Genomic DNA, 144179 nt, shown 5'->3' on the forward strand with positions numbered 1-144179 from the left:
ATTTTTCCAGTAGTTAATCATCATCTTCATTAAAAATCACTTCAAGAATCAAGCTATATTCATCATAGGAAGAACACTTCAAGAACACTTCAAAAATCCCTTCAAGTTTACTAATTTACTTCCAAGCTTTCTAATCCATTCCAAGTAATCATCTAAGATCAAGAAACCTTTGTTATATACAGTAGGTTATCTTTCTTATTCAAGGTAATATTCATATTCAAACTTTGATTCAATTTCTGTAACTATAAACTATCTTAATTCGAGTAAAAATCTTACTTGAACTTGTTTTTGTGTCATGATCCTACTTCAAGAACTTTCAAGCCATCCAAGATCCTTTGAAGCTAGATCATTTCTTGTCACTTCCAGTAGGTTTACCTACTAAACTTGAGGTAGTAATGATGTTCATAACATCATTCGATTCATATATATAAAACTATCTTATTCGAAGGTTTAAACTCGTAATCACTAGAACATAGTTTAGTTAATTCTAAACTTGTTCGCAAACAAAAGTTAATCCTTCTAACTTGACTTTTAAAATTAACTACACACATGTTCTATATCTATATGATATGCTAACTTAATGATTTAAAACCTGGAAATAGGAAAAACACCGTAAAACCGGATTTACGCCGTCGTAGTAACACCGCGGGCTGTTTTGGGTTAGTTAATTAAAAACTATGATAAACTTTGATTTAAAAGTTGTTATTCTGAGAAAATGATTTTATTATGAACATGAAACTATATCCTAAAATTATGGTTAAACTCAAAGTGGAAGTATGTTTTCTAAAATGGTCATCTAGACGTCGTTCTTTCGACTGAAATGACTACCTTTACAAAAACAACTTGTAACTTATTTTTCCGAATATAAACATATACTTTTCTGTTTAGATTCATAAAATAGAGTTCAATATGAAACCATACCAATTTGATTCACTCAAAACGGATTTAAAATGAAGAAGTTATGGGTAAAACAAGATTGGATAATTTTTCTCATTTTAGCTATGTGAAAATTGGTAACAAATCTATTCCAACCATAACTTAATCAACTTGTATTGTATATTATGTAATCTTGAGATACCATAGACACGTATACAATGTTTCGACCTATCATGTCGATACATCTATATATATTTCGGAACAACCATAGACACTCTATATGTGAATGTTGGAGTTAGCTATACAGGGTTGAGGTTGATTCCAAAATATATATAGTTTGAGTTGTGATCAATACTGAGATACGTATACACTGGGTCGTGGATTGATTCAAGATAATATTTATCGATGTATTTCTGTACATCTAACTGTGGACAACTAGTTGTAGGTTAGTAACGAGGACAACTGACTTAATAAACTTAAAACATCAAAATATATTAAAAGTGTTGTAAATATATTTTAAACATACTTTGATATATATGTATATATTGTTATAGGTTCGTGAATCAACCAGTGGCCAAGTCTTACTTCCCGACGAAGTAAAAATCTATGAAAATGAGTTATAGTCCCACTTTTAAAATCTAATATTTTTGGGATGAGAATACATGCAGGTTTTATAAATGATTTACAAAATAGACACAAGTACGTGAAACTACATTCTATGGTTGAATTATCGAAATCGAATATGCCCCTTTTTATTAAGTCTGGTAATCTAAGAATTAGGGAACAGACACCCTAATTGACGCGAATCCTAAAGATAGATCTATTGGGCCTAACAAACCCCATCCAAAGTACCGGATGCTTTAGTACTTCGAAATTTATATCATATCCGAAGGGTGTCCCGGAATGATGGGGATATTCTTATATATATGCATCTTGTTAATGTCGGTTACCAGGTGTTCACCATATGAATGATTTTTATCTTTATGTATGGGATGTGTATTGAAATTTGAAATCTTGTGGTCTATTGTTACGATTTGATATATATAGGTTAAACCTATAACTCACCAACATTTTTGTTGACGTTTAAAGCATGTTTATTCTCAGGTGAATACTAAGAGCTTTCGCTGTTGCATACTAAAATAAGGACAAGATTTGGAGTCCATATTTGTATGATATTGTGTAAAAACTGCATTCAAGAAACTGATTTTGATGTAACATATTTGTATTGTAAACCATTATGTAATGGTCGTGTGTAAACAGGATATTTTAGATTATCATTATTTGATAATCTACATAAAGCTTTTTAAACCTTTATTTATGAAATAAAGGTTATGGTTTGTTTTAAAATGAATGCAGTCTTTGAAAAACGTCTCATATAGAGGTCAAAACCTCGCAACGAAATCAATTAATATGGAACGTTTTTAATCAATAAGAACGGGACATTTCAGTTGGTATCCGAGCGTTGGTCTTAGAGAACCAGAAAATTTGCATTAGTGTGTCTTATCGAGTTTGTTAGGATGCATTAGTGAGTCTGGACTTCGACCGTGTTTTCTTTAAAAATGATTGCTTAACATTTTTGTTGGAAACTATATATTTTTAACATATGAATATTATGTGATATATTAATCTCTTAACGTGTTTGATATTATGTGATAGATGTCTACCTCTAGAACAAGTCCCATTGACTCACCTAATAATAATGAAGAATCAAATGTAAATTGGAATGATTCGTGGACTGATTCACAAGTTCCCGAAGAGGAACCGGAAGAAGAGTCGGAACCGGAAGAAGAATCGGAACCGGAAGAAGAATCGGAACCGGAAGAAGAAATAGAACCGGTGGGGGAAATAATAAAATGGTTAAGTAAAAGAGAATCCTCAACCAACCGACCAAGGTTAATTATGGTCAATGGTGTTTCCGCCAAGGAAGCAAAATATTGGGAGGATTACCAATTCTCCGATGAATCGGATTCCGACGAGAATTCCGATGATGTTATAGAAATTACCCCAACTGAATTTAAAAAGGCAAAAGAAAATAATAAGGGAAAGGGCATAAAAATAGAAAAATCTAATTCCAACCCCGATGAACTTTATATGTATCGTCAACCCCCAAAGTCCTTAAGTTGTAACAATGACTCGGGAACCTCTAAACCACCAGGTTTTTCTAAACCAATGTGGACAATGACGGCTCGTATTAGGGGAACATCATATATCCCTAGAAACTTGGCAAAATGAACCAAAACCGAACAAGAAGAAACGAGCGAGTCGGAATAAGATAGTTGTATTCGTGTGGTGTAATATATGTAATATAGTGTGCATATGCTTTATGATATATGTAAAAATTGCTTGTATTAATAAGCATTTTTTTTATGAATCTAACTCTTGTCTATTTTACAGTATAAAAACACAAAATGGATAGACAACCCAATATTTTAAGAGACCTATCCGGAGACATGATTGATGAAATCTTGTCTAGAGTCGGTCAGAATTCCTTGGTACAACTATTTAAGGCGAGATCAGTTTGTAAGACATTCGAAGAACGTTCCAAGAATGCATTGGTTTATAAAAGGCTTTCGTTCGAAAGATGGGGGATATCACATTGGGAAATCCATAAGTTACGATGTGTTTACTTTGACGCATATATTGCGGGGAACCCAAATGCTATTTTACGCAACGGGTTAAGAAATTATTTTGACTCAGTATATCCGAATATAGGACTTCGTGATTTAGCAAAAGCGGCTAACATGCAACATAAAGAAGCATGTTATGCTTACGGGTTAGTAATGTTCGCTTCTCACCAAAGTGAGAACAAGAACATCGGGCTACAACTATTAAACAAAACATTCCCACAAGTGACGGAGTCGGTAATTGGGGTAAGAAATGAGGTTTTTAGGTTATTATGAGACTGTTGGTCATTACGTAACCCTCGTCCCTTTGACGACGTTACAACACGCTGTCTTATCAACGGCCATAACGGTTATGTTCCACAAGACCAAGGATGGGAAGTAGTCCTAGTAAAACCAGAATGCATGACTTGTTTCTGGACGTATGAATTACGTGTCTTTATTGCCTTTGCTGAACGACTTGTGTACTAGCTAGAATTATCTTCACAACTATCTTGTATCAAAGTTATTGTGTGCTATATTTCATGCTTTATGTAAAATAAGCGGTATTATAAGTTTGTAAAATATTGTATAAAAGTTTGAACGCGAAATATTATTACAATCAGTTTTTCATATAGAATTGTAGTAGTTGAATTGTATATTAGCTACTAAGTATGAATTTAACGGGTAGGTACTACCCGAATTTAAACTTATAAAACGCTAATATGAAGAAAAAGCTTTTATAAATGAGTTCATATTATGCTACGAAATACTATTAACTACTTTTAATATTATGTATGATTAACTTGTTCCATTTGACTATTTTGAACGAAATGACACCGACTACTTGACACACCGTGAATATGAATGAAGAGGAATTCCGTACTTTTCTAGCTTCAAACATAGCCGCAGTACAGGCTGCGCTACATACCAACAATAACCTTGGATCTGGCAGTACAGGAAATCGTGTAGGATGCACCTACAAAGAATTCACTGCCTGCAAACCTTTGGAATTTGATGGAACTGAAGGACCGATCGGATTGAAACGGTGGACCGAGAAGGTCGAATTGGTGTTTGCCATAAGTAAGTGTACTGAAGAGGACAAAGTGAAGTACGCTACGCATACCTTCACAGGTTCCGCGTTAACATGGTGGAATACCTATCTAGAGTAAGTGGGACAAGATGATGCGTACGCACTACCGTGGTCAGCATTCAAGCACTTGATGAACGAGAAGTACCGTCCCAGAACCGAGGTCAATAAGCTCAAGACAGAACTTAGAGGGTTACGAACCCAAGGATTTGATATTACCACGTACGAAAGACGATTCACAGAATTGTGCCTATTGTGTCCGGGAGCATTCGAAGATGAGGAAGAGAAGATCGACGCGTTTGTGAAAGGATTACCGGAAAGAATCCAAGAAGATATAAGTTCACACGAGCCCGCCTCCATACAACAGGCATGTAGAATGGCTCACAAACTAGTGAACCAGATTGAAGAAAGAATTAAAGAACAGACTACTGAAGAGGCCAATGTGAAGCAAGTCAAAAGAAAGTGGGAGGAAAACGGTGATAAGAATCACCAATACAACAACAACAGCAATTACAACAATAATCGCAACAATTATCCCAACAATCGCAACATCAATCGCAACTACAACAAACGGCCTAACAACAACAACAACAACAATAACAACATCAACTACAACAATCATCCCAACAACAATAATAACCGCAACAACAACAACAATCAGAAGCAGCTATGCCAAAGGTGTGAAAAGTATCACTCGGGGTTCTGCACCAAATTTTGCAACAAGTGTAAAAGAAATGGTCATAGCGCGGTGAAGTGTGAGGTCTACGGACCAGGGGTTAATAGAACGAAAGGAACAAATGGTGTCGGAACGAGTAATGGCGGAGCAAGTAGTGTCGGAGCAAGTTATGCCAATGTAGTTTGTTATAAATGTGGAAAACCGGGCCACATTATTAGAAATTGCCCGAACCAGGAGAACACGAATGGACAAGGCCACGGAAGAGTTTTCAATATTAATGCGGCAGAGGTACAGGAAGACCCGGAGCTTGTTACGGGTACGTTTCTTATTGATAATAAATCTGCTTACGTTTTATTTGATTCGGGTGCGGATAGAAGATATATGAGTAGAGATTTTTGTGCTAAATTAAGTTGTCCATTGACGCCTTTGGATAGTAAATTTTTACTCGAATTAGCAAATGGTAAATTAATTTCAGCAGATAATATATGTCGGAATCGAGAAATTAAACTGGTTAGCGAAACATTTAAGATTGATTTGATACCAGTAGAGTTAGGGAGTTTTGATGTGATAATCGGTATGGACTGGTTGAAAGAAGTGAAAGCAGAGATCGTTTGTTACAAAAATGCAATTCGTATTATACGAGAAAAAGGAAAACCCTTAATGGTGTACGGAGAAAAGGGCAACACGAAGCTACATATTATTAGTAATTTGAAGGCACAAAAACTAATAAGAAAAGGTTGCTATGCTGTTCTAGCACACGTCGAGAAAGTACAAACTGAAGAAAAGAGCATCAATGATGTTCCCATTGCAAAAGAATTTCCCGATGTATTTCCGAAAGAATTACCGGGATTACCCCCACAGCGATCCGTTGAATTTCAAATAGATCTTGTACCAGGAGCTGCACCAATAGCTCGTGCTCCTTACAGACTCGCACCTAGCGAGATGAAAGAACTGCAAAGCCAATTACAAGAACTTTTAGAGCGTGGTTTCATTCGACCAAGAACATCACCGTGGGGAGCTCCTGTTTTGTTTGTCAAGAAGAAAGATGGTACATTCAGGTTGTGTATCGACTACCGAGAGTTGACCAAACTTACCATCAAGAACCGCTACCCACTACCGAGAATTGACGACTTATTTGATCAACTACAAGGCTCGTCTGTTTATTCAAAGATTGACTTACGTTCCGGGTATCATCAAATGCGGGTGAAAGAAGATGATATTCCAAAGACTGCTTTCAGAACACGTTACGGTCATTACGAGTTTATGGTCATGCCGTTTGGTTTAACTAATGCACCAGCTGTGTTCATGGACCTTATGAACCGAATGTGTGGACCATACCTTGACAAGTTTGTCATTGTTTTCATTGATGACATACTTATTTACTCAAAGAATGACCAAGAACACGGTGAACATTTGAGAAAGGTGTTAGAAGTATTGAGGAAGGAAGAATTGTACGCTAAGTTTTCAAAGTGTGCATTTTGGTTGGAAGAAGTTCAATTCCTCGGTCACATAGTGAACAAAGAAGGTATTAAGGTGGATCCGGAAAAGATAGAAACTGTTGAAAAGTGAGAAACCCCGAAAACTCCGAAACACATACGCCAGTTTTTAGGACTAGCTGGTTACTACAGAAGGTTCATCCAAGACTTTTCCAGAATAGCAAAACCCTTGACTGCATTAACGCATAAAGGGAAGAAATTTGAATGGAATGATGAACAAGAGAAAGCGTTTCAGTTATTGAAGAAAAAGCTAACTACGGCACCTATATTGTCATTGTCTGAAGGGAATGATGATTTTGTGATTTATTGTGACGCATCAAAGCAAGGTCTCGGTTGTGTATTAATGCAACGAATGAAGGTGATTGCTTATGCGTCTAGACAATTGAAGATTCACGAACAAAATTATACGACGCATGATTTGGAATTAGGCGCGGTTGTTTTTGCATTAAAGACTTGGAGGCACTACTTATATGGGGTTAAAAGTATTATATATACCGACCACAAAAGTCTTCAACACATATTTAATCAGAAACAACTGAATATGAGGCAGCGTAGGTGGATTGAATTATTGAATGATTACGACTTTGAGATTCGTTACCACCCGGGGAAGGCAAATGTGGTAGCCGATGCCTTGAGCAGGAAGGACATAGAACCCATTCGAGTAAAATCTATGAATATAATGATTCACAATAACCTTACTACTCAAATAAAGGAGGCGCAACAAGGAGTTTTAAAAGAGGGAAATTTAAAGGATGAAATACCCAAAGGATCGGAGAAGCATCTTAATATTCGGGAAGACGAAACCCGGTATAGGGCTGAAAGGATTTGGGTACCAAAATTTGGAGATATGAGAAAAATGGTACTTAGAGAAGCTCATAAAACCAGATACTCAATACATCCTGGAACGGGGAAGATGTACAAGGATCTCAGGAAATATTTTTGGTGGGCGGGTATGAAAGCCGATGTTGCTAAATACGTAGGAGAATGTTTGACGTGTTCTAAAGTCAAAGCTGAGCATCAGAAACCATCAGGTCTACTTCAACAACCCGAAATCCCGGAATGGAAATGGGAAAACATTACCATGGATTTCATCACTAAATTGCCAAGGACTGCAAGTGGTTTTGATACTATTTGGGTAATAGTTGATCGTCTCACCAAATCAGCACATTTCCTGCCAATAAGAGAAGATGACAAGATAGAGAAGTTAGCACGATTGTATTTGAAGGAAGTCGTCTCCAGACATGGAATACCAATCTCTATTATCTCTGATAGGGATGGCAGATTTATTTCAAGATTCTGGCAGACATTACAGCAAGCATTAGGAACTCGTCTAGACATGAGTACTGCCTATCATCCACAAACTGATGGGCAGAGCGAAAGGACGATACAAACGCTTGAAGACATGCTACGAGCATGTGTTATTGATTTCGGAAACAGTTGGGATCGACATCTACCGTTAGCAGAATTTTCCTACAACAACAGCTACCATTCAAGCATTGAGATGGCGCCGTTTGAAGCACTTTATGGTAAAAAGTGCAGGTCTCCGATTTGTTGGAGTGAAGTGGGGGATAGACAGATTACGGGTCCGGAAATTATACAAGAAACTACCGAGAAGATCATCCAAATTCAACAACGGTTGAAAACCGCCCAAAGTCGACAAAAGAGCTACGCTGACATTAAAAGAAAAGATATAGAATTTGAAATTGGAGAGATGTTCATGCTTAAAGTTGCACCTTGGAAAGGCGTTTTTCGATTTGGTAAACGAGGGAAATTAAATCCAAGGTATATTGGACCATTCAAGATTATTGATCGTGTCGGACCAGTAGCTTACCGACTTGAGTTACCTCAACAACTCGTGGCTGTACATAACACTTTCCACGTCTCGAATTTGAAGAAATGTTTTGCTAAAGAAGATCTCACTATTCCGTTAGATGAAATCCAAATCAACGAAAAACTCCAATTCATCGAAGAACCCGTCGAAATAATGGATCGTGAGGTTAAAAGACTTAAGCAAAACAAGATACCAATTGTTAAGGTTCGATGGAATGCTCGTAGAGGACCCGAGTTCACCTGGGAGCGTGAAGATCAGATGAAGAAGAAATACCCGCATCTATTTCCAGAAGATTCGTCAACACCTTCAACAGCTTAAAATTTCGGGACGAAATTTATTTAACGGGTAGGTACTGTAGTGACCCGAACTTTTCCATGTTTATATATATTAATTGAGATTTATATTTACATGATTAAATGTTTCCAACATGTTAAGCAATCAAACTTGTTAAGACTTGATTAATTGAAATATGTTTCATATAGACAATTGACCACCCAAGTTGACCGGCGATTCACGAACGTTAAAACTTGTAAAAACGACATGACGATATATATATGGATATACATATGGTTAACATGAGATTATGATAAGTAAGTATCTCCATAAGTATATTAACAATGAGTTATATACATATAAACAAGACTACTAACTTAAGGATTTCGAAACGAGACATATATGTAACGATTATCATTGTAACGACATTTAAATGTATATATATCATATTAAGATATATTAATATATCATAATATCATGATAATATAATAATTTAAAATCTCATTAGATATAATAAACAATGGGTTAACAACATTAATTGAGATCGTTAACTTAAAGGTTTCAAAACAACACTTACATGTAACGACTAACGATGACTTAACGACTCAGTTAAAATGTATATACATGTAGTGTATTTAGATGTATTAAAATACTTTTGGAAGACTTCTAGACATATATCAAAACACTCATACTTAACGAAAATGGTTACAGTTACTTTTCCATTCTTTTCTTTCATCAAGAATTCTAGTCGTATTCTTACCCGTATTATACACAGCTTCAAAACGTACTTACTATGAGTATATACCAATAGGAACTAGCATGGGATTCCACTCTTGATTATGTCATGTATGACTAATAAATTTTAACTTCTACCATGAGCTAGTCAACTAACTAGAACTCCTTTTAACCCCACTCACCACTCACCAATTACCACTCATCATTCACTCCATTTCACTTCCAATTCTCTTTCTAATTCTCTCTCAACGCACACACACTATTATGAACGTATTTTTCCAGTAGTTAATCATCATCTTCATCAAAAATCACTTCAAGAATCAAGCTATAATCATCATAGGAAGAACACTTCAAGAACACTTCAAAAATCATTTCAAGTTTACTAATTTACTTCCAAGCTTTCTAATCCATTCCAAGTAATCATCTAAGATCAAGAAACCTTTGTTATATACAGTAGGTTATCTTTCTTATTCAAGGTAATATTCATATTCAAACTTTGATTCAATTTCTGTAACTATAAACTATCTTAATTCGAGTAAAAATCTTACTTGAACTTGTTTTTGTGTCATGATCCTACTTCAAGAACTTTCAAGCCATCCAAGATCCTTTGAAGCTAGATCATTTCTTGTCACTTCCAGTAGGTTTACCTACTAAACTTGAGGTAGTAATGATGTTCATAACATCATTCGATTCATATATATAAAACTATCTTATTCGAAGGTTTAAACTCGTAATCACTAGAACATAGTTTAGTTAATTCTAAACTTGTTCGCAAACAAAAGTTAATCCTTCTAACTTGACTTTTAAAATTAACTATACACATGTTCTATATCTATATGATATGCTAACTTAATGATTTAAAACCTGGAAATAGGAAAAACACCGTAAAACCGGATTTACGCCGTCGTAGTAACACCGCGGGCTGTTTTGGGTTAGTTAATTAAAAACTATGATAAACTTTGATTTAAAAGTTGTTATTCTGAGAAAATGATTTTTATTATGAACATGAAACTATATCCTAAAATTATGGTTAAACTCAAAGTGGAAGTATGTTTTCTAAAATGGTCATCTAGACGTCGTTCTTTCGACTGAAATGACTACCTTTACAAAAACAACTTGTAACTTATTTTTCCGACTATAAACCTATACTTTTCTGTTTAGATTCATAAAATAGAGTTCAATATGAAACCATACCAATTTGATTCACTCAAAACGGATTTAAAATGAAGAAGTTATGGGTAAAACAAGATTGGATAATTTTTCTCATTTTAGCTACGTGAAAATTGGTAACAAATCTATTCCAACCATAACTTAATCAACTTGTATTGTATATTATGTAATCTTGAGATACCATAGACACGTATACAATGTTTCGACCTATCATGTCGACACATCTATATATATTTCGGAACAACCATAGACACTCTATATGTGAATGTTGGAGTTAGCTATACAGGGTTGAGGTTGATTCCAAAATATATATAGTTTGAGTTGTGATCAATACTGAGATACGTATACACTGGGTCGTGGATTGATTCATGATAATATTTATCGATTTACTTCTGTACATCTAACTGTGGACAACTAGTTGTAGGTTAGTAACGAGGACAGCTGACTTAATAAACTTAAAACATCAAAATATATTAAAAGTGTTGTAAATATATTTTAAACATACTTTGATATATATGTATATATTTTTATAGGTTCGTGAATCAACTAGTGGCCAAGTCTTACTTCCCGACGAAGTAAAAATCTGTGAAAATGAGTTATAGTCCCACTTTTAAAATCTAATATTTTTGGGATGAGAATACATGCAGGTTTTATAAATGATTTACAAAATAGACACAAGTACGTGAAACTACATTCTATGGTTGAATTATCGAAATCGAATATGCTCCTTTTTATTAAGTCTGGTAATCTAAGAATTAGGGAACAGACACCCTAATTGACGCGAATCCTAAAGATAGATCTATTGGGCCTAACAAACCCCATCCAAAGTACCGGATGCTTTAGTACTTCGAAATTTATATCATATCCGAAGGGTGTCCCGGAATGATGGGGATATTCTTATATATATATGCATCTTGTTAATGTCGGTTACCAGGTGTTCACCATATGAATGATTTTTATCTCTATGTATGGGATGTGTATTGAAATATGAAATCTTGTGGTCTATTGTTACGATTTGATATATATAGGTTAAACCTATAACTCACCAACATTTTTGTTGACGTTTAAAGCATGTTTATTCTTAGGTGAATACTAAGAGCTTCCGCTGTTGCATACTAAAATAAGGACAAGATTTGGAGTCCATGTTTGTATGATATTGTGTAAAAACTGCATTCAAGAAACTGATTTTGATGTAACATATTTGTATTGTAAACCATTATGTAATGGTCGTGTGTAAACAGGATATTTTAGATTATCATTATTTGATAATCTACATAAAGCTTTTTAAACCTTTATTTATGAAATAAAGGTTATGGTTTGTTTTAAAATGAATGCAGTCTTTGAAAAACGTCTCATATAGAGGTCAAAACCTTGCAACGAAATCAATTAATATGGAACGTTTTTAATCAATAAGAACGGGACATTTCATATATATCTGCAAAGCCCTGGCCATGTCCAGCATGGACATCCTGTACATTCTACGGCCAAGTATAAATCTAAGAAAACTTCTATCATCTAATCTATCTATATCTGCATTTAACGCTATAGTACTCATAAGCTCAACACACCATTCCTTATATACAGGCCTACGAATGGTGAATAGACGTTCCTAATCGGAAAAAGAAGAACTGTCATACCTTTGGATCAGATGCTCCCTAACTGAGTTAACTAGTTGGACCCTTTCTAAAGGCTCCCAATCGATTACCCTCGGAACTTCTACATTTTTCGATATCAGTTTGAATTTGTTACTTTGATATGTCGGGTAATCTCTCCAGCTTCTATCGAATCTCAGATTAGGATGCAACGTGTGTTCAGGAATCGTTGGGTATTCTACTGGCGGATGCATCAAAAATACTATAAAGGCATCAACAAATTGTAGCGGATCATAATAAGGTACGTATTGATCAGGTTGATGTTGTTGTTCCTGTTGTGGTTCTTGTTCGGGTTCTGGCTCGTATTGCAATTCTGACTCAGGTTCCGGTTGTGGTTGTCTAGATGATGATGATGCACCTCCAGTTTCAGTATTAGTAAATCTCTGCAAAACACATTAAACACAAAATTTGTGCATCCAAATATGCATCAGTGTTAGCAAAATAACAACTTGAAACAATTACAATAACATGTTTAATCAAAATTAAACTTATACATATTTTCACAATTTTTACAATTCTACATTTTTTCAAATAAGCATATATGAAAATGTTTACAAAGTTCATAAGCATTCAACTCAAATAACATGTTAAAATAACCATTACTAGCAATTAAACAAGTTTCAAATGACATTTACATCAATTTAATCAAGTTCATGAATTTTATACCTAAAAAGTCCACTTTAATTCTCAAAAATCATGTTTAGGATCAAAGTTTAGATCATTTAGCTACCTAAACATGTTACACTACTTAATTTAGCAATAATTCATGACAAAAATCGGTCATAACCTGTTTATATCAATAAGCCCCAAATTGCTCAAGAACACAAACCTTAGATTCCTAAAATTTTTGAAGTTTTTGGCTTCAAATCATGTTAAATAGCATCAATCTAGGTTATACATGCATTAAATACTAACAATTTAACTCTAATTACACTAGAAATTAACAAAATCAAATTAGGTAAAATATAGCTCAAGAACACTAAAAATCAAATTTAAAGAGGTTTAGGGGTAAAATTGTTACCCTTCTTGATAAACTTCTTATCAAATTCATGTTTAGAGCAGATTGTAGCGAGAAATTTGGTGAAATTTGGTAAAAAAAATAATGAAATTTGAGAGGTTTTGGGGTGTATGTTCGTGTATTTGTGTGTGTGTTGTGTGGAGAGCAGAACTCGACTGACCTTTTGATCCTGGCCATTTTTCCAGCTCCATGCGATCGCATGGATTCTAAGGCCAAATCCTATGCGATCGCATGGGGTCCGGGTACAGTTGTTTGTTTTTTTTTTTTTATATATATATAAAAACATTATACTTTTGAAACATAAATTAATAAAATTTTATTTCTTTTTAGGAGTGAGGGCATTTCGGATCGTTGTCCTAGTCCGTCTCTCAACAAAGTTTTAAAATTTGTTACTTTTTAAGCGTCGTTTTAAAAGCAGAGATTTTTGGGTTTTTTTAAATGTTTTTGGCATACTTTAGTTCAATAAGATTAAAAATAATGATAATAAAAGTTCTCGTCCCTCCCTTGGGTAAAGCAATTTCGGTTCAACGACCTAGTTTTCAACTCACGACGAATTTTTAAAAATCATATTTTTAACTTAGTGAAATAAAGTAAATTTTTGTTTTAAAATTCACACCAAACTTAAATTTAAATTGCATAAAATTAAAAATTCATATAAATATCATTTTTATACATACAAACTTATATTAAAAATATTAATTTTTCAAATATTTACAAACTTAATTATATTGATTTTAAAAAGTTTACAATAATAATTTAATATTAATTTTAAAAACAAAGTAAAAATAAAATTAAAAATCTTTTTGGTCTTTTATCTCACTTTAATCAATCAAATATTGTCAAAAATATACGCCTCTCTTTTCGGTAAAGTAATTTCGGCTATATTACCTAGTTTTACTCCTGACGAATTTTTGAAATATTTTGGTTTGATTGATTAAAGATATTTATACCTTAAGAATAAACGGTAAATTTCGCAGTGATGTAATAAATTTTTGTATGATATCAATAATTTCGGTTACGCATACCTAATTTTATTGAATACCAATTTAATACTTTATAGCGAACGATTCAGCGTTTATTATCAAAAGGTTAAAAGCAATAAAAAAACTGTACATACTTACCTATGAGAAAGAATTCTCAGAGACCTGCTTTAGCCGACACATAGGAGAGTCGTGTGATTTGGTTCTCCATAGCTACGTACGCATAACCTCGAATCTTCAATATCTTTTCTTCTAAACATATGAATGGTCCTTCTCTGCATAGAGTAACAAATTCGGTGTTTGAATATGTTTGATTATTTGAACATTTACCTTCGTGTGACCATTTTCTGCATTTGTAACATCTTTCAAGGTGTCGTGCTCTTCTTTTTGTTGCGGATTTTGATTTTCCTTTACCAAAATGTATCTTATGATGATCTTTTCTGAGTTCTTTTCTTACTCCGTCCATTTTTTCTCTTATGAATGATACCAGTTCACTCGGAAGTGTGTCATTATTACGTTTAGTAATCATAGCATGTAGCATTAGACCATGATTCAGATCAAAGGAATTCTTCATCTCGTAAAACCTAAAAAAAAATAAAAATTCAGAATGGGGGGAGAAGAGTAGTTCTTTAGGGTCTGCTAGGGAAAGACCATTCGGATTCCATTCTCGAGAACTACATGAAAACAGAATATCTAACTCTAACAGAAATATATATTACCCTAAAAAGATTCGAACCTCCCCACACTTAGTTAGATGTGGTGTTGAAATTGTGATTAACGTTATTTTCAATTGGATCATCAACAACTTGTATATCTCTAAATTTTGCTTCAATCCATTTGTTGATTTTCTCCGTAACTTTCACAAATTCAACTAACATTGCCTTTTCTTTTGGTGATAAATTGGATAGTAATCGGTTACATAACTTAAAGTTTTCCTTAATCCTAGCATCGTGAATCCGTTTATAAAGTTTTTTCGTTGAACTGTTAAAAACGGGTTCATCTAATTTCGTATCATCAACGGGGTTCTTTGTGATCGGATCATCATTAAGTGTTTCTTCATCTTCCCCACACTTATGCATTTTTATTGGTTTAACAGTTTTGGTTGGTGGAGATTTAAACTTTCGGTTCACAAAGGTGATCGATTTATCACCATCCATAAGTGTCATTCTACCTTCTCTTACATCGATGAATGCCTCGGTGGTTGCTAAAAATGGGCGACCTAAAATTAGAAGAATATCAAGGTTTTCCTCCATATTAATAACTATGAAGTTTGCAACAAAGGTCAAACTTCCCACGTTAATAAGTAAATTATTTGCTATTCCAACCGGGTGTTTAATGGTTAGGTCAAATGATTGAACACCTATTTTGGTTGATTTTAATTTACCCATACCTAATCTTTTGTATAAGGAAAGAGGCATAATATTTGCACTTGCTCCTAAATCTGCGAGTCTATTATATATAGCACCATCATTAAGCAAGCAAGAAATGATAAATTCGCCCGGGTCTCCTGCTTTAGTAAGTCGAGTTGGTTTGTAAACCTTTTTTGGGTGTTCTTTTCTTGGTTCTTTCACTTCTATTTGAACTTCTTGTTCACATTTTTCTTCGTTTCTTGGAATGGGAGGTTTGTATAAGAATTCTTCTTCATCACTCTAATTTGAATCCTCCCTATTTTCCAATTTTGATTTTTCATATGTTGTTGATAACATATTTATGTTTTCATTTTGAAGGTTTTCTTGGGTGGTGAAATTATGATTGACTTCATTGTCAACTTCCATCGGACCATGTATGTAATGTTTAACTCTGTGACCATTAACTTTAAATTCAATCCCATTGGAATTTATTAATTCTACTGTTCCGTACGGGAAAACTCTTTTGACTATGAATGGTCCAGACCATCTTGATTTCAATTTTCCAGGAAATAGCTTGAATCGTGAATTGAAAAGAAGAACTCTGTCTCCTTCCTTAAATTCTTTTGAACTTCTGATTCTTTTATCATGCCATTTCTTCGTTCTTTCCTTATAGATTATGTAACACCCTAGGCAAATCCCACATCGCCAACGAACATGAGTGATCATGGGATTATAAGGTAATACTCACGCTTAAATGACACAACGCGTTTTGGGATCACAGGCTGAGTAGAAGTGCGAGTACATTGTGGTTAAGCGTGCTCGGGCGAGAGCACTACCAGGATGGGTGACCTCCTGGGAAAGTGCTTCTCGTGTGTGGTCTCCAAGAAAAAGCCGTGCGCCTGCGGGCAAAGCGGACAATATTGTGGTCATGTTAAGCTGGGGTGTTACAGAATGGTATCAGAGCGGTGGTCTTAGCGAACCAGGTCTTGCATTAGTGAGTCTAACTGATAGTCGTTAGAATGCATTAATGAGTCTGGACTTCGACCGTGTTTGCATGTCAAAAGTTTTGCTTATCATTTAGTGTCGAAAAATTATTTGCTTATCATCCTTAAAGTCTAAGACATGTCTTACTGCCTTTATTGCATAGACAGTGTATAGTTAAATTCATATCTTAGCGTATCTGTTATTGTTACCTTTGCCTGACAGCTTCCGTAGATTCCTCCGTAGCTTATGGGATTTTAGTATTATATATGCATATGTAAATTATGTATTGCAGGGTACTAATCTACATACTATAATCTATTTCTTATCGAAAATCCTTCATCTGATCGTATGAGACGAATCCCTCAACCAGTTCGAGTCCATCAGATTTCGATAGCTATTTCGATAGTTATTCCGACAGCTATTTCGATATGGATTTCCACTCGAGCTCCGAAAGCAGAGTAACCGGAATGAATCGATCAATTAGCCATCATCTATTCTGAATGAATTGGAGATGGGTTCGTAGTCGACTTAATCAATGGAAACGCGAAGAAGGCGATCATTTCCACTAACCAAATTCACCTCTTGACAATGAACCTAAAACGTTTACCGGCGAACCTGTTCGAGACACCATTTTCTCTCTCATTTCCAAAGTATCTCATCACGATCATATACTATCTCAGATTCTAAACCTCATTCATCCGCTCGTCCGAACCGACAATCATCCCGGTGTAATAGAAGAAGTTAACGAACTTCGCGCATAAGTTGTAGTCTTGGAAAATATGGTGCAAAACGTACCAGCTTCATCCAAATCACTGGCACCAACAGTACCACCAACAACCCAAATTTCAATATCACATGCCTCAACATCTCAATCTATACCTCGAGTATAATCATCATTCTACATGACATTCTACATCAGTTATCTTCGTTCGACATGGTGATTATGTAATCTCTAATGTTTTAGAGATTATTTATTCTAGTTCCAACTGAAAACTAAATGAGTTTAATATCATGTTAACTCATTAAATTCATGATTACATCTGAAGAAAATATATATGTATATATGTTTTCATAAAGATTGTAATTAAAAATTCTTTTGTACAAACTGTTAATAATAAAAATATTTTAACGGGTAGGTAATACCCGAGGAATATTTAAATTTCACATTAATAAGTTACACTGTATATTCTTCGAATCTGATTCAACAGTTATTCACTATCCTATTTACAACCACCGGGATACTTATCCGTTCACCAAAGAATAACTATTTTCATTCAAATTCAATTTCATATTTGAATTTTGACCTATCAGAATCCAACATAATGAAGAAATAATGGACACAATAAAAATTGATTAGAAACAGACTAATTAACAATATTAAATTTTATTAAGAAACCACGCTAACAAAATCCTAGCTAACTGTTCCTAGCTAACTGTTAATTCCGTATTACATTTTATTTATCGCAATTTATTTATCGCAATTTATTTTATCGCAATTTATATTCTCGCAATTTTATTTATTGTCATTTAATTTCTGTTATTTACTTTACGCACTTTATTTATCGTCATTTAATTTCTGTTATTTATTTTACGCACTTTAAATATCGGGACACGTATACAAGGTTTTGACATATCATATCGACACATCTATATATATTATTTGGAATCACCATAGACACTCTATATGCAGTAATGATCGAGTTCTCTATACAGGGTTGAGGTTGATTCTATAATAATATATATACTTTGAGTTGTGATCGAGTCTGAGACATGTACACGGGTCACGATACGTATTAATTAATTCAAATATTATATATTAAACTATATATGAATGATTGCACTGTCAACTGTGGACTATCGACTGTGGACTAATAACATTGGACAATTAAAATGAATTAAAATATTGAATATAACATATGAAACTAAACAATTCTTCAAGTTTGTCACTTGATTTCGTCTTAAACCTCATTTGTATCTTCACGATTACATTCTGCGTTCAAACCTTTCATGATTCTTGAAAACACCTCAATCGATAGGATGAATCAACCGCACTTCATCTACGGAAGGAAAGATTTATGCATATAGTTATGCACCTGAGAAACTCTCGGTAATTGAGTAAAAGTTCAACACGTAGCCGCGTCAGATCCTTTGGCATTTATTAACAAAAACAACTTTGCGATCCCTTTTCAAAATTAGCCAATTTTGTCACAGCTCCAACAAGTCAACTTCGACTTTTCGTACGAAACAACCTTATTATAACGTTTATATATACGCGTGCTCTTTTATTGTTACCAGGTAACCTTTTATATTCCATCATATTACCATCAGCGTTTAATCATCTAAAAACACAATTCTCCTGAAACCACCTCGGATTAATAACCGATGATTCAGATATCATAGCATTAAATGCAGAGGAAACAGAAAAATGGTAGATGGTCTAAATGGACAAAAGTTTGATGATAAAGAAAGGAGTGTTAGGAACGCTCGATAGAAAATTGGGTATTGAAAAACAGATTGAGTTACCCATGAAGGAGACCAAGGACAAATACAAGGACCAAATTCTATATTTAAAGGATTCAGGTAATTCTGGATCCGTTGAAATCTTTAGATAATATTTTGCTCCGAAGTCATGTTAAAATCTTGCAGAAAATCTTTCTCCATCAACCGTCGAACTTAGAAATTCCAAAATATCATCATCAATATCTTTGATATTTCTGAGGATATTTTCATAAATATTCTCGTCCGAAATTATATACCTCTTCGTGCTTCCTGTGTATCAATATATTGGAAACATTCAATAGAAAATATAGTGCCGAAAAGCAGATTATGCGAAACTATGAAGAAAGCCGTGGATAAATCACAAAGAATAAGTTTGACTTCAAAGAATCCAAATAATTCAATGTCTGCTAAAGTCTATAGTGAATAACTTGCTCCTTACTCTAAACCCTTGCAGACAATAGTTTCTATCATCCTCTGATCTTAGATATTCTGAGATATTATCGTACCTTTCATTATAAATATCCTCCATATTTCTGGAGATATTTTTATAACTATTCTTATCTGAAATCATTAATCTTTTCGTGCTATCAGTATTACATCATATAGAAACTGTTAGTTTCTATATTCTGTAAATTTTCAAGCTTAAAATATGAATGTTATTGTAGTAATGATGGGAACTGATGCATGAGTTAGTATAATATAATGACACTTGATCAACGTGATTATATTACAGTAAGTCATGCTGAGTTTCTAAATGAAACGTGATGATTCACAGATCATAACGTCATCATGTGCCATGTTACATAACTCTTTCATCCTACTTAACTCCGTAACAAATCAAGAAAATGTATTCTTGATGGTTCTATCTTCCGTGATGTTGATAAATTTGAAAATCAAATCGTGCTATCACGTTCCTTCATGCTTAGAACATTATAATCATTCGAAACTCTATATCTATAAATTCTGGACCATTATTCGCTTGACTTGAAGTCGGGAAGAGAAAACAAAAGCATAGAGCTTTGAAATATAAGGGAGAATATAAAGTCCGATAACAACACATAAATTACAAACCGTGTATATCAATGTTTGTCGCAACATAAAGACACGGGAGAATTAAAAACATTATAATCCCGAGGGCGAAGTAGAAGAAAGCAGATTCCTCTGGTGGAAGTTGGAAAAGGAGAATGATTGTTGCGATAGTAAGGATGAGGACAAGGATCAGAACTAGATTAATCATTTTCAGAATCTTTTGGATGTATGAACTAAGAAAGAAAGTATAAGAATGGTGAGAATAATGGAAAGGAAGAGCTTAATTTATACTGGAAATATCAGACGTAGTAATCGGGGCAGATCACCGTATTTAATTAAAGAGATCTTAATTTCCATAAATCCCGAAGAATCAGATTTTATAGATCTTCAAGATTTTCTTTAAATCCCTTAAATTCCGGAATTCAACCAAGGCAATGTCAAAAGTTAAGACGCGCCTTATTTTCTAAATTCAAACCTGACTACGTCAAAAGTTAAAAACAAATCTTTGTTTCTCATTTCATCCTTTTGTGAATAGCTTCATTCGCACTCTTCGAATAATCGAATTATTTTTATCCATATTACTCAATGATGATAAAACTCAAGTTATCAACTCATATTCGTCAGGAAAACATATTTATTGTTAGCTATGACGACCTCACTCAAATTTCGGGACGAAATTTCTTTAACGGGTAGGTACTGTGATGACCCGGGAATTTCCGACCAAATTTAAACATAATCTTATATGATTCGACTCAATAAGCAAAGTCTATTAAACCGAGTCTCATTATGTTTGAACTATTTCATGATAACATTTGACCTTTAACTATTTCCGACGATTCAAGAACCTTTAATTGTAACTAAGAATGTAAATATAAATAATTATATATAAAACTAATTATATTAGTATTAATGAACTATTAAGTAATTTTGTTATTATAAAAGATAACATTTAATAACTAAAGATTTTCATTTTGAATATATATAGTATATTGTATATAAATGATTCAAACATATTTTACCAACGTTATCAAAATATTAAATGTACAATGTTATACTTTGTAGTTAATTGTTTAATATACTTAATTAATCATCTACTCAACATTTAAAACATGATTTTATATATATGGTAGTATACATATATACATAAATATAACTATATATATATGATTTTATACATAATTATTATATTATGTATATGTAGAAATTTATAATATATCTATGATGAAATAATGTACTATTTTAATAAATATATATAATACTTACATATATAAAACATTTATATTTTTCATAATTACATACATAAGTATAATATAATTAGTATGTAAATAAATATTATAATATATTTATATTAAAATGCATAAATATATAATATTCAGTATATGTTACAATACATATTACATAATTATTAAATATTACATAATAATAGATGATATTAATAAATTAAATTTAAATACAAATATAGTTGTTGTAGTAATGTTATTTGTATCGTCAAATATCAATATTTGTATTCATAATATCACTTTATATCATATAAAGATGAAATTGGATGTATAAATTAGATTATTATTACTAATATTATTATTATCGATAAAATATTAATATTATCATAATTAGTATGGTATTATTATTATTATTATTATCATTTTTACAATTATTATTATCATTAATATTATATTTATCATTATTATTAATTTTATTAATATTATTAGATATTAATAGTATTGTTATTATATATTATTATTATTAATTAAAAAAAACAGTAGGGATCTATATTATACGCTTGACCTCTGCATCCTTTATCTCTATTATTTTTTTTTTGTTTCTTTCCTGCTCCCAACTCGTGAACCTGTGTTGACATTTTCTCCATTTTTTATCAACCGATCTCTATTATTACAACATGATTATGTATAATTGCAAATCAAATAAAAAGGAAATCCAATGGGATTAACGAGCACAGCGATATTATTTTTTTCTTCTTCTCTGCACGCTCCAATTTTTTTTCCTCTTAATTCAATTTCGAATAAAGTTTCAAAATCTAAAAATGCAGAAAGGTTAGAAATCTTTCTTTGAATCTATCTGCAAAATCTCAACTCTCAAATCTTTATATCGATCTTGAATTTTGAAGTCAAAGTTTAGTTTAAAAAAAGTCAACAATTGTTCTTGAGACAAATTCGCGTTCGTGTATATGTTTCTGATCAAATTGACGATTCCAGTAGTTTTTATACATGTTTAGAAAACTATTTCGTGTTATAAACATTATCTATAATGTTATCTATTACGAAATCAATTTTTTTTGTTTTGTTCCAAGAACCGACGCTGCAGTAGGCCTTTAGTATTTTTTTTTTTTTTATTTTAGAACCCAAATTATTATTTTTTCTGTAATGTTTTGAAGCTTTAAAGGGAACCCCGGTTTTTTTTTTTTTTTTTGGTTATTGATGTTTTGTTGAATCCATGAGACTTGTGGAGAAGAAAAGGAATAGAAGAAAAACAGTTTATATATAAAATTTAAATTCGATATTAGTACAGAGAATCAGAATTGGTGGGATGGTCGAGAGTGTTTGCGTGTGAGCATGTGGTCACGAGATCGAGTCCAGAGGACGGTAGTTTTTTTTTTTTTTTGAAACTCTTTTCATGTGAGGTAGTTTTCTTTTCTAATTTTATTATTGTTATTATATATTAATTATTATTAGTATTATTATTATTATTGTGATTGTTTTGATTGTTATTGTTATTGTTATTATTAGTATCATACTTGTTATCATATTTGAAAGTATTATAGACATTACTATTATTATTATGATAGGTATTAATAATATTATTATTAGTAATAAACTTATCATTTTAGTATTTTATCATCATTAGGATTATGATTATGATTATCATTATTATTATTATGAAGGAAATAAAAATATATTATTATCATCAATATTAGAATTTGTACCGGTTTATAAATAATAGTATCATCAGTACATTTACAATTAATAATATCATATTTATCAGTATCATCATTAATATTTACTAGTATTATTATGATTATCATTTATCATTTTATAAATATTAGAACCCTTATTATTAACATAAGTATGGTATTAGTATTAATATTATTTTAGAGTTATTATTATTAGTATCATTAACAGTTATCATTTTCATTTTTTTTGCTATTAGTATTATCATTATTAATAAAATTATTATTATTATTAGTAAATCATTATTATCTAAATTATTATTTTAACAAATAAATCTTTTGTACACTATATATATACTTATGGTATATACTAGGATTGTATTAATAATTCACATAACAAACTAATAAAATTTCATAAATACAATACTAACCACAAATATATGTATATAAATATATTAATGTCACTATTTATATAAACGTAAATCATTATAGATATATATACATAAAATCGATATATATATAAAATATAACTTAAAATATAATATAAGTATACGTTTTAAAATAAAGGTTAGAATAAATTCTACAAAACTATAATATATAAATAATACATATTAATAAATGAAATTTTGTAACTTACATTATACGTATTAATATATACACAATTGATATAGGTTCGTGAATCCGAGGCCAACCCTGCATTGTTCAATGACGTCATATGTATTTTTACTACAAAATACAGTATCGTGAGTTTCATTTGCCTTTTTACCCTTTATATTTTTGGGCTGAGAATACATGCGCAACTTTTATAACTGTTTTACGAAATTGACACAAGTACGTGAAACTACATTCTATGGTTGGATTATCGAAGTCGAATATGCCCCTTTTTATTAAGTCTGGTAATCTAAGAATTAGGGAACAGACACCCTAATTGACGCGAATCCTAAAGATAGATCTATCGGGCCCAACAAGCCCCATCCAAAGTACCGGATGTTTTAGTACTTCGAAATTTATATCATGTCCGAAGGAGGATCCCGGAATGATGGGGATATTCTTATATATGCATATTGTTAATGTCGGTTACCAGGTGTTCAATCCATATGAATGATATTTTTGTCTCTATGCATGGGACGTATGTTTATGAGAAATGGAAATCTGAAATCTTGTGGTCTATTAAAATGATGGAAACGATTGTTTAAGTTAAACTAATGAACTCACCAACCTTTTGGTTGACACTTTAAAGCATGTTTATTCTCAGGTACGAAAGAAATCTTCCGCTGTGTATTTGCTCATTTTATAGATATTACTTGGAGTCATTCATGGCATATTTCAAAAGACGTTGCATTCGAGTCGTCGAGTTCATCAAGATTATTATCAAGTCAATTATAGTTGGATATATTATGAAATGGTATGCATGCCTGTCAACTTTCGATGTAATGAAAGTTTATCTTTTCAAAAACGAATGCAATGTTTGTAAAATGTATCATATAGAGGTCAAGTACCTCGCGATGTAATCAACTGTTGTGAATCGTTTATAATCGATATGGACTTCGTCCGGATGGATTAGGACGGGTCTTCACAGTTGGTATCAGAGCCACTCATGTGCCGTTGGGGGTGGTGGGGCAAACCTCATCGAGGACGATGAGTCCCTAAGGGGGGGTGAATGTAACACCCTAGGAAAATCCCACATCGCTAACGAACACGAGTGATCATGGGATTATAAGGTAATACTCACGCTTAAATGACACAACGCGTTTTGGGATCACAGGCTGAGTAGAAGTGCGAGTACATTGTGGTTAAGCGTGCTCGGGCGAGAGCACTACCAGGATGGGTGACCTCCTGGGAAAGTGCTTCTCGTGTGTGGTCGCCAAGAAAAAGCCATGCGCCTGCGGGCAAAGCGGACAATATTGTGGTCATGTTAAGCTGGGGTGTTACAGATTAAGGAATTTTCATATGCCTCAAGTCTTAATTCTTCTAATTCGTTTATTTGACTTAATCGTAGACGTCCGGCTTCATGTAAATCAAGATTACATGTCTTCAAAGCCCAAAATACTTTGTGTTCAATTTCTACTGGAAGATGACATGCTTTTCCGTAAACGAGTTTGAAAGGTGTGGTTCCAATTGGAGTTTTGTAGGCTGTTCTAAAAGCCCAGAGTGCATCCTCCAATTTCATGGACCATTCCTTCGGATTTGATCCTACGGTTTTCTCTAGAATACGTTTTAAAGCTCGGTTGGTATTTTCAACTTGTCCACTTGTTTGTGGATGATAAGCGATTGAGATTTTATGAGTTACTCCATATCTTTTAAGAACTTTCTCAAGTTGATTATTACAAAAATGAGTACCCCGATCACTTATTAAAGCTTTCGGTGTTCCAAACCTAGCAAAAAGGCGTTTTACAAAGTTGATTACAACTCGTGCATCGTTAGTTGGGAGAGCTTGTGCTTCCGCCCATTTAGATACATAATCAATAGCAACGAGAATGTAGAGATTATTATGAGATTTTGGAAATGGACCCATAAAGTCAATACCCCAAACGTCAAATACTTCACATACTTGAATGACATTTTGTAGCATTTCATCACGTTGACTTATTTTTCCGGCCCTTTGACAAGCATCACAGGATTTGCAAAGAAGGTGTGCGTCTTTGAAAATTGTAGGCCAATAGAATCCAGCATCGTAAACTTTTCTTGCTGTGAGTTGAGGCCCATAATGCCCTCCTGTTGGTCCTGTGTGACAATGGTTTAAGATTTGACTGGCTTCATCTCCGAATACACATCGGCGTATTATTCCATCGGGACAACTTTTAAACAAATGTGGATCTTCCCAGAAATAGTGTTTTATATCACTAAAGAATTTCTTTCATTTTTGGTACGACAACCCTTTTTCAAGGAATCCACATACTAAGTAGTTTGCATAGTCTGCAAGCCATGGAATTTCATTATAATCTATCTTCAATAGATATTCATCAGGAAAGTTTTCTTGTATGGCCGATTCATTCAGAACTTCTAATTCAGGATTTTCAAGACGAGAAAGATGATCAGCGACGAGATTTTCTGCTCCCTTTTTATCTCGGATTTCAATATCAAACTCTTGTAAGAGTAAGATCCAATGGATTAATCTTGGTTTAGCATCTTGTTTCGAAAATAGGTATCTAAGAGCAGAATGGTCAGTATAGACCACCGTTTTTGCTAGAATGAGATATGAACGAAATTTGTCAAAAGCAAAGACAATAGCAAGGAGTTCTTTTTCAGTAGTTGTTTAATTCGTTTGTGCTCCTTGTAACGTATTACTAGCATAATATATAGGTTGAAATTATTTTTCAATCCTTTGTCCTAAAACGGCTCCCATTGCAAAATCACTTGCATCGCACATTAGTTCAAATGGTAGATTCCAATTTGGAGTTATCATGATCGGCGCATTAGTGAGTTTTTCTTTAAGAATATTAAAAGATTTGATGCATTCATCTGAAAAGATGAATGGAGCATCCTTTTCTAGGAGTTTATTCATAGGAGTGGCAATTTTAGAAAAATCTTTTATGAAACGTCGGTAAAAACCGGCATGCCCTAGAAAACTCCTAACTCCTCTAACATTGGTGGGATGTGGAAGTTTAGCAATTACATCTACTTTAGCTCTATCCACTTCAATTCCTTCCTTTGAAATTTTATTACCAAGAACGATGCCTTCTTTAACCATGAAATGACATTTCTCCCAATTAAGAACTAGATTTGATTGTTCGCATCTAATAAGCATTCGTTCAAGATTAACTAGACATGATTCAAATGTATCACCAAAGACTGAAAAGTCATCCATGAAAACTTCCATGCATTCTTCTATCATGTCGTGAAAAATCGCCATCATGCACCTTTGAAAGGTTGCAGGGGCGTTGCAAAGTCCAAGTGGCATGCGTTTGTAAACAAAAGTACCATAAGGGCACGTGAATGTGGTTTTCTCTTGATCTTCGGTTGCTATTGGAATTTGAAAATATCAAAACAATCAAGAAAACAATAATAACTATTTCCGGCTAATCTTTCTAACATTTGATCAATGAAAGGTAAGGGAAAGTGATATTTTCTGGTGGCGTCATTTAATTTTCTATAATCAATACAAACACGCCATCCTGTTACAGTCCTAGTAGGAATAAGCTCATTTTTCTCATTTGTGATGACAGTCATTCCACCCTTCTTAGGTACGCATTGAACTGGGCTTACCCATGGACTATCAGAGATTGGATAAATTAAACCTGCATCAAGCAGTTTAATAATTTCTTTCTTAACAACATCTTGCATATTAGGATTTAGTCTTCGTTGGCGTTGTACATACGTTTTATGACCTTCTTCCATAAGGATTTTATGTGTGCAATACGAAGGACTAATTCCTTTAATATCATGAATCTTCCATGCAATAGCTGGTTATGAGCTTTTAGCACAGTAATGAGTTGAGATTTTTCATTTTCAGTAAGAGAAGTCGATATTATTACAGGTAATTCGGATTCACCATGTAAATAAGTATATTCCAAATGGTTTGAAAGTGGCTTTAACTCTAATGTCGGTGCTTCTTCTATCGATGATTTATATCGATATCTGTCTTCTTCTTTTAGCATTTGAATTTCTTCTGTTGTTGGTTCATATCCATTAGCCATAAGTGTAGCTAACATTTCAGCTTCATCAATTGGTTCAGTTCCTTCTCCTAAAGAACATTCTCCTGTTCCTTGTAATTCTGGAAATTCTTCTAATAATTCTGCATGTGAATCTATAGTTTAAATATAATAACATGTATCATCTGCAGATTGCGGTTGTTGCATTGCTCTATCAACTGAAAAGGTAACACTCTCGTCCTCTATACTTAGGGTCAGCTTCTTACCAAACACGTCTATTATTGCTTTAGCCATGTTTAAGAATGGTCTTCCTAATATGAGAGGAACTCGAGAATCTTTTTCCATGTCCAGAATAACAAAATCGACTGGAAATACTAAAGTACCAACTTTAACTAGCATGTTTTCCATTATCCCTCTAGGATATTTTACTGATCGATTGGCTAGTTGTATGCTTATTCGTGTGGGTTTCAATTCTCCAAGGTCTAGTTTAGCGTATAGTGAATACGGCATTAGATTTATACTAGCACCTAAGTCTGCCAATGCTTCTATTGAACTAAGACTACCCAGAAAACATGGAATTGTGAAACTTCCAGGATCTGATAATTTTTCTGGTATCTTATTCAACAACACTGCAGAACAATTGGCATTCATAGTAACAGCAGAGAGTTCTTCCATTTTCTTTCTATTTGTGATTAGATCTTTCAGAAATTTAGCATATCTAGGCATTCCTGAAATTACATCAATGAAAGGAAGATTTACATTTATTTGTTTAAACATATCCAAGAATTTGGATTGCTCGGCTTCAAGTCTTTCTTTTCTCATTTTACTCGGGTAAGGAAGTGGTGATTGATATGGTTTAACATAAGGCTTAGCCTTAACTGTTATCTTCATTAACCTTTTCAACTATCGGTTCTTTTTTCTTATCTTGTTCAGGCTGTGGTTCTTGTGAAGTAGGAATAGAGTCATCAGAAATTACAGGTATTTCAGGTGGTTTAAGTGTAATACCACTTCTTGTGGTAATGGCTTTAGCTGTTTCATTCCGGGGGTTAGCATTTGTATCACTTGGTAGACTTCCCGGTTTTCTTTCACCTATCAACCTTGCTAGGTTGCTTACTTCTTGTTCCAAATTTTGAATAGAAGCTTGTTGATTTCTAAATGCTTGAGCATTTTGTTCATTGGTTTGTTTCTGAGATGTGAAAAACTGCGTTTGAGATGCAACTATCTTCGACATCATATCTTCTAAATTTGGCTTTTTATCATCGGTTTGTGGTGGTTTGTTTTGAAAAATAGGTCTTTGCTGATTGTAAGTATTGTTGGATACTTGTTGATTGCTAGGACCTTGTTGGTTATTGTATGGAACATTTCGGTTATAATTCTGATTTTGATTGTAGATTGGTCTTGGCGGTTGATAATTATTCTGATAATTATTTCCAGGCCTTTGGTTTAGATATGAAACATTCTCTCTTTGTTCCATTGTTAGTTCAATACTGAGACAATCTTTTGTTAAATGTGGTCCTCCACACTGCTCACAACTAACTCGTATTGAGTGAATATCTTTAGTCATCTTTTCCATTCGTCTCTCGACAGCATCTATCTTTGCGGAAATGGAATCTAAGTCATGGCTAGAATTGGCTCTAGCCGCTTTAGATGATCTAACGATATCTTTTTCTTGGTGCCACTCATGTGAGTGGGAAGCAGTGTTATCAATAATTTTGTAAGCGTCAGTTGCGGTTTTCTTCATAATGGAACCACCAGCTGCTATATCGATGTCTTTTCGTGTAGTGATGTCTCATCCTTGGTAGAATATTTGTACTATTTGACAAGTGTCTAAACCATGTTGCGGACATCCTCTTAACAACTTTCCAAATCTTGTCCACGCCTCATATAGAGTTTCATTCAGCTTTTGTGTGAACGTAACAATTTCTCCTTGAAGTCTCACGGCTTTAGATGCCGGAAAGAATTGTTTAAGAAATTTTTCAACTAAAACGTCCCATGTATCAATCGCCCCTTCAGGTAACGATTCCAACCAATATTTGGCTTCTCCCTTTAAAGTTCAGGGAAATAACATGAGATATATCTGTTCATCCTCCACTTCTCTTATTTTAAATAGAGTACAGATCCTATTAAAGGTACAAAGATGTTCATTTGGATCTTCCTTCGGTGCACCACTAAATTGGCATTGATTAGTTACCATGTGTAGAATTTGTCCTTTGATTTCATAATCTGGCGCATTAAAGTCAGGTTGAGTAATTGCGTGACCTTGGCCAGTGCGTTTAGCTCGCATTCGGTCTTCCATACTTATAGGTTCCAGATTTTCCATGATTGAATTTGTTGAATCTGAATCACTAGAGTATTCTGATTTAATGGGTTGTTCCTCGACAATCTCCGTTTGAATGATTGGTGGTTCCGGAGGAAAGATTAGTGGTTTAGGATCTCTGAATTGTCCCTGAATATCCTCCGGATTCTCAATTGTGAGATCGGGTTCAAAAAATGGATTATGGGAAATTTGAATTGGAGTACTTGGTCGACTAGATGACGATTCTAAAGAAAAATCAACGGCGACAATATTGGCTAGATGTCTTGATCGAGTTACAGGTGGTGAACGTATGAAAGGTGGTGAACGTTTTGCTCGGTGCATTCACTGAATATCCTATTTAGTTATAAAATATAAAAATTATATAAGTTATCAAATTAATAGACTTTTTCGCTTTTGCCCACGTTTCGAATAGCCAATAGATGTAGCAGGGAGCCAGAACCCTTTAAATCGGAAGCTCACAACTCAACCACTAACAAATCCAACTATTACTACGAACCAGAAAATTTAGATGTCCATCAATTTAACCACTCAAAATAATTTTTCGTTGAAATTTAAAGAAATTTTAGAGAAGAAATAGAAAATTCTATGTCCTAAAAAAAAAACTAGAGCGGCGAAAAATATGAAAGAAAAAGAGCGCGTCGAAAAACGTCGAAAAATAAAAGGTCGAAAAATAATAGGCGTCGAAAAATAAAAATAAGAAAGTAGCGCGTCGAAACTAAAAAGTCTAAAAACTAAAAATTAAAACTCACGTCTAAAGATATTAAAGCTTAAAATAAATTCTATATCCAAAACGGTAATTACTTAAAAAGGTACTAAAATATTAAAACGGCGTCGCAAAATTCTAAAGCACCTAAATCTTAGTCTAAAGAAAAAGCACTTAAGGGATTTTACGGCAAAGCCTAAAAATCAAGAAATAAAAATAACTATGGCAAAAACTATGACTTAAAACTAAATACGAACGAAAAATATAAATATTACGCTAAAACAAACAAAAAGATACTAAAATATAAAAATAAAACTTAAAGTTGTAAAAATACGATTTTTATAAAAATATTATTTTTAAATTATTTATTTTATAAAACTATTAATTTTATATATTAATTAAAACTAGATTAAAACTAAATAAAACAAACTAAATAATAAAACAAACTAAATAATTAAATAATTATAACCTAATTAGGGTTTTAATAATAATTATAATTAATTTAAACCCTAAACTGGTCGGACTAGGTTACCAGACCAGTCAAATCACCTCATGCGATCGCATGAGGTGTTAGTTGATTTTCCATGCGATCGCATGGCTTGCGAATTCGGGCCAGACTTTGGGCTGCAACAGTGATCGGGCCGAGTGATTTTTACTACTTTTTTTTAAAAAAAAATTCTGTTTTAATATTTATATAAAATATTTATATAAATTAAATAAAAACTTATATTTTTACAAACAAAAAATAGAAATAGAAATATTTATAATTTATATATTTTATCAAACTCTTAAAAATATAAATATATTGTTATTCTTTTTAAGGTTTTTGTATTTTTAATAATTAAAACGTATTTTTACAAAAGCGTATTTTTACAAAAGTAAATTAAAAAGAAGTAAAGTCTTTTTTCAAATTTTTTTATATATATAGCGTTTCGCTTTCGGCGTTTTAGTGTCCCCGGCAGCGGCGCCAAAAATACTTGATGTTATGCGAGGTGTATATAAAATAGTTTATATTTTTACAAGGAAAATACTATTAAATACGATACAATTTTAGACAAGTTATTTATTTATTTATAGAGTGGATATACCTAAACCTTGCTACAACACTTATAGGCAGTGTACCTAATCGTACAGTAGTGCAGTTTTTAGTAAGTCCGGTTCATTCCACATGGATCTAATAAACTAGTTCAACGCTATATTAGTTTTAACTTATAATTGTAAAAATACAATATATATATATATATATATATATATATATATATATATATATATATATATATATATATATATATATATATATATATATATATATATAAGTAATATTATTATTATAAAAGGGGTTTTTTACCGTTTAATGACCGGTTTATCGATTTTAAAACTTTAGTCCCAGTTAAAACCTAATGTAAAATATTAAAAATAAATATAACTTAATTTAAAGCGTAAAGTAAATGACAATAATGAAATTGCGATAAATAAAAGTGCGATAAAATAAAATTGCGATAATTAAAGAGTACGATAATTAAAAGTGCAATAAAATATGAAATAAAGGAAATTAAATATGAAATAAAGGAATTATGCTTATTTAAACTTCCGTAATCATGATGTTTGACGTGTTGATTTTAGTTTACTACCATGTGTTAATTGTTCTTTGTCCTGGATTATTCGATATGTCCATACGGATTTGTCCATAATAGTCCATCAGTCATAATCATAAAGTGCGGAAGTCTTCGTCAAATTATTCTTATTCCCGAAGTCAAATATTCCAACTAATTGGGGATTCGAATTGTAACAAGGTCTTAATACTTTTTTTAATGAATACACCAGGTTATCGACTGCGTGTAGTCTAAGGTTTTACTACTTTGTTAACAATTACACCAATTACCCTTGAATGTAATCCACCCCTGTTTCAACAAGTCTATTAACTATTAATCCAGTTCCGTGTCCGGTTAAATGAACAATTATTGGTATTTATAGATATCCCGCCCACCGTACCCAGTCAAGCGTATGTGGTTATATATAAATACTTCAAATTATAAGTCTATATATTAAATTAACGAGGTATCATTTAGTTAATATAAAGCCCATTAATAGCCCATAGTCTAATTTCCACAAGTGTCGTTCTTTTGTCTAAACCCCAATTATGGTACAAAGCCCAATTACCCCGTCTTAATATTTTAGCCCAACATCATGATTACTTCAGCTTAAATAAGCATAATAATAACTTAGCTACGAGACATTAATTTAAAAAGGTTGAACATAACTTACAATGATTAAAAATAGTGTAGCGTTACACGGACAGAATTTCGTCTTACACCCTTACAACATTCGCTAACATACCCTTATTATTAGAATTTAAAATTAAAATTAAAATTATAATATAAATATATATATATATCGTTGAGTGAATGAATGAAGAAGAAAAAGATATATTTAAGTTCGCTCAAAACTGCGAAATTTATAGGCATGTGGCCACAAAAAGTGGCCCATGCGATCGCATGGATATTAAGCCTACAGGCCATGCGATCGCATGGAGGTAGGTACCAGCTCACATTGCTTTGTTTTCTTTCTTGCCGACGGTTTTTATAAATAAATATAATATATAAATAATTTTAAGAATTATTTAAATATTATATTATATTTATGTGCATAGTTGACTTGTAATTTTTAGTCCGTTGCGTCGAGCGTTAAGAGTTAACTCTGGTCCCAGTTCCGGATTTTCGAACGTCCTTGCGTACAATTTAATATCTTGTATTTTGCATTTTGCGTCTTGTACTCTTGTAATTTTGAGACGTTTCTCATCAATAATTTGAACCTCTTTGATTGTACTTTGTACTTTTGAGCTTTTTGGTCGTTTGCGTCTTCAATTCGTCAAATCTGTCTTTTATCTTCACCTTTTATTATTTAAACGAATATCACTTGTAAATAGAACAATTGCAACTAAAAGCTTGTCTTTCTTGAGGGATAATGCTATGAAATATATGTTCGTTTTTAGCATTGTCAATGACGCCATTGAACTTTATAAGTTCTCACCTCTTTATTCCTCAACCTTTTCACCTTTTCATCGAGTTTAGCAATCGGCTCCTCAACATACTCTAAATTGTTGTTTAGCTCGATCTCGTCTAACGGCATCCATGAAGAATCATCCGCAAGACACTTACGGAGATGGGAAACATGAAATGTATTATGGATCCCCGCAAGTTCTTCGGGTAATTCCAAACGATACGCCACTTCACCAACACGAGCTAAAATCTTGAATGGCCCAATAAACCGAGAAGCTAACTTTCCTCGTTTTCGAAACTGAATAACACCTTTCTATGGAGAAACTTTAAGCATCACCATGTCACCTTCTTGGAACTCAATTTGTCGTCTACGCTTATTGGCGTAAGATTTTTGTCTATCTTGAGCCATTTTCAAATGAGTCCGAATCATATCAATCTTGCTATTCGTCTCTAAAACCAAATCGGTGCTCCCGATTTCTCTTTGTCCCACTTCACCCCAACAAATCGGAGTTCGACACCTACACCCATAAAGCATCTCGTAAGGTGGCATCCCGATACTAGTATGATAACTATTATTGTACGAGAATTCAACCAAAGGCAAGTGCTCATCCCAACTACCCCCGAAATCAATAATGAACGCCCGTAACACATCCTTCAATGTTTGATTCGTACGTTCAGTTTGACCGTCCGTTTGAGGTTGATACGCCGTGCTCAATTTCAATTGTGTACCCATATCTTCATGAACCTTTTCCCAAAACCGAGATGTGAAACGAGTATCTCGATCTGAAATAATAGATATAGGAACCCCGTGTCTTGATATCACCTCCTTGATAAACAACTTAGCCAAGGTCTCTGACGATATCGCTTCCCGAATGGGAAAAAACAAAGCACTTTTCGTCAATCGATCAACTATCACCCAAATCGTATCAAATTGGGTTCTCGCTGTCTTTGGTAGCTTTGTGATGAAATCCATGGTAATGTGCTCCCATTTCCATTTCGGAATTTCTAACGGTTGTAACTTACCATACGGCTTTTGGTGTTCGGCTTTAACTTGCAAACACGTGACGCATTGTTCAACATACTTAACAACATCACGTTTCATGCCCAGCCACCAATACTCCTTCCTTAAATCAAGATACATTTTCGTCGTGTCCGGATGAATGGAATACTTTGACTTATGTTCTTCATCAAGTATCACTCATCGAAAATCTCCCATTCTAGGCACCCACACTCATCCTTGAAAGGACAACAAACCATGCGGACCTAAGGTAATAAACTTCATTTGCCCCACGATTCGTTCCTCATGCTTATTGTTAACAAAAGCCTCAATTTGTATCTCACCGAGCTTTACAAGAAAATCGTTAGTAATAATCATGCGTAACGATCCTACTCGTATCGCTGGATGTTGACTCTTTCGACTTAACGCATCCGCGACCACATTCGCCTTACCCGGATGATAAAGTATTTCACAATCATAGTCTTTCACCACATCCATCCATCTACGTTGACGATAATTCAAATCTCATTGATCAAAAAGATGTTTTAAGCTCTTGTGATCCGAATAAATCGTACACTTGACACCATACAAGTAATGGCGCCAAATTTTCAACGTATGAACAACCGCTTCCAACTCAAGATCATGAGTCGGATATCTCGTTTCGTGTTCCTTTAATTGTCGAGAAGCATACGCGATGACTTTACCTCGTTGCATTAGAACACACCCGAGCCCATTTAGGGAAGCATCACAATAAACCGTCATGTCTTCCACCCCTTCTGATAATACTAACACCGGAGCTCGACACAACTTCTCTTTTAACAATTGAAAGGCAATTTCTTGCTCGTTTTCCCAATTAAATCTAGCGTTCTTCCTCGTTAATTTAGTTAATGGAGAAGCGATCTTGGAAAAGTCTTGGATAAACTGACGATAATAACAGGCCAATCCGAGAAAACTTCGGATATCCGTAGGCGTAGTCGGTCGTCCCCAACTCTTCACCGTCTCTATCTTCCCCGGATCTACTTGAATATCGTCTTTGTTCACAATATGGCTAAGGAATTGAACTTCCCTTAGCCAAAATTCACATTTAGAGAATTTAGCATACAATTTATCCTTCCGCAACATCTTCAACACACCCCGCAAATGATGTTCATGTTCCTTCATACTCTTCGAATAGACAAGTATGTCGTCATTGAACACATTTACCGACTTGTCTAACATAGGTTGGCACACTCGATTAATAAGATCCATGAATGCCGCCGGTGCATTCATAAGACCAAAAGGCATAACTACGAATTCAAAATGCCCATAACGCGTTCGAAAAGCTGTTTTCTCAATATCTTTCTCACGGACCCGCATTTGATGATAGCTGGACCGTAGGTCGATTTTAGAGAAATACGTCGCACCTTGAAGTTGGTCAAACAAATCGTCAATCCGAGGTAATGGATAACGATTCTTGATCGTCACTTTGTTCAACTCCCGATAATCGATGCACATCCGCATACTACCATCCTTCTTCTTCACAAATAAAATCGGAGTGCCCCATGGCGAAGCACTCGGTCGGATAAAATCCTTTTCAAGTAATTCTTGGGTTTGATTTAACAACTCTTGCATTTCCGTTAGTGCTAAACGATAAGGAGTTTTAGCAATGGGAGTAGCTCCCGGAACCAACTCAATGCGAAATTCAACTTGTCTTTCCGCCGGAACACCCGGTAATTCATCCGGAAAAACGTCTTCGAATTCACTAACCACCGGAATTTCACGAATGGATGGTGGTTCTTCACGAGTGTCAACTACATGAGCAAGAAAAGCCATGCCACCACTAACAAGGAAACGACGTGCTCGTGCATACATGCATAATGGCACAAGTCTTCTCCGTTTCTCGCCATGAATAATTAACTCTCCCCCACTTGGGGTCTTCACATGAATAGATTTTTCATGGCATGCAATATCGGCTCTATGACGATCGAGCCAATCCATACCAATGACAATATCGAATTCACCCAAGGTCATCGGGATACGATCAATTTTAAACGTTTAAGAACCAAATACAATATCACAATCATTACACACATCAACCCCTAGCACCGTCTTACCATCCACTATTTCAACTTCTACCGGATGACTTAACTTAGCTAGCGGCTTATTTAGTTTAGGCACAAATCTTGGAGAAACAAACGACAAATTAGCACCGCTATAAAATAGGATCCTTGCCGGATTAGAGTTAACCATGAAAGTACCTGAGACAACTTCGTTGGATTGCTTGGCCTCATCATTGGTCATCAAATAGTTTCGTCCCCTAGCCGTACCCGCCGCCTTCTCCAACTTCTTAACATGATCGGTGTTCAAATCGGGACACTCCGGCCTTCGGTGCCCTTCCTTACCACAATTATAACAAGTAAGCTTGTTCGACGCCTTGGTACAATCACGGGCCATGTGTCCCCTTTGATTACAATTAAAACACGTGGGTCCATAACTCAAAGAACCACCCTTCTTTACGCTATTAGCACTTTCGGAACCCTTCTTGCTCTTCTTGTTTGAAAAGTTTGAATGACTCGACCCTTCAAATTTTCTCTTAGAGAAAGATAAATCGCTTTGCTTTGGAACTTCTGGTTCGAAGCCCCGGGCTAACTCAAACAATTCCTCAAAAGACTTAGCCATTCCCCGACTAATCTTACGCTTTAACTCATCGCTTAGTGTACGATAAAAATCTAGCATCAACTTGTGATCATCGCCAACATACTCCGGGCAAAAATGAGTCTTTGCAAAAAAGGTCGACTTGAGGGTAACCAAGTCCATTGAACCTTGTCTCAAATTGTGCAACTCGTCCCGGATTTTATCAAGGTCGGAAGGAGTTCGGTATTCTTTGAAAAATTCCTTTTTAAAATCTTCCCACATCAAACTCATGTATTGCTCTTCACTATAAAACTTAATTTTATCGTCCCACCACAACTTGGCCTCTTCACGTAACATGCTAGAACCGTATCTCATCTTCTTCTCGGGAGGACACTCCGCAGTACGGAAAGCCCCCTCGATGTCGGAGATCCAACATGTGCTTTTCAATGGATCCCTCACTCCATTAAACATATAAGGTTGAGCATCCTTGAAATTTTTGTAATGGAAGTCTCGCCTTCCATATCCACCATTACCATCACCCCCTTCGCCCCGAGGATGAATGTTTCTAGCTTCTAATGCCTCTTCAATTGCGGCATTCATTCGCTCATTGATTAACTCGGTTACTTTCCCATCAACCGATTCTTGGAAAACCTTTCAGACATCCTCAAGAAATTCCGCTCTTTGCTTTTTAATGATGGCCTCAACTTTGGCCGTAAACTCGAGGTCCTCGCTCGTACCTCCTTCATGGTTCTCGGGTCCGTTTCTCGTCTTCATACTATAAAACGGAAATAGATTAAACAATGAAATGAGTGGACAAGACATAAATATATACATATACACCTCACCGCCCCATCTTGCTCAACAATCGTTGTACATCGCTCGTTTGACACGATTTGAACCCGTAACAATGGTAGCTAATCATTGTTACGCGAGCACGTCACATTAACTTGCTAGTACAATGTCTATCTCGCTTGATGATCGCAAAACACAACACAAAACAATTAGTGCAAGATTAGTTCACATAAACCTAAGCACTAACCCATCCCGGTCTGACCCGTCTCCTACAAGTCCCGCAATAAACGCATACACAATAAAGTCTAAGTCTAGGCACCTATCTCAAGTCGCCTAAATCCCTTAGACCATGCTCTGATACCACTTGTAACAACCCAATCTAATAACCAACAAAAACTGTAAACAATTTTTTTTATTCAGTTTAGGTGCGCGGCGCGCACAGGCTCATTCAACTTCTGTCCGAATCTGTCATTTTTCAAATAAAGATCACCCACTTCCCGACATATTTAGGCGAAACGCTTTTCACAACATGTTATAATATGAAAAACTCACACGATTCAATAATAAAATAAGTTTTACGAAACGGGGTCCACATCGACCCGAGTTACGAGTTTCATACAAAACATGAGTTTCGACCACATTAGTTTAAATTCCAAACGACAACATGAGCATGGTGTTTGGGGGTTAAACTACCCAAATCTCGGTCTAACTCCAAAAGCTATAGCATCCAAAAGCGTCCCCTAACAAACCAAGCGGGATCTCTAATCCAAATGAACACCCTTACCCTTGTCAACGCCGGAGGCTATAAAAAGGTAAACAACGAGAGGGTAAGCAAAGCTTAGTGAATGCAATAATTATACATACACATATATAACCCATCTATTTGCGTTCGCACCCACCAAATACCTCATACGGAAATACAACTCAAATAGCATGCCGTCATACTCATAATGCTAAAAACTCGTACACTATCACAACACCACATTAGCATATACTCAACACAATATATATATATATATATATATATATATATATATATATATATATATATATATATATATATATATATATATATATATATATATAACATGCTAAACAATATCCAACAACATAATATGGTTAACCATAACGCTATGGTGCTACCGGCTCGTGGTTCACACTATACGTATTTAAGTCTCACTCTTTTATAGTGCTATCGGCTCGTGGTTCACACTTTGGCGCTACCGGCTCGTGGTTCACGTCTCATTTTATAATGCTACTGGCTCGTGGTTCACACTTGATGCTACCGGCTCGTGGTTCACATCATGATTTTATAGTGCTACCGGCTCGTGGTTCACACTTGATGCTACCGGCTCGTGGTTCACATCATGACACTCGTCACATACATGCTATGATACTACCGACTCATGGTTCATACCATAATATTCACAAATAAATACGCCATATACATATACGCATAATTATTCCACTCACCTTAATGATTAGGTGACGATTTTATCCTTTCGAAAGCTTCAAAGCCAAGTACCTAATACAATAAGTACTCGATCAACACACCAACTAGTTGGGCTAAATACCAAGAACTTACTCATGTACATTTAATGACTCAATGCATTAAATACCCCATTCACACCAAAACCGTCCATTTAAGGTCTAGACCATCTTAAATCACTAAAAGCTAGTGATTAAGGTCTGACAACACTAACTAATACACAATTAGGGTATTTCATACCCATCCTTCCCAACTAGGTCAATTATTACCAAGTTAACCATTTTAAAGACACACACCCATTTCGGGTCATCCACTAACCCCATTAACCCCCATTTGCTTAATAACTAGGTGTGCTAGTAATTAACTAACCAATTATGACTTATAAGCACCAATTAACACTTTGAAACACTAGGTTAGTTGCTATTGAGTCTTAATGACTCAATCTTACCCAAGAACACCCAAAATCACCAAATATGGGTTTTATGTTCATCACTAACCCAAACCCTAACCCTTAAACAAATTAAAATAGGGAAATCAAAGTTAGGACATACCACCACAACCAAAACGTAGCTAAAGGCTAGATGAACAACTTTAATACTTGAGCTTTAACCCGGATCAAGCTTCTTCCTCCTTGATTCAAGATTTCTCTCACTTAAAGTGTTTTCTCACTCTAGAACTTGATTTGGGGTTGAAGATAAGGTTGGTGATAAAGTTAAGTGTGTTTCAACCACCACCCAACTGGCCATCTAATGCCCTAATTCGTTCTCATGTGAAAAGACCACAATGCCCTTCATTTAACCTTGAAATAAAAGCTGGAACAGTCAACGGTAATAGTGCGTTGAACGCACCCTTACCCTTGCGCGGCGCGCACAAGGGCCTGGGCAGCCTCTGACCTTAGTTTAATTATATACAGCTCCCCACACTCTATGCACCCTATTTACACTTCTGTACATTGATTGTTCTGGTCTTACAACTCTCCCCCCCTCGAGTCGGAGCGCGTCCTCGCGATCCAAGCCGCATGACAAGAGGGAAGATAAACTAACACAAACTCTTCGGGCTCCCAAGTAAACTCGGAACCTTTACTATGACGCCATAGAACTTTATAAGTTCTCACCTCTTTATTCCTCAACCTTTTCACCTTTTCATCGAGTATAGTAATCGGCTCCTCAACATACACTAACTTGTTATTTAGCTCGATCTCATCTAACGACATCCATGAAGAATCATCCGCAAGACACTTACGGAGATGGGAAACATGAAATGTATTATGGATCCCCGCAAGTTCTTTAGCTAATAACCTCCAATACCGCAACTAGCATAAACAATAGCATATACTCCAAAATATAATATGCTACACTACAATACATACACAAACTATATGGTTAACCATACGTACGTCATGGTGCTATCGGCTCCGTGGTTCACACCATACGTAATGCTATGACGCTACCGGCTCCGTGGTTCACGTCACTATGCATTCGAGTCATACTCTTTTATAGTGCTATTGGCTCCGTGGTTTACTCTTCGGTGCTACCGGCTCCGTGGTTCACACCTAATTTTATAGTACTACCGGCTCCGTGGTTCACACTTTGATGCTACTGACTCCGTGGTTCACATCACAACACGTGCACCATGATGCTACCGGCTCCATGGTTCACATCATAGCACACTCGCACACACTATGGCACTCCCGGCTCCGTGGGTCATACCATAACATACAAATAAATATACTATATACATACATGCATAAATATCTCACTCACCTTAACACCAAGGTGATGATTATAATCCGCACGCCTCAAGTGAAGTACCTAATACATTAAGTACCGAAATCAACATACAAACTTGTGGAGCTAACCACCAATACATAACTCTTGAGTATTTAATGACCAAAACGCATTAAATGGCTCACTTACACCAAAACCGCCCATCAATGGCCAAGACTCATTATAAATCACTAAGAGCTAGTGATTAAAGTCTACTAACACCAAATAATGCGAATCATGGATATTTCATACCCATCTTAGCCAACTAGGTCAACAATAGCCCATTTACCCCATTTTAACACTTAGACTTACAAATTTTGGTCAAACTTAACCCATTAACAAATCTTTCATCATTTTACAAGTGTATTAGTGACTAACAACACAATTAACACTTACAAACCTCAACTTACATGACCAAACCCTAGAGTAAAAGCCTTAGGGTTTCCATACACCAATTTAACCCAAGTTCACCCATTTAACCCCCAAATGGGTCTTTCAAGCTTTAGATGAACAAACCCTAGCTATAAATCAATTAAAACTCAAAACATGGAGTTAAGACTTACCAATACTATCACGACGTAGCTAGAGACGTAAGGAACAACTTTAAAACTTGGATTCGAGTGAGATTTGGTCTCCTTCTTCTCTAAGTGAGCTTTCTCTCACTAAAACCTTAACTCTCTCTCTAAAATTGAATGTGGTGTAGTTGGAGGTGTGATAAATGAGTTATAATAACTCATGTATCAGTTTTATAGATCTAAAACCGTCCATAAGTGAAAAGACCAATAAACCCCCAAAAGATGCCATTTAATTCGGGTCAAAATTGTCAAACAGCGACACCTGTCGCGTTTCGCGACAACTGGTAGCGTTTCGCGACACCAAAACGCGATAAACACATTTAAAATGCGATAAAGTGGACAGAAGTGGGTTTCAGAACCCATCGCGTTTCAGGCTCATCTGTCGCGATCCGCGAGGTTCCCAAAAGCGATACATCGGCTTAAAATGCGACATTCTATCAGTAGGCCACCTAAACTCAAATTTCTAACATTTAACTACATACGAAAGATCATGGTTGCAATATTAAACATACACGAGATTAAGTACGCACCTTGAATCACATAGGGGAAAACAGGATGTTACAACTCTCCCCCACTTGAATCGGAGCGCGTCCTCGTGATCCAAGCCGCATGACAAGCCGGAAGATAAACCAAAACAAACTCTTCGGATTCCCATGTAAACTCGGAACCCTTTCAATGTCGCCATTGGACCTTAAAAGTCCTCGCCTCTTTGTTACGCAACATTTTAACCTTCTCATCAAGAATGGCTATTGGTTCCTCGGCATACTCTTATTTGTTATTCAAAGCAATCTCAACTAACGGCACCCAAGTCGAGTCATTCGCAAGATACTTACGGAGATGGGAAACATGAAATGTGTTAAGGATTCCCGCAATCTCTTCGGGTAACTCTATTCTATAAGCAACCTCACCAACACGAGCCAAAACTTTGAAAGGACCAATAAACCGATGAGCTAACTTTCCTCGTTTTCGAAAACGAATAACACCCTTCCATGGCGAAACCTTAAGCATCACCATGTCACCTACTTGAAACTCAATCGGTGGCCTTCGTTTATCGGCATAAGATTTTTGTCTATCTTGCGCCGCCTTAAGTCGAGCCCGAATCATCTCAATCTTACTATTCATCTCTAAAACCAAATCGTTGCTCCCGATTTCTCTTTGTTCCACCTCACCCCAACATATAGGAGTTCAACACCGACGCCCATAAAGCATTTCACAGGGCGGCATTCCAATACTAGCATGGTAGCTATTGTTGTACGAGAATTCCACCAAAGGCAAGTGCTCATCCCAACTACCACCTAAATCAATAATACACGCCCGTAACATATCCTCTAATGTTTAATTCGTACGTTTGGTTTGACCGTCCGTTTAAGGATGGTACATCGTGCTCATTTTCAATTGTGTACCCATATCTTCATGAAACTTATTCCAGAACCGAGACGTGAAACGAGTGTCTCGATCCGAAATAATAGATATAGGAACCCCATGTCTCGATATCACCTCCTTGATAAACAATTTTGACAACGTCTTCGACGATATCGTTTCCTGAATGGGAAGAAACAAAGCACTCTTCGTCAACCGATCAACTATCACCCAAATCGTATCTAATTGGGTTCTCGCCGTCTTTGGTAACTTTGTAATGAAATCCATGGTAATGTGCTCCCATTTCCATTTTGAGACTTCCAACGGTTGTAGCTTACCATACGGCTTTTGGTGTTCGGCTTTAACTTGCAAACACGTGACGCATTGTTCAACATACTTAACAACATCACGTTTCATGCCCGGCCACCAATACTCTTTTCTTAAATCAAGGTACATCTTTGTTGCACCCGGATGAATGGAATACTTTGACTTATGTGCTTCATCAAGTAGCATTTGTCGGAAATCCCCGATTCTAGGCACCCACACTCGTCCTTGGAAGGAAAATAAACCATGCGAGCCTAAGGTAATAGACTCCGTTTTCCCCACGATTCGTTCGTCATGCTTGTTGTTAACAAAAGCTTCAATTTGATTCTTACCAAGCTTTACAAGAAAATCGTTAGTAATAATCATGCGTAACGATCCTACTTGTATTGCCGGATGTTGACTCTTTCGACTTAACGCATCCGCGACCACATTCGCCTTACCCGGATGATAAAGTATCTCACAGTCATAATCCTTTACCACATCCATCCATCTACGTTGACGATAATTCAATTCTCGTTGATCAAAAAGATGTTTTAAACTCTTATGATCCAAATAAATCGTACACTTGACACCATACAAGTAATGGCCCCAAATTTTCAACGCATGTACCACCGCCGTCAATTCAAGATCATGAGTCGGGTATCTCTTTTCGTGCTTCTTTAATTGTCGAGAGGCATAAGCGATGACTTTACCTCTTTGCATTAAAACACACCCGATTCCATTTAATGAGACATCACAATAAACCGTCATATCTTCTACACCTTCCGGTAATACTAACACTGGAGCTTGACACAATTTCTCCTTCAACAATTGGAAAGCGATCTCTTGCTCATTTTTCCAATTAAATCTCGCATTCTTTCTTGTCAACTTCGTTAATGGATAAGCAATCTTAGAGAAGTTTTGGATAAACCGATGATAATAACCGGCCAATCCGAGAAAACTTCGGATTTTCGTAGGCGAAGTCGGTTATTCCCAATTCTTCACCGTCTCTATCTTCCCCGGATCTACTTGAATGCCTTCTTTATTCACAATGTGGTCAAGGACTTGCACTTCCCTTAGCTAAAATTCGCACTTTGAGAATTTTGCATACAACTTCTCCTTTCACAAAGTTTTCAATACTTCACGCAAATGACGTTCATGTTCCTTCATACACTTAGAATAAACGAGGATGTCATCAATGAACAGAATTACCGACTTATCCAACATAGGTTGGCACACTCGGTTCATAAGATTCATGAATGGCGCCGGTGCATTCGTAAGACCAAAAGGCATAACTACAAATTCAAAATACCCATAACGCGTTCGAAAGGCCGTTTTCTCAATATCTTCCTCACGGACCCGCATTTAGTGACAGCCGGACCGTAAGTCAATTTTAGAAAAATACGTCGCACCTTGGAGTTGGTCAAACAAATCGTCAATCCGAGATAATGGATAACGATTCTTGATCGTCACTTTTTCAACTCCCGATAATCGATGCACATCCACATACCACTATCTTTCTTTTTCACAAATAAAACCGGAGCGCCCCATGGCGAAGCATTCAGTCGGATAAAACCCTTCTCAAGTAACTCTTGGGTTTGATTTAACAACTCTTGCATTTCCGTTGGTGCTAAACGATAAGGAGTCTTAGCAATGGGTGTAGCCCCCAGAACCAACTCAATGCAAAATTCAACTTGTCTTTCCGCCGAAACACCCGGTAATTCATCGTAAAAAACGTCTTCGAATTCATTAACCACCGGAATTTCACGAATGGATGGTGGCTCTTCACGAGTATCAACTACATGGGCAAGAAAAGCCATGCCACCACTAGTAAGAAAACGACGCACCCGTGCATAGGTGCATAACGGCACGAGTCTTCTTCGTCTATCACCATGAATAATTAACTCTCCCCCACTTGGGGTCTTCACACGGATAGACTTTTCATGGCATGCGATATCGGCTCTATATCGATCGAGCCAATCCATACCAATGACAATGTCAAACTCGCCCAAAGTCATAGGGATAATATCAATTTTAAACATTTCGGTATCAAACACAACATCACAATCATTACAAACATCAACTCCTAGCACCATCTTACCATCCGCTATTTCAACTTCTACCAGATGACTTAACTTAGCTAGTGGTTTATTAAGCTTAGACACAAATTGCGGTGACACAAACGACAAATTAGCACCGCTATCAAATAGTATCCTTGCCGGATTAGAGTTAACCATGAAAGTACCTGGGACGACTTCATTGGATTGCTTGGCCTCATTATTGGTCATCAAATAATTTTGCCCCCGGGCCGTACCCACCGCTTTCTTCAACTTCTTAACATGATCACCCCGCAACTCGGGGCATTCCGTCCTTCGGTGCCCTTCCTTTTGAGAATTGCAACAAGTGAGCTTTGGTGTTGAAGATGAGTTTGTACAATCACGAGCCATGTGTCCTTGTCGTCTACAATTATAACATTTGGGTCCAAAACCCCCAGACGTACCCTTCTTCACACTACCAACACTCTCACTCGCACCTTTACTTTTCTTGTTCGAATGACTAGTAGCTTCAAACTTCCTTTTTCTAAAAGTAAAGCCACTCTTCCTCAACACAAGCGCCTCAAAACCTTTGGCCATATTGAACAACTCGTCAAAACTTTTCATCACATTTACACTAATCTTCTCTTGATAGCTATCGTTCAAGGTTCAGTAAAAATCTTCTTTCAACATTTTATCATTCCCGACATACTCTGGGAAAAATTGGGTCTTTGACAAGAAAACGGATTTGAGAGTGTTCAAATCCATCGACCCTTGCCTCAAGGCACGCAACTCATCCTTAAGTCTAGTAAGATCGGCCGAAGTTCGGTACTTTTGGAAAAACTCCACCTTGAACTCGTCCCAAGTGAAATCCATACATTGTTCTTCACCATAAAGTTGGATTTTCGCGTCCCACCACAACTTGGCGTCACCCTTAACATGCTACAACCATACCTCGTTTTCTTTTCAAGAGGGCATTCACAATTACGAAAAGCCCCCTCCATATCGGAGATCCAACGGGCACTCTTAAGTGGGTCCCGTTCACCCTCAAAAGTGGAAGGTTGAGCATCCTTGAAATTTTTGTAGAAAAAGTCTCATCTTCCCACATTATCTTCGTGAAGAACAACTTTTACTTGCTCCTTGACTAGATTGACCACTTGCTCATCAATCGAATCTAAGAACATATTTCTAACATCCTCCAAAAAGGCCGCGTGACGCCTTTGCATAATGGCCTCAACTTTGGCCGTGAACTCGGCGTCCTCACTCGTACCTCTGTCATTAGTGTCGTGTCCGTTTCTCATCTTCATTCTATAAAACGGAATAGGTTAAATAACAAAACAAAAGACATGACACACACACACACACACACACACACTCACACACACACACACACACACATATATATATATATATATATATATATATATATATATATATATATATATATATATATATATATATATATATATATATATATATATATATATATATTCACATATACACCTCACCGCCCCATCTTGCTCAACAATCGCCGTACATCATTTGTTTGACACGATTTGCACTCGTAACAATGGTAGCTAGTCATTATTACGCGAGCACATCGCATTAACTTACTAGTACAACGTCTATCTCTCTTGATGATTGCAAATATAACACAAAACAAGTAGCGCAAGGTTAGTTCACATAAGCCTATGCACTAACCAAACCCGGTCCGACCCGTCTCCTACAAGTCCCGCATAAAACGCATACACAATAAAGTCTAAGTCTAGGCACCTATCTCAATTCACCTAAATCCCTTAGATCATGCTCTGATACCACTTGAAACAACCCAACCCGTAATCAACCTGAATTAATTTTTTTTTAAAATTAATAAACCATTAACGCCCAATTAAACGGTTACATAATGTAAACCGTTCCATACAATCCGTTCAAACCAATACAACAAGTTTAATGTTTACAAAGAAGGCACGAAGGCCCTTAATCAAATGTAATGTAAGTTGGGGCTAAACTACCTAAAATGCTAGGTTGACTTCCAAAAGCTTCAACAAGCATCCAACAAGGGGAAACTAGTGCCCGACAACCCCTTTCCCTTTCTCTGCACCTACACCTAAAAGTAAACAACGAGAGGGGTAAGCTAACGCTTAGTGAGTGCAATAAGTATACACATGCATATATAATATACCTACTTGCAATCACCTACTCACACACCACAAACATGCTAGTAATATAATATTAACATACAAACTCCAAGTATAAGGCTAATAACCTCCAATACCGCAACTAGCATAAACAATAGCATATACTCCAAAATATAATATGCTACACTACAATACATACACAAACTATATGGTTAACCATACACACGTCATGGTGCTACCAGCTCCGTCGTTCACACCATACGTAATGCTATTACGCTACCAGCTCCGTAGTTTACGTCACTATGCATTCGAGTCATACTATTTTATAGTGCTACCGGCTCCGTGGTTCACACTTCAGTGCTACCAGCTCCGTGGTTCACACCTAATTTTATAGTGCTACCGGCTCCGTGGTTTACACTTTGATGCTACCGGCTCCGTGGTTTACATCATAACACGTGCACCATGATGCTACCAGCTCCATGGTTCACATCATAGCACACTCGCACACACTATGGCACTCCCAGCTCCGTGGGTCATACCATAGCATACAAATAAATATACTATATACATACGTGCATAAATATCCCACTCACCTTAACACCAAGGTAATGATTATAATCCGCACTCCTCAAGCGAAGTACCTAATAGATTAAGTACCCAAATCAACATACAAACTTGTGGAGCTAACCACCAATACATAACTCTTGAGCATTTAATGACCCAAACGCATTAAATGGCTCACTTACACCAAAACCACCCCTCAATGGCCAAGACTCATTATAAATCACTAAAAGCTAGTGATTAAAGTCTACTAACACCAAATAACGCGAATTATGGGTATTTCATACCCATCTTACCCAACTAGGTCAACAATAGCCCATTTACCCCATTTTAACACTTAGACTTATAAATTTTGGTCAAACTTAACCCATTAACAAATCTTTCATCATTTTATAAGTGTATTAGTGACTAACAACACAATTAACACTTACAAACCTCAACTTACATGACCAAACCCTAGATTAAAAGCCTTAGGGTTTCCATACACCAATTTAACCCAAGTTCACTCATTTAACCCCCAAATGGGTCTTTCAAGCTTTAGATGAACAAACCCAAGCTATAAATCAATTAAAACTCAAAACACGGAGTTAAGACTTACCAATACTATCACGACATAGCTAGAGACGTAAGGAACAACTTTAAAACCTGGATTCGGGTGAGATTTGGTCTCCTTCTTCTCCAAGTGAGCTTTTTCTCACTAAAACCTTAACTCTCTCTCTAAAATTGAATGTTGTAGTTGGAGGTGTGATAAATGAGTTAGAATAACTCTTGTATCAGTTTTCTAGATCTAAAACCGTCCACAAGTGAAAATACCAATAAACACCCAAATGATGCCATTTAATTCGGGTCAAAAATGTCAAACCTCAACACCTGTCGCGTTTCGCGACAACTGGTTGCGTTCCGCGACACCAAAACGCGACAAACACATTTAAAACGCGATAAAGTGGACAGAAGTGGGTTTCAGAACCCATAGGCTCATCTGTCGCGATCCGCGAGGTTCCCAAACGCGATACATCGGCTCAAAACACGACATTCTATCAGTAGGCCACCTAAACTCAAATTTCTAACATTTAACTACATACGATCGATCATGGTTGCAATATTAAACATACACGAGATTTAGTACGCACCTTGAATCACACACGGGGAAAACAGGATGTTACAAATTTTAATTATCAAACTCTATTTTTTTACGAAAAGAAAGAAAAGTTATCTATTAGATAAAAGAATACAAGAAGAAGATACGGGAAGTCCTGAAGATTTGAAGAAAAACAACAAAACCAATAAAAAAAATCCATAAATAAAAATCCAAGCCTTCCTCACCTTTCTCGCCTAACGTTACAACCCAAATAAAGATGTTTTTCAGTAGTTAGTGCCGTTTCTATCTTTCAAATACTTAGGATGTGTTCAATTTGATAAAGCTTATGACGCGAGATACAGTATGACCGATTTCTGAGCGATATATAATAGAATAGGTGACCCAATACACTTGTGTGAATTGAGTGACCATGAAAGAGAGGAAGCTTAGTCGTGTATAGCCCACATTAGAGAATTGAGAGTAATATCTATATACTTATTCTCGTATTTCATATAAGTGATAAATAATTAAACAAAGTTTTGAATGATATTTTTTTAGGATAAAGTGATCATTCAGTAAATTCGTAAAAATTCGGATTTCTGTTTTAAAATATCTCTTGAAAGGATTTAAAGTTCTAACATTCGCTTGAGGACAAGCAAAATCCCAAGTGTGAGATACTTGATATCACTCAAAATGGTCCTGTTTTTACTAATGATATCACCCATAGTTTAACTTTAATATCAATTGAATGATCTATAAATATGCAAAATCATACAAATTGTAATATTGAGTATTCAAAAGGCAGAATTGCCAAAATAGAATTTTTAACAAGGTTTTATCACTTTTTCTATCCAAGAGGTATATACTACATACTTAGCCTTAAAATAGGTATTCTTAGACTCATAACAGCCATGAAGAACTCTTAGAGTCCGGAATTCACAAGCTTAAACTAAAGAACATGGCAAAATCAAATTAGGGTTTCTAAAAACCCTAATTTTAGAGATCACTCTAAAACACTACTCCGAAAGACTAAGAGGACTAGTAGACTTACCAACACTCAATTGAAGATCATTCATAAGGATCTAAGCATGACAAAGATCATGTCTTCATTTGGTTGAAGAAATCAAGAAGTTTCAAGACTTACACATGTGACGACCCGGAAATTTTCAACCAAATTTAAACTTTATCTTTAAATGATTTAATGTTTCCGACACGATAAGCAAAGTCTGTAATGTTGAAATTTCAAAAACTTTGAACTGTGTTCATGTATTCATTTACCCTTCGACTGTTCTCGACGATTCACGAACAAGTATGTGTAAATAGATATGTATGTATATATATGTGTGTATATTAAATTCATAAATATTAATAAAACATTAAACGGCTTGGTTGATATGAAAATAAGTTATGAAATCCAGTATATAATGTGTGAACGTTAACAAAGTATTAGATGTATAATACTTTACATAAATGTATTTGTTTCAATATATTTTTGATATATTTATCGACGGAATTAAAAGATAATATCAAATGATTGAATTATCAGATACATTTTGATATGATTACGGGTCTATGTTATGAGGTCCAATGTGATTTAAGAAATCTATTCTTTTTGACAACATTCGGAAAACGGTAAAGTGATTTATAAGTAAGAACAAATGTGTCAATGAACGGGAACTAGACAAGGGTTAGTGGAGATTCATGTTTAATTTCCAATTCATGTTTTATAATATTTTCCTCGTGACCTTGATAAGATAACTATGTTAACTTTCATTTTATATGAAAGTAAGAACGTGAAGTGTAAATAACTTAGATGTTGGATATCGACAAGTTAAGTAACTCGACATTTTTCATTAAGATGATTTCTGATAATGCTAAAAACGAACATATATTTCATAGCATTATTCCTCAAGAAAGACAAGCTTTTAGTTGCAATTGTTCTATTTACAAGTGATATTCGTTTAAATAATAAAAGGTGAAGACAAAAGACAGATTCGACGAATTGAAGACGCAAACGACCAAAAAGCTCAAAAGAACAAAAGACAATCAAAGAGGTTCCAATTATTGATAAGAAACGTCTCGAAATTACAAGAGTACAAGATTCAAAACGTAAAGTACAAGATATTAAATTGTACGCAAGGACGTTCGAAAATCCGGAACCGGGACCAGAGTCAACTCTCAACGCTCGACGCAACGGACTAAAAATTACAAGTTAACTAGGTATATAAATATAATATAATATATAATTAATTATATTAATTATATATATATTATATTTATAAATAAAAACCGTCGGCAGAGAAAGACTCCAAGGACTGAGCTGTAAATTCATTCTCCGCGACTCGCGGAGTTTGAAGAGGTTTTCACCGCGAGTCGCGGAGCCCCAAATTTCGACTTTTCCTATAAAAGCAACCGAATTCTGATCACAATTCATAATCTTTTTCTTCTCTTATCATACGTAAACGATATATATATATATATATATATATATATATATATATATATATATATATATATAATTTATATTTTAATTTTAATTCTAATAATAAGGGTATGTTAGCGAATGTTGTAAGGGTGTAAGTCGAAATTCTGTCCGTGTAACGCTACGCTATTTTTAATCATTGTAAGTTATGTTCAACCTTTTTATATTAATGTCTCGTAGCTAAGTTATTATTATGCTTATTTAAAACGAAGTAATCATGATGTTGGGCTAATTACTAAAATTGGGTAATTGGGCTTTGTACCATAATTGGGGTTTGGACAAAAGAACGACACTTGTGGAAATTAGACTATGGGCTATTAATGGGCTTTATATTTGTTTAACTAAATGATAGTTTGTTAATGTTAATATAAAGATTTACAATTAGGGCGTCCCTATAAATTACCATATACACTCAATCGGACACGATGGGCGGGGTATTTATATGTACGAATAATCGTTCATTTAACCGGACACGGGAATGGATTAATAGCCACTAGAATAATTAAAACAGGGGTGAAATTACATTCAAGGGTAATTGGTGTAATTGTTAACAAAGTAGTAAAACCTTGGTTTACACGCAGTCGATAACCTGGTGTATTCATTAAACAAAGTATTAAAACCTTGTTACAATTCGAATCCCCAATTAGTTGGAATATTTAACTTCGCGTATAATAATAATTTGACAAGGACACTCGCACTTTATATTTATGACTGATGGACTGTTATGGACAAAAACCAGACGGACATATTAAATAATCCAGGACAAAGGACAATTAACCCATGGGGCATAAAACTAAAATCAACACGTCAAACATCATGATTACGGAAGTTTAAATAAGCATAATTCTTTTATTTCATATTTAATTTCCTTTATTTTATATTTAATTGCACTTCTAATTATCGCACTTTTATTTATTGTTATTTAATCGCACTTTTAATTATCGTACTTTTTAATTATCGCAATTTTATTTTATCGCACTTTTATAATTCGCAATTTCATTATCGTTATTTACTTTACGCTTTAATTTAAGTCTTGTATTTATTTTATATTTTACAATAGGTTTTAACTGCGACTAAAGTCTTAAAATCGACAAACCGGTCATTAAACGGTAAAAACCCCCCTTTATAATAATAATATTACTTATATATATATTTGTATTTTTATAAAAGTAAACTAATATAGCGTTGAGCTTTGTTTAAAGATTTCCCTGTGGAACGAACCGGACTTACTAAAAACTACACTACTGTACGATTAGGTACACTGCCTATAAGTGTTGTAGCAAGGTTTAAGTATATCCATTCTATAAATAAATAAATATCTTGTGTAAAATTGTATCGTATTTAATAGTGTTTTCTGCTAAAATTAATAACTATTTTATATACACCTCGCATAACATCAAGTATTTTTGGCGCCGCTGCCGGGGACATTTCTAAACGCCGGAAGCGCAACGCTAATAATAAAAAAAAAAAAAAAAAAAGATTTTTAGCTTACTTCTATTAAAAATTCGTTTTTGTAAAAATACGTGTTAATTATTCAAAAATATAAAAAGAAAAACAAAAATATAAGTATTTTTTTTAAATATTTAAGTTTTATAAGTTTCTTTATTCTTATTTTAATTTATAAAAATATAAGTTTTATTAAATATCTTTTATATATAGAAAAAAACAGAAAACAGAAAATAAAAAAAAAATTAAATAAAGAAAAAAACGCGTCGATTCAAACTGTGCCAGAATTGAATTTCTGAACCCCGCGACTCGCGGGGTTTTCTTCATTAATTACCGCGACTCGCGGAGACTTTCTGACACGCCGACAGAAGCTCTAATTCAGCATTTATTACGGATTATTATTAATTATTATTAATATAAACCCTAATTATGTATTATTATTATAATTAAGTTTTATTTTAAAATTTCTTTTTATTTAATTTGTTTTATTTTGTTTAAATTAGTTTTATTAAATTGTAAAATTAGTAGTTTTATAAAAAAAAATAATATAAAAATAATATTTTTATAAAAATTGTAATTTTTACAACTTTTTGTATATTTTTATATTTTGTCCCTTTTTAATCGTTTTAGCGTAATATTTGTATTTTTAGCTCATATTTAATTTTAAACTTAGTTTTTGCTATAGTTATTTTTACTCCTAGATTTTTAGGCTTTGCCGTAGAATTCCTTAAGTGCTTTTTCTTTAGACTAAGATTTAGATACTTTAGAATTTTGCGACACCTTTTTAAGTTTTAGTTTCTTTTTAAGTTATTTCCATTTGGGATTTAGTTTTTCCTGTAAGCTTTAATATTTTTAGACACCTTTTACTATGTATCAATTATCATTCCAATTAGTAATTTCAATTTGCAATTATAATTTTAAGTTAGTTGTAGTAATAAGGTTAGGTTAGTCAAGTATTTTTAAGTTTTTATAAGTTTCTTTTATTTTTCCGTCACCTTTTATTTTTCAACCATTTTTTTCTTTTTCGACCTTTTTCGACGAACTTTTTTTCTTTCTCATTTCTCGCCATTCTAGTTTTTAGGACTTAGAATTTTTTCTACTTCTTATCTAAATTTCTTAAAATTACGAAAATTTATTTTAAGTGGTTAAATTAATAGACATCAAAATTTTCTGGTTCGTAGTAATAGTTGGATTTGTACGTGGACCGGGTTATTGGAGCCAAACAGTCCTCAATTATATTGAGACCAAACGAATCCTGCCCCTCTGCTGCATCTTTTGGCTATTCGAAACGTGGGCAAAATCAGAAAAGTCTATTAATTGGATAACTTATTATAATTTTTCTTTCCTTTTAAAAACTAATAGGATATTCAGTGAATGCACCGAGCAAGACGTTCATCACCTTTTGTACGTTCACCACCTGTAACTAGATCAAGACATTTAGCAAATATAACCGCCGTTGATTTTTCTTTAGAATCGTCATCCAGTCGACCAAGTACTTCAGTTCAAATTTCCGATAATCCATTTTTTGAACCCAACATCACAATTGAGAATCCGGAGAATATTCAGGAACGGTTCGTAGATCCTGAACCATTAAACTTTCCTCCGGAGCCACCAATCATTCAAACAGAGATTGTTGAGGAACGAACCATTAAATCAGAATCATCTAGTGATACCGATTCAACAAATTCAATTATGGAGAATCTGGAACCTTTAAGTATGGAAGACCGAATGAGAGCAAAACGCACTGGCCAAGGTCACGCAATTACTCATCCAGACATTAATGCGCCAGATTATGAAATCAAAGGACAAATTCTACACATGGTGACTAATCAATGCCAATTTAGTGGTGCGCCGAAGGAAGATCCAAATGAACATCTACGTACCTTTAATAGGATATGCACACTATTTAAAATCCGAGAAGTGGAGGATGAACAGATATATCTCATGTTATTTCCCTGGACTTTAAAGGGAGAAGCCAAAGATTGGTTGGAATCGTTACCTGAAGGGGCGATCGATACATGGGACGTTTTAGTTGACAAATTTCTTAAACAATTCTTTCCTGCATCTAAAGCCGTAAGACTTCAAGCAGAAATTGTTACGTTCACACAGAAACCAAATGAAACTCTATATGAGGCGTGGACAAGATATGGAAAGTTATTAAGAGGATGTCCGCAACATGGTTTAGACACCTGTCAAATAGTACAAATATTCTACCAAGGATGCGACATCACTACAAGGAAAGACATAGATATAGCAGCTGGTGGTTCTATTATGAAGAAAACCGAAACTGATGCTTACAAAATTATTGATAACACTGCTTCCCACTCACATGAGTGGCACCAAGAAAAAGATATCATTAGATCATCTAAAGCAGCTAGAGCCGATTCTAGTCATGACTTAGATTCCATTTCCGCAAAGATAGATGCTGTGGAGAGACGAATGGAAAAGATGACTAAGGATATTCACTCAATACGAATTAGTTGTGAGCAGTGTGGAGGACCACATTTGACAAAAGATTGTCTCAGTATTGAATTAACAATGGAACAAAGAGAGAATATTTCATACATAAACCAAAGGCCTGGAAATAATTATCAGAATAATTATCAACCGCCAAGACCGATTTACAGTCAAAACCAGAATTATAACCGAAATATTCCATACAACAACCAACAAGGTCCTAGCAATCAACAAGTATCCAATAATACTTACAATCAGCAAAGACCAAATTTTCAAAACAAACCACCACAACAAACCGATGATAAAAAGCCGAATTTAGAAGATATGATGACGAAGCTAGTTGAAACTCAAACGCAGTTTTTCACATCTCAGAAACAAACCAATGAACAAAATGCTCAAGCATTTAGAAATCAACAAGCTTCTATTCAAAATCTGGAACAAGAAGTAAGTAACCTAGCAAGGTTAATAGGTGAAAGAAAACCGGGAAGTCTACCTAGTGATACAAATGCTAACCCCAGGAATGAAACAGCTAAAGCTATTACCACAAGAAGTGGTACAACACTTAAACCACCTGAAATACCTGTAACTTCTGATGAAACTATTCCTACTCCACAAGAACCACAACCTGATCAAGATAAGGAAAAAGAACCGGTAGTTGAAAAGGTTAATGAAAATAACACAGTTAAGGATAAACCTTATGTTAAACCATACCAACCACCACTTCCTTACCCGAGTAAAATGAAGAAAGAGAAACTTGAAGCCGAGCAATCCAAATTCTTGGATATGTTTAAACAGATAAATGTAAATCTTCCTTTCATTGATGTGATTTCAGGAATGCCAAGATATGCTAAATTCTTGAAAGATCTAATCTCAAATAGAAAGAAAATGGAAGAACTCTCGGCTGTTACTATGAATGCTAATTGTTCAGCAGTGCTGTTGAATAAGATACCAGAAAAACTATCTGATCCAGGAAGTTTCACAATTCCATGTTTTCTGGGTAGTCTTAGTTCAATAGAAGCATTGGCAGACTTAGGTGCTAGTATAAATCTAATGCCGTATTCACTATACGCTAAACTAGACCTTGGAGAATTGAAACCAACCAGAATAAGCATACAACTAGCCGATAGATCAATAAAATATCCTAGAGGGATAATGGAGAACATGCTAGTTAAAGTTGGTACTTTAGTATTTCCAGTAGATTTTGTTGTTTTGGACATGGAAGAAGATTCTCAAGTTCCTCTCATATTAGGAAGACCATTCTTAAACACGGCTAAAGCAATGATAGACGTGTTCGGTAAGAAATTGACCCTAAGTATAGAGGATGAGAGTGTTACCTTTTCAGTTGATAGAGCAATGCAACAACCACAATCTGCAGATGATACATGTTATTATATTCAAACTATAGATGCACATGCAGAATTATTAGAAGAATTTCCAGAATTACAAGGAACAGGAGAATGTTCTTTAGGAGAAGGTAATGAACCAATTGATGAAGCTGAAATGTTAGCTACACTTATAGCTAATGGATATGAACCAACAACAGAAGAAATTCAAATGCTAAAAGAAGAAGACGGATATCGATATAAATCATCGATAGAAGAACCTCCGAAATTAGAGTTAAAGCCACTTCCAAACCATTTGGAATACGCTTATTTACATGGTGAATCTGAATTACCTGTAATAATATCGTCTTCTCTTACTGAAAATGAAAAATCACAACTCATTTCTGTGTTAAAAGCTCATAAACCAGCCATTGCATGGAAGATTCATGATATTAAAGGAATAAGTCCTTCGTATTGCACACATAAAATCCTTATGGAAGAAGGTCATAAAACGTATGTGCAACGCCAACGAAGACTAAATCCTAATATGCAAGATGTAGTTAAGAAAGAGATTATTAAACTGCTAGATGCAGGTTTAATTTATCCAATCTCTGATAGTCCATGGGTAAGCCCAGTTCAATGCGTACCTAAGAAGGGTGGCATGACTGTCATTACAAATGAGAAAAATGAGCTTATTCCTACTAGGACTGTAACAGGATGGCGTGTATGTATTGATTATAGAAAATTAAATGACGCCACCAGAAAAGATCACTTTCCCTTACCTTTCATAGATCAAATGTTGGAAAGATTAGCCGGAAATAGTTACTATTGTTTTCTAGATGGATTTTCCGGATATTTTCAAATTCCAATAGCACCCGAGGACCAAGAGAAAACCACATTCACGTGCCCTTATGGTACTTTTGCTTACAAACGCATGCCATTTGGACTTTGCAACGCCCCTGCAACCTTTCAAAGGTGTATGATGGCGATTTTTCACGACATGATAGAAGAATGCATGGAAGTATTCATGGATGACTTTTCAGTCTTCGGTGATACTTTTAAATCATGTCTAGTTAATCTGGAACGAATGCTAATTAGATGCGAAAAATCAAATCTAGTACTTAATTGGGAGAAATGTCATTTCATGGTTAAAGAAGGCATCGTTCTTGGACATAAAATTTCAAAAGAAGGAATTGAAGTGGATAGAGCTAAAGTAGATGTAATTGCTAAACTTCCACATCCCACCAATGTTAGAGGAGTTAGGAGTTTTCTAGGGCATGCCGGTTTTTACCGACGTTTCATAAAAGATTTTTCTAAAATTGCCACTCCTATGAATAAACTCCTAGAAAAGGATGCGCCATTCATCTTTTCAGATGAATGCATCAAATCTTTTAATATTCTTAAAGAAAAACTCACTAATGCACCGATCATGATAACACCAAATTGGAATCTACCATTTGAACTAATGTGCGATGCAAGTGATTTTGCAATGGGAGCCGTTTTAGGACAAAGGATTGAAAAACGATTTCAACCTATATATTATGCTAGTAAGACGTTACAAGAAGCACAAACGAACTATACAACTACTGAAAAAGAACTCCTTGCTATTGTCTTTGCTTTTGACAAATTTCGATCATATCTCGTTCTAGCAAAAACGGTGGTCTATACCGACCATTCTGCTCTTAGATACCTATTTTCAAAACAAGATGCTAAACCAAGATTAATCCGTTGGATCTTACTCTTACAAGAGTTTGATATTGAAATCCGAGATAAAAGAGGAGCAGAAAATCTCGCCGCTGATCATCTTTCTCGTCTTGAAAATCCTGAGTTAGAAGTTCTAAATGAATCGGCCATACAAGACAACTTTCCTGATGAATATCTATTGAAGATAGATTATAAAGAAATCCCATGGTTTGCAGACTATGCAAACTACTTAGTTTGTGGATTCCTTGAAAAAGGATTATCGTACCAAAGACGAAAGAAATTCTTCAGTGATATAAAACACTATTTCTGGGAAGATCCACATCTGTTTAAAAGTTGTCCCGATGGAATAATACGCCGATGTGTATTTGGAGATGAAGCTAGTAAAATTTTAAACCATTGTCACACAGGACCAACAGGAGGGCATTATGGGCCTCAACTAACAGCAAGAAAAGTTTATGAAGCGGGATTCTATTGGCCTACAATTTACAAAGACGCACACCTTCTTTGCAAATCCTGTGATACATGTCAAAGGGCCGGAAAAATAAGTCAACGTGATGAAATGCCACAAAATGTCATCCAAGTATGTGAAGTATTTGACATTTGGGGTATTGACTTTATGGGTCCATTTCCAAAATCTCATAATAATCTATATATACTTGTAGCCATTGATTATGTATCTAAATGGGCGGAAGCACAAGCTCTCCCAACTAACGATGCACGAGTTGTAGTCAACTTTTTAAAATGTCTTTTTGCAAGGTTTGGAACACCGAAAGCTTTAATAAGTGATCGGGGTACTCATTTCTGTAATAATCAACTTGAGAAAGTTCTTAAAAGATATGGAGTAACTCATAAAATCTCCACCGCATATCATCCACAAACAAGTGGACAAGTTGAAAATACCAACCGAGCTTTAAAACGTATTCTAGAGAAAACCGTAGGATCAAATCCGAAGGAATGGTCCATTAAATTGGAGAATGCACTCTGGGATTTTAGAACAGCCTACAAAACTCCAATTGGAACCACACCTTTTAGACTTGTTTATGGAAAAGCATGTCATCTTCCAGTAGAAATTGAACACAAAGCATTTTGGGCTTTGAAGACATGTAATCTTGATTTACATGAAGCCGGACGTCTACGATTAAGTCAACTAAACGAATTAGAAGAATTAAGACATGAAGCATACGAAAATTCGTTAATCTATAAAGAAAGAACGAAGAAATGGCATGATAAAAGAATCAGAAGTTCAAAAGAATTTAAAGAAGGAGACAGAGTTCTTCTTTTCAATTCACGATTCAAGCTATTTCCTGGAAAATTGAAATCAAGATGGTCTGGACCATTCATAGTCAAAAGAGTTTTCCCATACGGAACGATAGAATTGATAAATTCAAATGGGATTGAATTTAAAGTTAATGGTCACAGAGTTAAACATTACATACATGGTCCGATGGAAGTCGACAACGAAGTTAATCACAATTTCGACACCACAGCTAACTAAGTGTGGGGAGAATCAAGTCTTTAAAGGATAATATGTATTTCTGTTAGAGTTAGATTGTCTGTTTTCGTGTAGTTCTCGAAAATGGAACCCGAATGGTCTTTCCCTAGCAGACCCTAAAGAACTAGTCTTCTCCCCCCATTCTGAATTTTTATTTTTTTTAGGTTTTTACAAAATGAAGACTGCCTGTGAGCTAAACCATGGTCTAATGCTACACGCTTTGATCACTAAACGTAATAATGACATACTCCCGAGTGAAATAGTATCAGTAATCAGAGAAAGAATGGACGGAGTTAGAAAAGAATCCAGATGCGAAGATAATAAGTTACAATTTGGTAAAGGAAAATCAAAATCCGCAGCGAAAAGAAGAGCACGACACCTAGAAAGATGTCACAAATGCGGAAAATGGTCACATGGAGGTAAATGTTCAAATAATCAAACCTATTCAAATACCGAATTTGTTACTTTATGCAGAGACGGGCCGTTCATATGTTTAGAAGAAAAGACACTGAATGCTCGAGGTTACGCCTATGTAGCCATGGAAAACCAATTAAACCGACTATCTTATGAATGGGATAGATCATATAACTAAGAAATCTATTTCACAGGTATGTCTGTACAGTTTTTATTTTTATTTTTTTTTTATTTATTTTTTTTTTAACCTTTTGATAATAAACGCTAATTTGTTCGCTAAAAAGTATTAAATTGGTATTAAATAAAATTAGGTTTGGCGACCGAAATTATTGATATCATTCAAGAATTTATTACATCACTGCGAAATTTAACGTTTATTCTTAAGGTATAAATATCTTTAATCAATCAACCCAAAATATTTCAAAAATTCGTCATGAGTTAAATTAGGTCTTGGAACCGAAATTACTTTACCGAAAAGAGGGGCGCATATTTTTGATAATATTTGATTGATTAAAGTGGGATAAAAAGACAAAAAGATTTTTAATTTTATTTTTACCATATTTTTAAAATTAATATTTAAATCTTAAATTAATATTGTAAACTTTGTAAAAACAATATATTTAAAATTGTAAATATTTGAAAAATTAATATAAGTTTGATATGAATTTATAAATTTTTAAATTAAGTTTGGTGTGAATTTTTAATTTTTAAAATATAAATTTTTAATTTTATGCATTTCAAATTTTAAGTTTGGTGTGAATTTTTAATATTAATTTTGAAATTCATATTTAAGTTGTGTGAATTTAAAAACAAAAATTTACTTTATCTCATTAAGTTAAGAATATGATTTTTAAAATTCGTCGTAAGTTGAAGACTAGGTCTTTGAACCGAAATTGCTTTACCCAAGGGAGGGACGAGAACTTTTATTATCATTATTTTTAATCTTATTGATTTAAAGTATGCCAAAAACATTAAAAACCCCAAAAATCTTAGCTTTTAAAACAATCGCTACAAAAAGACAAATTTTAAAATTTTGTTGAGAGACGGACTAGGACATCGATCCGAAACGACCTCGTCCTAAATAATAAGGGAAACAAAATTTTAAAATTAATTTCTTAATTGTTTTCAAAAGTTAATGATTATAAAAAAAAAAAAAAAACAAACTCCGCGAGTCGCGGAGTTTGAAGTGTATTTCGCCGCGACTCGCGGAGGGGCCGGATTACAGAAAAAAATAAAAAGAGCTGAACGATCAGTTTCAGTCCCCAACCCAAAAACTCAAAAACAAACTGCGAAAACCCACGAAAAACCCCACAAAATACACCCCAAAATCACAATTTTTAACCGTTAATCACCAAATCTTTTGCTAAAATCATGTTGAGAAGGATGCTATCTAAGAATTACTCAAGAAAAACGGTAAATTTCTACACCTAAACACCATTTAATCCGAAATTTGGTGTTCTTGAGCTATTTTTTCCCCAAATTGATTTTGATACTTTTTAGTGTAATTAGACTTAAATTGTTTATGTATTATGCTTGTATAACCTAGATTGATGTTGTTTAACATGATTAGAAGCCTTAAACTTCAAATTTTGAATAATCTAGGGTTTGTGTTCTTGAGCAAATTTGGGGCTTTTTGATATAAACAGGTTATGGCCGATTTTTGTCATGAATTGTTGCTAAAATAAGTAGTGTAACATGTCTAGGTAGTTAAATGATCCAAACTTTGAGCCTAAACATGATTTTGAGAATTAAAGTGGACTTTTTCAAAGTCTAAAATTCATGAACTTGATTTTTGAAAGATAATGCCATTTGAGACTTGTTTGATTGCTAGTAATGATTATTTTGACATGTTATTTGAGTTGAATGCTTATGAACTTGGCGAACATTTTCGTATATGCTTATTTGAAAAAGTGTAGATTTGATAAAAATGTGAAAATGAGCTTAAGTTTGATATAAATTGATAATGTCATTGTAATTATTTTGATTGATGATTTTGCTGACACTAATGCATATTTGGATGCACAAAAATTGTGTTTGATGTGTTTTGCAGAATGAAAGGGGTGAATCTTCATCCCAAGCCCGCAATGCTCCTGCTGAGAATTTGGAACAACAGGAGGTGGATAACTACTACAAGCAGGATATACCTCATCCAGTCATGACCTTTTCTGATATGCACTTGGAAGAGTTGCACCCAAACCTGAGATTTGACAGACTTTGGATAGATTATCCAAAATATCAACGGGGTTTGCATACTCTTCATTCTAAGGTTGTTGAGGTACCGAGGGTCATAGAATGGGGACCCTTAGAAGCTGTAGAATTGGCCGGGCCAATTAGGGAATTACTTGTACAGAGGTATGGTAATTCTTCTTTTAATGACTGGGTATGTTTATTCACCATACGTAGACCTGTATATAAAGTATGGTGTGAAGAATTGTTATGTAGTATAGAGTTGAATGATCGGGTAGCTAGTTTAACCGGTCGTTCTTTTATTAGATTTTTGTTAGGCGGTTCGATGCGCCACATGTCTTTACTGGACATGGCTCAGGCTTTACGTATATATATGCCTGAGGAGTTAGCGTCTGCCGATTGTAGAGGATTGATACTAAACGGTAGAAAGATAGATGAGAATTTTGATACACACGGTGTGTGGAGTCAAATGACAAGCCATCACCGTTTCAAAGGGGGAAATTACTCTTATTTGGATATAGATAGAGCCGAATTAAGAGTGATACATAGGTTTTTAGCTAATTCGATTACACAAAGAGGTAAGAACAAAGAAAAAGTAAATGAACAGGATTTGTTTTACCATATGTGTATTCGAGACCCACAAAGCGCTGTAAGTATACCATATTGTGTGGGTTATTATTTGTCAGCTATGGTTCGGGGGATGCGACCACATAGCATAATAGGAGATGGTATTTTTATTACTTTGATTGGTGAATATCTCGGTGTGGATATAAGTCGGGGGGGATTATTAGTAGAAGAACCGGAACCCCGCGATACTATAGGTTTAAATGTATACCATGGTGCGAAAGTTTTGAAGAGGCGAAATAACGCCGCAGTACGATACCATGGTAGACATCCACAGGTGGAGAGAAACCAGCAGCAAGGTAATGTAGGAGGGGGGAATGAGATGCAAGAAATGCATAGGTTTATAGCTTCTCAGGAATACGAAAATGCTAGACAGAGAGCATTTGAAGATTGGCAAGTTCATCAGAACCAAATCATAGCTCATTGCCAACATATAGGTAGAAACTATATTCCTACACCGAAACCCATCTTCCCTCCTTGGTCTATAGAGATGCAGCCACCATATCCTACGTATGACCCTGCCGAAGCATTCTATAGCACTTATGGTTATGCCTGAAACCCCTATTGGTACCAATATCATCCTTAGTTTACTTATTATTTTTTTTATTTTGTAATTTGTAATTATTGATACGTTTAATACTTTTGTTAATATTGTAATCATTTTTATAATTATCTAACTTTTATTCTTAGATTTTAATAATTTTTGAATGTGGGGTAATATACCAAACTTCAAAAATATGTATATATGTTTGCAGTTTATCTTATGCACACAACAGGGTAAAACAACGCATTTTCAAAGACTGGCATTAAGTTCAGCAAAAGCAACTAATTTTGACGACAAGATGCAAAATATATGTGAAATAACAACAAGACGGAATGAACAAATGATGTGCACCATTTATCATTCAGCAAACAAACGCCAATATATTTGGAAACTTTGGTAAAAATTTAATCATTTTCACACAAATCACCCTCAATAATTTAAATTGTTACTAATTTTTTGCAAATGAGGGCATTGCAAGATCTTAAGTGTGGGAAGGGGTTAAATTCTTTCGGATTTTAAAAATTTTTATCTTAAACACTTGGTTACCATTAAAAATACTAGTAAAGCAGTAGTTGTATTAGAATCTAGTGCTCTCTGATAAAAAAGAACAGCCCTAGTCTTATATACTGACTACCCAATTCTAGTAAAATTTTTCAAAATTTTCAATTAAATGAATTCAAATTATGTTTATACATATTTATGAACGATAAAACTAGGTTTTAACACCGAAATTATTGTTACCTCGGAAAGGACATAAATTGAGAAACAAACTAAAATGTTAAAATTCATTTAAAATGGAATAGAGGACGATAAAAAGGAAAATAAAAGCCAAGTGTGGGAAAATTTACCAAGTTATTTTAAACATATGTCACATATATCTGTAACAAATAACTGAAAATACTTTTGCTTTGAACTAAACTAAACTGTTTTACCCAATGAAAGAAAAGAAGAGATGGATCTACACGATGAATCAATTCCAACATTAAAAGGAAGTAAAGTCTTCCGAAAAAGAAACGCGCTTCTTGATTTAGGTCATGAAGTTGTCGTCCAGACCAGCTGTAGGTTGACGAAAAATCTAGAAAAGTCATCACTAAAATCAGCAGGAAATCCACGGACCTCAGCATTAAACAGGGTCGCCAAGTGGTCAGATTTATCCTAACCATGAGAAGGATTTATCTCGTACAATGGGGGGGGGGGCACCATGCAAATTAGCTGGATAAGACTAATGAATCAGATCCCCAGAAAGGATAATCTCCTTAAAGATTAAAAATCAGCTTTTAAGACTGATATTACTCAATCCTAGAGATTGACCTTAAAGATTGAGAATTACAAACTCATGGAATTCGATGATATCTAAACTCGAGCTTAAACGAGAAAATATTTTGATCAAAATTACAAACCGATTTGTTTTCTGAAAACCCTATTTTCAATGCGTTCATTACCATTGAACGTAAAATCCTAGGAATTCACCTGGAATTCATTAGGTCACCTGAACTAAATCGGGTGTCAACCGTAAGAACGGTGGTTGCATAGTGGTCAAAGACAGGACCTTGTGCAAGACCGAAAAATTATAAGGGTGAGCTTTACTATTGCTCCTACCAAAGATAGTAATTGCGTCCGACACGTTATAGACCATAATCAAAAGCATGTCACGGGACATTGCCTTAACAGTTGCTTGTTCAACGCTTTCCTTTACAACCGAACGGTAGTTTACCGAAAGGTAATATACGGGACAAGTAAACTGGACGTGTTGCTTTCCAAATACAAGGTTAGCAAGTGGGTGACACAAAACCGCAAGTTTTGAGCTAAAATTTTCAAATCTGAAACCCACCAAACCCACAAAAATATTTTGCAAACACCGGTAAAGGGTTATTCCGGAAAACTTATCTAGGGTAAAAACTAGATTTAATTTTCAAAAGATCAAATGTTTTCATAAAGATCCAATTTCCTTAATGGATCTAAATTTTTATAGTCATGTGGGACTGTAAACCATATCGTTACTACCATTGTTTATACCGCCGTATAGAAATCACTGATATACAAAGTGTGAAGAATAAAGAAGTGATTCTAGTATTTCAAGACGATATTGCTTGAGGACAAGCAACGCTCAAGTGTGAGAATATTTGATAATGCTAAAAACGAACATATATTTCATAGCATTATTCCTCAAGAAAGACAAGCTTTTAGTTGCAATTGTTCTATTTACAAGTGATATTCGTTTAAATAATAAAAGGTGAAGACAAAAGACAGATTCGACGAATTGAAGACGCAAACGACCAAAAAGCTCAAAAGAACAAAAGACAATCAAAGAGGTTCCAATTATTGATAAGAAACGTCTCGAAATTACAAGAGTACAAGATTCAAAACGTAAAGTACAAGATATTAAATTGTACGCAAGGACGTTCGAAAATCCGGAACCGGGACCAGAGTCAACTCTCAACGCTCGACGCAACGGACTAAAAATTACAAGTTAACTAGGTATATAAATATAATATAATATATAATTAATTATATTAATTATATATATATTATATTTATAAATAAAAACCGTCGGCAGAGAAAGACTCCAAGGACTGAGCTGTAAATTCATTCTCCGCGACTCGCGGAGTTTGAAGAGGTTTTCACCGCGAGTCGCGGAGCCCCAAATTTCGACTTTTCCTATAAAAGCAACCGAATTCTGATCACAATTCATAATCTTTTTCTTCTCTTATCATACGTAAACGATATATATATATATATATAATTTATATTTTAATTTTAATTCTAATAATAAGGGTATGTTAGCGAATGTTGTAAGGGTGTAAGTCGAAATTCTGTCCGTGTAACGCTACGCTATTTTTAATCATTGTAAGTTATGTTCAACCTTTTTATATTAATGTCTCGTAGCTAAGTTATTATTATGCTTATTTAAAACGAAGTAATCATGATGTTGGGCTAATTACTAAAATTGGGTAATTGGGCTTTGTACCATAATTGGGGTTTGGACAAAAGAACGACACTTGTGAAAATTAGACTATGGGCTATTAATGGGCTTTATATTTGTTTAACTAAATGATAGTTTGTTAATGTTAATATAAAGATTTACAATTAGGGCGTCCCTATAAATTACCATATACACTCAATCGAACACGATGGGCGGGATATTTATATGTACGAATAATCGTTCATTTAACCGGACACGAGAATGGATTAATAGCCACTAGAATAATTAAAACAGGGGTGAAATTACATTCAAGGGTAATTGGTGTAATTGTTAACAAAGTAGTAAAACCTTGGTTTACACGCAGTCGATAACCTGGTGTATTCATTAAACAAAGTTTTAAAACCTTGTTACAATTCGAATCCCCAATTAGTTGGAATATTTAACTTCGGGTATAATAATAATTTGACAAGGACACTCGCACTTTATATTTATGACTGATGGACTGTTATGGACAAAAACCAGACGGACATATTAAATAATCCAGGACAAAGGACAATTAACCCATGGGGCATAAAACTAAAATCAACACGTCAAACATCATGATTACGGAAGTTTAAATAAGCATAATTCTTTTATTTCATATTTAATTTCCTTTATTTTATATTTAATTGCACTTCTAATTATCGCACTTTTATTTATTGTTATTTAATCGCACTTTTAATTATCGTACTTTTTAATTATCGCAATTTTATTTTATCGCACTTTTATAATTCGCAATTTCATTATCGTTATTTACTTTACGCTTTAATTTAAGTCTTGTATTTATTTTATATTTTACAATAGGTTTTAACTGCGACTAAAGACTTAAAATCGACAAACCGGTCATTAAACTGTAAAAACCCCCCTTTATAATAATAATATTACTTATATATATATTTGTATTTTTATAAAAGTAAACTAATATAGCATTGAGCTTTGTTTAAAGATTTCCCTGTGGAACGAACCGGACTTACTAAAAACTACACTACTGTACGATTAGGTACACTGCCTATAAGTGTTGTAGCAAGGTTTAAGTATATCCATTCTATAAATAAATAAATATCTTGTGTAAAATTGTATCGTATTTAATAGTGTTTTCTGCTAAAATTAATAACTATTTTATATACACCTCGCATACATTTATTTAACCTTTGGACCTTATCTCATGCTTCACCAACAGAATGTAATTTAAAAACTTGAAACCTATTATGAATATATATAATTCTACTTTTCTAAAACGTTTTATGATATAACGATTTCCATTATTTTAACCTTTTAACAAAATGATTCTTAAATATATTTAGTTTTGGAAAATAAAATTATCATATTTATTTGATTTAGTTTCAAACGTACAAAAACGTTTTCAGTTTAAAAAGAACTTTATTATTAAAACGTATATAACTTTAATAAATATCTAGAACCACTTTTGACAACTCATTACTTAACCAGCATGATAAAGATAACGATATTTATATTTTATTTTATTAGATATATATATAACGATTTAAATTAATATTATATATACACGTATAATACGTACATAATTTTATACTTTTACTATACTTTAACTTTACTTTTACTTTACTTTAACTTTAATAATTCACTTTAATAATTCATACTTTAATAATTCACTTTAATAATTCAAAAATCTATTATAAATAGAATTCAATAGGTTTCATTATATCATAGAAACTTGAAAATATATTTCTCTAAACTCTCTCAATCGATTTACATATATATATTTACTCAGTATTATTTCAAGATATTATTAGTATACATAAAATACTATGACAGAGTTATATTTAGGTGATTTCAAAATAAGTTTTGAAATGGGATAGAGCTAAGGAAATTATGGGTTATAGCTTTGGAGGTTATGGGTATTGTTCGAGGGTATTGCTCGTGAGGTCAACCTAGCATTTATCATTTTCGTTGCGTCTACGTACTTTCCTGCAATATTGAATCACAATATTGATACGTGAGCATTCATATCTTATCTTTTATATATTAATAGTGTATCCTTGACTAGTGCTCGAGTATATAGGATTATGCATGCTTGTATGCTTAGTTTCGTCGTTAAATAGTTTATGATAAATCACGAATTTAATACATATGCTACTAAGATAAGGTATATGATATGCATATCGTTAGAAAGCTAACAAAAAATTAATAACTTTTCATTTAGAAAGCTTATGGTTTCGATAAACGGATTAAAATATATGGTCAACTGAATTATTATTAGTTTTAGTATTATTATTATTATAATTAAAATGATTATTATTACTACTATCGTCGTTATTATCGTCGTTATTATTATTATTTAATAATAATAATAATAATAATAATAATAATTATTATTATTATTATTATTATTATTATTATTATTATTATTATTATTATTATTATTATTATAATACTTATTAGTATCATTATCATTAAAACTGATATTAGTATCATCTAATTATTATGATTAATATTATTATCATTATTATGAATACGATATAAAAGAGGACTAAAAGCTATTAAACAAGTCGATTAGGAAATAATGAGTATAAGTATCATGATTCAGTTAAAATATTGTTAAGATTATGATTTAGATAAAAATATCGTTTTCATTATTTTTTTTATCATTATTAGTAATATTATTATGACATTAGTATTACTACAAAAGATTATTACTTATTATCAAAATTATTATTATCATTAGTAAATATCAATACTGTTATTATTATTATTATTATTATTATTATTATTATTATTATTATTATTATTATTATTATTATTATTATTATTATTATTAAAATAATTAATACTATTATTATAAAATAATACAACTTTTGGTTCATTGTTATTATTATCAATATTATATTTAATCAAACAAGTACTTGATACAAATATATATTTATGATATATATCACTACATTTTTATCATTAAAAATATATTATGTGAACATTATATAAATTAAAATACTTATTATATAAAAATATATTTTTGCTATATATTAACATAGATTTTTATCATTAATACATTATAATAAATGATGAAATTAAAATATTGTAAGATACTGATTTAAATAAAAATATCGTTTTCATTATTTTTATCATTATTATTATTATTAAAAGTATCATTAATATTAAAACTATCATTCTATTAAAATTATCATTTTTAATAGAAATATCATTGTTATTATAAGATATCATTTTTAGTATCATTTTAGTATTATTATTATTAAAAATTATCATTTTGAATAAAATTATTATTTTTATATAAAATATTATTATTATTATAGTTAATATTAAAAAGTATCGTTATTATTAAAATTATCATGATTAGAATTATCAATTTATTATAATTAATATCATCATTAGTAAATAAATATTGTTATTATTATTATTATTACAAAATAATACAACTTTTACTCATTATTATTATCATCAATATTATTTTATCAAATAAATATGTGATACAACTACATTAATAATACATACCACTATATTTTTATGATATTGAGTGAACTGTATAAATTTTATTACTTGAGATATATAAAAATATATTTTTATCATATATAAATTTTATTAGTGTTCGGTCTTCATTCTTCTCGAGGCGTCTATTAAAGATATTGAGAAAATTATGCGAGGCTTTCTATGGTGTCAGGGTGAAATGAAAAGAGGAAAGGCTAAAGTCAAATGGGATGATCTTTGTAAACCCAAAGATGAAGGAGGGCTTGGTATTAAAAGGTTAAAATATTGGAATATGGCCCTTATGACGTCTCATATATGGCGTATTCTTACTCATAAGAAAACTCTTTGGGTCCAGTGGATTCATACTTATCGCCTACCTAATCATCATTTTTGGGAAGTTCCTATTACAGCTAACGCAAGTTGGAGTTGGAGGAAATTGTTACGTATTCGTCCGTTTGTCAAACTATTTTTTGTTCATCTGATTGGTAATGGTCAAATGACCTCCGCTTGGTTTGACTCTTGGAGTAACTTAGGTAGGCTTGAATACCTTATTTCTGCTACTGATATTCGTGATTTTGGGCGGAGCAAAAAGGTGAGTGACATTGTGAATGGTTCAAATTGGACATGGCCTATAGCATGGTATGTTTCATATCCTACTTTGCTGAATATTACTGTTCCATCCTTGTCCTTGCAAAAGGATGATATAGCTTGGCTTGGCTTAGATAATATTCCTCATAAGTTTTCGGTGTATCATGTTTGGGAATGTATCAGGCCTAGATCGAACCAAGTAAATTGGTTTCGTCTTGTTTGTTTTTCGCAATGTATTCCTCGACATGCTTTTCTTGTTTGGCTATTGATGGGAGAAAGGCTGAAAACGCAAGATAAACTCAAATTTTGGGAGATGCCTAAGGGTGCGCAATTATTATGTCCGCTTTATAAAGAATGTCTCGACTCTCATGAGCATCTATTTTTTAAGTGCAAATTTTCGAGTCAAGTGTGGTGCAAGATGTCAGCTCTTACATGCCTTCCTCATTGTTCCAAATGGAAGTCAGTTTGTTATTTGCTTTCGAATGCAGCGGCTAGAAATACGGTTAATATGGTGGTTGTTAAGCTTGTTTTTAGAGCTTCGGTTTATTATATTTGGCAGGAGAGGAACAATAGACTCTTCAAAAAGTCCCATCGTACGGAGGTGAAACTGTTTGATGACATTTTCAGTACTATTCGATTAAAATTGATGTCTCTCAGGTTTAAAGATTCAGCAAGAGTTGAGATGATGAAGACGACATGGCAGCTTCATTAATTGTTTTGTCGTATTTGTTATGCTACAAGTCTTTATTTTTATTTTATTTTTGCTTGTAGCTGGTTGTTGAGTTGCTTCAAGGCTTTCTTGTTGCTCCTGCTTTGTACCGTTTATTCTTTTATTCTTTAATAAAATTTACCGGGGTAACCCTTTACCAAAAAAAAAAAAAATTTAATATAAATTTTTATTTATTAATAAATGACTTGTATTATTTAATTTAATAAAATCTAATAAATATATTTAAATATATAAGACGACTATATTTAAGTTATATAATAAACATGTATAGATTTTGGAAGTCATTTTGGGTCAAGTTGACTTTTGTTGACTTTTGCATATCGGTCTCGAGCATTAGGATTGTGATACACTATGACCTGACCTAAATTGCTAGACAAAATATTGACCAACATAAAAATTTATATACTAATATAGGTTCGTGAATCCGATGCCAACCTTGCACTTGTTCAGTGCCGTCATATGCATAATTGCTACGAAATACAGTATTGTGAGTTTCATTACTCCCTTTTTAAATGCTTTTGCAATATATATTTTTGGAACTGAGAATACATGCACTGCTTTTATAAATGTTTTACGAAATAGACACAAATAATCGAAACTACATTATATGGTTGGATTATCGAAATCGAATATCGCCCTTCAAGTCTGGTAACCTAAGAATTAGGAAAATGGGCCCTAATTGACGCGAATCCTAAAGATATATCTATTGGGCCTAACAACCCCCATTCATGTCTATGGATGGCTTTAGTACTTCGAGATTATTATTATACAGACGTCGATGTCTGTTGAAATATTCTATGCATTATGGTTAATGTCGGTTACCAGGTGTTCAATCTATATGAATGGTTTTTATGCAGATGACTATATGCATGCATGATGTTTATGAAAAATGAAAATATGTGTAACAACCCAAACCAAACCACGACAATTCCCGTTAAATTTCACAACATAAAAAAAAAATTCTGGTGCAGTTCATTTGCGCGGCGCGCCAGGTGGGTGCGCGGCGCGCCAAACCACCTGGACAGCCCGCTGTCCCCGGAAGTCAATTTAACGAAAATGTTTGACTAGTTCCCGACATTTTTAGCCAAAACGCTTTTAACCATAAATTCATATATATAAAACTAGCACGTTTAATTAATAAAATTGAGTTTACGAAGCGGGTCCCACAACGACCCATTTTACCACCTTAAGTACCGAAATACAATATTTGACCAAAAGACTTTTAATACAACAAAGCCGAGCATGGCGATTGGGAATACGCTACCCAATCCTATATGATCCAAAAGTAAGTCACTAAAGCAACTATGCACGTCTTCTAGTCCTCGCGCTTACCCGAGCCACCAATCCGCATGCAATCTATAAAAAGAGTCAACAACGAGAGGGTAAGCTAACGCTTAGTGAATGATAATATACTACATACATATATATGCATAAAATGGACACGCCACATAAATAAACAAATACCGCATACCGGAGCGTCCAAGCCTAAAGGCAAGCTAATCTAAGTATACCATACGATCACTAAGCAACAAGCTAATAATACCATCAATAAGGTAAGTTCACCAACGTCAATGTGAACAACGCCAATAACTACACCCGGAGGGTTAACTACATCACGACAATACAACATTAATCACGAATTAGCAATTCGACAATCATGCAACATATCGTGCATATACCAATAACCGCAAATCCACATTAGCTAGCAATACCAATAGCATATAGTTCATAATTAAATATGCCAATACATAATTCATACAACCATGGTTAACCAATTCGAACAAGGGAAACGGTACATACAAGACCGTTGGAGTTCATAACATCCGTTAGTGCTACTTAATCAACGCGTAGTCACTAATCCCCCGGGTGATGTCTTAAACAACGCGACTCACTCACCCTTTCCAATGTGGCGTCTTAAACAACGCGACGATTCCACATGCCATTCGATACGATGGGTGGTGTCTTAAACAACGCGACATCCACTCCAATACATTGTGGTGTCTTAAACAACGCGACATCCACTTCTTTACCATGTGGTGTCTTAAACAACGCGACATCCACTTCTTTACAATGTGGTGTCTTAAGCAACGCGACAATGCCACATTCATACGACACAAATAAATACATTATATACACATACGCATAATTATTCCACTCACAACCACGTGTGATAACGTACACCCAAAATGTGTACTTTGCCAAAGGTAGTCAACCAAAACGCACAACCGTGCCAATTGGACCTATGCACAAGTCCATCAAATCCACCTATATGTGAAGTGAGCTCTATAGCCGAGAATAACTTCACCCGACCCGCACCCATCCTACACATACATATGCATATAGGATATTAACACTCACCTTGAAGTCTTGATGAAAGCTTCCAAATAATCTGCAACTCGCCAATGGAAAATACCTATTCCATTATCATAATTACAACAATACACTTAGAATGGATTCACAAATCAACCCAAATTGACACTTAGTGCAAATTTGACCCAAATGCACTTCCAAGTACAAAACGCGCCCAAAATTAACCAATAATCACTAACACAAGTGAGAATGGTCTTAATACGCCAATTAAACCCGATCATAGGTGTTAAACACCTATCTTGCCCAAAATGACACTTAAACCCTAGTTTGACCCAAAAGAAGTCAATATCACGCTATTAGCAAGTTTTGACACCAAAACATATTTAACTCGGTTTAACACTTCAACTTAATCCATTTTAAGTTTATAAACTTTGTTAAATCGCCAATTGGGTCATAATCACCACCAAACCCTAATTTGACCCAAAGTCAAAGTTAGTCAACCAAATAACCCTAAATAGGTTTCAATACTTCCACAATCACTAAACCTAGTGATTAAACCCAATTTCAAGTTCTAAACATAACCAATTTGTTCACCAAACCGAAATCCACCAACAATAACAATAAACCCGATTACTAGCATCACTAAAGTCACTTCATGAGTCTAAATGGGTTTATCAACAAATCAAGTTCAAACCCTAACTTTGAATAGCAAAATCAACAATGAAATTCGGAGTTAGAACTTACCAATACCGCCAAAACGATGCCGTTGACGAGTGGAACAACTTTAATACCCGAGGTTTGACCCGAAACACCCTTCTTCTTCTTCAATTGGAGCTCTCTCTCTCTAAAACTCTCCTCTCACTCTAGGGTTTGAAGATGAGAGTGTTTAATGAGTGAAATATGATCCAAACTGATCAAAGGATCAGTTTTGATGACCCTAAACCGACCCCAAGTGAAAAGACCAAAGTACCCTTCATCTAAAGCCGTTAAAAAGGCTGAAAATTGCTTCTGACCCATTCGGCGCGCCGCGCCACATTGTGGAGCGCCGCTCCACTCTGCAGGTCAGATTTCAGAAACTTGTTTTGGCCATAACTTTTTGACCGTAGCTCCGTTTTCGATGAATCAAATATCGTTGGAAACGTAATAAGATTTTCTTTCCAATGGTAAGGCTTTGAAACATCAACACAAACTTTATTTGGGGTTGAAAAGGTACGTACACACCTTGTACCTCAAACAACGTCCAGTTTTCCTTCGACGGACGAGCAAGCAACACCTACATGTTGTGCACACTCCATACACACATAGTACACCTTAAATACATTATGTACAATAAATATTTGGGTCTTACAACTCTCCCCCACTTAGAATCGATCACGTCCTCGTGATCCTCGTCACTTAACCAAACGGACCACACTCCACGGTCCTCAACATAAGTCCCAATCCGACTTTCATAAGCAATTCTTCCCGACGAATCGCCTTCCACAACTAAATCGTCATCCACGATTTTTTTCTCAAATCTACAATCCGAGCACTAAAACCATACTCATTCCCTCGCATCGGGAAACTCATCCCATCTCTAACCGAGATAACACTCCTCTAGCGTACCATTACCAAGTACCGTGCTAAAGCAACCAAGTCTCAACCTAAGGTCAACAACCCGAAACGATGAAGACCGAACCAAACGAATCCTTACGGATAACACCAATCACTAAACATCCCTTGTAGCGCATAATACAACCAATACGCAACTACCGTAACATCATAAGCGAACGACTAGAACCGCTAGCGTCCAATCGACTATAACAACTTAAAACCCTAGGCGTACAAAATCGACCACTGTCACGCCCGTAACGACATGTGAGCGAAATACGGCTATCGCATCAGTAATCACACAATACGGTCCTCACGATCCCACCATAGGAGTATAAAACAACTGATAGATCACTCAACACCGGATGAAGTCAGCGGACCCGAAAGTCATGCTTCACCGATATAACAATACCTCATGATGAAGTCAGCGGACCCCGAAAGTCATGCTTCACCACTATAACAATACCTCACACAACGAGTAGTGCAACATCGCGCTCCGCTACACTATAGTGAACCCTAACGGATACCGCTAACCGTCTACACTATCGAGCAAGAACCACCTATATCAAACATAGGAACCAAACAATAATTCTCTAAAAAGAGAATCCGACACACACACATCCCTTAACCGAGGGATTTCACCTTGCTCGTCAAACACATCCATTATCTCACAATGAGATTTACCACATTACCACCTCGGTGGTAATTTAAATCCAAACCAATAGTACAACTTGAACCAAAATTGTACTCCACCACAAATCGACCAAAAACTAGGTCCCAACACAAGTTTCGGATCTACCATAAGCACTATCCGAAATCTCACCCTAAAACTTCCTCGTGCGGGAGTGTAACTCCCCCACTTGGAACTACGTTCCATATCCATAACTCGTACTACCGTACAGTGCTACCAAATGTAGACTTTACCAACGATTGGGTACACACGACCCATCACCACATCTCGCTCTAACCTCGAGTTCACGAAGGATTTTAACCAATCCTTATACACTTTGAACGAAAGCGTACCGCAACACAATCGGAGTCGAACACCACGCTAGTAGGTATAAAAGAGGCACCTAATGTTGCATCATGTAGACTCCATTACCAACACACATCGAGATTAAAAACACTCGATCTCAAGGGTTCCAACCACCCGACGAACCTCATGGTTCATCACTTCAACATAAAAGCGAACACGCGCTTAACAATCGAACACCAAAACCATTTCCGTGGCTTGGTAGAAACATTTCTCAAATATCAAGGAATGCTTGGTTGCACCAAGTCTTACGCCCTTCGCCCGACAATCAAACGTCACCATAGGGTACTTCCATTAGGAACGTCACCCATAACAACAATATACACAACACAAGGCATTAACAACTCAAACTCAAAAGGCATCGAACATTCCCAAGACTTGTGACTCCTCATGCCACCATTGTAACATCTAGACGCGCTAGAATTCGATATACTCGTCCGTGTACCACCCGTGCTCACGCTCGGACCCTTAGTCCTCTTACTCGGAGCACCATAAGAAACAACCCTTATCTCCCTTGAAGGTTCACCCTTCTTCGATCGTGTATGCGACTCGAAACCCCTAGCCAAGTCGAATAATTCCGAAAACGATTTCGCTTGACCACGACTAATTTTTACTTTTCAAGTTGTCATTCAAAGTCCAATAGAAATCCCCCATTAACAGACGATCACTTCCCAAATACTCCGGACAAAAACGAGCCTTCGCCATAAAGGTCGTCTTGAGAGTACTCAAATTCATAGATCCTTGTCGCAAGTTTCGCAACTCATTACGCAATTCCCACAAATCGGCCGAAGTCCGGAACTCCTTAAACTCGTCCCACGATAAGACCATAAACGTTTCACCACCAACAAGATCAATCTTACCATCCAACCAATCCCTTGCCCTACCCCGCAACAAACTAGTTGCGAGCCTCGTCTTCTTCTCGGAAGGGCAATCAATCGTGCGAAAACGCCCTTCGACATCCGAAATCCAAGTTGTGCTTACCAATGGATCCGGTTTCCCGTCGTACATCGGTGGTTTAGTCCTCATGAAGCTCTTAAGATAACGCTTCATTTCGCCACTACTTTGAAGTTTGGAATACTTCCTATCCATTTCTTCTCGAAACGCTCTCATTTGCTCCGCAACGGCGGCCGCAACTCTAGCGTTAAACTCCACGTTATTCGCCTCGATCTCGTTTCGCGTCGTCAATCTCAAAATGCAAAACGATTAGATCACGAACGTATAAAATCGCACGCACAACACCGTCCCATCTTGCTAAACACTCGTCGTACATTACTCGTTAGACACGATTTGTACCCGTAATAAGGTTTGCAAGTTCTTATTACGCACACACGCCGCATCGACTCGTTAGTACAACGACCGCCTCGCTCGATGATAAGAACAAACACAACCAAAATTCTACGCGATACAAACACACGCGAGAATTATTACCACAACACAAAAGCATATTAATAATATCCGCATTACTAATATATACGTTAGTCGACCTATAAACAAGGCACTAACTAAACCCATTCCGACCCGAAATCCTACAAGTCCCGCAACAATTTAAGCACACACAAAAGTCTAAGTCTAGGCACCTATCTCAAGTCACCTAAATCCCTTAGACCATGCTCTGATACCACTTGTAACAACCCAAACCAAACCACGACAATTCCCGTTAAATTTCACAACATAAAAAAAAATTTTCTGGTGCAGTTCATTTGCGCGGCGCGCCAGGTGGGTGCGCGGCGCGCCAAACCACCTGGACAGCCCGCTGTCCCCGGAAGTCAATTTAACGAAAATGTTTGACTAGTTCCCGACATTTTTAGCCAAAACGCTTTTAACCATAAATTCATATATATAAAACTAGCACGTTTAATTAATAAAATTGAGTTTACGAAGCGGGTCCCACAACGACCCATTTTACCACCTTAAGTACCGAAATACAATATTTGACCAAAAGACTTTTAATACAACAAAGCCGAGCATGGCGATTGGGAATACGCTACCCAATCCTATATGATCCAAAAGTAAGTCACTAAAGCAACTATGCACGTCTTCTAGTCCTCGCGCTTACCCGAGCCACCAATCCGCATGCAATCTATAAAAAGAGTCAACAACGAGAGGGTAAGCTAACGCTTAGTGAATGATAATATACTACATACATATATATGCATAAAATGGACACGCCACATAAATAAACAAATACCGCATACCGGAGCGTCCAAGCCTAAAGGCAAGCTAATCTAAGTATACCATACGATCACTAAGCAACAAGCTAATAATACCATCAATAAGGTAAGTTCACCAACGTCAATGTGAACAACGCCAATAACTACACCCGGAGGGTTAACTACATCACGACAATACAACATTAATCACGAATTAGCAATTCGACAATCATGCAACATATCGTGCATATACCAATAACCGCAAATCCACATTAGCTAGCAATACCAATAGCATATAGTTCATAATTAAATATGCCAATACATAATTCATACAACCATGGTTAACCAATTCGAACAAGGGAAACGGTACATACAAGACCGTTGGAGTTCATAACATCCGTTAGTGCTACTTAATCAACGCGTAGTCACTAATCCCCCGGGTGATGTCTTAAACAACGCGACTCACTCACCCTTTCCAATGTGGCGTCTTAAACAACGCGACGATTCCACATGCCATTCGATACGATGGGTGGTGTCTTAAACAACGCGACATCCACTCCAATACATTGTGGTGTCTTAAACAACGCGACATCCACTTCTTTACCATGTGGTGTCTTAAACAACGCGACATCCACTTCTTTACAATGTGGTGTCTTAAGCAACGCGACAATGCCACATTCATACGACACAAATAAATACATTATATACACATACGCATAATTATTCCACTCACAACCACGTGTGATAACGTACACCCAAAATGTGTACTTTGCCAAAGGTAGTCAACCAAAACGCACAACCGTGCCAATTGGACCTATGCACAAGTCCATCAAATCCACCTATATGTGAAGTGAGCTCTATAGCCGAGAATAACTTCACCCGACCCGCACCCATCCTACACATACATATGCATATAGGATATTAACACTCACCTTGAAGTCTTGATGAAAGCTTCCAAATAATCTGCAACTCGCCAATGGAAAATACCTATTCCATTATCATAATTACAACAATACACTTAGAATGGATTCACAAATCAACCCAAATTGACACTTAGTGCAAATTTGACCCAAATGCACTTCCAAGTACAAAACGCGCCCAAAATTAACCAATAATCACTAACACAAGTGAGAATGGTCTTAATACGCCAATTAAACCCGATCATAGGTGTTAAACACCTATCTTGCCCAAAATGACACTTAAACCCTAGTTTGACCCAAAAGAAGTCAATATCACGCTATTAGCAAGTTTTGACACCAAAACATATTTAACTCGGTTTAACACTTCAACTTAATCCATTTTAAGTTTATAAACTTTGTTAAATCGCCAATTGGGTCATAATCACCACCAAACCCTAATTTGACCCAAAGTCAAAGTTAGTCAACCAAATAACCCTAAATAGGTTTCAATACTTCCACAATCACTAAACCTAGTGATTAAACCCAATTTCAAGTTCTAAACATAACCAATTTGTTCACCAAACCGAAATCCACCAACAATAACAATAAACCCGATTACTAGCATCACTAAAGTCACTTCATGAGTCTAAATGGGTTTATCAACAAATCAAGTTCAAACCCTAACTTTGAATAGCAAAATCAACAATGAAATTCGGAGTTAGAACTTACCAATACCGCCAAAACGATGCCGTTGACGAGTGGAACAACTTTAATACCCGAGGTTTGACCCGAAACACCCTTCTTCTTCTTCAATTGGAGCTCTCTCTCTCTAAAACTCTCCTCTCACTCTAGGGTTTGAAGATGAGAGTGTTTAATGAGTGAAATATGATCCAAACTGATCAAAGGATCAGTTTTGATGACCCTAAACCGACCCCAAGTGAAAAGACCAAAGTACCCTTCATCTAAAGCCTTTAAAAAGGCTGAAAATTGCTTCTGACCCATTCGGCGCGCCGCGCCACATTGTGGAGCGCCGCTCCACTCTGCAGGTCAGATTTCAGAAACTTGTTTTGGCCATAACTTTTTGACCGTAGCTCCGTTTTCGATGAATCAAATATTGTTGGAAACGTAATAAGATTTTCTTTCCAATGGTAAGGCTTTGAAACATCAACACAAACTTTATTTGGGGTTGAAAAGGTACGTACACACCTTGTACCTCAAACAACGTCCAGTTTTCCTTCGACGGACGAGCAAGCAACACCTACATGTTGTGCACACTCCATACACACATAGTACACCTTAAATACATTATGTACAATAAATATTTGGGTCTTACAATATGAAATCTTGTGGTCTATTAAAAATGATAGAAATGAATATTGATGATAAACTAATGAACTCACCAACCTTTTGGTTGACACTTTAAAGCATGTTTATTCTCAGGATTGAAAGAAATCTTCCGCTGTGCATTTGCTCATTTTAAAGATATTACTTGGAGTCATTCATGGCATATTTCAAAGACGTTGCATTCAAGTCGTTAAGTTAATTAAAGATTATGATTAAGCAAATGACAGATTAGGTCATTTATAGTTGGATATTATGAAATGGTATGCATGCCTATTAACTTTTGATGAAATGAAAGTTTGTCTTTTAAAATGAATGCAATGTTTGTAAAATGTATCATATAGAGGTCAAATACCTCGCAATGTAATCATATGTTATTGTATTCGTCCTTATGGATTAGGACGGGTCGTCTCAACACACACACTAGAAACACACACAAAACCCTAATCACTCTATATTTCAAGCCAAAACGTATACTGGTATTTAAACAACGTACTATCAGAAACTCGTATACGGCAAACACAGAAGGAAAGATCACAACTGACCAACCAATTACACCAACTCGCGACCCAATTACATCAACTAGTGACCCGGTTACATCAACTAGCGACTCGGAAAATGAAACTGGTGACCCGAATTAAACAATTGGCTACCCGGACTTTGAAACTGGCAACCCAGTTGAGCTAACTGGCCCAGTTAAGCTGACTGGAAACCCGGTTAGCATAAATTGGCGACCTAGTGAAGACAACTGGCGATCCGGATATTTTAACTGACTCGGATTCTTCAACTGGCGACCCAGACTTAGAAACTAACGACCCAGACTTCAAAACTGGCGACCCGGGCTTCAAAACTGGCGACTCAGCTTACTATAAAAGGAGGCTCTAATCGTTCATAAAAACACACACATTACACCTCTCAAAACACACACTCGGTAGCTAGAAGCTTTCGGGTCGAAGCACTAAAAGAAAAGGACCAGGAAAGGTGGCGGCATAGGAACCTCGGGAAACCTACTAGTAAAGGGAAAACAGAAGTGCGCTACTGCACACCAACATCTTTTCTGAGCGAGTGAGCGTTAAGGCATCAGAAGAGGAGCGTAGCAGCTCCCCGATAGGGAGAGGAGCAGGGGACATCTCTTACCTCTCTGCCATTTTCCTTTCTAGTTTCTACACACCCACTCTTCCAATAAATACCAAAAACAATATAGTCATACAGAAGCAACATTTGTAATAGCTAGGTGTTGACCGTGTTCTAAAAACGGTCGGTATGTATAAGTAAAGTTGTAATAATGGATGTTATAACGGTAGTGTTATTTTATATTCAAGAACATTGGTGTTGAATTCAAGAATATAGTCACGTTGCTTAATTTATTATCTTCAAGAACTCTGGTAATATCTAACTCCTTAACTTTCTTTAATCGCATACATATATATATATATATATATATATATATATATATATACCTATATATATATATATATATATATATAGGTATATATATATAGGTATATATATATAGGTATATATATATATAGGTATATATATATATATATAGGTATATATATATATATATATATATATAGGTATATATATATAGGTGTATATATATATATAGGTATATATATATAGGTATATATATATATATATATATATATATATATATATATATATATATATATATATATATATATATATATATATATATATTGTTATAAGTTGATATTATCGTCGAGATTTAAAATTAATGAAAATCATGTTATTAACATATAAATTGAACTAAGGATATTAATTGGTTATAAAAATGATAGAAATTAAATATATGTATATTTAAATTTGGTTTAACTAAAATAATAGTTCACCGCGAAAATAAGATCGTAATCGGAAGACGGAATTGACATCAACAAGCAAGAAGATTAAGTCTTATAGAACAAAAGATGAAGATCGTACTATATTCATAAGATGCATTCTGATGACTGGGAAAGTTTTGCCCTAATACTAGATAGGAACAATTAAAATTTTTTAGGCAGTGTTACACGTAAGCCCTTCAGCTTGGGCTATTTACACGTTATCCGATAGTCGATAATGTAAGCTCCAATATATCTATGCAGTGTTCACACGAGTGGAGCATACAGCCCATCTGTTTCAGAAAACAGCGTCTAAGGAAGGTACGTTAAGTTTTATGGGTCAATTGACCATATTCAAATGTCATTCATTTTTTTTTTGGACAGCGATTGGGATCACCCGAGAGGACTACAAATGTCATTCGTTGGACCGTTATATTGTGTATGCATCTTGATGTGGCTAGTGACCTTATTCATATACGACTCATTTTCCTTTTATTGAAACATATATATAGATATTTAAACATAGATAGATATATAGATGGTATACTCATTTTCCTTTTATTTAAACATAGATGGATGATATATTTTCTAGTAATAGATCCATCGATAAGTTTACCCTTAAAAATTTAGCCCAATTGTGTAATTTACACATCCTTCCTAATAAAAACCAAGTACACAAAAGTTCGATGTTTAAAATAGTAATACTAATTGTATCTCATTCAAATGTTAATTTCAAGTATTGTTTAATGGAGAAGTATCTTAATGTATTAAAAAGGAAAAGTATCTTAATAAATTAAAAAAATGAAGAATTATCTTTAATTGCAAATGCTTTTAACGAGTAAATAAACTGACCGAGCATTGATGCGGTAGATGATTTCGTCCGATAACCACAACATTGTCTCAATAGTAGAGATTATCCTCGTTGCAACGGGAAATCCTTGGTAGCAATACATAGTTCAACCACATACATTTTTTCCACGATGGTTTATAATTATAATACGCATTTCGAATATTGATAAAATACGCATATCGAATATTGGTATAATACGTAAAGATCGACATATTATGACACAACCGATTTAAAATATTGGCTTCGCCACTGTCGGAAAATTTGTTACACACATGAGTGGTATGTGTGGCAAGCCAGCCATACGACAGTCATGCTCATGTAGCAAACTTTTCCGCCTATAAATAAAACCTTTGGGTCATTCATTTCACCATCTCACACATAACTTTAACTTACTCTGCAGAATTCTACTCTCAGATTCAAGTTAACAAATTTTGATCAAATTGCTTATCAGAATTCGTCACTTAGATGTTATTACTCGATCCGTTGAGTAGACTAATCATTCGATTGTTTGACATCCTCGTGAATACAGATTTCGATTGAATTTGCACGATTGCTGGAGATTAAACAATTGGATCAGCCTTTCCCCCCCCCCCCCCTAATTTTGCACTCGAGCTTATTATCCGTGATATCTAGGTTCAATCATATATCTTCATAGGCTCTTTTTTTTTTTAATTTAGAAAGATTGGTTAATTTACAACACACGGATCCCATGTCTGAGGTCTCGGATCCAGAAAAATCGGAAATGGATTCTTGGTTATGGAAAGCTAAGTACCTTCTTGAATGATTTGTGGCTTGGAAACATTCCTTTACGTGTCAAGTTTCCTGTTCTTTTTCGCCTCTCACGTGCCCATAACTAATTCATTTCACACTTTTTCCAGTTGGACCCAAGACTGCAAGCATACTGGTTTTTGAACATCGAATACCCAATGCACATTTATGAGTCTATGAAAGCTGATGAACTTTTGGACTCGCCCAGTTCGGTCTCTTTGGACAATCGGGTGAAAATTATATCTCCACCACCTGCTTCGACCGCTAACCCGTTGAAGGCTACGTCTAATTTTGTATGACAGCCAGCTACTACTGCAGATATACACCAGGCTTTGTTGCTGGTGACGTCACTTATTCTTTCACAACTTTGTAAATTGCAAACCAGTTATTCCTTCAAAAAACGTCCGCTCCACTATTCACCCTATCCTCACAAATCAGGTGGCACAAGTGTGTATTAGCTTAATTTATTTGTTATAATTTCTTTTTTATGACTATTTATTTCATTGCTCTTGTCTTTGAATACTAATAATAAGGCAATTGAACGTGGATCGTTCATCGAGTTTAGTCCATGCTTACTACTTTTGATTTCAATTTTATTTTAATATCGTTTATTTATTATTTATTATTTATGTTTATTAATTCCATTTGTTTTGTTGATTGTAGGTTTTCTTTGTTCTGGTATCTAAATAGCTCAAAAGATGCATATAATTACTTTTATGGTGCTAGGGCTTTTATTGAATAACCTTTATTGCGTTAAAATCATATGGTGGAAATTTCGAATGTCTTCTCTATCTTTAACCTCAAATTTAGTAACTCTGATTAATCAGGTTTTATGCTGAATTTGATTCTGGTTGTTAATTAAATACTGGATAATTTCATGTTCAGGTCATTCTTTCATCTCACTGTATTCGATTTTGTATTATAGTTCATCGTTAATATTCGGTATTATTCTTAATTTGATTTCGGTTGTTGATTAAACACTTCTGCGTGTTAATTTGATTTTATTCTTAATTTAGCATCAATAAATAGTTTATTATGATATCAACTTCAAAACGACTTTCAGTCATTCTTAGTTCATATTAGATACCTTATCCAATGTCACTTGAATATGAGGTCGAAACACTATAACTGACGACTTGAATTATTTTTTCGTGATCGACATCGACGATGAAAGTAAGAAGTATTCAGGCGCTGCTATACTCACCTAACATCGAGCAGTTAATGCCATTAACCGCTGTCCATCTAAAAGAATCAGTGGAAATGGTGCGCTTACTAGAACTTATATCTGCTACTTTGGATGCTGGTTGTTCTACTATGGGTCATTTATTACTTCATAGTAGATTCGTGTTATGATGAGCTGTATCGTGAGCTGCTAAGGTGTCTTAACAGATTTATATCCATAACCGCTTATGGCTTTCTAGATTGGATCAAAGACCTATTTTTTGAGTAATATCAGATTATTTTTATCATAGCCTGCATGTTTACGGATTGTAATCATCTATGTTCATCACTGGTACAGGCGTAAAGCGTCTGAAATGTTTGAACTTCTATTTTGGGTTAAACTAAACGCTAGATGATGCTGATGTTGATGCCCTGCTCAACTTTTTTTTTTTTTTTTTTTTGGACAGCGATTGGGATCACCCGAGAGGACTACAAATGTCATTCGTTGGACCTTTATATTGTGTATGCATCTTGATGTGGCTAGTGACCTTATTCAAATACGACTCATTTTCCTTTTATTGAAACATATATATAGATATTTAAACATAGATAGATATATAGATGGTATACTCATTTTCCTTTTATTTAAACATAGATGGATGATATATTTTCTAGTAATATATCCATCGATAAGTTTACCCTTAAAAATTTAGCCCAATTGTGTAATTTACACATCCTTCCTAATAAAAACCAAGTACACAAAAGTTCGATGTTTTAAAATAGTAATACTAATTGTATCTCATTCAAATGTTAATTTCAAGTATTGTTTAATGGAGAAGTATCTTAATGTATTAAAAAGGAAAAGTATCTTAATAAATTAAAAAAATGAAGAATTATCTTTAATTGCAAATGCTTTTAACGAGTAAATAAACTGACCGAGCATTGCTGCGGTAGATGATTTCGTCCGATAACCACAACATTGTCTCAATAGTAGAGATTATCCTCGTTGCAACGGGAAATCCTTGGTAGCAATACATAGTTCAACCACATACATTTTTTCCACGATGGTTTATAATTATAATACGCATTTCGAATATTGATATAATACGCATATCGAATATTGGTATAATACGTAAAGCTCGACATATTATGACACAACCGATTTAAAATATTGGCTTCGCCACTGTCGGAAAATTTGTTACGCACATGAGTGGTATGTGTGGCAAGCCAGCCATACGACAGTCATGCTCATGTAGCAAACTTTTCCGCCTATAAATAAAACCTTTGGGTCATTCATTTCGCCATCTCACACATAACTTTAACTTACTCTGCAGAATTCTACTCTCAGATTCAAGTTAACAAATTCTGATCAAATTGCTTATCAGAATTCGTCACTTAGATGTTATTACTCGATCCGTTGAGTAGACTAATCATTCGATTGTTTGACATCCTCGTGAATACAGATTTCAATTGAATTTGCACGATTGCTGGAGATTAAACAATTGGATCAGCCTTTCCCCCCCTAATTTTGCACTCGAGCTTATTATCCGTGATATCTAGGTTCAATCATATATCTTCATTGGCTCTTTTTTTTTTTTAATTTAGAAAGATTGGTTAATTTACAACACACGGATCCCATGTCTGAGGTCTCGGATCCAGAAAAATCGGAAATGGATTCTTGGTTATGGAAAGCTAAGTACCTTCTTGAATGATTTGTGGCTTGGAAACATTCCTTTACGTGTCAAGTTTCCTGTTCTTTTTCGCCTCTCACGTGCCCATAACTAATTCATTTCACACTTTTTCCAGTTGGACCCAAGCCTGCAAGCATACTGGTTTTTGAACATCGAATACCCAATGCACATTTATGAGTCTATAAAAGCTGATGAACTTTTGGACTCGCCCAGTTCGGTCTCTTTGGACAATCGTGTGAAGACCGGATTGCCTGATATCCATCTCTTGAAGATTCTTACTTTGTAACCGATGGGGTGGTGAGACTTCTTTTGCATGTAAATATTGATCAACCTCCTTTCACCAACTTAATTTGGAACAATATCATTTCGTCCAAGATTGTGGTCTTCCACTCGTAAAGCTTCTTTCAAATCAACATCACATTATGCCTCAAGACCAATATTTTTGTGCATTTGGTGTCCCGAAGCCCAAATCTATCAAACCTTTGCTTCTTCAATGTTCGCGGTCCCACAACATTTGGGCTTTGTTGTTCGATTGGTGGAACATCTCGTGGACTATCCGTTATTTTTGGATCAATTCACTTTCGGTTGACATTAAGGAATGGTTAAGACTACAAGTTTTGGCGGCTCATTGTTTCTTGCACACACTGGTCAATATGGAACGCTAGCAACAATCCATGGTTCGTAATATCAAACTCAAAGTTTTGAGTTTCTTTGGGCTACAGTTTCTAAGTTGGGCTATAATCATCAGTTCCATATACGGGAGACACAACCATTCATCAGTTTCAGTTTCAGTTTCATGTATGGGACACACAACCATTCATCAGTTTCATGTGTGGTCACAAACTCATGGATCTTGATTGGGTATCCCTAATCTAGTTAGTCTTAGGACTAGTGAGCTTTTGTACTTGGTTAATTCAGTTTTGTTCTAGTCTTTATTGGTAGCAGCATGTTGGTTAGAACTTAAGTACAGTGGCCATGTGCACTTTGGTTGTAACTCTTGACAGTATGCAACAATTAACAATCATCAAATAACCAAACCATGATAAGACGGAGTAATATTCGTCAAAACATATGACACTAAAAAGTAACCATAATCTTCTTACATAAATGTTGAAGTCCAAATCACCAATTTCATTCTAATTACATATGATGAAATAAAACAAATATCACATTTATAAAACCCCCACGAAATTATTAAGACGATAGATCAGTCTTCATTTTATGAAGGGATGGTATTTACACTGATACAATGCATATGAATAAATCACATGCATCTCTCTACATATATATACTATACTATAATACTATATACCTAGACTTGGTCTAAAAATGATCAGTTCATCTACTAGTTGCATTTACTTGCAAGTTCTCTACTAGGCATAATCTTGGCCATCAATCAATGGTGCATATCAATATGGATGCAAACAACAAACATAACTTACTTATGAAGTTAGAATGCCAAGAAAAAGCATAGATACTTCATCATTTTCCGCTTCTTGGTTCTTCGACTAATACGATCTTTCTTTTCCTCTTTAGAGGAACCCTCAGAACTACTTGACGGTGATGATGATGAGTTGAACCCTTTGGAAGTGCCTTCATCCGGACGGTCTCCTGGCTCTTTTTGAGCAGTGGGGTCCGTTTTTGACGTTTGTCCACGAGAACGTTTGGATTCATCATATTTGTTCAGAGATCCTTTAAAGACAAAAATCACACAAGAATAAGATACCTGAAACAGAGATATCAAATTTTCATTGGAGTATTTATATATATAAAAAAAGTACTCCGTACCTAAAGAGGCTGGTTGAACCACCACTTCTTTTAACTTTGCAGGCACGGCGAGATTCAGCTTGATTCTGGGATCTTGGTTTCCCTGGTCAACAGGCTCATCCGCTAGATCACGCAACAGGGCATGTGCATCGAATAAATCATCTGATGTCATACTCGTCGTGATACAGCTTGAACTAGCAGAACTTGTAGTACGTGACAAGGGAATGTCAAGATCATCCAACTCCAGGTAATCACCAAAGTAATCGCCAATTGGCAGCTCAGGAGATCGATTAGCCATGTCTGATGGTGGCTCTGGAGACCGATTAGCCATAGTTGATGGCTGTTCTGGAGATTGATCAGATATGGCTAATAGCGGCTCTAGATCTGGAGACAGAGCAGCCATAGCTGATGGTCCTGCCACATCATCAATACTCTTTACCTACAAAGCATTATCAATTATATTTAAAACCAAGATGATAAAATTCAAAGACGTTAATAGAGAACTATCGACTCACCAGAAGTTCGCTTTTAGAAGGTTGTTCAATGCTACCATCGTCTACCAAAAATAACTTGTATAGTCCTCCATCATCCTGACCCTGCAAGTTTTTCATCCAAACCGTCAATTGACTGTAGATCGATTAAAGATACATATGATAATAAATATTTCATTGATCACACACTAAGGGGTTGTTTAGTTTTTTTCCATTAAGTTCTTTATCGATATAGATGACATTATGGATATGAAATGACTATATGCACACGTAATCAGTGAATGAATAATACAATATTGTTTATGTGTTGTGCTGAATAAATGGTCTTCCCAAGTCCTAAACTAAAACGAAATGACTATATGCAGTAATCAGCGTGTGACTAAAATCAAAACCTAATAATTTGGAGATGTATTTCCGGGACTTCTGATAATCCCAAATCCCAAACACCGCCATTTTCATTTTCCCTTATTTCTTTGTTTTTGTATCTCCATTATTTCTCTTCTTCTTCAGACCGACTTCAATTGTTTAATTAAGCATCCGACCAAATTTTTTTATTGTTCTAATTAGTGAGTTATTAAGATTCCTACAATCACTATTCTTTATTAAATTTCAAGTTGAGAGAACCCCAAGTCAAAAATTCCTGAAATATAATTTATAAAGATACCCACTCAGTCACTTCAGCGCTCGCTCTGCCACTCGTTCACATCATGTATGCTCAAATTACAGTAATAATGTCTCTTTTTCATGACTATCAGGTATAATTTTGTTAATCCGAGTTTAATTTTGAAAATGATTTCGTTATTGATAAATGGCTACTGATAAAGCAAAAACAATTTTATGATTTTGGAGAAAGGAAGATGAGCGTAATGTGGTGATAGGAATCAACTAAATGTGATCTAGTATGGTTTTGGAGTTGACTGAATAATCCATCTAATAAGACATCTCGTTAATTTAAGCTGCAAGTAAACACCTTTCCTTTCAGACTTAGTAAGCTTGTCAGTCAACGCAGACCATTAATACGCATGTAAACAGGCCCTAAGAGTTGGAAGGAAAGTGTGCATACCGGTTTACAGCTACACTTATCGGTTGTTGTGTACTCTTGCATGATCCACTTAGGCTTTTGTCCATCAGGGGCTCGGCCCTCATAAAATTGAAGCGTTTTTCTCCAGCCAATAATCATAGAGTTTGAGTATATCTCACAAGCAGCACCTGTTGACTTCCAAAACCCGTTTTCAGCATCCATTTTTGTCCCGGACCAGAAGTACCAGATGTTAGCTGCAAGTCATGTATCATTTCAATAATAAAACAACTTACATCTTTCATTATATCAATAATATATCTCTAACAAAAAATATAAGCAGGAGCATGGATACCAACCTGAATGATTCGAGGGTCTGAATTGGTAAGGATCCACACCAGAAACAACATTCTTAGGCAGAGAACATCCACTTTTTAGTTGCATTAATAACTCAAAGATGGCTTCATCTGTTGAGTATTCATCTAGTTCAGCTGCAAAGGGAATGAATACTGGAGGACACATTCTAGAGTGGATCTTGTGTTAACAAAAAGTCAAAGTTTGAGTTCACCAGATGATGATTCCTACAAACATAAGTATAACAAGGTGTTATGGCTTTAGGAATAATCACATGTTCATCAATACTTGCTTCGGAAAAAGGAGATAATTTTTCAAGAAACTGAAAAAATGAAGAAGAAATTAGAGGAGACCTCGTGACAGTAATGTTTAGCAGCTTCAATTAATGTGTTACAATTATAAGATAATCTAATGATAAAAGAATTTTATTGTTTCAACGCATTAAGTAGTGAACTTAGTAGAGTTATCTACCAAGTTATTAATATCTTTTTAAGATAATACTCTAATAAAGCTACAAGCTTTTAGTGGTCAAAGTGAGCAAATTTATGAAAGCTCATTTACAGAAAAGTGTCACTCCCATTATTAGACTAAACTCCAAACCAGAGATTATTAGATTAATCCAAGGAAGCCAAATGTAGACGATTCGGCATTCAATTTCGAGAACTCGCACATCAATGGTACATTAAAAATTCAAACTTGTCATTTTAAGCAGGTGAAGTTGAATTACTGAACTATAGTTTTGTTTATGAGTTGTAATCACTTGCATCCATACATTTGCTTGAAAACAAAGGGACCAATGAGAACGCGACATTTGGCGCGAAAATCACATGTGATTGAAAAAAAAAAAATTTCGAAAACTTTTTTTTTTGAAATTTTTTTTTTCTAAACTTTTTTTTTTAAAAAATCATATGTGATTATGCATGTCAATCACATGTGATTGTAAACCTAATCACATGTGATTATGCATGTCAAATCTGATTGTACAATTCAATCATATGTGATTGTGCACGTAAATTAAATGTGATTGGAAAAAAAAAAAAATTTAAAATTTCGAAAAAAAAAAATTTAAAATATCTTTGTTTCAAAAAAAAAAATTTTGAATTTTTTTTTCATTTACATGTGATTTTCGAGACATTGGTCCCTTCAATCTCAACTTAATTTATAGACTCAAATAAATATTCCTTTTATATATTCAATTGTTTAAGTGATATATAGTTATTATAAAGGTTTTATAATTTCAAAATTCATAATAGGTCTCTAAAATTATCACACATATCAACTTTAACTTATTCAAATTTGTATAAATCAACGGAATCATATATTATTATCAATCATTTGTCCAATTTTCCTTATAAAGATGTCAACAAATAAAACCCTTAAAATGGAAATTCAGTCATTTAAGTAACAAAAACATTTAATACACCAAGTTTAACATATTCTGAAATACCATAACTAGCAAAAACATCCTGTTTTATATTAAAAAAATAATAATAATAGCACAAACATTAGATAATACGGAGTATATATCTCTCAATACAGCATATAATACACTATCAGATACACGAAATATCGTATAAAACATCAATAATTCGAGATGATTAGGCGTGTAATTACACACAAACTCACAGAAAACGAACACATTAGGATTTGACCAAGTCAAACCTAGGGTTTCTAGTGAGTTTAGGTATAAATACACACGATCAGCTCGTATATATTACCTTCGGAGTAGACGATTCCGGCGTCTTTCTCCGTTAGAGTGACTCCGGCTTGGTCTCTCGTTTTCTTAATGAGGTGAAGAAGGAAGCGTGAGTTTGAGGGGGTATATATTGAGGGAGAATGAGGACTAAACCAGGGTTTAGACTTGGGTTAAGTTTTATATTACTAAGGCTAATAAGATAACCGCGGTTAGTCTTGCGGCACACCATACTTGTAAACCGGGTAATAAAGATGAACCGGAAGTGATATTTGTGTAGCGATTTTAGTTTAATCTTTTAAGTCTTTAATCTTTAATCTTTATTATTTATATTTATATTTATTCATTTATTTAGGAGCAAAAACATATATTACAACATTACTATTACTTTTACTATATTATCTAATACATAAAAATAAAAATAGTGAATAGTAATTAGGGGCATTTTCGTCTTTTTACCTTTTTTAATTCTAATTAAATTTCACTACACCAACAAAGAACCCCCACTTTTTTCAAATACTCAAATCGGCCCCCAAACAGGGAGTAAAGTGTCAAATAATCATTTTCATAAAAAATCTTAAATAAACTCCACCTAAATATTCAACGGGTCATATCTTCTCGCTCGCAACGAGTTAAATTTTTCCGACACCATCGTTAAACTCGAAATAATTTTAGGAACACAATGTCACTAACTATACGCAAAACGAACGCCTTTTAAAAAATGCTAAATATTTGGGGTACTTTTCATATACGTTGATTTTGCGTTAAATTTTTAAAAGTCGATAATTACATAGCTAAACGCGGAGATGGACATATATTGTTAATTTAAAATAACATTTAAATTTTTCACGGGTTATACCTTTTGTTCGACTCGAGTTGCGCTTCAACGACATCATTCTTTAGCAACGAAATAATTTTACAAACTAAACGCAATAAAATACATTGAAAACCGAACCCCCGGCGCGAAGCGAGGGTTCAACAACTAGTTTTATATCATGTATATTAATAAACTTAATTAAAAAAAATTAAAACTATAAATACGCTATATACCTATATACTTTCAATTTTGTTCCAATGTAGGCTACACAACCAATAAATTATCAGTGTAGGTCACATATTTTCAAAAAGTGTTCTAATGTAGGCTATTGGTGATTGGTTACCTACTCAACCGGTGAAATAAATTTAATAATTTTTATTAATTTTATATGGCTACAAATAGGTTATATGCTTTCATTTGTGTTCCAATGTAGGCTATATACAAAAATGATTTGTTCCGATGTAGGCTATATACTTTCATTTTTGTTCGCTCATTTTTGTTTTACCAGGTTAACAAGTTCAATGCGTTCATATTAACACACTTTTTTTGAAAGTATATAGCCTACACTGGTATTTTATTGTGCATATAGCCTACATTGGAACAAAAGTGAAAGTATATAGCGTATTTATAGCTTTAACCCTTAATAAAACATATTTCTTTTCTCGGTATATTTACTTCAGTCTATATGTGATGTATTCATCCTTCTTGCTTATGGGGTTCCTCTTGCAACTCGTTGATACACTACCCCGACAAGGATGAGTTGCTTTTTGATCTTGTTATATCATGTAGATTCAAACTTTGATTTGAATCCTTCAAGAACATGAAAGATTCAAGCTTTCTAGCTTTGAATCTTCATTACTTTGTTGGATCTAAGTTTTCTAGCTTATGATCTCTTTATTTTTGTTAAAAGATCAAAACTTGTGTTTATGATCTTCATGAAACTTGAAGATCTAACCTTTTGCTTTAAAGATCTTCAAGAACATAAAAGATTCAAGCTTTCTAGCTTTGGATCTTCATTACTTTGATGGATCTAAGCTTTATAGCTTAAGATCATCATATTTTATTAAAAGATCAAAACTTGTGTTTATGATCTTCATGAAACTTGAAAATATAGCCTTTTGCTTTAAAGATCTTCAAGGACATAAAAGATTCAAGCTTTATAGCTTTGAAATCTCATAATTATTTATTAAGGGATCCAAGCTTCCTAGCTTAGAGTTTCATTACTTTGTTTGATCTAAGTTATGTGACTTAAGGTCTTGCTTGATTTGAATCAAAGTTTGTAGCTTTAATCTTGAACATAACTTATATTTGTGTTAAGACTAAGAACATGATGTAACCTTGGTTCATCATTCTTCTAAAGCTCTTAAGTGAGTTGTATTTCTTCTTAGTCTTGACATTATGTGTTGATGGTTGAAACTTGGTCAAAGTGATGCTAATACATCAAGAGTTGTACACTTGAGGCTTATACGCATTAAGGATGAGAACCGCGATGAGCATCAAGCACCAAGAAATCCACCGGAGCACTTGCTTTCTATTTTTCTGGGTCTGATCAGACTCCTGGGGCTTCTGGAAAGTTGATTTTCAGATATTTCAGTTCGATTAGATGACTTTTCGTTTAAGACTCTCCTAAATCCGATATACGGTTTAGGATTTATAGCCTACTCGCCTTTGTAACGACGTGCTGAAATTTCTGACCTACTCGCGCTTAAACCGTCGCCACGGTCAAACGACATCGAGTTAGGATCTGAAAATTTGACAGATGTAAGAGGACTCACATACGGAACCTTGGCCACTAACCACGCATCTTTTAAGTTTGTATAGAGGTCGTAGCAGCTGTCCGAAGTCAGCCCTTTGTTTCGATCTCTATTCTTATTGAAAACTTATTTTATCTTTTACGAATGATGATGATGATGATGATACTTAAGACTTAACTTATTTACTTCTAAACCTTTGGGGACAATTTACTGACTTATTAACCTTTGACTTAGGTTGAGGACCTTTCGGACCGACTTACTACTTGCATACTTTTCATATCGACTTTTACCGCACATTCACTGTGAGTTATAGCTCCCTTTCTACTTTACTATTTTTAGGACTGAGAATACATTCGCTTTTTATGTTTTACATACTAGACACGAGTACTTAAACTTTATATATGTGTGGGTAACATAACGTCACAAAGATTCCCCTTAGCTCGGTAACGTTTAACTATTGGTTTATGAACCGGTAGACGCGAATCTTAGATATGGATCCATCAGGTTTGACATCCCCACTCGGGCTAGTCGCGCTAGCATTTAACGGGTGTTTAATACTTCGTAAACATACGCACTCGTCAAGTGTACTTTTAGGGGGTGATATATACCGGGTGCCCACGGATAAGCATATACTTTTCATACTGTTTTGAATACGAAATCTCGTGGTCTACATTACAAATATGTGATTAAATAGGTCAGATCAAATTTCTTTAACATATCATTAATATATTTATCTTGACTAAGAAAGTATTACAAATGTCTTTGTAAGCTCACTTCATATGTCTTTGACATAAGTTTTGAAAACTTTTGACAAATCTTCAATAATTGAAGAATTGATGAATTTGAACCGTCAAATATGTGATTAAACACCTCACGAACTAAACTGAATCCACAAACCTTCACCTAAACATAGAATCAAGCTTGAATTTATCAATACCGAGAGTTTTAGCCACGAACTTTAAAAATCAACTTGATTCTCCATAATTGTTGTTAAAAAGCTGTAATGATGATCAAAACTCTTTCTAATACACCTAATAAACCTTCGCTGAACTTATCACAAGAATCTGAACGTCAGATTATCACATTCGATGATACCGAATGTGATTCAATTTAACCGAGTGTGATCAGATTCTATAATCTTCAATCTCTGGATTGATATAGTGATGTAATATCACTCCCTGGACGTTCTGATACCAAATAATAGGTCAGATCATAGTGAGAATTGAAGATATGATAAGATTGAGTGAGATTCGGTAAGTAATGAACATACTCGGTATTAGAGAGAATCAGTAAATTTACATTCCACAACTTCTTAAACTAGTTTACAATGCAATGACTATCTAATTAGGACTACTAAGGTTCCTTATATAGCCATCTTCTAAGGAACTATCATTTAGGCTTGTTTCACATTAACACTATACACACTTCGGGGTCCTAACAATAAATTTAAAAGAGAGTAAGAAGCATGTTTATGAAACGAGCAATCACATATATATGAGTGTTCTCTTTCTGTTCTTTTTTGTTAATTATTGTTAATTTATGTTATTAAACATTAGTGTTCTATTATTTTTTATTTGTGTTTGTTTTAGTTTGTAGGAAGAAGAAACGACTTGAAGGTTGATAGCTTGATATGATTTGCAAAGGTCAAAAATAAGGAATCAAGGAAGATTGAACAAGAAAACTAGAAAAGATAAGGTGATATCTTTCCTTGATTTTTGCTTATCTACATTGTTTGTTAGTTTATAGAAATTTTGTTAGTATATAAAAATTATGCCTTGTATACAACCATTCGGTGCTCAAAATAGAAAAAGAAAAAAACAACAACAAGAATTTTTTCAATCTTTACAAGGATCTATGAATAAGTTTTTGGTTAAACCTCAAAGTAATGCTAATGGTAATGAAAATTTAGTTGAAGAAATTATAGTTGAAGAAAATGATGTTGAAGTTAATGATGGTTGTGAAAATTATGTTGAAAATAATAATGTAGTTGAAAATTAAACAGAAACAAAAATGAAAACGAAAACAATAGAACATTTGAAGATAACGCAAATCAAAGTCCTATTAAAGAAAATAATGATTGTCATGATACTTCTTGTGATAATAGATTAAGTTGCAATATTTTTGATGTGAGAGTTTGGGATGGTTTAAGTTCTAACATGAAAGATTTACTTGTAATTAAATGGCTGTTATAGAAACTAATTTAGATTATCCAGTTGATAAATCAAATAGACACTTTTCTAATATATATATTATACAAATAATGACTCAATTGATAGAAAATGGTTAGTTTGTGGAGTTTACAATGAAGATAGATATTTTTCCAAATGTTTTAATTGCATACAAGATTTTGATAACCGTACCAGTCACTGTAGCATCTGCAGAATAGAGTTTTCAAAACTGAAGTTATTGAAATCTTATTTACAATATACAATGAGTCAAGAACGGTTAACGGGTTGGCAATTTTAAGTATTAAAATAGGTTTCTATCAAATGTAGATTATGATAAAATGATTGAAGTTTTTACATCAAGAAATGCACGTAGACATCATTTTAGGTGATTTGTAGTTCCGAACATGTATATTTGAATTATACTTATTTAATATAAATCGGTGTGGGGTGAGCCGCTTGGTCATTTTATGCCTTTTAGAAGCATGAATGTTTTCAAGGTTGTCTACATCACAAATGTGCTATTCAACTGACATCGAAGACTAAGTTAAAGTGAGAATAACACAAGTCGACGGTTGACAAATGACTTTACAAGACAACATGGAATGCAGAGTTATAGCTCATGCGTAATTCATGGTTATACCTAATGTTAACGCCTTGGAAACTCAACATTGTATTTGTTTATTCCAATAGTTTGTCCGCCTAAATTAGGCAGTCCCAGCTATAGCTTATAAACAAAAAATAGTCACGTGCTTTCATACAGTGTTGATTGATCAAGCATATTTTCTCAGGGTTAGGATGAACCTACGCTTGAGTGCAATAAATAGAGTTTAATTCGAACCTCTGACAATAGTCGTGGATAACCCACACCAAAATCATTATCGATTACGGCAGGGTGGCCGAATGTAAGTCCACCAATAACCTTGTATATGAGGTTGAGTGACCATAAGATATGAAGGATTCATAGTTCATAGAACATACCTGAATGTCTTAGTTAGTCGTGATGATTGCAAGAATACTTGTTCTTCCAATGTACGCTTTGTACGTACGAAACGTATGTCCCCTTAGGGTTTTGGAGTCATGTATTTATAGGTAGGTAATTAGGGTTTGAATAAGATTCTATCCCCATATAACCGTAATCCATTCCATAATCAATTTACGTTTATTAAGGAAATCGAATAAAGGATTGATCTTATTGCTGAGTCCCCAAAATAATTAAGGATTTAATTATGACAAAACAGCAATTTTGTACACTAAAATGTTATGTGCAGCCATCATAGGTTTATTTAATTATAGATAGCATTTGTTGCTGTGTCAAGTGTCTCAGTATGCTGTCTGGTCTACTAGCACAAGGTAGACAGTATTCTTCAATCAGCACAGGATGAGTGCCCAGTAAATTATGAAGATCAAGTGAACCAGTAGACGAACCAACATAGATGGTAGCAGCATACAACACTTAGACAAACTATGTTCCATTGCAAGCATAGTAGTTTTCTGTGTGGTCTACATCAAATGTACTATTCAACACAAGTCGAAGACAAAGATGAACAGAAAAGGACACGCGTCGGCGGCTGACAAGTGACCTTACAAGACCACATGGTAATGCAGAAGTTTAACACATGTGCAGATATGAGTAATACTTTGTCAACGCCTAGGGAACCCAACATTCTATTTGTTTATTCAAATAGTGGTGCCAAACTGAATTGGGGTGTTCCTGCAAATAGCTTCCAAAGAGGAAAGAAAGAGAGCACGCTCTCTGATGTAGTTACGCCCATATGTACAGACATCCTATGTACTAGTGGACAATAAGATCAATCACATGAATAATAGGACTACTATAAATAGAAGTATTCACTATTGTAATAAGTAGTGGTGTGAGTTTTACTAAATAGAGTCCAAACGTGTAATAGTTTGAAGATAACCTCTTTAGCTATATTTAGGTGTAATCTGTATCAACCAACTGTTTATTCCGCCATCGAACAGTTTTGATTCTTTCAGATATATCAATAAAAGAATAACGTTGAAAATTACCCAAGGCTCTTTTTTAATTATTTTCTTGAATACACTTAACCGATATTTAACTTGTTTAATTAAAAACGATTGTATTCACCCCCTCTACAATACTCCTGTTGTTAATCAAGGGACCAACAACTGGTATCAGAGCTTCAGTCTTGATAATCTCATATTTTAGATCTGAATTCTCTCATGGCTGCATACAACAACACCTCTTATCTCGAAAATGGTTCTTCAAACAGACCACCCAAATTTGATGAAGATGAGTATGAAACTTGGAGATATAGGTTCATGTTTCATCTTGGGTCTATTGACCCACTCATGCCTGGTATTACAAACAATGGCCCCTTCATCCCTACTGAAACACTTGATAATGTGCCTGCTTGAAACAACCCAACCCGTATTCCATACGATAAATTTTTTTTTTAAATGTTACACATTTATGCGCCAATAAAATATGTAAACCATTCCACAAGTTCCATTTGAAACGTACCACAATTTAAATGTTTACAAGGCACGAAGGCCATTAATTAAGTTTAATACAAGTTCGGCCCACTACAAATGATAGTTTATAATTCAAACGACACTTCGAGCATGGTTTGGGACTAAACTACCCAAAACGTTGGGCCAACTTCCAAAAGCTCTGACGAAACTTCATCAAAGGACACCTAGTGCCCAACAACCCCTTTTACCCTATCCGCACATGCATCTAAAAAGATACACAAAGAGAGGGTAAGCAAAGCTTAGTGAATGCAATAATTATACACATACATATATAATATACCTACTTGCAAACACTCAAATACACAAACCGAAATACATGCTAGCAACACAATTAGCTTATCATCCATACGAGGCTACCAACCTCCAATACCACAAGCTAGCATAACAATCGCATAAATATATATATATATATATATATATATATATATATATATATATATATATATATATATATATATATATATATATATATAACTCGAACAATATAATAAGCCTTCGCTTACAACACAAATAACCATGGTTAACCAATCGTACAAGGGAATGGCGCCCGCGAAAGGCCATCGGAGTTCACAACATCCATTAGTGTACTTAGCACCTCGTATCACTAACCCCCGGGTGGCATCTTAACACCTCGATACTTCACCCTCGGGTGGCGTCTTAACACCTCGACACTTCACCCTTTATTATGGAGTGGCGTCTTAACACCTCGATACTTCACTCCTAGGTGGCATCTTAACACCTCGATGCTTCACCTCGTCACGTGAAACGTGGTGTCTTAGCACCTCGACACTTCACATCTCACGCTACAACAAATAGATACATTATATACCTACGCATATAATTATTCCACTCACCTTAACGATTCGGTGACGGTTTTATACCTCCGCAAGCTTCAAAGCAAAGTACCTAATATAATAAGTACTTCAATCAACACAATACCTAGTTGGACTAAATACCAACAATTCACTTATGTGCATTTAATGACTTAATGCATTAAATGCCCCATTTTCACCAAAACCGCCCTTAAGGGTCAAGACTCAACTTCAATCACTAAAGCTAGTGAATTAAAGTCTACTAACACAAACTTAGGTATTTCATACCCACTTCACCCAATTAGGTCAACTAGTACTCATTTGACCCATTTTAAATACTTAGACTCACAATCGAGTCAAGCTTACTCATTAACACTTCTTTCATAAATTTAAAGGTGTATTAATGATTAACAACACCATTTAACACTTACAACCTCAAATCATAAGACCAAACCCTAGATTATGGCTATTTAGGGTTTCCTTTTATCACCTAACCCAAATCCACCCATATTACCCCCAAATGGGTCTTACAAGTTTCAAATGAACCAAACCCTAGTATAAACTAATTAAAACTCAAAACATGGCGTTAGGACTTACCAACACTATCCTCTTGTAGCTATGAACAAGGAGAACAACTTTAATTCTTGCTCCAAGGTTTGATTCAAAAATCTCCACTCTCAAATGTCACTTGAAATCAAATGGGTTTTTAAGTTTTGAGAGTAAATGGAGAAAGAAAAGGGAAATGAAAATGAACAAAATGGATGAGTGGTGGAGATTTAGTGCTCCAATCAGATCTAGACGTAAAATGACGATTTTGCCCTTAAGCCACTTATTTTAAAAACAAAATTCGGAACCAGTTCACCCAGTGGGTCGCGGCGCGGCCCCAATTGTCGTGGCGCGGCGTTTAATGTATTTTACGAGCTTTCTTAAATCTTTCCTGACTCAGATTCTAGTTATTGGTCGCGGCACAGCCTTCTTCTCCGCGGCGCGACATATAAAGGAAAACTTGACCCTTCTTAACAGGCCTCCTGACTTTGTTTCGAGTTAAATGTCGCGGCGCGACAAAGGCTTCCGCGGCGTGGCAATGGCCTTCAACTGAGCCATTCGACAACTTTACACAACTTAACGATTTATCCAACTTGTACACTTCGTTCACGCTTCCTATGAACGTCTAAACCTCATCTTTAGTCTCACAAGCCTTAACATCAACAAAGACTCATGCATATAACTATACATGCATATATTCTAAACACATATATATATACATACATATTAGTATATATATATATAATTACACAAATTTCAAACACTTAGGTCTTTTAATCATAAAAATGCACAAGTTATAAGCGTACTAGAAATTAAGTTTGTACCTTTAAATGTGTACGAGAAAAATGGGATGTTACACTGCTACAACAGATACACCTGTCATTCCTGGAAGAGAGGTTGTTCTTCCCCCATCTAGATGGGTGGATGAAGACAAACGTCGTGTTGGACTTGACCCTAAGATTAAAACTATGATAGCTATAACTTTACCTAATCATGTGCTCAAACTGATTAAGAGAAAACCAACTTTCAAACCTATTTTAGATTATCTTGATGTCACTTATGATAGAAAGGATGAAGTTAGGCAAAAAAAAATCATTGCCTTGAAAAGGGAATATGAGTTGTTCTTCGCTTACAAAAGTGAGACCCTCAAACAGACCTTCATTAGATTTAATTCTTTAGTTACTGACCTGGATAACTTGAAAGTCAAGTATATTAATTTTGAACAGGTCAACAAGTTCATTGACTCACTGCCTGCTAAATGGAAATATGTTACTGACCCATTAAGAACCTCACAGACTTTAAAGAATTTTGACATGTCATCTCTCTATGGTACCCTTTGGAGCTATGAGAAGACAGAAGCCAAACTTGAACTTAATTAATAAAAAAACTAAAAGTCTGCCCCCACCAATTCAAAATTTATAAAGTCGGATGATACTACTCTTGTTGATGCTGCTAAAAAGAAAGCTCAAAAGTCTTTACTGGTTTAAAAGCTGATACCATAGGAAAAGGTGGCTGAAGATGACGTGGGTAGTGGTACTGGGTCTGAGGAAAGCAGTGATGATGATGTTGAAAGGTTTGCTGAAGGGATGGCTTTGCTGGCTAGGCAGTTCAAGAAATTCAATCGTAGTAGGACCAGTAAGGCATACAAAGTGAGTAAGAAACCAAGTGCTAGGTATGGAAGTAAGTCAGTCAAGGGCCCCAAATCTGATTGTTACAATTGTGGGAAGGAAGGACACGTTGCATATGTGTGCATGTCCAAAAAACCTTCTACACATGCTAACTCTTTTTTAAAATCTGAGAAGTACAAGAATAAGTACAAAGCTATGAAGGCCCAAATGAAGGAGAACTCAAAGGTTGAGAAGAAGGAGAAGAAAGCAGAAAAGGTACTAGTTGCTGAACATCATGATTGGGATGAAACAAGTTCATCTTCATCATCTGATTGTGAAACTGATGAAGATTGTGCTAGTTATGCTTATGGTAAAACGTTGTGTTTGATGGCCAGAGAGGTTGAGGAGTTTGATGAGGAAGAAAGTGGTAGTACATTTTTGGTTGATATGAGGGAAGCTGATCTGAAAAAGGATTCACCTCAATGGAAATTTGAAATGCTGTATAAGGTTGATAATTTTTGAACTTATACTGATGATGAAAAAGCTGAAATGTTTGACTATCTAAGAATTGACTTAAGCAGAGGTAGCAAATGTGAAGAAGTTCTCAAAACTGAAATTAAATCTTTAAATGAAAATCTTAAAACCAAAACTGATGAAATTAAGACCTTAACTGGTGAAATTTCCAAACTAGAAGAACAAAATCATGCTTTAAGATCTCTTCACTCAGATGCAACAGTAGTCCAGAACCAACTTAACGACCTTAAAAGGGTTGTAGTCTCCTGGTGTACATCTGCTCAACGCACAGCAAAGTGCATTAAGGAGCATGTGCCCGCCCAGGTTGTGGCTTTCTTTGCTGGTGACTATGCTGCTGCTGTTGCTCATGCTAAAGTTGCTTTCATGGACCATGTACTTGAAACTGATCCTGATGCTATCTTGCCAAATACCTTTGCTAAGATAGTTAATGGTAAAAGGCTCTTTACAAATAAGTTTGTTAGATCTACTGATACCCCACCATCTACCATGAAAGAAATCTTAAAAGATGAAACTAGAGCAAGAGAAGTCAGTGCCTCGAATGATGATACTACTGACCCCTCAAGCATCTATTACATTACTCCAAAGGAAAGAAGAATCAAGAAGGAAATTACTGAGAACAATAGAAGAAATTCAAAATCAGTTAATTCTCCTTCATGTTCAAATTCCACAAATGCTGAGGCAGCTGATGAAAATTGTATTGGTCAACCAGTAGCTGTAGGGAAGCCAGTAAAACCCAATGCTGGTAAGTCCAAGGCAGCAGTTAAGATTCATACTGGTCAACCAGTATCAGCAGAAAAATCAGTAACTTCCCACACTGGTTTGTTAAATGACAAAGGCAAAGCAGTATACCATGATTATGGTACTGATTCCAAGAAGAAAACTGCCCATAAGGGAAAAGCTAAAGTGGACCAAATTGTGGAATCATGTGTTGGGTTATCTATCATAGAGATAATGACTGTCAAGCTTGACCAGATCATAAAGGCTGTTGCTCAAATCCAACCATAATTTTAGACACCCAGCAGATCTGTGTATGACCAGTCACCGAAACCAAAAGTGAGAAAATGCTACAAATGTGGCAGCAAGGATCCATATTCCACCAGTGTACTCAAACCTAGACTGCATCTGCTACTGCCTCTTCAAGCAGAACAACAGAAAGAAAGAGATCATCAAAAATGACCCTTCCATAACCCATCCTCGAATGGGTTTCCAAAAAGAACTAATCTCTTAACTACTGTGCAGGGCATTCGAAACAAGCAATCTGGTATCTCGACAGTGAATGTTTGATACATATGACCGAATGTAAGTCCCTGTTAATGAACTATCAGGAAAAGGATGGTCCAATTGTTTCATATAGAGATAATTCGTTGGGTTATACAAAGGGTTTGGTACTTTAACAAATGGGAATGTAACATTCACTAATGTAGCATATGTCGTTGGGCATAAACACAATCTTTTCAACATAATCCAACTGACAAATAAAAGAAAGATAGTTCAATTCATAAGAAAAATTGGTACTAATTTTGATAAGACAGGGAAGCCATTGCTGACTACTAAATGACATGAGAACATGTATCAAATTGACATGAACACTGCAGTCACAACAACATATATTTGTGTTTATTCAAAGTCAGCAGACAACCTGAAGTTGTTATGGCACAAGAGACTCTCACATCTCAACTTTAAAGATATTCATAAACTCTCAAGCAAAAGTTTAGTGTCTAAGCTATCCACCATGTCTTATGTGAAGGACAGATTGTGTCCTGGTTGTGAAAAAGAAAAGCATCACCATGCTTCATTCAAGTCAAAGATTTCATCTGTTAAGAAGCCATTTCACCTTCTTCATATGAATCTTTTAGGTCCTGTTAATGTTGCCTGCTGAAATGGGAAGAGGTATACACTGGTTATTGTTGATGAATATTCCAGATACACTTGGGTATTATTTTTGAAGCAAAAGAGTGAAGCTTCTGATGAAATTATCAATTTTATCAAAAGAATGGAGTTACTGAATGGCAACTAGTGAATCAGCTAAGAAGTGATCATGGTACAGAATTCAGAAATGCAACTTTAGAAGAATTTTGTGTGCTAACAAAGGAATTTCACAAAACTTTTCTGTTGTGAGAACACCTCAGCAAAATTGTGTTGCAGAAAGAAGAAAAAGAACTCTCATTGAAGCAGCAATATCTATGCTTGCTGAGTCTGGGTTGAAGAATTCATACTCGACTGAAGCTGTGAATACTGCCTGTTTTACCCAGAATAGATCTTTAATAGTGAAAATACATCATAAAACTGCTTATGAAGTTCTAAAAGGAATAAGACCCTCAATTTCATTTCTTCATGTATTTGGCACTCCATGTTTCATTCTAAACAATAGGGACCAGATTGGAAAGTTTGATGCTAAAGCTAATGAAGGAATATTTCTTGGATATTCAAACATGTCAAAGACATATAAGGTCTACAACAAAAGAAGGGGATGTTTTGAAGAATCCATTAATGTTACATTTGATGAAACTGCCCCTACCTTATCTTCTGGTCAAGAAGATGAGGAGTTACTGTTTGAGGAGCCTACTCAGCAAGCTCTTGATGATGAAGTAGAGCCAGCAGCAATTCCCTCACCAATCCATGCTGCTATATTCTCTAAAGATGAGATGGAATATTCTGTTCCATCTGTGTCTAAACCAACTGGACCTACTAGCTCTACTGAAGTACTACAACTTGAGCAGAGGTCTACTAGTTCTGTAGGATCATAGTTTGGTACTGGTTCCACTAATAATGTGCAGTAGTCTTCTATTAATGTACATACTGCTGAACCAACTGATGATCACGATACTATGTGTTCAAGCTCAAGCTCTTCTGTCCATAATACTAGATGGACTAAAGAACATCCAATTGAGCAGGTTATTGGGAATCTGGCTAGTGGATTTAAAACAAGAAGGCATGTAACCAGTAACTTTTGTATGCATGTGAATTTTGTGTCTACCATTGAACCCACATGTCCAGAAGAAGCAATGAAAGATCCTAGCTAGGCAGGAGCTATGCAAGAAGAGATCTTCCAGTTTGATAGGAATAAGGTATGGACATTGGTACCCAAACCTCCTGATGATGAGAAGAAAATCATTGGTACCAAGTAGGTATTTAAGAACAAGATGGATGAAGATGGAATTGTGATCAGAAATAAGGCTAGATTGGTAGCTCAAGGGGTTAGGCAAGAAGAAGGGTTGGATTATGGAGAAACATATGCACCAGTGGCTAGGATGGAAGCAATCAGACTATTCTTGGCATATGCTACTAAGATGAACTTTAAAGTGTTCCATATGGATGTTAAATCTGCATTTCTCAATGAGAATATGCAAGAAGAAGTCTATGTCAAGCAGCCACCTGGGTTTGTAAGCATTAAATATCCAGACCATGTCTACAAGTTAGACAAAGCTCTTTATGGCCTGAAAAAGGCACCTAGAGCATGGTATGAGACACTTCATGTGTATCTCACTAATTTAGGCTTTAAAGTTGGAACAATAAATACCACTCTATTCTCAAAAAAGATAGATGGTGATCTCTTGCTGATAAAAATATATGTGGATGATATTATTTATGGTTCTACAAATGAAAAACATTGTCAAAAGTTTTCAAAACTTATGTCAAAGACATATGAAGTGAGCTTACAAAGACATTTGCAATACTTTCTTTGATTACAAATCAAACAACTTGATGATGGAATTTTTATAAGTCAAGATAAATATATTAATGATATGTTAAATAAATTTGATCTGACCTGTTTAAAAGACATAGGGACACCAATGGCAACATCCATTAAAATAGATGCTGATCCCAATGGTGAACCAGTCAATATCACTGAATATATAGGTATGATTGGGTCCCTACTTTATCTTACATCCAGCAGACCAGATATTATGTTTGCTACATGTCTTTGTGCCAGATATCAAGCTGGTCCTAAAGAGTCACACATGCTTGCAATAAAGAGGATATTTAGGTATCTAAAAGGCACTGCCAAACGTGGTCTTTGGTATCCTAAATACCAAGATTTTGAACTAATTGGGTATTCAGATTCTAACTTTGCAGGTTGTAAAATAGACAGGAAAAGTACTACTGGTGGTTTCCAGTTACTGGGTGGTAGGCTAGTCAGCTGGACCAGCAAAAAGAAAAATACTGTGTCCACATCTACTGCTGAAGCAGAATATGTTTCTGCTGGTAGTTGTACTGCTCAAATACTATGGATGCAAAGCCAACTGAAGGACTATGGTGTTCAAGGTACAAAGACTCCAATCTACTGTGATAACACCGGTGCAATTGCCATTACCAACAATCCTGTGATGCATTCAAGGATAGAGCACATTGACGTTCGATATGACTTCATAAGGGATCATGTTCAAAAATGAAATGTAGAGCTGTACTTCTTATCAATAGATCAACAGCTAGCAGATCTATTCACAAAGTCCTTAGATGAGAAACGTTTTACCTATCTCATCTCTGAGCTAAGTATGCTGGAATTTCAAATAAAAGACAACTTTGTTGTTGTGCTAGTTCAACAATATATAGGGCAATCCAGTATGACATACTTTGCTGTCTACTGCCTGTATGCAGACCACCCAGCATAACAAGGTCTTTCAAATTGGTCAAAAGTTTGTAGAATGAAGTAATAAATAGCTCACAACATTAAATTGATACCTTTAAATGGACCTCATTTAATTCCAATGATTTAAATTAAATTCACGACATATTAAATGTAACAAAGGAATTTTGTATTAACTACAAAAATTATCTTGTTGCTTTTAACTTCACAATTTGAATTAAAACCTACTGCATTTAATGCCTAATGGAAGTCATGAGTATCCAAGCCGATTAAACATCATATCAATAGTCTGATGTCCCTCAAAAACATGCCTGACTGTCACATATGCCCACGCGCCTGCAGATGACAGTTGTCATTTTCTCTCTCCTGCACTTTTTCAGCCAATCCAAAAGGTTGAATTGGGTGATTCTCATTCCATTTTACCCTTCAGTTATTTAACTTTCAAAATTCCCATTCTCTCTCAAAAATCCCCAAATCTTCTACCTTTCAAACATTCATCTTCTTCGATTAGCGATGGCAGAACAACAACAACCCATCAATAACCAATCTGAGGAACAACAGCAACCAGAACAACAACATCAGCAAGGTGAACCATAACCACAACTGCAAGTGGAACCTCAAGCTTTATTTATCCTTCATCCCATCCTTGTTAGGGCTGCACCTGCACCTGATCATGATCAAATTCGTGTATCAAGAGGCAATGCTACTTACTCTCTCTCGATTCCAAAAGCAAAGGGTAATATGGGCTATGAGTCTATTATTGGGTATCTGAGGCAATCACCAATTTCTAGATCTGTTACAGGTGTCCCTTCCCAATTCTATCCTACCTTCTTGGCAGATTCTGGTACACGATAACGCTTTCCACCACCAACGAGAGTGTTCCATGCATTCGAGGCATGGCAACTGAAACCCTAACCTGTTCCATCATTGTAGATGCCATTAGACGAGCTCTTCAATTTCCATGTGGACCATTTGTTGACTCTCCAACGAATGATGAGTTTAGGAGAGAGGTGTTGGAGTTTATTAACTATGCTGGTGAAGTTGCTCACAGCCCGTTAAGGAAAAACATGCTACCTCTGTGATATTACTTCTTTGGTAAACTGACTCAATGTATGAGTTAAAAATCTGGTAGCTTTGACCAGTGTGATGCCCCGTACAAAATCAGTGTATACGGATCATCAACAACAGGTCCATTACATGGTTACAACACTATACGCTGTTTTAAAACAAGTTTTGCATTCATGAAAAGATAACGTTTTTACCAACGCCAAATATTTTACAAACGATAACGTGTTTCTACGAATAGAAAGCATTAACATAAGTATGTCACACTAAGGTCATTACAAAGCCATAGTTCAAAAATAACATAAGTTGTGAATGCAAAATAAAAGTTCCATGTTTGAGACATCTCTAAACAATGCAGCGGGAGTCTAACATAGCGAGTCTATAACAGCGGAAGCAACAACGTCTAAGCACCTGAGAAATAACATGCTTAAAAGTCAACACGAATGTTGGTGAGCTATAGTTTTATTGTAATCAACAATGCAATGTAGACCACGAGATTTCGTATTCAAAATAGTATGAAAAGTATATGCTTAACCGTGGGCACTTGGTAACTAACTTAACGTAAAATAATATATCACCCCCTAAAAGTACACTTGGCAAGTGTGTTAAAACATACGAAGTATTAAACACCCGTTAAATGCTAGCGCGACTAGCCTGAGTGGGGATGTCAAACCCTATGGATCCATATCTAAGATTCACGTCTACCGGTTCATAAACCAATAGTTAAACGTTACCGAGCTAAGGGGAAAATTTGTGCCGTTATATCACCCACACATATATAAAGTTTAAGTACTCGTGTCTAGTAAGTAAAACATAAAAAGCGCATGTATTCTCAGTCCCAAAAATAGTTAAAATAAATAGGGAGCTATAACTCACAGTGAATGTGCGGTAAGGTCGATACGAAAAAGTAAGCAAGTAGTAAGTCGGTCCAAAAGGTCCTCAACCTAAGTCAAAGGTTACTAAATTAGTAATTCGTCCCCAAAAGTTTAAAAGTAAATAAGTTAAGTCTTAAGCATCATCATCATCATCATCATCATCATCATCATCATACATAAAAGATAAAGTAAGTTTTCAACAAGAATAGAGATCGAAACAAAGGACTGACTTCGGACAGCTTCTACGACCTCTATACAAACTGAAATGACACGCGGCCAGTGGCCAAGGCTCCGTATGTGAGTCCTCTTACTGCTGTCAAATTTTCAGATCCTAACTCGATGTCGTTTGACCGTGGCGATGGTTCAAGCGCGAGTAGGTCAGAAATTTCAGCACATCGTTACGAAGGTGTAGTGATTTTCGGAAGGCTATAAATCCTAAACCGTATATCGGATTTAGGAGAGTCTTAAACGAAAAGTCATCTACTCGAACCTAAATATATGGAAATCAACTTTCCAGAAGCCCCAGGAGTCTGATCAGACCCTGAAAATAGAAAACAAGTGCTCCGGTGGGCTTCTTGGTGTTTGATGCTCATCACGATTCTCATCCTTGATGCGTATAAGCCTCAAGTGTACAACTCTTGATGTTTTAGCATCACTTTAACCAAGGTTTAAACATCAACACACAAAGTCAATACTAAGAAATGAAATACAACTCATTTGAGAGTTTGAGCAAGATGATGAACCAAAGTTACATCAAGTTCTTAGTTTCGACACAAGTACAAAGTTCTATTATGCTATAAACTTTGATTCAAACTAAATAAGCAAGACCTTAAGTTATAGAACTTAGATCTTAGCTAAATATTGAAGACCTTAGACTAAAAAGCCTAGATCTTATGTTCTTGTGAAACCCTAAGTCATAGAACTTAGACTTTCAACTTTTACAACACCTTAAGTTATGAAACTTAGATTTTGCAAAGTAAAATGAATGTAAGCTTATGAGCTTTTGTTTAAACAAGTTAGATGACCATAAGTTACATAACTTAGATCAAACATCATAATGAAACCCTAAGCTAGAAAGCTTGGATTTTTTAACAACACTTATGAGACTTCAAGCTAGTAAGCTTGTATCTTTGTTTAATGAAAACACAAGTTACAAATTTAAAGTACAACAAATTAAAGAATATCATAAGTTTATGAACTTGATATTTTAACCAACTTTTTGTAGAAACCTCAAGCTAGAAAGCTTGGATTTCTAATGTTCTTGAAGATCTTTAAAGTAAAAAGTTTGATCTACAAGTTACATGAAGATCATAAACATAAGTTTTGATCTTTTAACATAAATAAAGAGATCTTAAGTTATAAAACTTAGATCTAACAAGGTAATGAAGATTCAAAGCTAAAAAGCTTGAATCTTTCATGTTCTTGAAGACTTTCAAATCAAAGTTTGAATCTACAAGATATAACAAGAATCAAGTTACAAAACTTGAACCCTTTGATCATGATGATGATGAATCACGAATTAAAGAAAAAAAGAAAGAAAAAGAAGCCAAGAACTTACAAGTTCTTTGATAATGCTAAAAACGAACATATATTTCATAGCATTATCCCTCAAGAAAGAGAAGCTTTTAGTTGCAATTGTTCTATTTACAAGTGATATTCGTTTAAATAATAAAAGGTGAAGACAAAAGACAGATTCGATGAATTGAAGACGCAAACGACCAAAAAGCTAAAAAGTACAAAGTACAATCAAAGTGGTTCAAATTATTGATGAGAAACATCTAAAATTTACAAGAGTACCAGCCGCGAAACGCAAAGTACAAGATATTAAATAGTATGAAAGGACGTTCGAAAATTCAGAACCGGGACCAGAGTCTACTCTCAACGCGCGATGCAACGGACTAAAAATTACAAGTCAACTATGGACATAAATATAATATAATATATAAATAATTCTTAAAATTATATATATATATTATATTTATTTATTAAAACCGTCGGCAAATAAAAAACAAAAGTATGTGAGCTGTAAAAGAAGGCCATGCGATCGCATGGCCAGGAAGACCAAAAACCATGCGATCGCATGGTGCACTGTATCAGCTCAGGTCCTATAAAGTTCGCGTGTTTTGGCCGAAAATAACACATCTTTTTCTATCCTCTCTATCTCTCAAGATATATATATATATATATATATATATATATATATATATATATATATATATATATATATATATATATATATATATATATATATATATATATATATATATATATATATATATATATATAATTTATAATTTTAATTTTAATTAATAATAATAAGGGTATGTTAGCGAATGTTGTAAGTGTGTAAATCGAAATTATGTCCGTGTAAAGCTACGCTATTATTAATCATTGTAAGTTATGTTCAACCTTTTTAAATTAATGTCTCGTAGCTAAGTTATTATAATGCTTATTTAATGCCGAAGTAATCGTGATGTTGGGCTAAATATTAAAGACGGGATAATTGGGCTTTGGACCATAATTGGAGTTTGGATAAAAGAACGACACTTGTGAAAATTAGACTATGGGCTATTAATGGGCTTTATATTAACTAAATGATACCTCGTTAATTTAATATATAGACTTATAATTTGATGTATTTATATATAACCACATACGCTTGACTGGGTACGGTGGGCGGGATATCTATAAATACCAATAATTATTCATTTTACCGGACATGGGGATGGATTAATAGTCAATGGACTCGTTGAAACAGGGGTGGATTACATTCAAGGGTAATTGGTGTAATTGTTAACAAAGTAATAAAACCTTGGATTACACGCAGTCGATAACATGGTGTATTCATTAAACAAAGTATTAAGACCTTGTTACAGTTCGAATCCCCAATTAGTTGGAATATTTGACTTCGGGTATAAGGATAATTTGTTGAAGACTTTCGCACTTTATATTTATGACTGATGGACTATTATGGACAAAACCGTATGGACATATCGAACATTCTAGGACAAAGGACAATTAACCCATGGTAATAAATTAAAATCAACACGTCAAACATCATGATTACGGAAGTTTAAATAAGCATAATTTCTTTATTTCATATTTCATCGCACTTTTATTTACTGTCATTTTATTTATTGCACTTTTAATTATCGTACTTTTTAATTATCGCAATTTTATTTATCGCACTTTAATTACTGTCATTTACTTTACGCTTTAAATTAATTTATATTTATTTTTAATATTTTACATTAGGTTTTAACTTCGACTAAAGTTTTAAAATCGACAAACCGGTCATTAAACGGTAAAAACCCCCTTTTTATAATAATAATACTACTTATATATATATATATATATATATATATATATATATATATATATATATATATATATATTTATAAATATAGTTTTAAAAATATAGCGTTAAACTTGGCTAGCTCCCTGTGAAACGAACCGGACTTACTAAAAACTACACTACTGTACGATTAGGTACAATGCCTATAAGTGTTGTAGCAAGGTTTAGGTATATCCACTCTATAAATAAATAGATAACTTGTGTAAAATTGTATCGTATTTAATAGTATTTCGTAGTAAAAATATAACTATTTCGTATACACCTCTACGCACATCAAGTATTTTTGGCGCCGCTACCGGGGACTCTTAAACGCCGAAAGCGAAACGCTATATAAAAAAAAGATTTTTAATTTACTTTTGTAAAAATACGTTTTAAATATCAAAAATATAAAAGAAAAAGAAAAATATATATCTATATTTTTAAGTTTAGTTAAATTTAAAAAGTTTATATTTCTATTTATTGTGAAAAGTTATAAAAACTAATAAGTAAATTTTTCTTATTTATAAGTTTTATATAAATATTTTACAAAAATATAAAACAGAAAAAAAAGTAAAAATAATCGAGCCTGGTACTGTAGCAGTCCAATTTGTGATCTGAATATATGGGCCATGCGACCGCATGAACCCGAAGGCTAAAACTCATGCGACCGCATGAGACGATCTGACACGCCTGATACCTCTGCCGACAGCATTAATTAAGGGGTATTATTAATAATTATTATTAATCAACCCTAATTAGGGTTTAGTTTTATATTAATTATTTTTAGTTTTATTTATTTTATATTTTTAAGTAATAATTAGTTTTAATAAATATATAAACTTAATACTTTTATAAAATAATAATATAAATAAAATTGTAATTTTATCACTTTTTATATCTTTTTATAAATTGTATATTTTAATCGTTTATTCGTAACATTTGTATATTTATCGTTCGTACTTAGTTTTAAATATAGTATTTTGCCGTAGCTATTTTATATTTCTAGATTTTTAGGCATTTCCGTAAAATCCCTTAAGTACTTTTTCTTTAGACTAAGATTTAGGTGCTTTAGAATTTTGCGACGCCGTTTTAAGTTTATAAATTTTAGTACTTTTTAAGTTATTGCCGTTTTGAATATAGTATTTCTTTTAAGCTTTAATATTTTTGGACGCAACTTTTAATTCTTAGTTTTTAGACTTGTAAGTTTCGACGCGCTACGTTCTTTTTATTATTTTTTTTCGACCTTTTATTTTTCGACATTTTTCGACGCGCTCTTTTTCTTTCTTATTTCTCGACGCTCTAGTTTTTAGGATATAGAATTTTCTATTTCTTCTCTAAAATTTCTTTAAACTTCGACGAAAAATTATTTTAAGTGGTTAAATTGATAGACATCCAAAATTTTCTGGTTCGTAGTAATAGTTGGATTTGTTAGTGGCGAATTGTGGGCTTCTGATTTAAAGGGTCCTGGCTACCTGCTGCATCTATTGGCTATTCAAAACGTGGGAAAAACCAGAAAAGTCTATTAATTTGATAACTTATATAATTTTTATCTTTTATAACTAATAGGATATTCAGTGAATGCACCAAGCAAAACGTTCACCACCTTTCATACGTTCACCACCTGTAACTCGATCAAGACATCTAGCCAATATTATCGCCGTTGATTTTTCTTTAGAATCGTCATCCAGTCAACCGAGTACTCCAATTCAAATTTTCGATAATCCATTTTTTGAATCCGACCTCACAATTGAGAATTCGGAGGATATTCAGGGACAATTCAGAGATCCTGAACCATTAATCATTCCTCCTGAACCACAATTCACTCATCCAGAAATTGTAGAGGAAGAAACCATTAAGTCAGAATCCCTTAGTGATTCAGATTCAACAAATTCAATCATGGAAAATCTGGAACCTCTAAGTATGGAAGACCGAATGAGAGCTAAACGCACTGGCCAAGGTCATGCAATTACTCAACCAGACATTAATGCGCCAGATTATGAAATCAAAGGACAAATCCTACACATAGTAACTAATCAATGCCAATTTAGTGATGCGCCGAAGGAAGATCCAAACGAACATCTTCGTACCTTTAATAGAATCTATACTCTATTTAAAATCCGAGAAGTGGAGGATGAACAGATCTATCTCATGTTACTTCTCTGGACTTTAAAGGGAGAAGCCAAAGATTGGTTAGAATCGTTACCTGAAGGGGCGATTGATACATGAGATGTTTTAGTTGAAAAATTTCTTAAACAATTCTTTCCGGCATCTAAAGCCGTTAGAATTCAAGGAGAAATTGTTACATTCACGCAAAAGCCAAACGAAACTTTATATGAAGCGTGGACAAGATTTGGAAAGTTATTGAGAGGATGTCCGCAACATGGTTTAGACACTTATCAAATAGTACAAATATTCTACCAAGGATGCGACATCACTACACGAAAAGATATCGATATAGCAGATGGTGGTTCCATTATGAAGAAAATCGCAACTGAAGCTTACAAAATTATTGATAACACTGCTTCCCATTCACATGAGTGGCATCAAGAAAAAGATATCGTTAGATCATCTAAATCGGCTAGAGCTGACTCTAGCCATGACTTTGATTCCAATTCCGCAAAGATAGATGCTGTCGAGAGACGAATGGAAAAGATGACTAAAGATATTCACTCAATAAGAATTAGTTGTGAGCAGTGTGGAGGACCACATTTGACAAAAGATTGTCTCAGTATTGAACAAACAATGGAACAAAGAGAGAATGTTTCATACTTGAACCAAAGGCCTGGAAATAATTATCAGAATAATTATAAACCGCCAAGACCAATCTACAATCAAAACTAGAATTATAACCGAAATGTTCCATACAACAATCAACAAGGTCCTAGCAATCAACAAGTATCTAATAATACTTACAATCAGCAAAGACCTATTTTTCAAAATAAACCACCACAAACCAATGATAAAAAGCCAAATTTAGAAGATATGATGTCAAAGCTAGTTGAATCTCAAACGCAGTTTTTCACATCCCAGAAACAAACTAATAAACAAAATGCTCAAGCATTTAGAAATCAACAAGCTTCTATTCAAAATCTGAAACAAGAAGTAAGCAACCTAGCAATGTTGATAGGTGAAAGAAAACCAGGAAGTCTACCTAGCGATACAAATGCTAACCCCCGGAATGAAACAACTAAAGCAATTACCACAAGAAGTGGTATTACACTTAAACCACCTGAAATACCTGTAATTTCTGATGACGCTATTCCTATTCCACAAGCATCACAATCTGAGCAAGAAAAGGAAACAGAACCGGTAGTTGAAAAGGTTAATGAAGATAACACAGTTAAGGCTAAACCTTATGTTAAACCATATCAACCACCACTTCCTTACCCAAGTAAAATGAGAAAAGAAAGACTTGAAGCCGAGCAATCTAAATTCTTGGATATGTTTAAACAAATAAATGTAAATCTTTCTTTCATTGATGTGATATCAGGAATGCCAAGATATGCTAAATTCTTGAAAGATCTAATCACAAATAGAAAGAAAATGGAAGAACTCTCGGCTGTTACAATGAATGCTAATTGTTCTGCAGTGTTGTTGAATAAGATACCAGAAAAATTATCAGATCCAGGAAGTTTCACAATTCCATGTTTTCTGGGTAGTCTTAGTTCAATAGAAGCATTGGCAGACTTAGGTACCAGTATAAATTTAATGCCGTATTCACTATACACTAAACTAGATCTTGGAGAATTGAAACCAACACGAATAAGCATACAACTAGCCGATCGATCAGTAAAATATCCTAGAGGGATAATGGAGAACATGCTAGTTAAAGTTGGTACTTTAGTATTTCCAGTAGATTTTGTTATTCTGGACATGGAAGAAGATTCTCAAGTTCCTCTCATATTAGGAAGACCATTCTTAAACACGGCTAAAGCAATAATAGACGTGTTCGGTAAAAAACTGACCCTAAGTATAGAGGACGAGAGTGTTACCTTTTTCTGTTGATAGAGCCATGCAACAACCGCAATCTGCAGATGATACATGTTATTATATTCAAACTATAGATTCACATGCAGAATTGTTAGAAGAATTTCCAGAATTACAAGGAAAAGGATAATGTTCTTTAGGAGAAGGAACTGAACTAATTGATGAAGCTGAAATGTTAGCCGCACTTATGGCTAATGGATATGAACCAACAATAGAAAAAATTCAAATGCTAAAAGAAGAAGACAGATATCGAAATAAATCATCGATAGAAGAACCACCGACATTAGAGTTAAAGCCACTTCTAAACCATTTAGAATATGTTTATTTACATAGTGAATCTGAATTACCTGTAATAATATCGTCTTCTCTTACTGAAAATAAAAAATCTCAACTCATTTCTGTGCTAAAAGCTCATAAACCAGCTATTGCATGGAAGATTCATGACATTAAAGGAATAAGTCCTTCGTATTGCACACATAAAATCCTTATGGAAGAAGGTCATAAAACGTATGTGCAACGCCAACGAAGACTAAATCCTAATATGCAAGATGTTGTTAAAAAAGAAATTATTAAACTGCTAGATGCAGGTTTAATTTATCCAATCTCTGATAGTCCATGTGAAAGGACCCGTTCATATACATTATAAACGATTCACAATAGTTGATTACATCGCGAGGTATTTGACCTCTATATGATACATTTTACAAACATTGCATTCGTTTTTAAAAGACAAACTTTCTTTACAACAAAAATTGACGGTATGCACACCATTTCATAATACATCCAACTATAATTGACTTAATAATAATCTTGATGAACTCAATGACTTGAATGCAACGTCTTTCAAAATATGCCATGAATGACTCCAAGTAATATCCTTAAAATGAGCTAATGCACAGCGGAAGATTTCTTTAATACCTGAGAATAAACATGCTTTAAAGTATCAACCAAAAGGTTGGTGAGTTCATAGGTTTATCATAACAATCATTTCAATATATTAATAGACCACTAGATTTCCGTTTATAAATATATGTACACTCGCAAGTGTATAAAATTATTCTATAAGTTGTAGGCACCCGGTAACAAGCCTTAACATTCATGTTTTACCCTCTGAAAGTACACCGAATCAGGTGTGTTATATAAACCTCGAAGTACTAAAGCATCCCATAGTCAGGATGGGGTTTGTCAGGCCCAATAGATCTATCTTTAGGATTCGCGCCTACCGTACATAGACAAGTAGTTTAATGTTACCAAGCTAAGGGTATATTTCTGGTTTAAACCCACATAGAATTAGTTTTAGTACTTGTGCCTATTTCGTAAAACATTGATAAAACAGCGCATGTATTCTCAGCCTAAAAATATATATAAAAAGGGAGTAATGAAACTCACAATACTGTATTTTGTAGTAAAAATACATATGACGTCATTGAAAAAGTGCAATGTTGGTCTTGGATTCACGAACGTATCAATATTGAGATTCAATATTGCAGGAAAAGTACGTAGACGCAACGGAGATGATAAACACTAGTTTGACTCACGAGCAATACTCTCGATCAATACCCATAACCTCCATAGCTATAACCCATAATTTCCCTAGCTTTATCCTGTTTGAAAACTTATTTTGAAATCGTCTGAGTATAACTCCGTCGTAGTATTTTATGTATACTAATAATATCATGAAATAATACAAAGAAAATATATATATGTAATTCGATTGAGAGAGTTTAGAGAAATATATTTTCAAGTTTCTATGAAATAATGAAACCTATTCAATTCTATTTATAATAGATTTTTGAATTATTAAAGTATAAATTATTAAAGTGAATTATTAAAGTGAATTATTAAAGTATGAATTATTAAAGTGAATTATTAAAGTGAATTATTAAAGTATGAATTATTAAAGTGAATTATTAAAGTGAATTATTAAAGTATGAATTATTAAAGTGAATTATTAAAGTGAATTATTAAAGTATGAATTATTAAAGTGAATTATTAAAGTGAATTATTAAAGTATGAATTATTAAAGTGAATTATTAAAGTATGAATTATTAAAGTGAATTATTAAAGTATGAATTATTAAAGTTAAAGTAAAGTAAAAGTAAAAGTAAAGTAAAGGTAAAGTTAAAGTATAGTAAAAGTATAAAACTATATACGTATAATACGCGTATAAATATATATAATATTAATTTAAATCGTTATATATATTTAATAAAATAAAATATAAATATCGTTATCTTTATCATACTGGTTAAGTAATGAGTTGTTAAAAGTGGTTCTAGATATTTATAAAAGATATATACATTTTAATAATAAAGTTCTTTTTAAACTGAAAACGTTTTTGTACTTTTGAAACTAAATCAAATAAATATGATAATTTTGTTTTCCAAAACTAAATATAGTTAAGAATCATTTTGTTAAAAGGTTAAAATAATGGAAATCGTTATATCATAAAACATTTTAGAAAAGTAGAATTATATATATTCATAATAGGTTTCAAGTTTTTAAATTACAGTCTGTTGGTGAAGCATGTGATAAAGTCCAAAGGTTTAATAAACGTATGAAATTATCTTAATGAAAAATGTCGAGTTACTTAACTTGTCGATATCCAACATCTAAGTTATTTACACTCCACGTTCTTACTTATAGATCACTTTACCATTTTTCGAATATTGTCAAAAAGAATAGATTTCTTAAATCACAATGGACCTCATAACATTGGCCCGTAATCATATCATAATGTATCTGATAATTCAATCATTTGATATTATCTCTTAATTCTATCGATAAATATATCGAAACAAATACGTTCATGTAAAGTATCATATATCTAATACTTTGTTAATGTTTTCAGTTAATATTATATATTATATATACATATCTATATACACATAATTGTTCGTGAATCGTCAAACACTGTCAAAGGGTAATTGATTACATGAATGTAGTTCCAAACTTTTTGAGATTCAACATTACAAATTCTGCTTATCGTGTCGGAAACATATAAAGGTTAAGTTTAAATTTGGTCAGAAATTTCCGGGTCGTCACAGTACCTACCCGTTAGAGAAATTTCGTCCCCGAAATTTGATAGAGGTTGTCATGACTAACAATGAGAATGTTATTATAACGATTATAGAGTTTTATCATGTTCAAGAAGAATGGATAAAATAATTCGATTACTCGAAGCGTGTGAGTGAAGTTATCGTAAATGAATGAAATAAGATAATAGTGATTCGTCGTATCTTTTGACGTCATCACGATTGATCTCCGAAAATAAAATCTTTGTAATCTATATTGGATTTGATTATTCGGCGATTAAGGAAATTATGATCCTCTTCGAATTAATGCGATAATCCATTTTGATTTCTCTGTCGGATATTTCACTATAAATCCACCTCATTTGTTTTCTTACAACTCACACCTTCTCAACTCATATTTTAAAGTATTTGTCAATATGCTTCATCCAGTGATGATTCTTGATATACTCCTCACTTTCATATCTATCGCTTTTCTTTTTCATCTGCCTCCGGAAGAATCTATTTACTTCTACTATACTCTTGGTTTTATAGTGTTTTTAGTTCTCCTGTGTCTTTATATTGCTATATGCATTGATATATACGATTTGCGATTTCTGGGTTGTTGTTGGGTTTTATATCTTCCCTTATATTTCAAAGTCCTTGCTTCTTCTATAATCATTGTCATCCACAGTTAATGCTCTCTTCTATTTGCTATGATTTATACTCCCATTTCTAGTTCGGAGCTTTGTCCTTTCGTTTCTTCTTCTTGCGATTAAGCACCGCTTGTAATGGTCCAGAATTCGCAGATATAAATTTCAGAATGAACATTGTTAATGTTCTAGGAAGGAAATTGTAATGGCACGATCTTGACTTGTCAAATTACCAGAATACCTCGGAAAAGGCCGAATCATCAAGAAATATTTTCTTGATATTTAGAGATCAAAGAGAATACAAGATTCATGTAACATAGCACATGATGACGTTATGATCTGTGATACATCATGTTCCATTTAGAAACTCAGCATGAATTACTGTAATATAATCGCGTTGATCAAGTGTCATTATATTATACTAACTCATGCTTCAGCTCCCAACACTTTTTCAAGAATATTCCTATTTTAAACTCGAATGTTTCAGAATTTAGAAACTAAAATAGTTTCTTTTATGATATAATACAGATAGTGCGAAGAGGTAAATGATTTCAGATAATAATAATTATAAAAATATCTTCAGAAGTATGGATGATATTTATAATGAAAGATACGATGATATCTTAGAATGTCTAATATCAGAGGATGATGAAGGATATTGTCCGCAGGGGTTTAGAGTCAGGAGCAAGGTATTCGTTAATGACTTCAGCAAGTACTGAATCATTTGGATTCTTTGAAGGCAGGTTCAGCCTTTGTGATTTGTCCACAGCCTCCTTCATACTTTGCTCAATCCGTTTTCCAGTTCCAAAGCTTCTCTTTTTCTGAGCTTTGCCAATATACTATCCTTTATCATTCAACTTTTTACTGTTAAGGTCGTTTACAGTTTTTGCTGCTTCATCAGCATTTTTCAAAATTTCGAGAACTGGTTCGCAGTTTAGGGTGTTTTTCAGAAATTTCTCATTCAAAGAATGTAAGTCTTGGAGGTAGACGTTGTGTGTATATGTAATTGTTGATGTAGACATGCTGCGAGGTTTCAAAATACTGATTGCTGATTCTCAATAATTGATATGACAATTCTTGTTATAAGGTACGAATGAGTATATGATAGGGTTTCGATAATTTTAATGATTTTTTTTTTGAAAGTCAAAGATCAGTGAAGTTGTTGGTAAGTTTATTGCTAATGTGGTGAATATAAACGATTCCCCGGTAACGTTGGCGAAAGGGCAACGTATCTATCGAGGTTATAATAAGACTGTTTTGATTGAGAAGTCGAAGTTGACTTGCTGGAGCTGTGACAAAACTGCCTATTTTGAAACAGAATTGAAAAGTTATTTTAGCTAGTAAATGCCAAAGGGTCTAACACGGATACGTGTCGAACTATGACTTGGGTTTTGAGAGTTTTTCAGGTGTATAACTGTGGGTAACATGTGGTTGGATCATCATCTCGATTGTTCCTTAGTTGAAGTGTCTTCAGGAATTTCGAAGGGTTTGAGCACATATTGTAATCGTTAATACATACGATGTTCTAACACAGTTTTGAAGTCAAAGTATAGCTTTGAAAGATATAGGAATCTAAGAGTGATGATACTAGTTATATTTCGAATTGAATTATGCGATTTCAAAATCAGAATATGTAATTGAATTTGAATGAGTATGATTGTTTTGATTTATATGAAAGAATGGATATTGTTGTGAAAGTAGGGAGTATAGTTGATGATTGCTGAATCAGTTTCGAAAAATGTAATATATTAATTGTGAATTTATATATCTCTCGGGTATTACCTACCCGTTAAAAAAAATTTCACAATTAATATTTTGTACAAAAGAAGTTTATCACAGTCTTTATGAAAATATATGTGTATATTTTCTTTTGATGTAATATAGATTTAATGAGTTAATATTAAATTAAACTCATTTGTTTTATGGTTGGAACTAGAATTGAGTAATCCCTAAAACTTTATAAATTGCATAAGTATTTCTTTAATAATATTGAAATTATGAATCATTACTTTGTTATTTGTTGGTTTTCGTGAAATTCTTGTGAACTTCGCAAGGTACGAATGATGTTATTTGAAAAGTTTTGAGTACATCGATGATGAAAGTGTAAAATGAAACATATATTCGAATAATACATTTGATTTATTATGAATTGGATTTTTATTGAATTGAGACAGAGATTGTAATTAACGATGGTTAAGTTGCGGACGAAGGACGTACATCATTGCATATTTGTAATATGAATTAACTGAGTAGTTAAGATTCACACATAATAGCTTAGTACGGGAAGATTTATTATGGTTTAAAAATTTATACATATAAAATATACATATAAATCTTTCGATTGGAAATGAGTTAATACTTCATAACCCGTTGATACAATATATTTGTTGTTGATTCGTAATGATGCCCACAATAATTCTTGAACTGACAGAGTTTGTGATGTTACAGGTGCTGTTGATTCTGACGATACTGACGGCACTGACTGTGTTGATGATGCTACGGTCCTGTTGATGCTGTTGGTAAAACAATTCTAGCTTTAAATCGTACACCATTTTCGATCAAAGTTTCTACTCTACTATCTCCGTTCACTCATCCGATTTACGGTCAGAATTAAATAATCTCTAAGATTTTGGAGATTACATAACTGCCGCAGAGATATCTCTTCAATGAAGTTTATGAATTAATACTTCATCATTTGTTGTTGTTGATATTCCTGGATATTTACAGGGCGTATGACGTTGATGTTTGAGATACAGATTGTGATGTTGCGGTGTGGGATGTGGATGTTGTTGTTGGTGGTGGTGATGGTACTGTTGGTGTTGCTGATGGTGGTACTGTTTATGCTGCTGGTGCTGCTGCTGGTGTTTGTAACCTTTGCACCATATTCTCCAAAGCCACTACCCGAGCGTGAAGCTCGTTGAATTCTTCTATTACACCGGGGTGATTGTCGGTTCAGACGAGCGGATAAATAAAATCTAGAATTTGGTGTAGTATGTAATCGTGACGAGATACTCTAGAAATAAGAGAGAAATTGGTGTTTCGGATAGGTTCGCCGGTAAGTGCTTCAGGTTCTTCGCCAAGAGGGCAATGTGGTGGATGGAAGGGATCACCTTCTTCTTGTCTCCAATGATTAAGGAGGCTACGAACCCATCCCCAATTCATCCAGAATAGATGATGACTAATTGGTTTATCCATTCCGGTCACACTGCTTTCGGAACTTGAGTGGGATTCCATTTCGGAATCCAAGGGACTTGAACTAATGACGAATTCTATTTCGTATGATTAAATAAAGAATTTTTCGATATGAAATGATTTTCCGGCTATCGGGTGGTATTCTAATTATATAGAGCAAAAGGTTTCGTAGATTACGGAGGAATTTACGGAATATGTCAGGCAAAGTTTACAGTAACAGATACGCTAAGATATGAATTAGCAGATTCGCTAAGATATGAATTTTGTCTATACACTATTCATGCAATCAATGCAATAAGATGTGTCTAGACTAAGAATGATAAGCAGGTAATTTCCGACAAAAAATGATGAGCAAAACTTTTGACATGCAGACACGGTCGAAGTCCAGATTCACTAATGCATCCTAACGACTATCAGTTAGACAAACTAATGCAGACCTGGTTCGCTAAGACCACCGCTCTGATACCAACTGAAAGGACCCGTTCATATACATTATAAACGATTCATAATAGTTGATTACATCGCGAGGTATTTGACCTCTATATGATACATTTTACAAACATTGCATTCGTTTTTAAAAGACAAGCTTTCTTTACAACGAAAATTAACGGTATGCACACCATTTCATAATACATCCAACAATAATTGACTTAATAATAATCTTGATTAACTCAATGACTTGAATGCAACGTCTTTCAAAATATGCCATGAATGACTCCAAGTAATATCCTTAAAATGAGCTAATGCACAGCGGAAGATTTCTTTAATACCTGGGAATAAACATGCTTTAAAGTGTCAACCAAAAGGTTGGTGAGTTCATAGGTTTATCATAACAATCATTTCAATATATTAATAGACCACAAGATTTCCATTTATAAATATATGTACACTGTGATGACCCGGGAATTTCCGATCAAATTTAAACTTTAATCTTTATATGTTTCCGACACGATAAGCAAAATCTGTAATGTTGAGTCTCGAAAGTTTTGAAATCTATATTCATGTAATCAATTACCCTTTGACCATGTCTGACGATTCACGAACATTTATGTGTATATAGATATGTATATATAATATATACTTATTAATTGAAAACGTTAAGGTATTAGATGTATAATACTTTACATAAATGTGTTTGTTACGATATTTGTTCAATATAGTTATTGATGGAATTAAAAGATAATATCATATGATTGAATTATCAGATACATTGAATTATGATTACGAGTCTCTGTTACGAGGCCCACGTTAATTTGAGAAATCGTTTCTTTTTAACGGTATTCGGAATAAATGGTAAAGTGATTTTCAAATGAGAACAAAGAATCACTTATCTAGTGTCAGACAGAAGTTAATGGAGAATTGAATTTCATAATACTTGATTGATCTATTTTCAAAAGTGCGAAAACATTTTTCGTTATAATAGAACTTGTTATTAAAATGTCTTTGTTTAAATAACTTAAGTTGGAATATTGGTTGTTAGATATATAAATAACTTGTAACGTGTATTTAAAATGTGTTTATGTATATTGTACTATATAAAAATGTATAATTATTAAATATAGAAGATATGTTAAAAATTACCTAATTAATAATAAATTGTAATATTAGTATAGTAAAGGTAATTACAAATTTGAATATAAGTGCTATATTAAGATCATTAATTTCATTATTAATATTAATACTAATAATAATATTAGTAACAGTAATATTAAATTTAATACGCATAATATGTTATATTAATATTAGTATTTCTAACAATATTAATATTATTAATATCATTATTATTATTATTAAAATTACTAAAATAATTATAAGTATTGTTATTTTTCAAGATACAAACTTGCTATAATTATCATTAAGGTTATTATGATTAATAAAAAAACATTATTTTTTGTTATTTTTGTTATTATTATTTTTATATTTAAAGTACCATTATTATTATATTTATATTTATAATAATTATATAAAAAATAATAATAATAAGTACAAATAGATTCCCAGTTTGTTACATATCACGATCAAGCTTTAAAATTTTTGTTTTATGTTTGCATTTTGTTATCTGTCAACTTCAAAAACAAAGATTTTTACATTATAAATGAACTACTAAAGTTAAGGATTGAATTACAAACCAAAAATCACAAAAAAGCTCGACACCTCTGTTCTTGGTAATTTTTACCATATTTCAATTTCGAACAAATTTCCAAAATATAATAATACAGTCTTGTTAGGAATCGTCTATCTAAACTATCTGTAAGTTTTCAATCCTCGATTCTTTCTATCGAATTCTAATTTTGGAGTCAAAGTTTTGGTTTTAAAAGTCAACTGAGTGTTCCTGAATCAAATTCGAATTTGTTTTGATGTTTCCAGTTAATTTGATGATCCATAAAGATTATAGGGATGATTTACAATACAATTCATGTTGTAATCATAATCTATAACAGTCTTAATCTAAAAATCAACTTTTGAGTTCATGGGTTCTTGACAGTGATATACAAAAACTTGAACTCGAAACAAATTTCAAAAACTAAAAATGCCGAGTTATTAAGAATCATTTACTTAAACTTTCTGTAAAATCTCAAGTTCCAATTCTTAATAACGAATTCGAATTTGCGAGTCAAAGTTATTTTGTCAAAAGTCAACTAATTTGTTCATCTAGAAATTAGAGCTTATTTTGATGTTTTAAGTTCAATTGACGATTCCAATAGTTTTTAGGAATGATTTGAAACATATTTCATGTTGTAAAGATTGTCCAAAACGAACTCAAAACTGAAAACATTTTTTTTTTGGAAGCTACGAGCTTCAGCAGTAGGCTCGTTTTCAGTTTTTTTTGAATTTTCTTAATTACAAGAACACTTTTATTTTTTGTTTCATGATTGTTTATAAATCCTAAGTTCAAAACCCTTTCGTTTGTTGTTGTTAAATTGCCTCTGTTTGATTTTAATTATGGTGAAGAAGATGATGAACTAGTTGAAACAAGTACTAGATATATATATTTGGGTTGTAGTATAATCAGAAAAACAAGAATGGTAGAATGGTTAAGTGTGTTTGCGGGTGAGCGAGAAGTCTCGAGTTCGAACCCTGTTCGGGACATATTTTTTTTTGAAAAGCTTTGGAAGGTATATTTCATTACCAAAATTATTATTATTATTATTAATGTTATTGTTACTAAAATTATAATTTTTATCATTATTATTATTATTACTAATATATGTATTATTACTATTGTAATGATTAAGATTGTTATTATTATCAAAATAACACAAACTATTATTATTGTTATTAATATTAGTATTAGTATCATTAGGTACTTATTAGTATTATTAGAATCATTATTAACATATGTACTATCATTATTATCATTATCATTCTTATTATTAGTATTATCATCATTAATAAAGTTATTATTAGTAGACTATTATTAGTAAAATCATTAATATCAAAACTATCATTTTTAACAAATAGATATTTGGTACATAAAACCTACTTATTATATATACTACAACTATATTAATAATCTATATAACTATATACAAGACATATTAACATTTCTTATATAAATACCGACATACAACAAATTTGATATTTTTAATATAATACTAAATATATACATGGATATATTAATATAACTAAATGTACAGATTCTAATCATTTTAAATATATATACAATAAATATATATAACATATACTTTAAGATATAATATAAGTATATATTTTTAAATGGAATTTAATATACATTATATAAACTACAAACACATAAATAATATATAATTAATAAAGGAAATTATGTGATTTCCATTATATGTTTTAATAGATATACAATTGATATAGATTCGTGAATCTGAGGCCAACCCTATACTTGTTCAGTGCTGTTATATGTATTTTTACTACAAAATACAGTATGGTGAGTTTCATTATTCCCTTTTTAAATACTTTTGCAATATATATTTTTGGGACTGAGAATACATGCGCTGTTTTTATAACTGTTTTACGAAATAGACACAAGTAATCGAAATTACGTTCTATGGTTGAATGATCGAAACTGAATATGCCCCTTTTTATTAAGTCTGGTAATCTAAGAATTAGGGAACAGACACCCTAATTGACGCGAATCCTAAAGATAGATCTATCGGGCCCAACAAGCCCCGTCCAAAGTACCGGATGCTTTAGTGCTTCGAAATTTATATCATGTACGACGGAGGATCCCGGAATGATGGGGATATTCTTATATACATATTGTGAATGTCGGTTACCAGGTGTTCAATCCATATGAATGATATTTTTGTCTCTATACATGGGACGTATGATTATGAGAAATGGAAGTATGAAATCTTGTGGTCTATTAAAATTATAAAATGATTATTTATGTTAAACTAATGAACTCACCAACCTTTTGGTTGACATTTTAAAGCATGTTTATTCTCAGGTATGAAAGAAACCTTCCGCTGTGCATTTGCTCATTTTATAGATATTACTTGAAGTCATTCATGACATATTTCAAAAGACGTTGCATTCGAGTCGTTGAAGTTCATTAGAGATTATTATTAAGTAAATTACGGCTTAGGTCATTTATAGTTGGATATTATGAAATGGTATGCATACCTGTCAACTTTCGATGAAATGAAAGATTGTCTTTTAAGAACGAATGCAATGTTTGTAAAATGTATCATTTAGAGGTCAAGTACCTCGCGATGTAATCAACTATTATGAATCGTTTATAATCAATATGGACTTCGTCTGGATGGATTAGGACGGGGCGTTAAAGTTGGTATCAGAGCGGTGGTCTTAGCGAACCAGGTCTTGCATTAGTGTGTCTAACTGATAGTTGTTAAGATGCATTAGTGAGTCTGGACTTCGACCGTGTCTGCATGTTAAAAGTTTTGCTTATCATTTCTAGTCGGAAATCTTCTACTTACCATCCTTAGGAAATTACTTAAGTCTAGACGCGTTTTCCTGCATTTATTGCATAATAGTGTATAGACGAATTCTTATCTTAGCACATCTATTACTGGGAACTTTGACTGACATCTTTTCAAAGATTCTCAGTAATTTATGGGATTTTGGTATTATATATACATATGTAAATTATGTATTAAAGAATACCAAATCTAACTCTTATAATATATTTCATACCAAAAAAAATTCTCTCCCTGATCATACGAGATGGATCCCTCAACCAGTTCGAATTCCTCAGATTTCGACAGCTATGCCGATATGGATTTCCACTCGAGCTCCGAAAGCAGCGTGACCGGAATGGATCAACCAATTTCCCATCATCTATTCTGGATGAATTGGGGATGGGTTCGTAGTCTACTCAATCATTGGAGACAAGAAGAAGGCGATCCCTTCCATCCACCACATTGCCCTCTTGGTGATGAACCTGAAGCACTTACAGGTGAACCTGTTTGAGACACCATTTTCTCACTCATTGCTAGAGTATCTCGTCACGATTATATACTATCCCATATTACGAATCTTATTCATCCATTCGTTCCAACCGCCAATCATCCCGGTGTACTAGCAGAAATTAACGAGCTTCGTGCTCGAGTAGTGGCTTTGGAACACCTGGTGCAAGGATTACAAACACCATCAGCAGCACCAACAGCATAACCAGTACCGCCAGTAACATCAACATCGCAAGCCTCAATATCCTAAGCACCAGCAGCATCACTGGCATCAACGGTATCACCATCATCAACACCAACAGTATCATTACCACCATCAATAATCACATTCGCATCACACGCCTCAACATCACAATCTGTACCTCGGATATCAACATCACACGCATCATAGATACCAAGGAGTACCAACAACAACAAACGATGAAGTATTGATTCATAACTTCATCGGAGAAACATTCTGCGGTGATTATGTAATCTCTAAAGTCTCAGAGATTATCTATTTCTGCCTTAACCATAAATCAGATAAGTGGACATAGATGATAAAGAGAAGAATCGAAACCCGGACAAGAATGGTGCACGATTTATAAGCTAGACTTGTTATACAAGCATCATCAGTAGTCACCGGCAGTATCACCGGTGCCAACAATATCGTCAGCATCACCAGCACCGTTAGTGTTGTCAGTATCATCAGCACTAGCAGCACCTATAGCATCATAAGCTCTGCCAGTTCAAGAATCGTCATGGACATCATCACTGATCAACAACGAATATATTGTATTAACGAGTTATGAAGTAATAACTCATTCTTTCGGAAGAATATATATATATATTTTATATATATGAATTCTGAAACTATAATGAATCTTTCGTACTAAGCTATTGAGTATGAATTGAAAAAGGGTAGATACTACTCGGTTAAATTCATATTATTAATATGCTATGATGTACATCATTCGTTAACAACCTAATTATCGTTAACTACAATATCTGTTTTAATTAAATGAATTGAGTTTCATAATAAATCAAGTGTATCATTCAATAACATGTTTGATTTTACACTCTCATCTTCGATGTACTCGAAACTTACCGGAAAACAACATTCGTATCTTGCAAAGTTAGCAAGAGTTCTATGAGCTTAATATGATATTAACTCATTAAATCTGTATTACATCTGAAGAAAATATACAAACATATATTTTCATAAAGACTGTAATGAAAAATTCTTGTTCAAAATATTATTTGTGAAAATTTTTTTTTTACGGGTAGGTAATACCCGAGAAATATATAAATTCACAATTAATATATTACATTCTTCGATTCTAATTCAGTAAATCATCAACTATACTCCTTATTTTCACAAAAGTATACCTTCTTTTATAAGAAATCAAAGCAACCATACTCATTCAAATTCAATTACATATTCTGATTTTCAAATCTCAGAATGCAACTCGATATATAAGCAAACCCATCACTCTTAGATCTTTACATTTTTCAAAGCTATACTTTGACTTCAAAACTGTGATAGAACATCACTTTTATTTATAACACTCAGAAGGATATGAGAATCAATCGAGATTCATGACAATTTCATCCTTTGGATATTGACAATGACAAGCTGCATTTAAAACACTTCAAAATTTCGGAAGACACTTCAAATAGTGAACAATCGAGATGATGATCCAACCAAACATTACCCGAAGTCTTGTACCTGAAAAATTCTCGAACCCAAAGTTATAGTTTAACACATACCCGTGTTGAATCTTTTATCATTTATTAGTAAAAACAACCTTACGAATCCTTTTCAAAGTAGCCAGTTTTGTCACAGCTCCAGCAAGTCAACTTTGACTTTTTAGTAAAACTAATTTTATTATAATCTCGATAGATACGTTGCCCTTTCACCATCGTTACTGGGGACCCTTTTAGATCTCGCCACATTAGCAGTAAACTTATCAACAACTTCATTAACCTTCGACTTAAGCCTCTCCGAAAAGTCACTATACTTATTCATTAAAACCCATCATTTACTCACCTATATCCCGTAACGGTAATTGTCATACCAACTACTGGGAATCAGCAATCAGTATTTTGAATTTCGCAGCGATTCTACGCCAACAGTTATATGTATACATATAACGTCTACCTCCAAGACTTACATACTTCGAATGTGAAGTCTCTGAAAAGCATCCCAAACTATGAACTAGTTCTCTGAAATTGGAAAGAAAAAAAAATGCTGATAAAGCAGCAAAAACTGTAAACGACTTTAACCGTCAAAAGTTTGATGATAAAGAATGGTATGGTGGTAAAGCTGAGAAAAAGAGAAGGTTTGGAACTGGAAAACGGATTGGGCAAAGTATGAAGGAGACCAAGGACAAATACAAGGACCAAACTCTGTAATTAAAGAATCCTGATGATTCTGTTTCTGATGAAGTCTTTAACGAATACCTTACTCCTTACTCTAAAACCTTTGCGGACAATATTCTTCATCATCATCTTATCTTAAATATTCTAAGATATCATCATATCTTCCATTATAAATATCCTCCATATGCCTGAAGATATTCCATAACCATTCTTATTTGAAATCATTACCTCTTCGCGCTATCTGTGTTACATCATAAAAGAAACTATTTTAGTTTCTAAATTTTGAAAACTTCGAGTTTAAAATATGAATGTTTTGAAGTAGTGTTGGGAACTGAAGCATGAGTTAGTATAATATAATGACACTTGATCAACGTGATTATATTACAGTAAGTCATGCTTAGTTTCTAATGGAACGTGATGATTCACAGAACATACCGTCATCATGTGCCATTTACACGACTCTTACATTCTACTCAATCTCTAAACATATTAAGAACATAATATTCTGGTAATTTACCAAATCAAGATCATGCCATCACGATTTCCTTCTTAGAACATTAACTATGTTCATCCAAAACTTCATACCTACTAATTCTGGACCATTACATGCGGTGCTTAATGACAAGAAGAGGAAACGAAAGAATGAAGTTTCGAAGTGTAAATGAGGGTATAGATCGCAGCAAATAGGAGAGAGCATTAACTATGGATGACAATAATTATAGGAAACAGAAGCATGGACTTCGAAGAATAAGGAAAGATATAAATCCAGACAACAACACATAAATTACAAACCGTGTATATCAATAAGTATTGCAACGTAAAGACACGAGAGAACTAAAAACACTATAAAGCCAAGAGTATGGAAAAAGTGAATAGACTCCTCCAGCGGTAGATGAAAAAGAAGAATGATAGATATAAAAGTTAGGAGTATATCAAGAATCAGTACTGGATGGAGCATATTGATGAATGCTTTAAAAATATGAATCAGGGGAGAAAGAATGGAATGTGTGAGCTGTGAAAATAAGGAAACGAAGGGAATGGATTTATAGTAAAATATCCGACAGAGCAATCGAAACAGATTATTGCATTTAATCAAAGAAGATCTGATTTCCTATATCGCCGAAGAACCAAATCTTATTACGAAGATTTTCTTTAAATCCCATAAATTCCGAAAATCAATCATAACTACGTCATCAGTTAAAACAATTCTACATTTACTCATTTCCCTCTCTTGCGATAGCTTCGATTATACTCTTCGCGTAATCAAATTTTTTTTTATCTATATTACTCAATGATGATAAAACTCGATCCATCGACTCATATTCGTCATGAAAACATTTTTATAGTTAGCCATGACGACCTCGATCAAATTTCAGGACGAAATTTCTTTAACGGGTAGGTACTGTGATGACCCGGGAATTTCCGATCAAATTTAAACTTTAATCTTTATATGTTTCCGACGCGATAAGCAAAATCTGTAATGTTGAGCCTCGAAAGTTTTGAAATCTATATTCATATAATCAATTACCCTTTGACCATGTCTGACGATTCACGAACATTTATGTGTATATAGATATGTATATATAATATATACTTATTAATTGAAAACGTTAAGGTATTAGATGTATAATACTTTACATAAATGTGTTTGTTACGATATTTGTTCAATATAGTTATTGATGGAATTAAAAGATAATATCATATGATGGAATTAAAAGATACATTGAATTATGATTACGAGTCTCTGTTACGAGGCCCACGTTAATTTGAGAAATCGTTTCTTTTTAACGGTATTCGGAATAAATGGTAAAGTGATTTTCAAATGAGAACAAAGAATCACTTATCTAGTGTCAGACAGAAGTTAATGGAGAATTGAATTTCATAATACTTGATTGATCTATTTTCAAAAGTGCGAAAACATTTTTCGTTATAATAGAACTTGTTATTAAAATGTCTTTGTTTAAATAACTTAAGTTGGAATATTGGTTGTTAGATATATAAATAACTTGTAACGTGTATTTAAAACGTGTTTATGTATATTGTACTATATAAAAATGTATAATTATTAAATATAGAAGATATGTTAAAAATTACCTAATTAATAATAAATTGTAATATTAGTATAGTAAAGGTAATTACAAATTTGAATATAAGTGCTATATTAAGATCATTAATTTCATTATTAATATTAATACTAATAATAATACTAGTAACAGTAATATTAAATTTAATACGCATAATATGTTATATTAATATTAGTATTTCTAACAATATTAATATTATTAATATCATTATTATTATTATTATTAAAATTACTAAAATAATTATAAGTATTGTTATTTTTCAAGATACAAACTTGTTATAATTATCATTAAGGTTATTATGATTAATAAAAAAACATTATTTTTGTTATTTATATTATTATTATTTTTATATTTAAAGTACCATTATTATTATATTTATATTTATAATAATTATATATAAAAAAAAAATAAGTACAAATAGATTCCCAGTTTGTTACATATCACGATCAAGCTTTAAAATTTTTGTTTTATGTTTACATTTTGTTATCTGTCAACTTCAAAAACAAAGATTTTTACATTATAAATGAACTACTGAAGTTAAGGATTGAATTACAAACCAAAAATCACAAAATAAGCTCGACACCTCTGTTCTTGGTAATTTTTACCATATTTCAAATTTGAACAAATTTCCAAAATGTAATAATACAGTCTTGTTAGGAATCGTCTATCTAAACTATCTGTAAGTTTTCAATCCTCGATTCTTTCTATCGAATTCTAATTTTGGAGTCAAAGTTTTGGTTTTAAAAGTCAACTGAGTGTTCTTGAATCAAATTCGAATTTGTTTTGATGTTTCCAGTTAATTTGATGATCCATAAAGATTATAGGGATGATTTGCAACACAATTCATGTTGTAATCATAATCTATAACAGTCTTAATCTAAAAATCAACTTTTGAGTTCATGGGTTCTTGACAGTGATATACAAAAACTTGAACTCGAAACAAATTTCAAAAACTAAAAATGCAGAGTTATTAGGAATCATTTACTTAAACTTTCTGTAAAATCTCAAGTTCCAATTCTTAATAACGAATTCGAATTTGCGAGTCAAAGTTATTTTGTCAAAAGTCAACTAATTTGTTCATCGAGAAATTAGAGCTTATTTTGATGTTTTAAGTTCAATTGACGATTCCAATAGTTTTTAGGAATGATTTGAAACATATTTCACGTTGTAAAGATTGTCCAAAACGAACTCAAAATTGAAAACATTTTTTTTTTTGGAAGCTACTAGCTTCAGCAGTAGGCTCGTTTTCAGTTTTTTTTTGAATTTTCTTAATTACAAGAACACTTTTATTTTTTGTTTCATGATTGTTTATAAATCCTAAGTTCAAAACCCTTTCGTTTGTTGTTGTTAAATTGCCTCTGTTTGATTTTAATTATGGTGAAGAAGATGATGAACTAGTTGAAACAAGTACTAGATATATATATTTGGGTTGTAGTATAATCAGAAAAACAAGAATGGTAGAATGGTTAAGTGTGTTTGCGGGTGAGCGAGAAGTCTCGGGTTCGAACCCTGTTCGGGACATATTTTTTTTGAAAAGCTTTGGAAGGTATATTTCATTACCAAAATTATTATTATTATTATTAATGTTATTGTTACTAAAATTATAATTTTTATCATTATTATTATTATTACTAATATATGTATTATTACTATTGTAATGATTAAGATTGTTATTATTATCAAAATAACACAAACTATTATTATTGTTATTAATATTAGTATTAGTATCATTAGGTACTTATTAGTATTATTAGAATCATTATTAACATATGTACTATCATTATTATCATTATCATTCTTATTATTAGTATTTTCATCATTAATAAAGTTATTATTAGTAGACTATTATTAGTAAAATCATTAATATCAAAACTATCATTTTTAACAAATAGATATTTGGTACATAAAACCTACTTATTATATATACTACAACTATATTAATAATCTATATAACTATATACAAGACATATTAACATTTCTTATATAAATACCGACATACAACAAATTTGATATTTTTAATATAATACTAAATATATACATGGATATATTAATATAACTAAATGTATAGATTCTAATCATTTTAAATATATATACAATAAATATATATAACATATACTTTAAGATATAATATAAGTATATATTTTAAATGGAATTTAATATACATTATATAAACTACAAACACATAAATAATATATAATTAATAAAGGAAATTATGTGATTTCCATTATATGTTTTAATAGATATACAATTGATATAGGTTCGTGAATCTGAGGCCAACCCTATACTTGTTCAGTGCTGTTATATGTATTTTTACTACAAAATACAGTATGGTGAGTTTCATTATTCCCTTTTTAAATACTTTTGCAATATATATTTTTGGGACTGAGAATACATGCGCTGTTTTTATAACTGTTTTACGAAATAGACAAAAGTAATCGAAATTACGTTCTATGGTTGAATGATTGAAACTGAATATGCCCCTTTTTATTAAGTCTGGTAATCTAAGAATTAGGGAACAGACACCCTAATTGACGCGAATCCTAAAGATAGATCTATCGGGCCCAACAAGCCCCATCCAAAGTACTGGATGCTTTAGTGCTTCGAAATTTATATCATGTCCGAAGGAGGATCCCGGAATGATGGGGATATTCTTATATACATATTGTGAATGTCGGTTACCAGGTGTTCAATCCATATGAATGATATTTTTGTCTCTATGCATGGGACGTATGATTATGAGAAATGGAAGTATGAAATCTTGTGGTCTATTAAAATTATGAAATGATTATTTATGTTAAACTAATGAACTCACCAACCTTTTGGTTGACATTTTAAAGCATGTTTATTCTCAGGTATGAAAGAAACCTTCCGCTGTGCATTTGCTCATTTTATAGATATTACTTGAAGTCATTCATGACATATTTCAAAAGACGTTGCATTCGAGTCGTTGAAGTTCATTAGAGATTATTATTAAGTAAATTACGAATTAGGTCATTTATAGTTGGATATTATGAAATGGTATGCATACCTGTCAACTTTCGATGAAATGAAAGATTGTCTTTTAAGAACGAATGCAATGTTTGTAAAATGTATCATTTAGAGGTCAAGTACCTCGCGATGTAATCAACTATTATGAATCATTTATAATCAATATGGACTTCGTCTGGATGGATTAGGACGGTGCGTTAAATACACTCGCAAGTGTATAAAATTATTCTATAAGTTGTAGGCACCCGGTAACAAGCCTTAACGTTCGTGTTTTACCCTCTGAAGGTACACCGAATCAGGTTTGTTATATAAACCTCGAAGTACTAAAGCATCCCATAGTCAGGATGGGGTTTGTCAGGCCCAATAGATCTATCTTTAGGATTCGCGCCTACCATACATAGACAAGTAGTTTAATGTTACCAAGCTAAGGGTATATTTCTGGTTTAAACCCACATAGAATTAGTTTTAGTACTTGTGCCTATTTCGTAAAACATTTATAAAAAAACGTATGTATTCTCAGCCCAAAAATATATATAAAAAGGGAGTAATGAAACTCACAATACTGTATTTTGTAGTAAAAATACATATGACGTCATTGAACAAGTGCAATGTTGGTCTTGGATTCACGAACGTATCAATATTGAGATTCAATATTGCAGGAAAAGTACGTAGACGCAACGGAGATGATAAACACTAGTTTGACTCATGAGCAATACTCTCGATCAATACCCATAACCTCCATAGCTATAACCCATAATTTCCTTAGCTTTATCCCGTTTGAAAACTTATTTTGAAATCGTCTGAGTATAACTCCGTCGTAGTATTTTATGTATACTAATAATATCATGAAATAATACAAAGAAAATATATATATGTAATTCGATTGAGAGAGTTTAGAGAAATATATTTTCAAGTTTCTATGAAATAATGAAACCTATTCAATTCTATTTATAATAGATTTTTGAATTATTAAAGTATAAATTATTAAAGTGAATTATTAAATTATGAATTATTAAAGTGAATTATTAAAGTGAATTATTAAAGTATGAATTATTAAAGTGAATTATTAAAGTGAATTATTAAAGTATGAATTATTAAAGTGAATTATTAAAGTGAATTATTAAAGTATGAATTATTAAAATGAATTATTAAAGTGAATTATTAAAGTATGAATTATTAAAGTGAATTATTAAAGTATGAATTATTAAAGTGAATTATTAAAGTGAATTATTAAAGTGAATTATTAAAGTATGAATTATTAAAGTGAATTATTAAAGTATGAATTATTAAAGTTAAAGTAAAGTAAAAGTAAAAGTAAAGTAAAGGTAAAGTTAAAGTATAGTAAAAGTATAAAACTATATACGTATAATACGCGTATAAATATATATAATATTAATTTAAATCGTTATATATATTTAATAAAATAAAATATAAATATCGTTATCTTTATCATACTGGTTAAGTAATGAGTTGTCAAAAGTGGTTCTAGATATTTATAAAAGATATATACATTTTAATAATAAAGTTCTTTTTAAACTGAAAACGTTTTTGTACTTTTGAAACTAAATCAAATAAATATGATAATTTTGTTTTCCAAAACTAAATATAGTTAAGAATCATTTTGTTAAAAGGTTAAAATAATGGAAATCGTTATATCATAAAACATTTTAGAAAAGTAGAATTATATATATTCATAATAGGTTTCAAGTTTTTAAATTACAGTCTGTTGGTGAAGCATTGGATAAAGTCCAAAGGTTTAATAAACGTATGAAATTATCTTAATGAAAAATGTCGAGTTACTTAACTTGTCAATATCCAACATCTAAGTTATTTACACTCCACGTTCTTACTTATAGATCACTTTACCATTTTCCGAATATTGTCAAAAAGAATAGATTTCTTAAATCAAAATGGACCTCATAACATTGGCCCGTAATCATATCATAATGTATCTGATAATTCAATCATTTGATATTATCTCTTAATTCTATCGATAAATATATCGAAACAAATACGTTCATGTAAAGTATCATATATCTAATACTTTGTTAATGTTTTCAGTTAATATTATATATTATATATACATATCTATATACATATAATTATTCGTGAATCGTCGAACACGGTCAAAGGGTAATTGATTACATGAATGTAGTTCCAAACTTTTTGAGATTCAACATTACAAATTCTGCTTATTGTGTCGGAAACATATAAAGGTTAAGTTTAAATTTGGTCAGAAATTTTCGGGTCGTCACACCATGGGTAAGCCCAGTTCAATGCGTACCTAAGAAGGGTGGCATGACTGTCATCACAAATGAAAAAAATGAGCTTATTCCTACTAGGACTGTAACAAGATGGCGTGTTTGTATTGATTATAGAAAATTAAATGACGCCACCAGAAAAGATCACTTTCCCTTACCTTTCATTGATCAAATGTTGAAAAGGTTAGCCGGAAATAGTTACTATTGTTTTCTTGATGGTTTCTTCGGATATTTTCAAATTCCAATAGCACCCGAGGACCAAGGGAAAACCACATTCACGTGCCCTTATGGTACTTTTGCTTACAAACGCATGCCATTTGGACTTTGCAACGCCCCTGCAACCTTTTAAAGGTGCATGATGGCGATTTTTCACGACATGATAGAAGAATGCATGGAAGTTTTCATGGATGACTTTTCAGTCTTTGGTGATACATTTGAATCATGTCTAGTTAATCTTGAACGAATGCTTATTAGATGTGAACAATCAAATCTAGTTCTTAATTGGGAGAAATGTCATTTCATGGTTAAAGATGGCATCGTTCTTGGTCATAAAATTTTAAAGGAAGGAATTGAAGTGGATAGAGCTAAAGTAGATGTAATTACTAAACTTTCACATCCCACCAATGTTAGAGGAGTTAGGAGTTTTCTAGGGCATGCCGGTTTTTACCGACGTTTCATAAAAGATTTTTCTAAAATTGCCACTCCTATGAATAAACTCCTAGAAAAGGATGCTCCATTCATCTTTTCGGATGAATGCATCAAATCTTTTAATATTCTTAAAGAAAAACTCACTAATGCGTCGATCATGACAACTCCAAATTGGAATCTACCATTTGAACTTATGTGCGATGCAAGTGATTTTGCAATGGTAGCCATTTTAGGACAAAGGATTGAAAAATGATTTCAACCTATTTATTATGGTAGTAAGACATTACAAGGAGCACAAACGAATTGCACAACTACTGAAAAAGAACTCCTTGCTATTGTCTTTGCTTTTGACAAATTCCGTTCATATCTCGTTCTAGCTATAACGATGGTCTATACCGACCATTCTGCTCTTAGATACCTATTTTCAAAACAAGATGCCAAACCACGATTAATCCGTTGGATCTTACTCTTACAAGAGTTCGATATTGAAATCCGAGACAAAAAGGGAGCAGAAAATCTCGCCCCTGATCATCTTTCTCGTCTTGAAAATCCTGAATTAGAAGTTCTAAATGAATCGGCCATACAAGATAACTTTCCTGATGAATATCTATTGAAGATAGATTATAATGAAATTCCATGGTTTGCAGACTATGCAAACTACTTAGTATGTGGATTCCTTGAAAAAGGGTTGTCGTACCAAAAACGAAAGAAATTCTTTAGTGATATAAAACACTATTTCTGGGAAGATCCACATTTGTTTAAAAGTTGTCCCGATGGAATAATACGCCGATGTGTATTCGAAGATGAAGCTAGTCAAATCTTAAACCATTGTCACACAGGACCAACAGGAGGGCATTATGGGCCTCAACTCATAGCAAGAAAAGTTTATGATGCTGGATTCTATTGGCCTACAATTTTCAAAGACGCACACCTTTTTTGTAAATCCTGCGATGCTTGTCAAAGGGCCGGAAAAATAAGTCAACGTAATGAAATGCCACAAAATGTCATTCAAGTATGTGAAGTATTTGACGTTTGGGGTATTGACTTTATGGGTCCATTTCCAAAATCTCATAATAATCTCTACATTCTCGTTGCTATTTATTATGTATCTAAATGGGCGGAAGCACAAGCTCTCCCAACTAATGATGCACGAGTTGTAGTCAACTTCTTAAAATGTCTTTTTGCAAGGTTCGGAACACCGAAAGCTTTAATAAGTGATCGGGGTACTCATTTTTGTAATAATCAACTTGATAAAGTTCTCAAAAGATATGGAGTAACTCATAAAATCTCAACCGCTTATCATCCACAAACAAGTGGACAAGTTGAAAATACCAACCGAGCTTTAAAACGTATTATAGAGAAAACCGTAGGATCATATCCGAAGGAATGGTCCATGAAATTGGAGGATGCACTCTGGGCTTTTAGAACAGCCTACAAAACTCCAATTGGAACCACACCTTTTAAACTCGTTTACAGAAAAGCATGTCATCTTCCAGTAGAAATTGAACATAAAGCATTTTGGGCTTTGAAGACATGTAATCTTGATTTACATGAAGTCGGACGTCTACGGTTAAGTCAATTAAACGAATTAGAAGAATTAAGACATGAAGCATACGAAAATTCGTTAATCTATAAGGAAAGAACGAAGAAATGGCATGATAAAAGAATCAGAAGTTCAAAAGAATTTAAAGAAGGAGTCAGAGTTCTTCTTTTCAATTCACGATTCAAGCTATTTCATGGAAAATTGAAATCAAGATGGTCTGGACCATTCATAGTCAAAAGAGTTTTCCCGTATGGAACAATAGAGTTAATAAATTTAAATGGGATTGAATTTAAAGTTAATGGTCACAGAGTTAAACATTACATACATGGTCCGATGGAAGTTGACAATGAAGTCAATCATAATTTCACCACCCAAGAAAACCCTCAGAATGAAAACATAAATATGTTATCAACAACATATGAAAAGCAAAAATTGGAAGACGGGGAAGCTTCAAATTGGAGTGATGAAGAAGAATTCCTATACAAACCTCCCATTCTAAGAAACGAAGAAAATTGTGAACAAGAAGTTCAAATAGAAATGAAAGAACCAAGAAAAGATCACTTGGAAAAGGTTAACAAACCAACTCTACTTACTAAAGTAGGAGACCCGGGTGAATTTATCATTTCTTGCTTGCTTAACGATGGTGCTATGTATAATGGACTCACAGATTTAGGAGCAAGTGCAAATGTTATGCCTCTTTCCTTATACAAAAGATTAGGTGTGGGTAAATTAAGACCAACCAGAATAGGTGTTCAATTATTTGATCAAACCATTAAACACCTGGTTGGAATAGCAAACAATTTACTTGTTAAAGTGGGAAGTTTGACCTTTGTTGCAAATTTCATAGTTATTAATATGGAGGAAGACCTTGATATTCCTCTAATTTTAGGTCGCCCATTTTTAGCAACCACCGAATCGTTCATTGATGTAAGAGAAGGTAGAATGACACTTAGGGATGGTGACAAATCGATCACCTTTGTGAACCGAAAGTTTAGATCTCCACCAACCAAAATTGTTGAACCAATAAAAACGCCTAAGTGTGGGGAAGATAAAGCAACAACCAATGATGACCTGATAACAAAGAACCCCGTTGTTGATACGAAATTAGATGAACCCGTTTTTAATAGTTCAACGAAGAAACTTTATAAACGGATTCAAGATACTAGGATTAAGGGGAACTTTAAGTTATGTAACCGATTAGTATCCAATTTGTCGCCTAAAGAAAAGGCAATGTTAGTTGAATTTGTGAAAATTACAGAGGAAATCAACAATTGGCTTGAAGCAAAAGTCAGAGATATACAAGTTGTTGATAGTCCAATTGAAAACGAAGTTAATCATAATTTCGACACCACAACTAACTAAGTGTGGGGAGATTCGAATCTTTTTAGGGTAATATGTATTTCTGTTAGAGTAGATATTCTGTTTTCGTGTAGTTTCCGAGAATGGAATCCGAGTGGTCTTTCCCTAGCAGACCCTAAAGAACTAGTCTTCTCCCTCCATTCTGAATTTTTATTTTTTTAGGTTTTACGAGATGAAGAATTCCTTTGAACTAAACCATGGTCTAATGCTACATGCTATGATTACTAAACGTAATAATGACACCCTTCCGAGTGAATTGGTATCATTCATAAGAGGCAAAATGGACGAAGTAAGAAAAGAACTCAGGAAAGATCATCATAAGATACATTTTGGTAAAGGCAAATCAAAGTCCGCAACAAAAAGAAGAGCACGACACCTTAAAAGATGTCATAAATGCGGAAAATGGTCACACGAAGGTAAATGTTCGAACAATCAAACATATTCAAATATCGAATTTGTTACTCTATGCAGAGAAGGACCGTTTATATGTTTAGAAGAAAAGATATTGAAGAATAGAGGTTACGCTTACGTAGCTATGGAGAACCAAATCTCACGACTCTCCTATGAGTCGGCTAAAGCATGTCTCTGAGAATTCTATCTCACAGGTAAGTATGTACAGTTTTTATTTGTTTTTATTTATTGCTTTTAACCTTTTGATAATAAATGCTGAATCATTCGCTATAAAGTATTAAATTGGTATTCAATAAAATTAGGTATGCGTAACCGAAATTATTGATATCATACAAAAATTTATTACATCACTGCGAAATTTACCGTTTATTCTTAAGGTATAAATATCTTTAATCAATCAACCCAAAATATTTCAAAAATTCGTCAGGAGTAAAACTAGGTTATGGAACCGAAATTACTTTACCGAAAATAGGGGCGTATATTTTTGATAATATTTGATTGATTAAAGTGGGATAAAAGACCAAAAAGATTTTTAATTTTATTTTTACCTTGTTTTTAAAATAAATTAATATATAAATATTAAATTAATATTTTAAATCTTTTTAAATCAATATATTTAAGTTTTTAAGTATTTTAAAAATTAATATTTTTAATATAAGTTTGTAAAATTAATGTACAAAAATATTAATAACATTAATATGAAATTTTATGCATTTTAAATTTAAGTTTGGTGTGAATTTAAAAACAAAAATTTACTTTATTTCATTAAGTTAAAAATTTGATATTTAAAATTTGTCGTGAGTTGAGAACTAGGTCGTT

The 144179-nt window shown here is 33.8% G+C and overlaps 1 protein-coding gene across 1 annotated transcript; it reads right to left on the reverse strand.

Annotated features, from left to right (window-relative positions):
• Positions 1-88613: 88613 nt before the first annotated feature.
• Positions 88614-92972, reverse strand: LOC139892313 (uncharacterized). Its single transcript, XM_071875371.1, has 6 exons — positions 92872-92972; positions 91159-91380; positions 90845-91056; positions 89806-89886; positions 89312-89729; positions 88614-89215 (listed from the first exon to the last, which is right to left on the reverse strand). Exons 2-6 carry the CDS (start codon positions 91319-91321, stop codon positions 88974-88976), a joined length of 1116 nt encoding a protein of 371 aa, XP_071731472.1. The 5' UTR covers positions 91322-91380; positions 92872-92972; the 3' UTR covers positions 88614-88973.
• Positions 92973-144179: the final 51207 nt, after the last annotated feature.

This window comes from Rutidosis leptorrhynchoides, chromosome 2 (genome assembly GCF_046630445.1).
Source record: "Rutidosis leptorrhynchoides isolate AG116_Rl617_1_P2 chromosome 2, CSIRO_AGI_Rlap_v1, whole genome shotgun sequence".
In the NCBI taxonomy this organism is placed as follows: domain Eukaryota; kingdom Viridiplantae; phylum Streptophyta; class Magnoliopsida; order Asterales; family Asteraceae; genus Rutidosis; species Rutidosis leptorrhynchoides.

Bases quoted from the DNA above. Each gene is read 5' to 3' on its own strand.
- LOC139892313 (XM_071875371.1), bottom strand. From the start codon at position 91,321: ATGTGTCCTCCAGTATTCATTCCCTTTGCAGCTGAACTAGATGAATAC. The intron at 89,887-90,844 runs GTATGCACACTT...AAAAACTTGCAG, and splicing joins ATAAGTGTAGCTGTAAACCG to GGTCAGGATGATGGAGGACT. The intron at 89,216-89,311 runs GTACGGAGTACT...TTGTCTTTAAAG, and splicing joins GGTTCAACCAGCCTCTTTAG to GATCTCTGAACAAATATGAT.